General features: G+C 35.4%; 2 protein-coding genes, 1 long non-coding RNA gene and 1 pseudogene across 4 annotated transcripts; 2 read left to right on the forward strand and 2 right to left on the reverse strand.

Moving 5' to 3' along the window:
- Positions 1-14442: 14442 nt before the first annotated feature.
- CHD1 (chromodomain helicase DNA binding protein 1) lies at positions 14443-85116 on the reverse strand. Of its 2 annotated transcripts, XM_012773624.3 has the most exons (37): positions 84987-85116; positions 82754-82957; positions 59199-59400; positions 58094-58207; positions 57339-57403; positions 54299-54448; positions 53889-54160; positions 51488-51713; positions 50691-50791; positions 50295-50473; positions 49284-49411; positions 47992-48208; positions 47228-47317; positions 45500-45690; positions 44421-44609; positions 42228-42390; positions 40771-40923; positions 38383-38454; positions 37642-37791; positions 36593-36741; positions 36133-36229; positions 35950-36045; positions 34313-34489; positions 31190-31350; positions 29956-29997; positions 28785-28915; positions 27633-27771; positions 27314-27464; positions 25532-25654; positions 24325-24450; positions 23604-23867; positions 23081-23221; positions 22058-22236; positions 19740-19836; positions 18967-19018; positions 18161-18371; positions 14443-16524 (listed from the first exon to the last, which is right to left on the reverse strand). In XM_012773624.3, exons 2-37 carry the CDS (start codon positions 82804-82806, stop codon positions 16179-16181), a joined length of 5397 nt encoding a protein of 1798 aa, XP_012629078.2. In that variant the 5' UTR covers positions 82807-82957; positions 84987-85116; the 3' UTR covers positions 14443-16178. The 2 variants fall into 2 exon arrangements, with proteins under 2 accessions (XP_012629078.2, XP_012629094.2); XM_012773640.2 differs by lacking the exon at positions 23604-23867.
- Positions 72171-72249, reverse strand: LOC142874146 (uncharacterized; annotated as a pseudogene).
- Positions 83648-89134, forward strand: LOC105876482 (uncharacterized). The gene is made up of 4 exons (XM_076007907.1): positions 83648-83803; positions 84496-85099; positions 85227-85420; positions 86245-89134. Exons 1-4 carry the CDS (start codon positions 83648-83650, stop codon positions 86254-86256), a joined length of 966 nt encoding a protein of 321 aa, XP_075864022.1. The 3' UTR covers positions 86257-89134.
- Positions 89135-136055: 46921 nt separating this feature from the next.
- Positions 136056-143613, forward strand: LOC105876067 (uncharacterized). Its single transcript, XR_012921718.1, has 3 exons — positions 136056-137613; positions 141336-141432; positions 143405-143613. It is a non-coding gene; the product is annotated as an uncharacterized LOC105876067 (long non-coding RNA).
- The last annotated feature ends 566 nt before the right edge of the window (positions 143614-144179 follow it).

A 144179-nucleotide genomic window follows, 5' to 3' on the forward strand; every position in this document is an offset into this window, starting at 1 on the left:
ATACACTATTGTTAATTTTTTTCTGAAGTCAGATAAATGAAAAAACTGCAAACCGATATTTATTCAAATTTATATGCCTGTTACATTTTATTCCTGTGATGATTTTAAAGCCAAAAAATGTCTATGCTATATGTTATATTGGAGAGAAAGCAAAATAATTTTAAAGAAAATATATCCAAACATGTCTTACCAGGTATCAATAATTTATATAACATCTGAGGAAAAGGACAGGATTGTTAAAAAAAAATATGATAATTAAAACAATGTTATACTGTCTCAGAATTAGAATTATAAGCTAGTGAAACAGAGGCCAGAAGAAACTTGACATATAATGGAATTGACAGTTCAAACCAGTGATAAAAGTAAAACGTATTCAATAAATTGTGCTTGAACTATTGCTTATTCATATGCAAAAAATTAACATTGTATCTTTACTTCACCATACATGAAAATAGACTGCATATGGTTTAAAGATGTAAATGTAAAAAGAAAAATTTTTTAAATGTTAGAAGAAAATATAGGTATGTTTATTTATGACTAAAGTATGAATTTCTTAAATAATATACTAAAAACACAAAAAGCAAACTACTTGAAGTAAGGGTTGATACATTTGATTATGTCAAAATGTTTAATTTTGATATAAAATTTCAGAATCTAAAAATATGAATGATTGTAATTTGGTAGAGGAAGGAAGAGGAATAGATTCACAGAAGGTATCCAGGAGATTTCAATTACATGTATAATTTCTCAAAAATATCTATATGTTCATATATGCATATCTCTAAATAACTGTATCTATATTTCTTAAAAATATGTATAACATATATGGCAAAATGCTATGGGTTGACAAAGATGGCTTATTGGTATGGGTTATATCTATAATTTATTTACTTTATACTTGAAACAGTTAATAGTAAAAAAGTTTTAAGAATATTTAGGAGACATGGAAGATAGAATTTCAGGTTCATTATATAACAATAGGAGTTCCAGAAGGAAATATTAGCATAAATGGAAGCAAGGTACATTCTTAGAGATAGTGGCTGAATATTTTCCAAAATCGATAAATGACATAAATCAAGTTTAAAAAACACACACCCCGACACACACACACCCTATCATGAGTGTATATTTTTTAAAGATCAATTGAGCTTGATCTGGGATCTTTTTGGCTATAATTTTTGCCCAAAGTATAAAAATATCTGAACTGGTATGGATCAAATTTATTATAAAACTTGAATATCAACAATTAAATATTCTTATCTGTCTGCCAATTAACAAATAAAACTTAAGCCATTGGCAAAGTTCCTTTTTTAAATGACACTGTTAGATGTTATATAAGTGGTGTAGGCTGGGCACTGTGGCTCACACCTGTAATCCTAGTACTCTGGGAGTCTGTGGCGGGAGGATTGCTTGAGCCCAGGAGTTTGAGGTTGCTATGAGCTGGGCTGACACCACAGCACTCTAGCCTGGAAAACAGAGCAAGACTCTGTCTCAAAAAAATAATAGTAATAAAAAAATAAGTGGTGTACAATATGGAAGAGCAATGACTTTCTTCTGTGTGCTAGCAGATAATTCATTTCACTGTTAATCACTGACGGTCAAGGTATGATTTAGATGTGGGCATACATGCAATACATAGAAGATCTTAGGTTATAGAGAGTATAAGGATGAAATACATGATATGTATTCTTAAGTAGGTTATAGTGTAAAAGAAATTAATAAATACAGAAATAATTACTATTACACACATAAAAGTATAATAGAAATATTTGATGCTTTTATTTATTTTGCTTTGTTTACCACTGAAAACCAGACTTTTCATTGGATTAATTGGTTTTCTTTTTGAGCCATAATATAGGCCAGGGGTTAAAAAACTATGACCCACAGATCAAATCTGGCCCATCATTTGTTAGCCCACCAGCTAAGAATAGATTTATATATATATATATATATATATATTTTTTTTTTGAGACAGAGTCTCCCTTTGTTGTCCAGGCTAGAGTGAGTGCCATGGCGTCAGCCTAGCTCACAGCAACCTCAAACTCCTGGGCTCGAGCGATCCTTCTGCCTCAGCCTCCCGAGTAGCTGGGACTACAGGCATGCGCCACCATGCCCGGCTAATTTTTTATATAAATATCAATTGGCCAATTAATTTCTTTCTATTTATAGTAGAGACGGGGTCTCGCTCTTGCTCAGGCTGGTTTTGAACTCCTGACCTTGAGCAATCCGCCCGCCTCGGCCTCCCAAGAGCTAGGATTACAGGCGTGAGCCACAGCGCCCGGCCCTAGATTTATATTTTTAAATGATTGAAAAAATAAAATAAACAGTAGTATTCCCTGATATGTAAAAATCATGTGAAATTAACATTTCAGTGTCCATAAATACAGTTTTTTTAAACACAGGCACATTTGTTTATTTATGTATGTTTCATAGATGCTTTCATGCTATTACAGCCAAATAGTTGGCAACAGATACCATTAACTTTCTGGTTATCCACATAAAAAGGTTTACTGACCCCTGACCTAGACAACAAATGGGTGACTTGAATGCTCCAGCTGGATATGCAAGAAGAAAAAGAGGTAAATTGCAAATAAAATAGTTTACACATTAATGGCAATTTACACACTACCTTATTCACAGAAAACAGTTATGTAGAAAATATGACATCTAATCAGGAATGATTCAGCACTAGATGAAATTGTGAAAATTATTAATGTTATTAAATTGTGGTAATGACTGTAACTCCTTTCTTCATGTTATGCAAAGAAATAAAGAATAAATAAATAATGTGCTTTTTCATACCACAGTAACCTAGCTCTTGAAGGGAAAGTTGCTCACATGAGTTTTGGAAAGTAGAGATGAAATTAAAACACTTCATCATGATGTTGGAAAGTCCAGGAAAGATCGTATTTTTAATTTCATGTTGTGTTACCCTAGTGAATAGCCAGAATCTAACACTTCAAGGTCTAAATCTCACAAGTTTATTCGTTGAAACTAAGATATAAATTTTCCTAAGAAGACAAAATTGCGGCTCAAATTATTGTATTGCTGAGTGTTACTCTTTTTAAGCACTTGACATTTTTTCATTTTACAGAGAATTAAATCAGTGACATATTACCGTGCAAACTTTAAGTCCCCTCCTAAATGCTGAAACAAAACATGAAGAATGTTACAGAGCTAAATGAAACTTACAAGTTCAACCTTGTATGTTGAAGCAATCAACCTTATAGGTTTTTATTGTTGCTATTGTTGTTTTAGTGTGATAATTCATTTATACCATGTCCAACAAAGTGATGAAAGTCATTTTCAGTGAGCAATCTCTGTTTAACGTCCAGGTTCATGTTCAATACAAACATGGAAAACTGATTGTTATAGAGAGTTGCTCCCATTCTCAGTGATGCACAAATGTGATTTTCTTATTCAATTGAAATTAGGTTAGTTTAAAAATTGAATTACATCAGGATTAAAAACTGCCTACATGTGGAACTTCACTGTGCTATGTTCATGAAAACTGCACATTGATTAGAAAGAAAGGAAAATTATTTCCAACCTAGAAATCCTGCCCATTTATCAATTAAGTTGGAGGTTAGAAAGAAGATATTTTTAGAAATAGATTTAAAACCAAAACTTAATTTCTATTCATCATTTTCAAAAATGCTACTGGAGAATACACTCCACCAAAATAAAGGAATAAAACAAGGAGGAAAATATGAGATCCAGGAACCAGAGAACACAACACAGGAGAGAGGTCAAGAGAATCTCTATCATGAAGTGAAGAAATGTCCCAAGTTCACTGTTGTACAGAAGGCTAGAGGTACACCCATCCCAATGAAGAGAGGTCAGAAGACTTTTGAAGAGACTTCTTAAAGAAGATGAAATTGGTATAGTACCTAATGTGTTTGAACATATTAATTGGAAATTTACACAGCTAGAGGAGAATTGGGGACTAAATTAAGTACATAGAAAACTAGGTAAAAAACAAAACATTTACAAATTACAAGGAACATAAAATACGGTTCTTGCAAAAAATAGTAATCACAGTATAGTACATGGCTCAGCAGCAAATAATGTCTGCATAGTTACCAAAATGTAAAAACTTAGCATTGTTCTTATTAAAGATATATATACATAAAGTTATATATATATTTATATTATATATATTAAAGTTATATATATATATTTAAAAGATAGGGGCATGGGAACTCTGTGGGAGGGGGCACATGGAGATAAAATTGAACTAAATCCTCATCTTTCATAATGGAAAAGTTAATATTATAGTTAATGCCTAAAGTATAACATTGAGAAGTAGCAATAGACACTTTTTATATAGAAATAAGTCAGTTATAGCTATAAGGATCAAGGAAGAGAGTTAAAAAGGGAGGGAGACAATGCTGGGGATGAGATGGGGAGTCAAGGGACTGCTCTTTTTCATAAAAGCTTTGTGGAGCTATTTCTGTCTTTATATTTTATGTGACTAATTTCAATAAAAACAACAAACTATGCATTAAAATAACTAAAATATAGAATACCAAATCCTATCTATGATGATATGAACAAGAATTAGAAAATATGAACTAATAAACACATTGATTTGGAGAAAGAAATTTCTTCTTTGATCCTTAAAGTTATATGCTTATTTAGAAAAAATTCAAATTTGGGGCTTGCATGCTTCTACTCAATCTTCATCACATATTCTCAGCTCAGTTGATTTCTAAGGTCCAGAGGTAAGAAAAGTCCTGTGTTTCTGTTTTCTTTTAAACTAGTTAGGACAATGGCCTTCCAATTGGCTTATATGAAGAATTTCCAATGGCCATATGCACATGATTTTCAGACCCTCATGTTTCATACGCAGTATTTCTTAAAATTGATCTGTGTGAAGCCATCTCTAGGGTGGAGAATTGTGCTGCATTTCCTTGCCCACTTCTTTTTCTTCTCCCAATTTACAAGTGAAATTCATATCCTTCATTCATCACTAATCTTATCATGGAAAAAAATGCCTTGAGTTTGGAAAACTTCCAGAGCATCAAGCCATGAGACAATTCAAAATATTGCTTAAACAAGTTAATGACTACAATTAATGGGTAACAATCATCTTATAAATCAAATAGTCTTTAATTCTTTCTTACCACAAAATAGTAGGAGCTAAGAGATCATTAAAACATTTCTGATAGCCAGGAGTGGTGGCTGAAGCCTGTAATCCTAGCACTCTGGGAGGCCGAGGCAGGCAGATTGCTCGAGGTCAGGAGTTCGAAACCAGCCTGAGCAAGAGCAAGACCCTGTCTCTACAATAAATAGAAAGAAATTAATTGGCCAACTAAAACTATATAGAAAAAATTATCTGGGCATGGTGGCATGCCTGTAGTCCCAGCTACTTGGGAGGCTGAGGCAGCAGGATCGCTTGAGCTCAGGAGTTTGAGGTTGCTGTGAGCTAGGCTGATGCCACAACACTCACTCTAGCCTGGGCAACAAAGCTAGACTCTGTCTTAAAAAAAAAAAAAAAAAAAAAAACCAAAACATTTCTGATGATCAGTCACAATGTGACCTTTGGTGTATAATATGGGAGGCGTTAAAGGAATTTTATAATATTGTCTGAACAAAACTCCTTCCATTTCCATCTACTTATTTATGTGGTCAAGTCACAGTAATAAAAATAATATTGGTGCTGAATCACATCTCATTCTAGAAAAAAATACGTACTCATGCATCTCATTAATATCTATATTTCAAATACAATTTTACCTTTTAGGTTTAATAATTACAAAGTTAACATTCATAACACATTTATGCTATTTTGAATATGTATTAGTAATAACTGTAACAATTAGAGCCTTATAGTTACTTGAAATTTTTTAAACTATATTTCCATTTATATACATTTTTGTTGCAGAGAAGTATGAGGTGATCTACAGTTCTAAAGAGGAGTTTAATTAATTAAATACAAGGATGAGGCCAGGCAGGGCTGGGAGCATGGCACTACCCATAGAAAACACTTTGGGCCCCTCCCTCTCCCAGCATACAATTTTTTAAATGGATAGTGGTGAGTATAAAATTGCTATGCTATTTGGAGCCCTTTGGATGTGTGAAAAATATGCTATTGATTTTATTTTAAAGTGCCAATATTTAAAATATATCAGAAATGATGTTATAATATACAAAAAATATGTTCTTGTCTTGAACAATTTTATATATCAACGTAAACTAATTGAGGGGCTTAATAATTTTTGAAATTATTTTAGGACGTCTGAGACCACCATTTCATGCCTACCAAACACCTGTCAAAAGTAGATTTTTCTGTGGTTCAACTTAACAGGTGGACTCACACTTCCCTCTGGTGGTTAAAATGATCAAGAACACATGAGTTATAAATTTGAACATGTGACATTTTGGAAATACAAGAATTTCATTTCCTTTTATTGTATTAAACAAATAGCAAGTTTTATAAAATCTGAATGTAGAAAAAGGATTTGGTAAATTATGATGGGATAACTCAATGGACCATAACAATTTTTACGCTTTTGTAACTGTGATTTGGTGTGAACCAAGAGAGAAGATTTGTGTTTTCCAGAGACATTAAGGTAGTACTCAAGAGTTCAGCTATAATGCAGACATTCAATTAGCTGAATACAGAATTGGTTCCATAGGTTCATTGTGTTCTCATTGTAATTATGGAGATTTACCTTTGCAGAGGTCTCCCTGTAGCACCCCCACTCCTTGCTCATCTCTGTCCCCAGGAACTCCACGGCCTGATGCTGTTAGTAACTAGAACGTACATTATGGAGAATGTGTTGCTTAGTGGTATGATGAAATTTGAAAAAGTGATATATCTGAATCTTATCCCCATCCATCACTAGCTGTGATCTTGGGGAGAATTTAACTTCTTTTGGTCAGTTTCCACAACAATAAAATGGTTAAGATTCTTGCCTCACGGATGCCACGTAAAACTATAAAAGCACATAGATAGGGTGGTCAATAATACCAACCAATTATACTCATTGCTACTTTATACACTTACAAAATAAGCATATCTATTTGGAGACTATAGAATGTAGTCACAGGGAATCATTTGTTGGGAGTATCTTGGTCATTTTTATTTATTTGGTCACAGTAGTGCCATCTTCCCAAGTGTTTTCTTTCCCATTCTCTGAAGTAAATATTTCATTCTTCCTAATCTTCATCAAACTTCCTGTCCCTTCCCCCTTTCTCAGGTGATGAGCTGGGTTTATATTGAGCAAAGAGATGCAGCCTCCAAAACAATCAGCTTTTGGCCAATGGTACCCATGTCCTATCTTCACTTGTTTTACAATGGAGAGTAGTAATCAAAGACCAAGTCCTCCCCGGGTGTTCTGAAAGTTGGTCCCTCGAACGATTAGCAAAGGCTTCGTCCTTGTAGCCATTCCCTTTCTCCTCTGCCTCATCAGTTTTTTTTTTTTTTTTCTCTCTCTCTACTGGATTATTTCCATCAGGAAAAAATATCCTCAAGTATCTGCTCCTCTTTTAAAACAATGCCCATGCCCACCCCCCACAATCCTTCTTGATTCCACTTATTCCTGTAGCTAATAACCTATTTCTCCATTACTCTTCACCATTAAAATTCCTTAAACAGTCTATATTAAATGTCTTGAAAAAGTTGCCTATAGTCACACTTTCTATTTCCTCATTTCACATTCTTCCTTCAATAGAATCCATTTGGAATAATTTCCCTCCACTTAGCTGAGACTTCTCTTGTCAAGGTCCTAATTTTTTTTTTTTTTTTTTTTTTTTTTTGAGACAGAGTCTCCCTTTGTTGCCCAGGCTAGAGTGAGTGCTGTGGCATCAGCCTCACTCACAGCAACCTCAAACTCCTGGGCTCAAGTGATCCTCCTGCTTCAGCCTCCCAAGTAGCTGGGACTACAGGTATGCGCCACCATGCCCGGCTAGTTTTTTCTATATATATATTAGTTGGCCAATTAATTTCTTTCTATTTATAGTAGAGACGGGGTCTCGCTCTTGCTCAGGCTGATCTTGAACTCCTGACCTTGAGCAATCCACCCGCCTCGGCCTCCCAGAGTGCTAGGATTACAGGCGTGAGCCACTGCGCCCGGCCAAGGTCCTAAATTCTCTGATATTACATCCACTGAAACTTTCTGGGTCCTTATCTTAACTCCTTAGGAGCTTTTAACAGTTGCCCACTTAAATTAGAAAAAATATGGTGTGTGAAAATGGTACCTTGGTGATACCTTGATGACTTGGTGCTTAAAAATACAAACCACTCAAAATAACTTAAATAGAAGAGGATTCATTAGAAAAATCTAGTATTAGCTCACAAAATTCAAAGGCAAGAAATATAGGCAAGCTCTACAAAGTAACTCACTGGGCCGCTATGGGTATACATAGTCTCTTTTTCTTGCTCCTTTCTGTATATATGTTTCATGCTTGTGCTTTTTTGAACACTGCTAATATATAACTTTCTAAGTCAAGGGATCAACCAAGACCCACAAGAGTCTCTTAGTCTCTGATAATAAATTCCCATGAGAGAGAATCTGATTAGTCCAGCTTAAAATGTCTGTCCTTTCCCAGTTAGCTGTGGCAAGGGTCACTGTGATGGTTAATTTTAGGTGTCAACTTGGCCAGGCTTTGATGTCCAGTTGTTTGTTCAACCACTCTAGATGTTGCTGTGAAGGTATTTTTTAGATGTGATTAACATTTAAATCAGTTGACTTTGTGTAAAGCAGATTACCTTCCATAATGGGAATTGGCCTCATACAGTTGTAGGCCTTTAAAGCGAAGACTCAAGGTTCCTGAAGAAAACAGGATTCTGCCTCATGACTGTAACACATAAACCCTGCCTGAGTTTCCATCCTACCTGCCCTGACTTGTGGATTTCAGACTCAAGACTGACTGCAACATCAACTCTTACCTGAATTTCCAGCCTAAAGTTGCTAGCTGGATCATTCTATGGATTTTGCACTTGCTAGCTTCTACAATCATGTGAGGCAATTCTTCTAAATAAGTCCATCTCAATCTATAAGTCAATATATATATAATATATATGAAACAAAGAAATTAATTTATTTTCTATATAAAGAGATCACATATATATCTATATAGATTTATATAGAGATACAGATATATCTCCTATCAGTTCTGTTTTTCTGGAGAATGCTGAGTAATACAATCACAAAAACAGGTGTGGCCATAAGAGTCTCCTCTCTTGTTGGAGACAGAATATGGGCAGAGTGGCCCAAGCAGTATTACACGTTTGATCACTAGAGAATCTTAACCTTGGTTATCAGCAGCTGTGCATGTTCAAATCAAGATTTGTCAGCAATATTATAACATAAATCATAAATTCAAATAAATGTATTAGTTACATAATTAAAATTTCAATCACTTCCTTAAATAATTTGACTAACAATATTGACATTTCATGGTTTTGTTTTTTTTTCTTAATCTAATAATGTTGACTTTGGAAAGAACATTTAATTATTTATTAATACATGCATCCTTACCAGAGCCTTTTATTACTATCTGTTTTCCAAAATACTTGCACTGCTCAGGCATTCTACTATTTCAATTAGATGTTAAAAATAAGAGAGTACTTATCAACTCTGAACTGTACCCTGAACTTTCCCAAATATGCAGATGATCAGAATGTGCATTCTGAAAACAGCTTCTTTTACAAACATATACTTCTTGTTATCATGGCAGAAGACTTTTGCCAAAGTACCATATTATAGTCTCAATTTTGCCAAATTCATCAAGAATAAATATTGTCTATGCCCTAGAAGACCCTTCAAAAGAGGGTCATGCATAATCAGGGTAATATAAAATAGAATTGTTAAAGAAATATCTGAAAAATCTATTTTGAAAAACATGTGGTACCTTCTTGCTGAATCCTTACCTGTTGAAAAAGCAAAAAAGGAAAAAAAGGGACAAACACTATGTCTTCACATGGCAGAAGAGATGAATTGTATTACATATTGTATTACATCTACATTATTAATGACTTATTAAAACTTGCCCATTAGAAGACCTTTAATGTGATTGTTTTGTCCTTTTCCTACATCCATTGACTGACTTAACTTTGCATACCTCCATTGAGAATTTACTTGGGGTGATGGAAATGTTTCATATCTTAAATATGCTGGTAGTTACACAACTGTATAATTTGTCAAAACTCATCACACTGTATACCTAGAAAGGGTTGTCATAGTTGTCTGTTTTTGGTTCCTGGCGTGCTCTTGGTCCAAGAATGACCAGACACACCAAAAGCAAGGAAAGCATGAAATGAAGTTTATTGAGGAAGGGCAAGATAGGTGGGTTTTACAGAGCAAGAGCAAGATATAGGTTTATATATATTCACCACAGATGAAAAACAAGCCTCCGTCATAACAAAAGGACACTGGTAATGGTCTGGGGTCTTGTTTTATAGTGTCTGGATTGGGTCCTCCTAGTGGTTCAGACATTACCACTAAACCACTTTGATGGATATAATTAGCCTTACTCTAGGTCACTTTCCAAATTGTATTGTGCCTGGCCCAGGGGCTGGGGAATTCCCTGCATTTGTTTGCAGATTAGCAGTGTGGTCCTCTTCCTTCCCAGGTGTGGCAGCTGCTCAGGGCAGTATTAAGGTGGGGCAGCACCAAGATGGATGCCCACTTTTGTCCCTAGGAGATTCAGAATCCCTCACTACCTACCTAACAGGGTGGCATAAATTTTTTTTAAGCCAGTCAAATTTAGCAGTGGAGGTTGTATGCCAACTTAAGTGACACTACTGTTAGTAAATTCTGATAACCCTCTACCTTCAGACCAACCGAGAGATAAATTTTTTAATGGGAAAAAAATAGCAATTGCCAGCAAGAAAGAGGTTTGGGGCTTATTTATTTTGCTATTTCACTTTAAAAACAATGATGCAATATATTTCTCTTGAAATAGTGTCTTTACAATGTGTTATTTGTAAGTAAAAAAGATAGTATATCATGCTATCTAAAAAACCTATTTCCTTTTGAAAGATAAAGAAATCAAAATGTTTTATATTTTCCTATTACATACCGTATCTCTCCATACCTCTTTGCAAAGTAACATTATATTTCCTAAGTAGCCATAAGTGACAGAAACCAATTTTTCATTTATATGTAAGCATAGTGTATTATTTATAACAGTGGGATTAACTCTGTATTAATTGTTCAAATCAACAAAACAGATATTAAAACCCCATTACTTGGAGCCTTTCCCTATGGCTTTAGTTCCTAGAAATGAGACTCAAATGTTTCTATATTTCTCCATTACCTCCCTTGATTTTTATCAAATTTAAAAACTGGAAGTCGGTAAACAGACTCCTCAAGTAATCATGAGATACTGATAAGGAAAACAAGTTTCCAATAATACTAATAGACCAGGTTAACAACGGCAAAAAGTTTCATAATGCTAACCAATTTATAGGGCATAGCATTTCTGGAATAGACACCAAAAAAAAAAAAAAATGAAAGTCATATAGCTGATATGAGTCATTGCTTTAGATACTGGAGATACAGCAGTGAACGAAATAAAAGTACCTGTTCTAATAGAACTTATATCCTAGTGGGGCGACAGTCAATGGGAAATGAACAAAATATGTAAGATCGAGTAGTGGTAATTGACAAAAGAAAAAAGCGAGATAAGGGATTTAAAAATGATGGGGGCGAGCTACTAATTTGGAGACTTAAGATGACATTTGAACTGAGACTTGAAATGAGGAAATGAGCTTTGTGCAAATAGGAAATAAACATTCTTAAGAGAGGAAACAGCACAAAAACCAAGAAGTATTCTTTCTCTTTTTACCAAGTTACTTGAAAACAAGTATATTCTTTTGTGTATTCTAAAATCAGTGGAAGCATTAATAGCATGAATGAAAGAAAACAAACAAAAAACCCAGAAATAGCTAAGAGGACAGTGCCTTATGCAGAAAGCTAGGTATTTATCAAAGATAAATGGTTTTTAAAATTTTTGATGTTATTGGTATAAAAGGGTGGAATTTGGTTTTACATATATTAAGATTAGATATCTATTAACTATCTAAGTATAGATGAGTTCAGAGGAGTGGCTGAAGTTGGAGATATTCAGCACAGAAAGATGAAACAGTAAAGCTGTTGAGAGGACAGAAATCAAAAGTCATTATCGATAGCAATACCACAGAAATTCCAGAAAGAATTGACCAGGAGGCAACACCTGAGCAAAGAAAATAAAGCAAAGATTTGAAAAGTAAACAGAGAAAAAAACAATTCATGGCAGTTCAGTTCCACAGCTCATTCTACATATTGGAAACCTAATAGTCTATAATAATGAAATTATAATATAATCCACATTTTCAAACTACGTATATCAATATTCTTACCTCATAGAATCATTAAATTTGAGACTGTTCATACCTCTTCAGTTTAATATTTAGATCAAGATTCAACTGTGGAGTGGAATATAAAATTAAAAGTATCTCATTCATTTGGGAGATTGAGCTACGAATTTGTTCCCCATTAAGGTTGGAGAGATTATATATACATATAAATGTGTGTGTATATATACATACATACATATATATATATTTTTTTAAGCTAAAGAGCAAGGTGGCCAGTGGCCTTTCAGGGTAGAAAATCCTCACATGAAATCCCACTGGAGAATCGGTATAGGTACTTAGAAAAACCTAAAAAAAATATTTTAAATCCTACTTTCCCAAGTAATCTTTTTTTTTTTTTTTGAGACAAAGTCTCACTCTGCTGCCCAGGCTACAGTGCTGTGGCGTCAGCCTAACTCACAGCAACCTCAAACTCATGGGCTCAAATAATCCCATTGCCTCAGTCTCCCGAGTAGCTGGGACTACAGGCATGTGCCACTATGCCCGGCTAATTTTTCTATGTATTTTCTAGTTGTCCAGCTAATTTTTGTTTTAGTAGAGACAGGGTCTCGCTCTTGCTCAGGCTGGTCTCGAACTCCTGAGCTCAAAGGATCCACCTGCCTCGGCCTCCCAGAGTGCTAGGATGATAGCCATGAGCCACTGCACCCAATCTCACCTTAGCTCTGAATCTTACAGAGCTAAGATTTCCTATCCCTAGATCTTTCTTTACTAAGAATTCAAAAATTTCCCATAATGAAATCAACCTATCAGATCCTAATTTTTTTTTTAATCAAAGATTAACAAAGTGTTCTACAAATCCAATCACTAGTCATTGATAGCAGAAAATATAATTTCAACTGAATGTTTTCTTCCAAATTATAATTGGATGGCTTGGGAATATTAACAGATTTTGACACCATCTCAGATGTTTTAAGTTGTGGCTCTACTGACTAGTTACCTATTCCGTAACACTCTCCATCCATCACAAATCTTGTATACATTCCTGCAATATATGTGATAGTTTTATTTGTTTTTAGGTCTTGAATTTAAATGTCTGAGGCATTTATATATCAATTCAGAAATATTTAAAAATATTTTTGCATTATTTGCTAAGTAATGAACTACTCAAAATTTTAACAACCCACACTTACCAATTATGTTTCAGATGAAGCTGGAAAAGTCTTAATCATTTTCTAGTCAGAAACAGTAATGTGATACAGAGATAAAAATCATGTCATTTACCCCTAGTGCATATTCTTGATAACTCTCATGAAAATGAACATAACCTGTGTAAATCAGCACATAACCTACTCAATCCTTTCATAACTACGATTACAAAAACAAATTATCATATATGTAATCTACATTATATAAAATTATAAAGGTTCTCACTTTATTGTCACTCATTCTGAAATTAATGAACAAAAAAAGTCCAGTTTTCCAGTCTGAAAACTAATTGATAACATATCCTAAACAAAGACTATTTCCTTTAGAAGCAAACAGGCCATTGCTTTTAGTAAGAATCATTTATTGGATATTATTAAAGTGGAGGGTTAGTTGGTACAGTACTATGCATAATCTTTCATCCTTGAAAAATTAAACATAACTGAATAAAAATAGCAAAGTGGAATGAGCATGTAAAAGACAAAAAATAAGCATATTTTATAGAGAATCTTCCCTGTTGTATCTATGTACTTAATGTCCTTCACCATTGTCTTAAAACTTTCCTGGCTTGTTCATTTTCTACATAATTGCTGACTTCTTACAAATGATGAAATACTTTCCATCAATTAATAAATATTACAGTTTTAGATTTTTCATTCAACTCAGCTGATTAGTTGACTGAAATGTTTGACTAAATGTAGCACTGTTAAAAATGTTAGCGCCCCCATTCCCATGTGTCAAAAAACGCAGTACCGTTCTATGAAATTTACACAATAGGATATAATGCAAATGTCCCAGCTACAAAGTGATGAATTAAAAAATGTCAGTTCTGATCCATTTACTGTGTTAATATTATGATTTTATCTCATATGCCAGGAAAGAAAGAGATCATAATTCTTCAGGGTAACTGTATCTAAAGGAGAAATTACTGCTTTAAAGAAAAAAAGAAAGAAAAGCTTTATTTTGCACACATAGTATATATGTTAGACCTAACTGGATAAAATGAAAATATTATAAAAAAATACATCTACAAATTTCTATAGATTGCTCCCACTGCTAATCAACAGGAACATGTATAGGAATATTATAGCAATATATCCAATATATTTATGGTTTGTCAAAGTTAAGATTCAAATTTGTTATATCATGGCATACCTTCACGTATGCCACATAATTTAAAAATTCTCACCGCATATAACAAAATAAAAATCTGTGAATAAATATAAGGCATCGTAAAAGAATATCTGCAGGAAGGCAAGAGTCCACCAAAAATTTCTATGTCCTAAATTTTATTTTATAGAAAGATTCATATAGTCTTCAAAATAGATTTAGTTGCAGTGCTACAAATTACCAATATTCAACTTCTTACCAAAATATCCTTTTTCTGGGAGCGATATGCTACTTAAAAAAAAAAGTTAAAAAAAAAAGTTAAGTGCTTGAGGGAATAAGAATGCAGCAGAAAATTACAGGAGCCCACGTCCTTTTTCTTAAATTTAATTTGTCATATATAAGGTTTTTATATACAATCAGTGTGCATTGTAACAGTTTATATTAAAAGTCAATCAAGTTTATCTAAAATGTTAACCTGGCTGCATAGCACATTTGACATTATTGCCCATATGAAAAGGGAAAACAAATGGATATACAATAACTTTTGGCCGTTTCGGATCTGAAAGTGTTCATACACCTACCCCTTTAAACCAAATGCATCTGAAAAATGTTTCCAGAGCATGCAGTTTAGATTTTACATATTATCTCATCATTTAAAAAAACTACAAACACAATATTGACTAAAAAAGAAAAAAAGGGGAAGAAATAACATGTATCTAATAAAATAGTCAATATAAAAAGAGGACTAATGGAATTAAGTGGCCCCTTTCCCCATTTTTACATTCTAAACAATGATTCCATCAAGACAAATCATTAAAAAGTGTTATTACACTGATTTTTTTTTTTTTTAATAAGAATGCCTGAGTTGGTAGGGAAAGGAACAGTCAAAAAAAGCCTGAGAAGGGGAAGGAAGTAAGGAAAGTTCATTTAATCCATTTACAATAATTTACAGCCATTTTTTTCTTTTGTAAAAAGGCATAATAATAGATCACAAACAGGAAATTCCTGGCTATTTTACAGATATAAGTACAGAATTTAAATATTCAAGCTTGTGATGAAAAGCGGCAAGGTGGTCGCAGTGTACAATGTAAACAAGTAGCTTTGGAAAGTGAACAAAGTCCTTGAGTGTTTTTCTTTATTAAGAAAGAACTCTCTTTCATTCCTTCCTGAAACATGATCACAGGTCAGAGTAAAGTTCATATATAAACATAATTTAAATGGAGGTCAGTCTAAAATTACTGACTTAAAAAACAGTTTTATCCAGCCTATATGGGAGGGCAGTGTTGAGGTCCCTGTAATAGTAAACATTTTCCATTTCTTTAAAAAAGAAAAAAAAAAAAGTACTACAATATTTGTAGTACAGTGCAGCATAATCCTTAAATATAAAAATATTTTCTCTTCTGTTGGGATAATAGACCTTGCATCCTGGAAAGAAGTAACAATACTGCTACTGATAGAAGATCTGTTTATATCTTTCAAGTCATGTAAGGCAATTACTGTGTTGGTTTATGATATATGGCTAAAAGAAAAGTCCAGAAAGACAAAGTATCAGTTTTTGTTATGTTTTCCGACTACTCCAGGTATGCTCAGGTGTACTTTTGTGTTCAACTGAATGTTCAAATGGAGATCTGGAGCCATAAGGAGACCTCTGATCTAGTGGTGACCTAGGGCCACTACTGGAAGCTCTGTGGTCCATTTGCCAATCTGAGTGATACCTATAATCCCTGGAAGATTTATGGTGTGTATATTCAGAACTTGACCGATGGTCTGAATGTAACCGATGATCTGAATGAGAACGATGATCAGAATGAGATCTATCTTTTAAACTTCCTTCCAAATTTGACCTGTGATCTCTACTCCTGTGATCATCCAATTTTCTGTGTTTTTCTCTGTCACTGTAATATCTAATAAAAGAGAAATTAAGAATATTACATTAATAATGCAAATTAAAATATTACCAAATAAAATCTTATTAAAAAGTAAAACAAAAGAAGTACTTTAAAACATATAATACTTTTAATTGTATACAAGTCCAGTGTTTCATTACAAACCTTCCCAAATTAACTTAAAAATCATAGGAAATCTCTCTTTGGAAAAACTATTTGATCCATAAAACTAAAATGAACCATACACAGTGCATCTCAGATAACGTCTAATTTCAAATGCCTATTTTAGAGAATTAGCTTTCTATTGTGTGCATCATTTATATTAATGCATCTTAATTGTCTGGAAGTTGAAATTAAGATAATTACAACTACCCAAAATACCCTTGTAATCAGAGCCTTTTACGAACTCTGAACAGGAAAAAATAAAAAATGCTAGAATACAGACTATGAAATAATCTCTAATGGAAAATTTCATTGGTGGGTGATGCCTATTAAAAGCTTCCTCAGGCTGGGCATGGTGGCTCACACCTGTAATCCTAGCACTCTGGAAGGCTGAGGCGGGTGGACTGCTCCAGGTCAGGAGTTCAAAACCAGCCTGAGCAAGAGCAGAACCTCATCTCTACTATAAATAGAAAGAAATTAATTGGCCAACTAATATATATAGAAAAAATTAGCTAGGCATGGTGGCACATGCCTGTAGTCCCAGTTATTTAGTATTCTGAGGCAGCAGGATTGCTTGAGCCCAGGAGTTTGAGGTTGCTGAGAGTTAGGCCAATGCCACAACACTCACTCTAGCCTGGGCAACAAAGCGAGATTCTGTCTCAAAAAAATAAAAAATAAAAACATAAAAGCTTCCTCAACTTAGACTAGTTATATATAATAAGGCTTGACACATAAATAAATCTGGTGATTTAATGAGAGGTAATTTCTAAAATGTTTGCCTTTCCAATACAATACACTGAACATAATGTGTTTTTTGTTGACTAAAGGTCCTTACTACAAACAACATAAATTATACTCTAAGTCTGTGAAATTATAAAAAATACTCCTTTATCAATAAAAGAATAAAAAGTATTCTGCTGTGGTTACTACATTGAGGCTGCCTACTGTTTAAAGGCTTCAAGAAACAATAATAAACAAGAAAACTTTCTGGTTTCAAGACTATCCCAGACTGCTGAGATTACATTTAACTTCAGTGAGGTATGCTCTTATAATTTACCTTTCCCCCTTGTTCTTTAAAATATGAAATGCAAAATTTCACCAACCAAATTTGAACCGTTATTCTATCAATCTTTTATTTTACTTCATTATAATATTTTGAAGACTACTTGAACTAGTCTCTAACATCAACAAAAATCAATTCTACAACTTATAACTATAGAACTCCTTCCACCAAATTTCTATCTCTCATTGCATATTTTGACCTTAATTTTATAATCCAAAAACCATTTTATAGAGAAATTCAGTTCTTACCATTAACAAAGAGTACTATATATTACTATCAAATTTTTTTGATTATATACCAACACCTTTATTTCACAAGCCTTGTTTTGAGTGAAGATTGAATTGGCTGATAGGTCTAATAGAGCAAACATTATCAAGAGGAGAAAGATATATATATAAATAAAATTTTTAAAGTGATTATCAAGTTTACCTTGTGTCTTGCTTGTGGTGATCCCAATCACGATGATCTTTACCATTACTAAAAGAAGAATAGGGTCGTTTCCTGGAATCACTCTTTTTGTAAGAATCTCCCTGATGTCGGTCTTTATGATGATCATGGTACTGAGATAAGTGTCTATCAGAGGAATAACTATCCCTGCTGCTATCATCATGATTTGTATTCTCTTTTAATCTTTCAACATCTGTCAAATTAAAAAGAAGTCCAACTTTTGTTAATGACTTTCAAAAAAATATGTGGCAAAACTAACTTTGCTGCTAGATAATAAAAACTCCTGTTTCAACTGCTAAAACAAAATCGGCTCCCAAATACAGGCAGTTAAAGCATTTAGAAACGGACTATAAAATAAGTGCTAAGGTTTAAAACTGGTCGCTTGATTCTGAAATGCGAAAAATCAGAACTGAAAAATATGGAGCCCATTCCATTCTCAGAAGACTACACTTTTGTGACTCTTATACAGAAAGAATGATTATTTCAAATGACATAAGAAGAATATATGTTCACTGTAACAATTATTCTATAATTTCTAGAAACTGGCCAAAGGTTGATTAATGGAAAGGAATAATAATAAGCTAAAATAGATTACTACTTGAAAGAATCGATTTTATAAAATAATATAGGTATGTTTTAGAATTACAGTATTTTCTCAATATAAAGGTACTTTTAAATAAAAACAACTCAAAAATCATTTTTGTAATTTGGACTATCTACAACAAAACCAAAAAATGGAAAACCATTTTTAAATTTACTTTCCAAAACAATTAGTTAGATTTACTTACCTGCATTTCTAATCACATGAGCATTCAAGTTGCTGTTCTGATCATTGTTTTGCTAGAATAAATGCACACATGTAAGAATCTTTTAACGTGACTTCAAATGCTCTTACAAAACAAGGGGTAAAGGAATCCTTAAAAGGAAAATCCTGATCCTGAACAGTCTTTCACATAAGAATGTACATATATATTCAGATCTCACATCAAATCTCACATTTTTCCACTAATGTTCTTTTTCTGCTCCAGGATCCAATTTGGAACCCCACATTACACTTCATTGTCATGTCTTTTTCTGTGACAGCTCCTTAGTCATATTTTGTAATCTTGGTACCCCTTGAAGAGTACCAGTTATTTTATAGAATATCCCTCTTTTGGGGTTTAATATTTTTCTCAGATTGAGGTGATGCATTTTTAGCAACAACTGCACAGAAGTGATGTGCCTTTCTCAGTACACTGTATCAGAAGGTTCATGATGTTGATATGTCTTACTACTAGTGACATTAACCTTATCAAATACTTAAGGTGGTGTCAGGCAAGTTTCTCCTTTATACAGTTATCATTTACCCTCTAATAAATATCTTAACAAAGATGTTAAACATCTCAGACTTTATCAATACCCTGTTTTCTTACCCACTAATTTTAGCTTCTTTCTGTGGATCTTTTTGGGAACAACTATTACTGTGGTACTCTAACGGATCTCTACTTTCCTCATTCTTTCATTTATTAACTGAATTTTTTGTCTCATGATTAAGGGGAAAAAATATGATGCACTAATTTACCTGAGATTCCTGCCGTTTTTTAATAGCATGCTTATATAATTTATGTAATTTTCTTGCATCAAACTCAGTAAACTTAGATACAAAAATCCACAGGTTTCTAGAAGAAAAAATGGCAAATCAGTCTGGAGAACATTTAACTTTCTCATGAAACCCCTCCCCTCCAGACAGAAACACACAAACACGGCCCTCTCTGGAACAAATTCTAAGAAGATTCATTCTCATGTATTTGTTAAAATTTCATATGTGACTAAGATGCTAATGAAAAAACTTTAAATTTTACTTCTCTTCCAAAGGCCTTCATTTTATAATCTTTGTAGTGAAAAGTAGTAATTGATCCTAATTTGAAATGCACCAAGGAGATGTAAAGTAACATATCAGGAACGAACTCAAAGATTCGTATTGTGATACAGATCATGTATATGAAAAACAAGTCTGTTAGTCTGAGTAGAAATACAGCATCAGATAATATGGATTAAACTTGTAAAGAATTGTCCTAAATAATACATTAAAAAGTATCATTTTATAATGGTAACATAATGGTCCCGAGAGTCACATGACTAGACGCTATAAACCAGGAACAGCATGGTACCTTTATTCCCATCCCAAGATATGAATTAGAAATTATTCATATTAATAGATTGTTGCCTATTTCACAATGTATATCAAATCATCAAATTTTACACCTTAAATATATTCAATTTTTAATTGTCAAATATACCTCAAACAAACAAAAAGAATACTGTTAGAGTAGTAGTACCCAAAAAACACAAATATACTGACTATAGGTATGATATTTACCTTGAAATAAATTTTAAAAGTTAGCAAGAAAAAAAAATTGAATGACATCTGACTGAAATCTACAGAACTGAGAAAATTCATCTAACTTTTATATGAATGTACAGACTATCTCTAATATATCTACATTCTATAGTTAACTCACAAGAGAATAAAGTAGGAAGTTAATAAACTGCCTTTTTGTTCACAGTTAAATTATTTTTAAAAATATATTTTCCCTTACAAAAATCTAGTCAGGAATTAGATTCTGGTCTTAATTATATCACCTACACAAGTGGCCCATCTTAAGCAAAGCACCAGAGAGCTGGGACTAGTGTCAGCACTTATAAAAACTTAAGTGTTGAGTGTGTCTTTCAAAAAATTCAGGTTCTAGGTGCTTCCTTTGTCATATTCCAGAGTCCTAGCCCTACAGAGCTTTTCACCTAAATCCATTTGTTTCTTCTGTGAAATGAAGACGTAATAACTATTCAAATTTCCCAAAAGTGGTGCTAGTAAAAGGATCAGTTAGAATGAGATATATTTGATATACAACTACAATACATATTCTATTATTTTGATCATTACTTTATTACAGTGATCTTTAAACAAAAAGTAGTGTTGCATTTCATTTGTTTTCAAGAAATTTGGTCCAAAAGATATACAGATATATAGAGAGAAACATCTATAAGCGATAAAAAAGCAGATAACTATGATTACTGTAAAAACGTGCTTGTCAGCTGTTCTATAATTATAGGTCACTTCTCTATCTTTAGCTCCTTCCTCTAAATGGGTCCTAGTTGAGTTTAAAGAGAAAGAGAACAGAAAGAGAATTTTCTTTTAACTTCACTGTAATCATTATCACTTCTCCAGAAATGTATTATACTTTTTTTTTGATATGTAGATTCACTGCATTGAGCAAAGTCGTCAAGAGGCTAATACACTGATACCAGGGACTGATGTATGCTCATTTAATTTTCTTCCTAATTTACCTAGTAGTTTGGCTTAACAGTTAACAGTTATTTGGATCTGGTAATAATTTAAGTGAGGCGATTTGTAAAGTAATATAGCAGCTCAAATTTACCATTTTAAGATCAACCATGTTGCTGCTGCTTCTAAAGTAAAGGGGAAAACAGAAGCTTGCATTTTTACACTGCTTGCGAATGCTAATTTTTATAACTTTATACACATATCCAGAAGATAAACTGTTAAATTTATATAACAGTAAATTTTGTGAGCCAATCTATTTCTAAAGATATTACTGAAAGTAATTTGGTGAGCTGCAAAGACTTTTTAAGATAAAATGCAAACTGAATTTTAATGAAATAGCTTTCACTATTTCTTATTGCACCTGTAGCATAATTAATCACTCATGAGTAAAAAGCTTTAAAGTTAAAGGAATAAAAACAATCATCCTCAGGTTACCTTTCGAAACATTATTTTGTTAACCAAATTTCAGAAGTAGAAAAATAAACTGAAACATAAAAGACAGATAATTACATAAATTTTTATAGATTAAACACTTCCCAGAAAGCATTATCACTTACTTTCTCCACTGCTTAATTTGTTCAGGATTTGTATATTCTTTCAGACATTCTGTGATATGGTCTCCAATTTTTATTAAACATTGTCTAGTATGTTCTAGTTGTTCTCTTTCTGAAAGGCCTTTCTCAGGCCTATCAAGTTGTTTCAAAGCTGCTTTGACAGGCCTCATTCTTTCTTTACACTTAAAAAAAAAAGAAAAATAACATTTAATAAAACACTGAATTCAGCAAGATCTACCTACCTCTTTCAATGATATTTATATGAGTATAGCATTGCCTGATAGGAAAATAAGCAATTAAATCTCACTCACACTGCATTCTTCCTCCTTTAGATTTTTTTCAGGAAAGCAAGGCTTTTCACTATCATTTAAAATTAGTCTTTGTGTAAGTAAAAGCTTTGAATTTTAGGTAGCATCTACATAAATGGTTACTTTTAATAATGTAGCATATATCCTTCCAGGCAGTCTTAAATATACAATATTAAAAGAACAAAATATTTGAGAGTATGATTTAATACCCTATTATCTACTATAATAGAGTAAAATGTAAAAAAAAACAAAAAAAACTTTGTATTATAAAATATACTAGGCAAAGCTATTAAAATCAATATAATTAGATGTATAAATTGTATATTCTTCCAAACCATTGGGTCAAAACAAAATGGCTAATAACAACTTTTGCTACTTTTGAATGCATTCATGCATTTATATTAATTTATACATAATAAATATATAAATAAAATAGGTTTAGGAATTGAAAAGTTTAAAATCTTAAAGCTAGAGGAAAAAAGTCCACTCTAAGTATTACTTAAGTCCCTCTCCTGAAAATCTTTATTAAAAAGTTTTTCCAACTTGATTCTAAATTTAATAAGACAACTTTCAAAATTTAAATCTATTGCTTTTATCAATCTAAATTGCAGTAATATCAAATTCAAATACGTTTCTTAATTAAAAGCTCTAAGTGATAATATTATAATTTAATCATTATTTTAATTAATACTAATGATCAGAAAAGTCTATAACTTACAATGCTGAATGTCTTCTGATCCAACTCTTCAGATTCTTCAGATATGGGAACTGGTTCACTACTTGCAGTGATATGAACTGGAGCATCTGACATTAAAGACTTCTTAGATCTTTCCTTACTATCAGACTTGGATTCACTCAACTGAAGAAAAATAAAACAAAACAAAAACCCAACAACAAACAAAGGCAAAATGATTAACACTTCTAGAAAACAATTACTATCTAATTTTATTCTGTAAGTGCTTATTCTCATTGAGTATTCTTATCTATTTGAATTTGCTTTTTTCCCCCAATTTTATTTGGGAAAACCAAAAATACAGAAATAAAGCTACTCTATAATGTTACCCTCTAGATATGGCACTTAAAAAAGTGTTCAAACCTATTTTTTCTCCTCTACTACATACCCACATAAACTTTTTAAAGAACTCAGTTACTGAGACTAATATGGGCTGATATGCTATTTAGTCTCCTAAAATGTAAATATGCTGTTTTAGTTTCTAAATTTTACATTATGATTTGCATACCTTTTCTTCCTTTATGTCTTTTTCTTTCTGCATAGCTTCTTTTACTTTGTTTTCTCTTTTGTCTTTAAAATCCTTTTCCTTTATATCTTTCTTATCCTCTTTTTCTTTTATCTCCCTTTTAAGTTCTTTTTTATTCTCCTTTTCTTTTGCTTCCCTCTTTTCTTCTGGTTCCTTCTTTATACAAACATCTGGCTCAGGTTTTTCTTCACTGTCTCTTTCTGATTTAAATTTTTTATTTGGATGTTTCACAGAAGTGATTTCATCCTGGAAAGTGCAAGTATGGCCAATGTATTACTAACCAAATTTTGACAAACTAATTTTTCTTCACATGTCTATAGATTGCATGTATGTGGATTCTGAAAGTGATAACCCAGAATCTCCCTAATTAATGATACATGCAATGTTTACCTTCCTATACACTAAGGTAAGGCAGTCCCATTCAAATTCATAATAAAATTCAAGGAGACAGAGGCTCATTTAATTGGCAAATGTTTGAAAAGGAAGGACCTTTGATCTATGCCTCTAGTGATATATAGTACTAGTGGATAGGCAGAATTCTACTCTATAAATTAGACTGTTATCAACCATTAAGAAAAAAAAAAAAAAAAAAACTTCAGTACCTGAAAGTAAAATTTCAGGCCTTAGTTTAAATATAATGTACATAAAACATGCCATGTTCCCTTTCCATAGAAAAGGTTGTTAGTCTAAAATACATTTTTACCTTATCATCATCTTCATCAGACTTATCTGAAGGCAGAGAAGAATCACTCTTTATTTCTTCTTTTATTTTTATAGACTTCATTGCTTTATTCTTCTTAGCTCTTGCTTTTCTCCTCTTTGAACCTCCCTTAAAATAATTATTTTTATTTTAATCAAGTCCATAGATTTCACTTTTTAAAACTTCATAAATATTAAATTTAACAAAACACATTTTCTCACTCAATCCGTATTCTTTTAATAAGCTGCACCAATCTTAAAAAGTCAACAAAGGTGACATGACAAACTAGAAATGGATTTTTCAACCTCTTAGATTAGTATCACCTTCAACTAAATTCAATGGTACCAGAAATAACATTAGAAATTATTTTTAATGGTACATAGGTGGTCATTAACATTGTGGTCATAGGTAAGCTTTTTTTTTCGTTTTGGGATAGGGTCTCACTCTGTCACCTAGGCTGGAGTGCAGTGGTATCACCATAGTTCATTACAGCCTCAAACTCCTGGGCTCAAGTGACCCTCCTGCCTCAGCCTCCCAAATAGCTGGCACTACAAGCATATGCCACCACACTGGGCTAATTTTTTTTTTTTTTTTAAGAGACAGATCTCACTCTTGCTCAGGGAGATCTCGAACTCCTGATCTCAAATAATCCTCCAGGCTTAGCCTTCCAAAGCGTTAGAATTACAGGCATAAGCCACCTTGCCCAACCCCAACCCATAGACAAACTTTTAAAAGTTGAGCATCACCAGGAAACAGAGGCGAAAAAAACAACAACAAAAAAGTTGCTTTATGTTTCCAATGACTTCCCTTTTTATGTTTTTCATCTTACTTTTTTAAGTCCCCTCATAAATAAGCTCATGACTTTTGATACAGTTCTTTAAGCTCCACATAAAATGCCTCTAAATAAAACAGTAATGCAGGTTTGACCTGTCAACAGGTATTCTAAATGAGTCTTTACTCTCTTTCTCCAAAAATCAGAAAAAACAGGCTCCCACTTCTAAAAGATATAATGCACCAGTTTTAGACAATTTATGCTGAAATAATTTAGGGTAAAATCTGAATATGGTAACATATTCAAATAAACTACTAAATTATAGAAAAATACACTTATATAAGTTCATATTGACTACAGATGTTTAGGATAGTCCAGTAAAATAGATATATCTTACTAAAAAGTAAACTGCTCTTAAGTATTTAAATTTTAACTTACTGCACCAGAAAGTCTCTGAGCTTCTTTTCTTGCAAGATCTTTACTAAGTAATTTGATGAGGTAGTCTGCACGCGTCTGCAACTGTTTTGCTTGTGGCTTTTTATCAGGATCGTCTGGAAGAATCTGAAAAGGCAATTTATTTTTTCAGATTGTCTTTAATAAATGACATGAGAAATGTATTGGACAAAAAATGCTTAATCATTTCTCAAAATATAATTCACTAACAAGTTATAATTCTTAATATTTGAAGACATAAACAACTCAATGAAAAATGAATAAGCCAGAGTTAAAGATTTAATTATCCTGGAAATGAATTCTAAATAAATATATCTCAAAAATCCCTCATGTTATTTCTTTTCAAAATAAAATTAGAAAATATGAGGTTACAAATTTCTTTGAAATATACGAAATTGCATCCAGTGTTACTAAACATGACATTATCCTTAAATTCCTTTCCTCTCTCAATAGCTATAATACATACAAAAATTCCTAGAATAAAAGGATCATCCTTCTAGAAGAGAACCCAAAGCACACACTGTGAAGAAACTTACTGTGAGGAATCTAAACTATTTCAATTATTTTCTTCACAGTAACAAATGACAAGCACCAATATCTAGAGGTTTCCATTTGTCAGTGAAAAGGTACAAGTAAAAAATACAAACAATAAAGAAATTCTAGTGTTTTCCATTTTAGGCAAAGCAGATAATCAAAAATACTAAACTCTGATATTTTTTTAAAAATCATAAAAGATATTAAGAATTCTTTTTTATCCTTACTTAAATAATAAAGTTAATCATGAATAGGAACAAACATACAGTTACATAGAAAAAATAAGACCTAGTGTTTGACAGATCAAAGAGGGTAACTACAGTTAACAATAATCTATCATACATTTCAAAATAGCTGGAAGAGAATAATTCAAATATTCCTAGTGTGAAGAAAAGATAAATATTTGAGGTGAAGGATATTGCAATTACTCTGATTTGATCTTTACACAGTATATGAATGTATCAAATTATCACATGTACCTAAAAATATGTACATCTATTATGTATCAATAAAAAATATTTTTAGAAAGTTAATGACGGAATGAAAGATTTACTTGTAACCTAATAATCTGAAGAAAAATACAATTAATGCCTTAATATTAATAACATGATTTCAGAGGTAAAGCAAAATCTCAGGTATCATTTAAATTCAATCCTTTCATGAAAAGCAGCTTGTCAAAATGCTGCTGAAAATGAAAAGCCAAAGTCACACAACTATCATGTTTCCCCCAAAATAAGACAGGGTCTTAAATTTACTTTTCCTCAAGAAGACACCGTAGGGCTTATTTTCAGAGGATGTGTCATTTGCCCCTCAAAGCCTCAGCTTGCAGCGCACACAGGATGACCAGAACCTGACAAGGGGGAGCCGACCTTGTTGGTGGGGCTGCCCGCACCTTTCTAGTCACCTCTGGGATAGTAGCTGTCACGATGGGGCAAATGAGAAGGGCTGCTTGTCTTCTTGACCGCTCTGTGACAAACTGCATGGGTTGTGCAGATATGCTGCATAGCCATGCCATCACTAGGTCTTATTTTCAGGGTAGGGCTTCTGTTGCGGAAATGCTTAGAAATCCTGCTAAGGTTTATTTTATGGGTAGGTCTTATTTTCAGGGAATCACAGTAGCTAGTGCCTTGGTTTCCTGATTACCAGTTAATTTCCAACATAATTTGAAAGTAAAAATTAGAATAAATTAAATTCAACATTAATGGTCAACAGAATAAAAAAATAGATAAATACCTTGTGTGTTAGGCTGAGGTCAGGATCCATTTTAATCATTTCCCAGCTTCCATATCCATATTCATAGATACCAATTAACAAATTGGAATCATCTTCTTTGCCCCAGTCTATATCAAAATGAGCTGCCTTCGTATGACATGGGATAGTATACCTAGCATTAAAGTTAATAATTGCTGTCAAGTTTATAAAATGTCTTATTAAAAATTTTTGAATAACATTGAGTCATTAGAACTTCAAAAATCTATACTTTTAAAATTTTTGTTCGAAACCAGCCAATAACACCATAAAAATTTTACAATGGAAAAAGCAAGTAACTCACTGCTTTCTTTCTTCTGGATCTGAAGGAATGGATTTGTGCAAAGGTATTAATTCTTCTTCATGGGCAATGACTAGCTTGGCATTCACTTGTACTCCTGATATTCGGAATGTTGGACCCTTTACTTTTCCAAGTCTACCACCTTAATTTTTTAAAAAAGAATACAACTGAAGTATAAAATGTAATTATACAAAACACAAAGCAACATGTGCTATCATTTATATTAATTAGTATTCCTTATTTATATTATTAAAGAGGGAATTGCTGGCGTATCTTAAATTTCACTACATATATACTAGTGATTATAATCTAGCATATGTGGATTTTCACAAAAAGTATTTCATATAACTTCTTTATCAATTACATAAGATGGATCAATCTATTAATACTGTCAGTCTCTAAAGAAGAATTCTAGCATGATTTTTTTAGTACATCTGGTTATTTTTATTCAGGTAGATGAATAAAAAAATAAACAATGAAATAATTATGTCCCAAACCAATTTTAAACATACATATTTACAGTTTCTTTCCCCAATCATCTGTACTAAAAAAACAGTAACAATCAATAATTCCTGATGTTACATCCCAGCCAGAATATACTAGGGGCTGTTAAGGATAGATTCTACTGTCTTCAAAACTATAATTTTGTTCTCCATTTCCTATTACCCAGAATGGCCTTCCTTTGTTTTGTAAAGCATCTTTTGATTAATAGGTAATTTAAGATATAATACCTAACTCAATAAAAGCATATTTTGAAACTTTCATTTCTTTCTCTTTAAAACACTCTCAATTTGGCCAGGTGCGGTGGCTCACGCCTATAATCCTAGCACTCTGGGAGGCTGAGGCTGGCGGATCACTCAAGGTCAAGAGGTGGAAACCAGCCTGAGCAAGGGCGAGACCCTGTCTCTACTAACAATAGAAAGAAATTAATTGGCCAAATAAAAATATATAGAGAAAAAATTAGCCGGGCATGGTGGCACATGCCTGTAGTCCCAGCTACTCGGGAAGCTGAGGCAGAAGGATTATTTGAACCCAGGAGTTTGAGGTTGCTGTGAGCTAGGCTGAAGCCACAGCACTCACTCTAGCCTGGGTAACAAAGTGAGAACTCTGTCTAAAAATAAATAAATAAATAAAACACTCTCATTTTAACATTACCTGTTCGTTCTGTTCCTGAAGAACTATCTTTTAAAGCTTTAATACAACCATTATGTACCAATTCTCCTAGTCGTCTAAGGTCTGTTTCTGACTTATCAACTAATTCAGCATCTCGAGCAATTGCATCTAATCTGTAACAAAATAATACATTTTTCAGGTAAGTATGTTAAAGTGGTGCCATTTAAGATAAACTAAGTTTCACTCTATTTCAAGATCTAAATGTCACTCTAGTATATGCCCTATAAATTCTACTTCATGTAAGTAGCACAGAACTTATAAAAACTAGGACAATCTGGCAAGGAAACAATTCATTTATATATTCAAGGATAATAATAAATTTAACCAATTCATTATAGAGTAAAAGAAAGTTTATGTATCAACTCTGTAAAAGCTTTTCACAATTGATCAAATTTTAAGAATTTCAAAAGACAGTTATAAGGCTTTATGATAATGTAAACAAAAAGGGTAAGAGTAAAGTCCTACAATTTATTACAACACACCGGAGATACTATAAATAATGATTAATGTTCAAGACATTTTTCATCTAAAATAATTATATAAGGATTTCATCATATTTTAAGTCATCTTCAAATAAAACAGAAAATATGTGTATATTTTTAGAGAAAACATAGAACTAATGAATCCTTGCCACTCCATATTTAGACAGTAGACCATAATATTATTCAAATCACCATCATTAAGATTAACCAATAACTTCAAAAAATTATCTTTGTAATTTGAATTTTAATGTTTGTATAAGAGAATATAATTAGGAAAAATTAAGAAAATTTCCCTAGTAGGAAACACAGAACTGGTCAGAAAGCTAGGTTAGCAACTCAGCACCCCTATGGATAAATCTGCTCCAGCTACTTTATAAGCTGTTGGTGAAAAATGAAATAAAGACTGTGAAAAGCACCTTATGGCCATAAAATGCAATTTAAACATTTATAGGCAACTTCATTATAGATAAAATTTTAGAGACTGGAAAGAATTAAGGATAATATAAAAACATTTTTTAAAAAATCAATCTGATATTTGCTTGCTACAGATTAATTTTGTAAGTGCCTATTAAAAGCAAATTTAACAAAGTAGCTAAAGCTGAATGTTAGTACAAATAAATAAAGCCAACACAATATAACACATTCCATAATTCAATGACAAATATATTTACCTTTCTAGAGGGCCACCAAATTTCTTATAGCTCTTGATAAACCTACCAGAAAATAATTGTTTGGTTTAAATGTGTGCTTCACTACCCATTAAAAAATAAATATACAATGTATAAAGAAAAAAGAAAATACTTGTTAGTGCAAAAATTAATTAAAGGCATTGCTGTTACAACAAGAATGAATAAACTATACTATAAACAAAAATATTAAAACATTAAGAAATATCAAGTCAAGATATAATTTAACACTCAGGATGATGTTTAGGTATCAGTATAAATAAAACAATAGAAGCTAAATTTAATTTTAGAAATTACTTTATTATTTTCACAAGGCAAAAAAGAGGTTCAAAGCTACCTCAAGAAGTGTCTCCAGAACAATGATCAATTATATGACACCTCCTCACATTCTAAGTGCTGATAAAAGTTTACTGAATGGCTTTAATTCAGATGTATGGTATTAATTATACCAACTATGAAAAATAATTTTACTTTAAAAGGCTACTTAAGTGGTTGATGGATGAGGAAATTATCCAGGAAAAGTAGAAGATGAAATGCTTCTTCAACTAAAGACAGAAAGTCCAGTGGTCATAAAAGTACCCTTATAAAAGCTAATAATGTATTTAGTTTTCTGGTAGAAAGAATGAGGAAGAACGTTATCAGTGAGGTCTATGATTTAAAAGAAAAGAGTTACAATGGATTGAAAGAAACAACAAACACAAAATACAAAAATGTACAATGTTTTTGTAAATTTCACATACAAAACTATTACAAAAACAAAAGCAAGCTGTTATTCCCGTTTCCCTTGAAGAAATAGTTATATATAAACATATTTTGAACAGAAGCTATAATTTATCCTGCATGGTCACCATTACCTCACCTCAATTCCTACTTGGACATATCAGAAATGCCTTTAACATGGTTACTTTCAAAAAAGAAAACACCTCAGTGTTAAGAAACTAGAAAAACACAGAACTAAACTATTACCACACAAAAAAATGTTGGAAGTCATAAATGCATTGAGAATTTTTAATTAAAAAACCTAATATTAGGTGTCAAAGTTGTTTTTTTCAGAGTTATAATGAATACCCAAAACCAGAACCACCTAATTCCTACTCAAATCATGTATTTACCTTCTCTAAAACTCCACATTAATTTTTGAAAATTACAGGATTTTTACACTTTAGTTTCACCCTCTAATTAAACCATGTTGAAGCAAAATGGTTTTATATTTTCTTACCGCCTAATTTCTGCATCACTAAATCCTTTAATATTCTCCCGAGGGATGGTCCGTGGTCTTCCCCGTTTCTTTGGCCTTTTCCTTTCTGAGATCGAATCACTATCAGATCCAGAATATCTCCTACTTCTACTGCGCCTCCCTTCACTTCCATTGAAACTAATCTGGAATTTGAAAACAAAAATTTACCCAAGCTTAGTGTAAAAAAAAAAAAAAAAAAAAAGGCATTTCTCTTAACAGCAAGGAAAAACAGTATAAAAGACTGTCAGAATTTTCAAAATGTAATTCTACATATCAAAAATAATTCATAAACAAAATTAAAAGGCAAACATATATATTAATGAAAAAGGTTTACTAATAGTCTTAATAATTAAAGCACTCCTATATAAAGCAAGAAAATAACCACTGTCACTTTGCAAAAATGAGAAAAATTATTAACAAGCAATTCATCAAATGACAAATACAAAATTGTACTACCTCTTTGGTAATTTTTTAAATGCAAACTAAACTAACAATGACATACAATGTTTAAAAATCTATCGACTTGCCCAGCACAAAATAAGTAATAGCCAACTGAAAGAGAAAAAAAAAAGTAATAGCCAATATTAGTAATGATGATACACAAAAATGGACACTGATACACATCTCTGGTTGGTATTTTGACTTAAGGGTAATTTGGCAATATTACATCAAAAGCCTTAAAAATTATCATTGTACTGACCCAGCAATATCACTTCTAGGCATTTTTCCAAAGAAGATTAGAAATGTGAAGGAACACTTATAAAATCATTTGCATCACGGAAGAAAATGTAAATAATCTAAATACTCATCAAAAAGAGTCTAGTCAAATAATCTACACAATGGAATAGTGAGAAGCCATTAAAAATTGTTTTATACAATAATTAACATTCATGATATACTGCAAGGGGAAGAAAACAAGTTCCAAATTAATATGACTCCAGTGTAATTTGGCAAATGATATGCATTTAAAATTTTGGAATGACATATACTGCAATACCATTATTACTAGTCCTATTTCTGGGTGGACAGATTGATTACTTGGTCTTTCTTCTTAATATTCACTTATTGCTATCCTAACTAGGCTGATTAGATGTTTGAAATAAAAAATGTCAGTTGAACCCACATAAAAACCTATTTGTAACATCCATTAGTTTTAATGGGATTCATCAAAACATATATTCTGTACGTCTTTGGAGGTTTTCCAAAGCCTTGGTACATATTCTGAAACCCTGATACGCTGAAAGCTAACTGAAGTTAAGGATGGTATTTACAGCTCATTCTTTCTAACCTCTTCTTAGCCTTTCACAAGATGTAACTCTGTGCTCCCTCACACTATAAAAGGAAATCATTTTGGAGTTTGCAGAAATAAACACAAACAAGAAATGACATATATAGTCACTTTCAGGCAAAAAAACATTGGCTCCACTTCTGCCTGCTATGTAGAAAGCTGGTTGCTGCCCCTACCCTAACAAAAAATCTAATCTACAAAATCATAATTTTTCTAACATCAGAGAGCTAAAATCACAGTGCAATCTAGACATCTATAAGGAAAGATAAAAGCTTACAAGAAGAGATGGGACCTGAAGAACAGTGGTTCACCTGGAAGAGTACAGGTGGCAGAAATCAAGTACCATACAGGCAGGTAAGAGGAAGTCAGCTAAAACTTGCTTAAAGCTCACTGTAGGCTAAGGAGAGACCATAGGACCCTGGGAACTGAAGACCTGGAGAGAATGTGCACCCACTCCCAGGTGATCTCCATAAACCTCCACCAAGTGTTCGTGAAAAAGACTAAAAGCATGGCAGGAGACTGGAGAAAGGGAACAGTCAACTTTGTGGGGATGCAGGAAGCCTTGCCAGACCCTTCTCACCTGCTGAACTGAGGGTATAGGAGAAGACCTAATGTGGTTGTAGGAAAAGAAAAACCAAAAAAACTCAACGCTTGGGGGAATAGCAGCAGGACAGGGACTAGAGTGAGGCAAGTCCCTCACTTGCCTCAGGCACAAAATATAAGGAGGCACCCAAAAACTCAGTAATCAAGACAGATAATCTTATAATGCAACATTCTGAAAAATAAGTTAATGGGAAAAGAAATCTAATATTAAGAGGTTTTTTCCACTTTTGGCAAAGGATAAAATATAACAAGGCATGGCACTTTTACTATTATGTTATTTTAAAATTGGGTATCTGTGTTTGGGCCACAAAATAAACCTCAAGTAATTTTTAAAACTTCAAATTACACAAAGTATGAAAATCTCTCAAATATTTACAAATTTTAAAACACTTCTAAAAAAATCTGTGGGTCAAAGAGGAAGTCACAATGGAAATTATAAAATATTTTGAAATGAAGGCAAATAAAAACACAATAGATTTGCAAGATACAGAAAAAGCAGTGTTTAAAGAAAAATTTGTAGCATTAAATGACGATATTAGAAAAGATCTCAATTCCATATCTAAGCAAAAAAAGAGGAGCATATTATACCAAAAGCAAGAAGGAAGAAAATATAAAGAGTAGAATCTCATGAAATTGAAAAAATGAAAAATTAATGAAACCAAAACTTGATTCTTTGGGTAGGAGGCTGGTTCTTTGAAAAGATGAATAAAATTGATTAACCTCTATCTAGAATGATCAAAACAATTTTCAATATTAGGAATGAAAGAGGAGCATCATTAAATATCCTATAGACACTAAAAGGCTTAATAAGAGATATTATGAATAAATTCAACAATTTACATAAAATGGACAAATTTCTCAAAGAACAAACCTATCAAACTCACTCAAGAAGAAATAGATATCCTGAATAGTTCTATATCCATAAAACAAATTGAAGTTAAAAATCTTCCAACAAAGAAAACTCCAGGCCCAGATGGTTTCCCTGACAAATACTCCCATTTAATGAAGAAATAATCCCAACTCTACACAAATTATTTTTAAAAATAAAACAGAGGAAGACACATTTTTCAACTCATTTCATAAGACAAACACTATTAGATCAAAGACATTACAAGAAAAACTAATTATGGACCAATACTTCACACAAACAATAAAAAAATAAGTCCAGGGTAAATAGTCTTACATTATAGAAACATTTTTTAAATCACAGTTACCTGTTTTGCACAGTTTCTCATTCTTGGGAGCATATATATTTCTTCAAGTTCTTTCTGTCTCTCTTCTTCTTCTAATCGTCTTCTTTGATCTTCTGGAATGATTTCCTCCCAATTCTTTGAATTTCTTTCAGGTTCCAACTCAATGTCATCTTCATCCATATTTGAAAAGTTGGCAACCTGATAAATTCCAGAATTTTGATAGAAATACTATTATACGAAAAATGTATCCTTATTTTTTTTTTCCTTTTCTAGGGGGAAGGATGTAGCATGCTACAATGTCAATAAAACCTAAATATCCTTAGGATAATGAATATGACTATGGACAAAAACCAAATATGACTGCTAAACAATCTAGATTCGTTTCCTCATTAAGGTAAGGTAGATCAAACCAAGTGATTTCTAAGAATCCTCCTCCAGGAATGATTTCTCCTTTTCCCTACTGCTCAACAAAATTATTACCACAATAGAAATAGAGGCAGTTAACTGAAGAACAACAACAAAAAGTAATTTATACTATTAATATGCTAAATAATCTTCTGCAGGAATTCCCAGACCAGCCCATCAATAGTCCATCTAGCAAATGATACAGAACTTAATATTATTTTTATGATCATAAAAACTTATTAAAGAAAATGACAGTAACAGCATACTAACTTTTGTGAGGATTAAATAACACTTAACTCATTTAAGGTACTGTGCAGAGTGTGGTATATAGAAAGTACTCATTAGAGCTAACTACTAATATTAATACATTAAAACTTGTATATAACTAAATGAAGACAAGAAAACTATGCTTACCCTAATAAGGAATGAAGCTAAAAATACAGTGTTTATTCTGTTTGTTGTTTAAATATTAATATGATAGCCTTAAAGCCACCTGTGTATGAGTATTGACTCAACGGTGTAAAAATAATCTACATTTACTCAAGTTATCAGTTTTTAAAAATTACCAGTCAAATTAAAAACAAATAATGTAACTTTATAGGAAAAAAGAGTTAATTAGATCATGCCCAGAATGAGTACCGGTTTCAGAAACCTTCACCTCTCACAAGGATTACTGAAGTCTTCTAATCTATCACCCTGCTATAGTCTATCTTCCACAAAGTAGCCAAAGTGATTCATCAAAATTATAAAAGTTTTATTCACCTCTGTGTCCCTGTGTGTGGTATACTGCAGATGCTCCATAAATATTTGTTGAATGAAAAAATGACATGAATTGAATTAATCCTTAAAAATCTAAGTCATAGAAAATGAGGTACTTAACGTCTATATAGATCAAGCGTTTCTTTAACCTAAATAACTGGCACTCAACTTACACCAAGAGGTCAGCTGACTCATGCTTCCTTATGACTACTTGCAACCCTTCAGCCTTCACCAAACCAGAGATTTATAAATATTAATAAGTAGTAGCTTATTGCTGATTCTGTATGACTAATCTGAGTTTATTTGTGATAATTCTTAAATTAATCTAATGTTAAAACTATTTCAGTAAAAAATCAGCTAAAAGCTTTTTGTCATGGAAATCTAAATAAGAGGTCACATTTATTACTCAAGTATTTGAAAACATGCTATTTGCCAAGAACTACTTTCAATTTTTGTAATTATAAGGAAAAATTAAAAAGAAAAAAGAACTCTACCTTGAACTGGGAAAGCAATTCATCTCCTACAGTTAAAGGACCTGGTTCATTTTCATGAGTTTCAGCCCTCTTCAAGATTTCATCTATATCCATTTCCTATAGTTAGAAAAAATTAAATATACTTGAATCCTTCCCTTGCATCAATAGATGACACACATTTTGAGGTACGGTTTTTATTTTTACCTGGGGCTCTTGTTCTTCTCCTTCAGGTTCCTTAAATAGTTCCTCAGCACCAAACTTTAAAATGGCTGATAACTCTTCTTTATTGAAAGGAGTAGAACTAAAAACAGGAAAAACAAAAATATTTAACATTAACAATTAAAAAATTTACATAGCAATTTTATTAATAACTGACATGGTCACCTTTACAACAGTTATATGAAAAAGTTAGATGAGTGAAATATTAGTATACTTATTTTAAAACTAAGGAAAGATGTTAAAGAGATTTCCCTTAAAATTGTAAATCTATGGTGGTGAAACCAGGTACTGAATGTACGTCTTTTGACTAGAAATCAGACCAATGTCTTCGAAAATATAAAAATTACAATTCTAAATATATTGTTTCAATGATCTACTTATAATGATGTAACATTTCAGAAAAAGAATTTAGGATGACTCAAATTTTTCATAATAAAGTAACCACCTTGATGGGGCAGAACCTGTGTGTAGCACTGTCTTCCCAGTTGTATCCATTCTTTGAATCACAAGATGATCTAAAACCATCTTCTTTTTGGCCCTTTCAAGAATATCTTCTTCAACTGAACCCTTTGTAACTAGACGATAAATATTCACCTGTAAAAATATCCATGAAGAAACAAATTGCAGTAAAAAGGATTTGTTTTGCTGACATGAAGTGCCCAAATATTGGTACATAGACAGAAGCTCATCCTACATGAAGTTTTCACTAGTCAAAACAAAATGAAAATAAATATATATATAATAATATGTTTAAAGCTAAAGTTCTTCAATTTAAGGATCTATTTTGAGAGTATGTTCTTCCTTTTTACATTTTAGATTTTATTTGCTTATTTTTGTTTTTGCCAGATTCTTCAATTATAATAGTTTCATCACTCCATATAATACAAAACTCTATAAGAAGCCCTGTCATAAAACAAAGCTTTCCAAAATTGAAAAGAATTGATGTGCAGTATATCTTCCTAATTTCTTTAGGTTAGAGGTTCTCTATGAAACAGTACCACCAGTTAGGGGTATTTCTGTTACAACTGTGCCAGAGTTATACAGAAACTATGAAATGGGACTGCCTTCTTTTTTAGGTATACAGAGAATCTTGTAAGCACATGTGGACAAAATGTTAGGTTAACATAAAGGTAGCATTGTGTTATTCAAACTCTTTTTCAAAAGTTGAAATAAGCAAAAGAGACATTTTAAAGTTTATATTGAATGAAAAACATTGCATTCTATAGTTACAAAGAGAATATATGATCAAAACAGAGTACATGGTCCTAATTAGGTATAGTTATCTGAATTCAATTCTGTCAGACTCTCTACTCTAGGTGATTTTGGGGAACTGAGTTGTTAGTACCCTAACTATTAATACAGCAATGACTGTATTCCAGCAATCTTCCAATGATATTGGTTTATACTCTAAAGGATTTTTAAATCACTTCTGAACACTAATCATGAAAAAATAAAAAGATTCCAAAACACCAAAATAACAGAAATTAAAAATACCTGTTTTTTTTGTCCAATTCTATGAGCTCTAGCCTGTGCCTGAAGATCATTCTGTGGATTCCAATCAGAATCAAATATAACAACAGTGTCGGCAGAGGCTAAATTAATCCCTAGACCTCCAGCTCTTGTGGAAAGCAGAAAGCAGAAATCCTGTAAGAAATTGTCAATATGCAAAATTTTAATTCTTTTAACTGTGAATAATCAAAATAAAAATAATTTTACAATTGATTTTCTGAATTTAAAGAGTATTTTAGTAAACAGAAAGGCAATTTTTAAACCTGTCATATAAACCTGTAAGCAAAACCACTCAATAAGACTCCAAAATATAAATATACATGGTAATAACAAACACCAAATTTAATATAGTGTTTACTTCCAGTGAAACAGAAAAGCAATGAAATAGGAAAGAAATGAGGCTTCAACTATATCTATAAATTTTATTTCTTTAAGAAATAAAAGGAACACACAAAAAGAATTCCAAATGAAAGTGGGCTAATTTATTTTGAAGCAAATTAACTGTTCCATGCTAAAACAGTATTGATAAGAGTAAAATTCTTCAATTTTAACATAAAATACTGACTTAAAAATCTCATTTGCTGATCAAAATTGGCTAACACAAATAAGACTCTTTTTAAAAATTAAACTACAGATATGATTACTAAAAATATAATGTCTAAATAATATAATAATGTAATATAAAAACTAAAGCAAAATTATTTATAATTTTAAAAGCATTCATACCTCTGATCCCTCAGCATTAAAATGATCTAGTGCTTGTTTCCTCAGTTCCCCTTTTATTGATCCATCTAATCTCTAGAATAAAACATTAAAATATTACATATAACAGAATCAAAATGTTTAAAAAGCAATTAAAATCAATTACAAAACTAAGTATGAAAGCATGGCATGTCTTTTGCTAAGACCATATGAGTGGAAGGTCCTTATCAGGCAAGAAAACAAATGTCCAGGCATTCATTCTGTCTCTAGTCTGTGCTCCTAATCACTTAGACTGCTTTCCAGAAGAGTAAGCAAAGCATAGGCTATCATACTATTCTGCCTGAGACCCAATATAAGAGATATGTTAACAAGTACATATCTGTTTATAAACACCCAAAACAAGTGCCATGACATGATGTACTGTGTTATTCTCTCGTATTTTATAATCTATTTGACTTTTATAATGTTGGTGCAACCCACTAAACTGATTCTCAGATCCATTAAGAGATTATAACCCATATTTAAGAAAAAAAAAAAAAGTAAGTACAGTGTGGTTACTGGAACAGCATTAGTGTCACCTAAAAATGTAGGTATGAAAATTAATGAGCCCCACCTCAGACCTACTGAATAAGAATTAGGGGAAGGGTTCAGCAAAAGCCCTCCAGTTAATTCCAATGCATACTGAAGTTTGAAAATTACTGACATGAAGCACCATGGGCTCTAGTCAAAATAGCCCACGTATGAATATCTTATTCATTGATTTGATTCTTCTCCATGTCAGTTTACCTCTCAGTAAAATGAACATAACAGTAGTTCCTCCTTCATAGACTACAGAGGACTCAGTGAGAGAACATAGGAAAACACTTAGCACAGTACCTGACATATATTAAGTGCTTACTAATCATTAGCTATTTTCACTTTAATTATAAATGGCAATTATTAACATGTTATAGACTAGCAATAACATGCCTACTATAATCCATGCACTTAAATGATGGATTAAACTAATATTTTGGGAAGCTATAACCTTTGCTTTGTTACTATATCAATTTTAACTCTAAAAATGAAAATATGAGAAAACATTTTAAATACTTTATTCTAAGTGATTTTATCTTAAGTGAAATGGTCTAAACTATCATACAAAGTAGAGACAAAGAGGTCTAAAGTTGAAAAAAAATTAAAAGTGTTATTTCTTTTCCACTAAAATAAAAATTATAATTAGTAAAACTTTTAAGAATAGTGGTATTTCATTTATTGTGGCATGCCTTAAACCAAAATAAAGTTTTAAATGATGCCGTCTTGGAAGTGATCTAGGAACAAGGCATTGGGGCAGAGCACTAGTGATTATAAACACTTCTGCACTATTCTCTTGTTTGACCATATATACCAAATAATTCCTTTTAAAAGAAACCAACACAGGGTTTAGGGGAGGATGAGGAATGGAAAGATGGAGGGGATCGTTAAAGGGCATAAGTTTCTTTCTGAAGTTATGAAAATTTACTGTGTGATGACTACATATATCTGTGAACATAATAAAAACCAATGAATTGTACACTTTTAAAGTGGGTGAATTGTATGGTATGGGAATTATCTCTCAATAAAGGTACTTATAAAATCCTCAACTAATGGCAGTCTTCTACTTTTTCCCCTAACTATGTTCTTCTTAATCATGTTCATATATCACCAACACCAGTCCTTCACATCACTTACTGGAGAATTGTGATGTTATATTTATTTGTAATTATCTGCTTAATGTCTACCTCCTATCACATTGTAAGCTTCAACAAAGCAGTGATTATGTGTGTTGAGTCTCATTGTTATAATTTTAATCCTATTTTACTACCTGCATTAAATATATACCATTTACTAGCTGTGTATACTGAATGTCTGCTATGTTTCTGGTACTGTTCATAAAACTGTTGTAAGGATTAAATAAAGTAATAGATGTAAAATACTGAAGACTTTCAGTATTCAGTATTGACTTTAAACAGTCCATGTTAGCTTCAGTTATACTGAACACAATTCAATACAAATTTTGAACAGATGGAAGGAATATAAACCTATTTTGGTCTTTGCTTTCTTTCCTAAAGTATCTAGCTTTATTCAGCAAACTATTCATTGGATAAACTATGAGCACATCAATCATCAGAATCCTGGCAGTATTTACAATGACTGCTTGATGCTTTCCTCCTTCAGACTAATTTCTAATACATAAGGCTCTCCTTTTACATCTGTCCAATCATGAAAACTATGCCTTAGTCCAGTTTTTTAAAGTAGATGCATTTCTTTAAAGGAAAAAGTATTATAAAAATCTATACTTCATTTACAAAATAATTTCAAAGATAATTCTGTAAAATGTGCTTAGGAATTAGATGAAATTTAAAACAACAACAAATACAATGAAATGCTTACTTGAAAAGGAAACTGACGATATTTCAAATATTCTGCAAGTATATCTAACATCCGCACCATTTGAGAAAAAATAAGCACTCGATTGCCTCGTTCTCTTAGACGAATTAATAGCTTGTCGAGAAGAATCAATTTTCCGCTACTACGGATTAAGTGCTAAGAAAATAAATTAAAATTGTTATGTCAAAAGAAGCAAATGATAGAAATTTTCCTTAACTCTTCAGTTGTTTTAATTATTTTAAATTGAGATTTTAAACTTTCCTAATGTTAGAAAACTTTCAGATTTCAAAATTTTCTAGGATCTTTGCCATTTTGCTCTATGATTTTAGCTAAAACTTTCCTTGCCATTTAACACCTAGGTTTTTATCATATTTTCAAGGGGAAAAATGTACTGTTTCACTTTGCTAATTATACTTACTACACTACAGTATTTCTCCATAAATCTTAGCCAAGAAACAAATACACTGGGAGAAGCAACTAAGCAATTAAGAGGTTTAAAATGAGTAATAAGCCGGGTGCGGTGGCTCACGCCTGTAATCCTAGCTCTTGGGAGGCCGAGGCGGGCGGATTGCTCAAGGTCAGGAGTTCAAAACCAACCTGAGCAAGAGCGAGACCCTGTCTCTACTATAAATAGAAAGAAATTAATTGGCCAACTGATATATATATAAAAAAAATTAGCCGGGCATGGTGGCTCATGCCTGTAGTCCCAGCTACTCGGGAGGCTGAGGCAGAAGGATCGCTCGAGTCCAGGAGTTTGAGGTTGCTGTGAGCTAGGCTGACGCCACAGCACTCACTCTAGCCTGGACAACAAAGCGAGACTCTGTCTCAAAAAAAAAAAAAAAAAATAAAATAAAATAAAATAAAATAAAATAAAATAAAATAAAATAAAATAAAATAAAATAAAATAAAATGAGTAATAAGCAAACGCATTCTAATGTATTACATATTAGTCACTGATTCTAGCCCTTCAATGCACTACACTAATAGCTGGATTGCAGCTGTGAATTCACACTTCTGAATTATCCTTCAGAAGTACTGGGAAGGGGAAGATCTGAGGCCAAGATGTCCTTCTTACACTACCTTTTGCCAAATCACAAATTTAGCATAATCAAAATTATAAAAATCATAATCACAAATTTAGCAAATCACAAATTTAGCATAAACAATTAATGAATTCTAATTATGAATATATTATGGGATTTTTGCTGGATATAATTACTATGGCCCATGGTTTGAGATTTAATTTTAGAAAATTGATCAAAATAATTAGATAAATTAGAATTTTAGAAGCTTTTTTACAAAGACTAAAAAATAATCGGGACCAATATTTAAAAGCACCATTAACTAAGAGAACTTCTAATCAATATATAAAAGCACTGTACCATTTTCACTTATAACTGAAATAAACTTTTCTAGAATTTTACTTTATCACAAAGTAACAACAATTTAAAATTTCTTACTTGTAAGGCCTCCTGTTTATTATAGAATTCATTATTATCTGGTGGCTTAATGAGGTAGCAATGGTTACAACATTTCTTTAGCTCCATCATAATGTTCAAAAAGCCTGAGGTACTGCCCTTGGAACCTTTGCTGAGGGCTTTGTAATTCCTAGTTAAAATCCATCTTTAAAAAAAGAAATCATAAAAATGATGTTTAGTAGAACAATTACCAGGATGAATTCTAAAACCATTTTTAAAAATCCTAATACTAAAGCAAAACTGTACCATTATGAAATTCACAACTGGATATACAATGGACTCAACCTCTTTTATAAGACTTATGAGAACACATAACTTGTTACCTGAACCATTAAGTAAAGGCTTAATGTAACACAGTGAGTATAGGGTATTAACACTTTTCTCCCCAAATTAGCTAAAAAGGTGGTTAGTTGTATTATCTACCTTAACTTTACAAATTTCACTGCATTAGACAGTTAATGAAATTAGATCTTTTGCACAGATCTCAAAAAAATCTCATGACGATACCTGGTTGCAGTCACACTTCCTTCTCTAAATTGCAATTACGCAAGACATACAACTTATACAAAAAAATTGGGTGTTATTTTACTACTCCAAACTATTTATAACATTTCCTTTCACCACGACCTACTTTTTCTTCTACCATATTTTATTTTTATTTTCTTAAGGACTTGAAAGTTCTATCTAGTATATATATTCTTTCATTATCATTCATTATCACTTGTTATTCAATATCTCACTGGAATAAAAAGTAAATGGAACCCATGGATAATGCTCAATGTCATGAGAGGTAATTCATTTTTCCTTAACCAGAAAAAAATTTCTTTTGAATTACTCTAGAGATAATATTCTAACACCTTTTATATAAATTTATGGCAATATTTTATTACCTTACTTACCAAAAAGTACCTTGAAGACTAAGTTGAACATCCATGATACATGACTAGCATTAAGAGAATATAGGTGACTATTTCTCCTTTCCACTTTTCTCAACTTTTCCAAATTTCAACAAATAAAAAGTATTACTATTTTTTAAAGGAATCCCATACCAGAATTAGAATATCATTTTGCACTACAAAGTATATTCTTGCCATAAATTAAAACCTGAATCTCAAAAAGCACCTAGATATACCTACAACACACAGGAAATACAGGGGATATTGTTAAACTATTCCAGAGAGATGTACTATACAAAAAATAGATTGTGGAAAAATTCTACAGAATAATTTTCCTCACCAAATAAATTGTAAGAAAAAAGACAAAAAGAGGATCCTATAGATAAAAGACTTAAAGAGGTGGATCAATTGCCATATGAACCTTACTTCAAGCTTGATTCAAGCAAACTTTAAATAAATGTCTGAGACAACAAAGAAAATTTCAACACTCATACTGAACACTGGTATCAAGAAATCACTGTTAAATTTTAAAGTAGTAGTTCCTAGGTTTGGAATGTAAAAAAATACAAAATTTTAAAGTGGGATACTAGTATAAAATCAATTATTAGAGATAACACAGAAAAATATTTATGGGTGGAACAATTATATCTCTGATTTGTCTCAAAAGGATAGGGAGTGGAGAAATGGGGATGGCTAGAGATGAAATAAGACTGGCTATGACTTAAAAATGAAGATGAGTAATGGGTACATGGGATTTCATTATATTACCCTATTTTTGTGTAGGTCTTAAAATTTTCCATAATAAAAACCTAAAAATTATGCAATAAATATATTTTTAAATGTATAGTACTTAAACATTGCACCATAAAATATAAATGTTCCTAAGACTCCAAGTACATATAGCAATATAACTCATTTTATGCAATTAAATGTTGAAACAGATATTAGAACAGATTTTCCTTTTTGAAAAATGTTACCGTATAGATCTTGACAGAAAATTTACACAAGGTATGATTTTGTTAATGTTTTTCAAAAAGCAGAGGACCCAAACCTTTGTTCTAAGTTTCCGTCTCTGGCCTATACCTCCTCTGTTAATTACCATAGTTACATAATACCTCAGTATGATGGAAATCCTAACACTTAAAAGAAACTAAAGGTAACAGTTGCTAATGCTTTAAGACACTATTTGTGGAGAAAGCAGAGGTAGCATGATGAGGACAAGGATAGGGAGGGTACTCAGAATTCAATGTTCAGAACATGTGCTCTGTATACAACTTACTTGTAATATTGTTTCTGTAAAGCACTCATTTCCATTCTTAAAATCTGCTCGACCTTGGCAGGAAGAGATTTTTCCACATCTTTCTTAACTCTGCGTAACAAAAACGGCTCAAGCTCCTTGTGGAGGCTTGCATAACCATATTCTCTGCCTTTGCCATGTTCTTCTTCAAAATCTTCCCAGGAAGAAAACCTTATAAAATTTAAGAAAGTGGAACAATCACTGAAAGAGTCAAACTGCATATGAGGTTTTACAGGGTAGCCATATGTAAACAAAATACTATTAAACAAAAAACACTATAGATTTTTAATGAGATAAAATGAGCTGAAATTAATCACTTCTAAAAATGTCCTTCCCAAGAAGTCCACTGTGTGTGTGTGTGGAGAAAGGAGTGAAATATAGTTGTTTTGTAAGTTTTGATTCTCCTTGAGTTAAATGTGTATGAAGTATTTTCAGGCATGACAGTAATTATCATTAAAATATTTCTCAAAAAATGTACCTTTAAAGTTCTGGATCTATTGAAAAATAATACGTATGTGGCTTTGGGCAAGTTATTTAACTTTGTCTCGGCTTTTCCTTATTTAGAAAATGAGATTACCAGTTCCCCACTGTTCTTACTAGTATAAAGAACTGGTATTATTTCAGTTTTTCAAACAGGTATATTTTGTACATGTGCAAAATCAACTCCTATAATTTATTACATATGGCTTAAGTTTATGTATAAAATTGATGCCAGCCATAGTGGGTAGTGCCTTAATCCCAGCTACTCAGCAAGATGAGGCAAGAGGATCACTTAAGCCCAAGAGTTTGAAGTTACAGTGAGCTATGATTGTATCACTGCACTCCAGTCTGCGCAACAGAGCAGACCTCATCTCTATATAAAACAAACAAAAAAAAGTTCACAAAATTAAAAAATTCAAATATTATTACAAACACTACCTGACCCCATTTCCTTCTTAATAATTTATAATCCAAAGTTTAGGGCAATAAAGCTTATTACTGACCTTATTACCTACATTAATTACTTTCCCACTATTACCATATAAAACTATGATTAAAATTATATATTAAAATTGTCTTACTTTTCTGGCATAATGAAGTGTAGCAAAGACCAGAGTTCTTTGAGGGAGTTTTGTAGAGGAGTTCCAGTGATAAGGAGACGGTGATTGGATTTAAAATCTATTAGGGTCTTATATAAAAGAGAGTCATCATTCTTTAATCGGTGTGCTTCATCAACACCTATAAATGCCCAATTCAGACCTCCAAGGAATGCCTTAAAATGACAGAAAAACAGTTAATATTTTGAGAGAAAAATGGAATTCAAATTTAGCTTTCCTATTTAATCTGAACTCAAATTATTAAAATGAGGCAAATTAAAAATACTTTTACCTAATTTGAAAATAAAGTATTTAAAGATGTATTGGCATCTTTAAATCAAGTAACTAACCATGCATTCCTTCTATAATTAATTTAACCATTAGGGTGTAATATCAAGCCAAAGTTTTTACTAGCTTATAAATTAATAATAAAGGGGAAAAATCAACAGAACCATTTAAAAATTTTATAAGAGGTTTTTAGCCTAAGCCCAGTAGAGGTCTCTATTAATGTCAATGTGGAGAGACTACGACACAAATTTGGAACAGCGTCTTATTCCAAGACGTAGATACAATTCACTGCATCACTTTTATGAACTGTAGATCTCTAATACATAAACTTAGGTCTCTTCCTTAAAATAGGCCTCATTCTGCTACTTAATAGCTGTGTGACCTTCGGCAAGGTTCATTAAACTCTTTGAAACTTTGAGACTGATTTACTTTCTTTTCAATAAAGTACAAAAAGTAAATATCTTATAAAATAGATGAAAGAATTAAATGAGGCAGTAGCTATAAAACATTAAAAATAGTACTTCACTGCTTCACTAAATGGTAGCTTAATCCTATTTGGTATCTTCTACCTCTTTACAATTCAATAGACACTATACAAATTAGTTTGATTTAAGTCAAGAGTTGACAAGCTCTTTCTGTAAAGTTGTGGTCCCCAACCTCAACACCCCCATTCCATGCCCACCCACCCCCATCTTGGACCAGTGGCCTGTTAGGAACCAGGCTGCAAAGCAGGAGGTGAGCAACAGCAAGTGAGATGACTTCATCTATTACAGCTGCTCTCCATGGCTCACATCACCACGTAAGCTCCACCTCCTGTCAGAGTAGTAGTAGCTCTCATAGGAGTACCAACCCTACTATAAACGGCACATGCTGAGGGATCCAGGTTGTGCGCTCCTTATGAGAATCTAATACTTGATGATTTGAGGTGGAGCTGAGGCGGTGATGCTAGTGCTGGGGAGCAGCTGCAAATACAGATTATCATTAACACAAAGGTTTGACTGCACAATAAACGTAATGTGCTTGAATCATCACAAAACCATTCCATGGTCCATGGAAAAACTGTCTTCCATGAAACTGGTCCCTGATGCCAAAAAGGTTGGGAACAGCTGCTGTAAACGGCTAGGTGATAAATTCTTTAGACTTTGAAGACCAACACAATTTTATTTTAAACAATTTGATTTAATTTTAAATAAAATTAAAATCCATTCAAAATATACAATATGGTCTCTATCACCATACACTTTTTAATATACCTTTAAATGTAATCCTTTCAAACCCTTTGAAAATGTAAAAGCCATTCTTAGCTCAAGGGCCTTAAAAAAAATAAGCCCATAGGCTATAGTTTTTTGACCCATAATTTAAGTTGTCCTCTCATTCTGTTCTCAACATGTGATAAAGGAAAAACTGATAAACAAAAATACATACCTTATCCTTCAATAAAATTTCATAAGTTGTTAACAATATATTAAATTTTAATCGTTTGGTCTGGGGATGCATCCATTCATGAGTTCTTATCTAGTAAGAAATTTAAAGGGCATTTTTAAGACAAACATTAGGCAAAGTATATTTTATCTTAAATATCTAAAATAAAATCAAAATCCATTCAATATATACAAATAACTATGCATGTTTATGTAATAAAATAGTTATTCATTATATAGTCCAACATACTACGTTGTTCTCACTTATCATAAATAGAATGTAATACCAAGCACATCAAAACCTTCTATTAAAAAAATGAAGTAAATACAATTTTAATATGCATCTTTCACTAAAAATTCTCATTTAACAAAACACAAGTGTTTAATTCTTTTAATAATATAACATTTATAGATGAAATATGATGTCTTGGGTTTGCTCCACTACTCTAAGATAGAGTAGTGTGTACAGGTACAGACAAAATGACTGGCAAGTTAAAATTGTAAAACTGGAGATAAGAACATGATGGTTTATTATACTCCTCTTCTGTCTGCTTTCACATATACTTGGAATTTTCCATTAAAAATTTGGAAAACAAAAATATATAAAATACTAAACCAAAATTGATTTTTATTATAGCTAATTCAACACGCATTTAATACTTACTTGTGGCAAGTTCTATGCCAGAAACTAAGACTATAAAGACAGAAAAAAAGTACTCATCCTCAAAGACATGTCTTGATTTCTAAATTTGTTGGTAAACAACTTACCATGTTTCTGCTGTTAATGTCACCTAAATAAACCACAGCATTCATTTGAGAAGCCCATGTCTGAATCTCCCTTTGCCAGGAAGTTAGAGTAGAGAGTGGTACTACTAATAGAAAAGGTCCATATAATTGATGTTCATGAAACAAATAGTTCAGAAATGAGATCGTCTGTATTGTTTTTCCAAGGCCCATTTCATCAGCAAGTATGCAACTATTTCCCCTACAAAGTTAAAAAAAAATGCATACAATAAAAGATACAAATATACAAAGAAACCTTTTTTTATATCACACACGTTTAAATGAAGTTAAATAAAATTAATCTGATAGGTATTATATAGAATATCTTTTTTTTTTTTTTTTTTTTTTTGAGACAGAGTCTCGCTTTGTTGCCCAGGCTAGAGTGAGTACCGTGGCGTCAGCCTAGCTCACAGCAACCTCAAACTCCTGGGCTCAAGCAATCCTGCTGCCTCAGCCTCCCGAGTAGCTGGGACTATAGGCATGCGCCACCATGCCCGGCTAATTTTATATATATATTAGTTGGCCAATTAATTTCTTTCTATTTTTATAGTAGAGACGGGGTCTCGCTCTTGCTCAGGCTGGTTTCGAACTCCTGACCTCGAGCAATCCGCCCGCCTCAGCCTCCCAGAGTGCTAGGATTACAGGCGTGAGCCACCACGCCCGGCTAGAATATCATTTTTATTAGCTACAAATAATAAATATAAAAGCATCTGGCTAAAGACTTAAGCACTAATGTAAGAAAATTAAAAGGAGTCTACCATTTTAGGCCAAAAGAAGCTTAAATATTAACAGTATTATATTCAATCTATTATGAAGCTGAGAATGCAGTTTATCTACATATATTAAATAAGTAAAAGGAACATAGGAAGAACGTAGGTAAAAACCGTAGCTACAATGCAACCTAGTGAGTCACATATACTCTGAAGAGTAGAGTGGGGCCATAGGAGAGAGGAAAAAAAATGTGGAGGACTAAATGAGTATTAGAAATAAGTAGGAAATGTAAGAAATATTCCAGGAACAGTGGGGATGGGAATGTATACATATTCTGATTTTTAAGTTGAATAGAAATATATTTAGGAACTGCAACAATCAAACAAGTTAAACTCAAACTTCACTGAATTTTCTTCCTAGTATGTAGTAAGTATTGTTTATACAATGATCAGCATATAAAATGCCAAAGGGTCCCATCCTTTATGTTAATGAAAATCTTTTCTGAATCCTGTATTTGTAAAATTCTTACTATCTCAAATTAAATAGATGATTCAAAATATACTTACTTGCACCAAGAATGAGCAAGCCAATTTAAACCATTTAGTTGATAATCTCTTAATTCTAAACCCTCATGTCCTCCAATATAGGATGGTTGCTTCTTCAAGGCTACAAACCTTGGTCTTTGTTTTAATACCTTTAGTAGAAATAAATGTTAACATGTAGAATTATTAAATATAAGAAATTATACTAAAAGATGAAAATCTTAGTGTTCACTATAAATTTTGAAATTTCTTCTAAAATCATCAAGCTCAGAGATTCCATGATTTAAAAGGATGAATCTAAGGATTCAAAGAATACCATTTTCTACTACTCTAACAAAAATGCAAGGCGAAATATTGTGCCTTCTTTTTTTAAACAAAAAATGGCAGTGAAAATTAAGTTCCTACCAAAGTGCATGCGTCTCACTCATTCACAAGCAAAGGTTATGTTAAATTTGTTCATAACCATTATTGCTCCATCCCCAAGCTAGAAATAAACCAAAAAACTTGCTTAGCATCCCATTCAATTTCTGATTTCTAAACTACCATTATGAAGAATTTAATTCAATCTTATAAGGAAAGAAATCCTAGTAGTACACAGACTCTAAAACTATCATAATAATTTAAGATAAATTATGTAGATTTTGAAAGTATTGTACACAGCAGTCATGGATACTTTCTTATGACTATGTCCCTCTTCTCCTTCCCTGCATTGAAAGAAAGTATCTACTCCTTTTAAACAAAGCATATCTCTGATTTCCAAGTAATTTTCCCTACTTAGTCTCCCCAACCACTCCTTACAAATACCACCATTACCACTACTTTCTGATATCTTTATCTATATCTTTGTAACATAGTTCAAGGATAAAAGACAATGCCACCTTTAAGATCAAATAGCAATTACAGGAACCTCACTTCCTATCAACCAAGTATTCTCCCTTAGTCTATTTAAAATCAGGATCTAATTATCTTATTTAGGCTTATAATATTTATTATGCATAGCTACACTTTTAATTAAAAATGTCAAACAATACTTACTTTGCAATCTTTGAAAGGAGTGGTTTTTGATTGGTTCCTGCTAAAATACTCATCAATGCACGCTTGAAACTTTTTGGAAATGAGAGCTCCATCTTCCCAGCTACATTCTGAGTATGGAAGGCCCTGCCATTTGCAATAATAATCAGGATAACCAGCTGCTGACTTTTGATTGGAATGAGCTGTGAAATAAACCAGGCATTTATTTATTTTTACATTTTATCTCAGAGACATAATTCTTAGTAAAAACTACACAAGTAAAAATTATCATCTAGTTTCCCTACTCTAAGTAAGAGGAAACAATGGAATTTGATGTGTAAACAATTACATTCATGACTTTTTTCAGATTATTGCAAGCATAAAAAGATAAAAGTTTAATGAGAATCAATTATTACTAACCAATTATACGTTCCACTATTTGATACTGTTTATGCAGATCGTCTGTAAGTTCTTGCTGGCAATTATAATACTCCACATCTTCTGGAGAAGCATTTTTCAACCTGAAAAATTATTAATCCAGGAATACACTTCAAATTCTTCCGTAAATAACCCATCTCCCCTAAACACTATCTATAGCACAAAAGCTCCAGTTTTCCCCTATGTGGGCCTAGTTTGAACAATGAAGAAACTGATACAGAAATAAAGCATCATTAATTTTTAACTTGAAAATGTGTAACATAATGTACGCAACACATTCAATGTGACTATTATCAAGAAGAGGTTTAAATAAAGCTACCCCTAAGAGTTTTACCTTGAGATACAAAACATTCATCCCTCAGTATCTGCTGGGGATTGGTTCCAGGATCCCTTGCAGATACCAAAATCCATGGAGGCTCAAGGCCATTATATAAAATGGCACAGTATTTGCATTTAACCTGTCCTCGGATATGCTTCATCTCCAGATACACTTCTAATATTTAATATGATATAAATGCTATTAAGTGGCTGATATACTGTATTGCTTTTTAATTTGTATTATTTTTTATTGTTTTTTTCCCCCTCAAATATTTTCAATTAGTAGTTGGTGGAATCCAAGGATGTAGAACCAGTGGAACCAGAGGATCAACTATACTATAAAGTCTATAAATATTTTAGGCTATTATTTAATTTAATTCTTGATTGTGTATTCCTTATTAACAAAAAAGCTTAGCAATCTTTGAACTATAAAAATAAAGTATGGTATAGAGAATATTTACCATCTTTTTGTTTCCTGATCTTTTTTCTTATAATTATCCAATTTTTTCATTCCTCTAACATTCTGCTGCTTAAGGGTTTCTTCAGTTTCCCAAGTGTTGTGAATATGTGACCATCCTTTCCATTTAATTAAATACTGGACCTCTCCTGGTTCCTTGTTTTTTTCAAATCCTGCATTTGGGTCACCATCTGCTTCAACTGCATAGATGGTTGTAGTAGCACCAGTAGCTGAAAACAAAAGCATAAGACTTCCATGTAATTCTGTTGGAGGATTATATTTTTTTAACCCAAAATTTTAAGAATATAAATACAAAAACATATATTGGGTTACAGAGACCTATGGGAAATTGTATTACACATAGATAAACTCAGAATTTTAAAACTAAAGAATTGTCTCATTTAATCCCCTCAATTTTAAAATTAGAAACCAAAAAAGGGTCAAAAGACAGAGGTACACCTGAGATCGCAGTTAAAGGTGAAAACCTATAACTGGGAGACTGTTAAATAGAAATTAAAATAATTAAAAATTACCTTGAAAAACTACATGCCAAGATAACTAAAAATAATGTTCATATTGAAGATGAAAGGAAAAAAATTTCAAAAACCCAGTTTGTGAAATTGAAAGTACCTAAATAGCAACGATTAGGTCATTAAATATGAAATGTCCGATTTCAAATCAAAAGTACATTTTATTATATCTCAAACAAGAAGCAGTACAATTAAGCAAAGTATGTGCTTAAACTATCAACACAGTTTTGCCATCTTAATGGAAGCTTGTTTATGGCAGCAGTGAAGAAGCCTTGAAAGTGAACAGCAATGAAATCATGAAAGGCACTTTCTGTAGCTTGCTGAAATCGAGTATTTTTCCTTGCATGAAGTGACCCAAAACCTGGAAAAAGTGGTAGTCGGTTTGTACAAGGTCTGGTGAATAAGGTGGATGACAGAGAGTTTCAAAGTCCAGCCTCTGTAGTTTGAGCAGCATTATTTATGCGATGTAGTCAAGCATTGTCTTGCAAGATTGACCTGTCTCTACTGACCAATCTTGGCTGCAAGCATTCTCATCATGTTGTCCAATTGGTTGCAGTACACGCTGTAATCAACTGACCAGGTTTCATGAAGCTGCAGTGGATAATACCAATGCTGGACCATCAAACACACATCATTAGCTTTTTTTTGGTTTTGTACTGCGCTTCAGCACTTCATCTTTATCCAACCATTGTGCTGATTTCTTGTGATTGTCAAAAAGAATTAATTTTTCATCACATGCAACAATATGGTGTAGAAATGGTTCTCCTTCATGTCGTGACAGCCAAGAAAGGCAAGCTTCAAGGTGATTTCTCTTCTGATGCTTGTTTAATTCATGTGGAACCCATCTATCTAGCTTCTTCACCTTGCCCATTTGTTTCAAATGGTCCTATATTGTTAGAATAGTAATGTCAAACCTTGCTGCTAATTCATGCGTAAGTTGAGATTAAGTTCACGTCCACTACAGCTTTCAGCTCATCATTATCCACCTTGGTCTGAGGTTTGCCATGTGTCTCACTTTCAAGATTAAAATCACCAGAACAGAATTTCTCAAACCGTGTGTTCATTAGCCACCTCCTCCCCCAAACACTTCGTTGATATTTCAAGCTATCTCTGCTGCACTGGTTCCACAAGGGACCTCATACTGGAAAATAACTCAAATTTCTGATTTATCTAGTTTCATAAAAATTGATCAAAAAAATTTTTTGAAAGATAATCACAAGCTAAAATGTGCATTTGAAAGACTGATAATATACCTTCACAATAAAAATAAAACATAAAGTGGCAAAGTAAAATGTCAGAGATATCAATTATCAAACTTAGCACTTAAGGAAATCGGACATTTCATACTTAACACATTAAACTGCCATTAGTTGTATTTAATTTAGACTAGTTTTGAGTCTGGGGCCTCGTAAAGCATATGTAACTCACACATCTCTTTACCTTGAGCTGAGTGAACTATTTTTCAAATTGCATATAACTCATGCACAGAAAACAATAAAAAAATAACAAATTTTACATTAAATGAGAAAGGATCATTTTGTTTTTCAAGTTTTTGTTTTGTTTTCATAATAAAACAGTGGCCCCAAGGGGGGGGAAAAATTGTTTATAGCATGGAAGTCAATGTATTAATAACCTAATATTTAGGTATAACAGTAAAACCCAATAAACAAGTCAGAAATTTTCTAACTATCCATAACATATGACATGAAGCCAGGGTGGATATCTTCTGAAAAGAAGAACATACTCAAGCTAAGCAAAGTGTATTTTTATAAGACATAAGTAAAATAGAATAAAATCCACCTTCTTAAGTTTTCAAAACTAAAAAATCTTCAATACTTTATTAAATAACCAAACAATGAATGTTTTTTTAAATACCTCCTTTTCTCCCAATCCTACAATCCATAAACCTTTCTATCGTTTCAAATTCTTCTTCCTCAGGTTGCGGAACATCCTCTCCACAGACTTCCAGTAGGTCATCTGAATCTGTTTTCATTTCTTCATCTTCCTTATAGCTAATATTGACAGTTGCCTGGCGACGAGAACTTCTTTTATCATTATCATAATCTTCTTCATCATCATCATCCTCAGATGAATCAATCTGTCTCTTTTTTTGTCCAAGAATCTTCTTTCCATTTTTTGACTTAGATCTAGGAAAGGACAGGGAGGGGGAAAAAAACATTTTACAGAAACACTAATATAAAACAAGATTTTACAAACTATATACAAAAGAATACCTTCCATAATCAACAATTTTTACCATCAAACTGATACCATACTATACTCACCTATTTTGAGGTTTTCTGCTTTTGACCTTGTTTTTTGGCTCATAATCAGATTCCGTTTCATCACAACTGCTTTTATCTTGTTCTTCTTCAGATTCTGAATCTGAACCAGACTGAGACGGAGATCCTGACCCAGACATTTGCCAATCTTCACTGTAGATAAAATTTATAAAGTACTTTTATTTATAGTTACACAGCAAATTTTGTTCCTAGTAAAATACAGAGATGATCAAATCTATATATTGTTGCTTTTCCTCATGCCAAAAAATATTTAGTGCCTGTAGAGTAAGAGAAACACTGAAAAATATTATTCATAGATTTTTCTCATAACTCAGTTTAGTTATACCTCATTTAGTTATACCTCAGTGAACAGCAAATAAATATTTTATTCTCATTATGGATGAAAATGTATTATGCTAAATTAATGAGTCACAGGGTTTAATTTTGAAAATCATATATAATTATACTTACCCTCTTCTCAAAGAAAAAGATTCTAAATCCCTTCCATTTTCATTTTCTAGAGGCTGGTTTTTTAAAAAACAAATCTTTTAAAACTAATTTTTAAAACATTACATGTTGACTAAAATACAGTATAGAAAATATTAAAAAAGAAGGTATCAATAGTACCATCACAATCAACATTCAACAATTACTTTATCTATTTCATCCCAATCAATACATAAAGAAAAAATATTGGATATACATGTTACAATTTTGCTATCATATAAAGCTCAAATGAAAGATACACAATGAATTCTTGTATACATTACATCCTGCTTCAGCTATTGCTTCTGCTCCACTGCACTGAATCACTTACATCAATTATGACTATGTTGAAGGTTATACAAGCAAACACATATAATAATATCTGTTCACGATAAAACAGTATTAAATACAAGCAAATTCTCTATATTTTGAGATCTTTTTAGGGCTTGCACATTGGAAGTAGCAATAGGCAGGACATATAAAAGAGGTCTCCATTTTATATTTTTATAGTGTAAGTTAAAATTTTTACATTCTTTTGCTTGCGCCCATACTAAGTTTAGAAATTATCAACTCAGTGGAAGAGTTAAAACAGCTGAGGAGACACAGTAGTTTATAACATAAACTACCTGCTACTTTGCTAGCCTTGCTCTTGCTCAGGCTGGTCTCAAACTCCTGACCCTCAAGCCATCCTCCTGCCTCCGCCTCCTAATTACAGGCGTGAGCTACTGCTCCTGGCCATTTTCTCTTTCTTATTCTGTAAATCTCTCTGGTATTCCTATTAATAGATGTATATTTGGTCATCTAGTTTATCCTTCATGAATCTTACTGTATCATGTTTTTAATCTTCTATTGCTATGCTGCATTCTAATTAATTTGCTAATATCTGTCCTCTAGTTCTTAAATGCAAAGTCATTACATTATAAACTATTGTGTCTCCTCAGCTGTTTAACTCTTCCATGGAGTTGATAATTTCTAAACTTAGTATGGGTGCAAGCAAATAATATTTTTTTTTCATTCATTTTTTTCCCTAGCATATTGTGGGGGTACAAATGTTAAGGTTACGTATATTGCCCTTGCCCCCCCCCAAATCAGAGCTTCAAGTGTGTCTCTCCCCCAGTTGGTGAGCATCGAGTTCATTATGTATGTATATACCCATCTCCTCCCCCAACCTGCTCAACATAAATATTATTCCTATATGTCCATTTAGGTGTTGATCAGTTTGCAAATATTTTTTAAAACAGTAAGAGTCATTTGGAATGACACAGACTTGTTTGAATATAAAAATTTTGTCAAGTCCTTTACATGGCCAAAAAAAAATAATGTAAAAATTTTAACTTATACTATAAAAATATAAAATGGAGACCTTTTTCATATGTCCTACCTATTGCTACTTCCAATGTGCAAAAGAAAAGAAAAGGAGAAGAGAAGAGAAAGAGGAAGGAAGGAAGGAAGGAAGGGAGGGGGGAGGGAGGGAGGGAGGAAAAGAGGGAGGGAGGGAGGGAAAGAGGGGAAAAGAAAAGAAAGAATTTGTGAGATAAAATGACTACATTTTCAGAATAAAAGACAGACCAATAAAAGATATGAATCTTCACATTAAAGATGCATGAATCTTGTGGGAAAAATACATAACAAATCCAAACTAGACACAAAGTGAATGTGCAGAATACCAATGACAAATAGAAAAATAAGAGATAAGACAATGAAATAATGTTTCTGAAGAATGAAAGAGAAAAAACATAAACCATTTAAATGTATATGAATTGAGAATTTGAAATAATCTTAATACTTTCTGAGTCAAGATCTTTAGGAAATTATAGTGGTTTCTAACTGAATGCTATAAAGTAAATTTCATATGCAGATGAATGATAGAAATAGCTATTAACACAAACAAGTAAAATCACCCCAAAACCAGTCCCTATCCTGTTTCCCAAGTTACTACGATCTTCTGATATTATGACTTAAGTATACCTTTAAAGTTTAAAGATATAAAGGAGAGAGGGGTTATGGTAGATAAAGAAGTGGCATAATAACCTCAGGTGGTCACAGAAAAATAAATGTTAAAGATTAAAGGCTTAGCCTGGCACTGTGGCTCATGCTTATAATCCCAGCACTTTGGGAGGCTGAGGCAGGATTGCTTGAGCCAGGAGTTCAAGACCAGCCTGGGCCACATAGCAAGACCCTGTCTCCACAAAAAGTCTTTTAAAAAATTAGGTAGGAATGGTGGTGTGTGCCTGTAGTCAGTCCTGGCTACTCCGGAGGCTGAGGCAGGGGAATCGCTCAAGTTCAGGAGTTCAATGTTACAGTGAGCTATGATTACACCACTGTCTCCTGCCTGGGTGACAAAAAGAGACCCTGTTGAAAGAAAGAGAAAAAGAAAAGAAAGAAAAGAAAAGGAAGGAAATGAAGGAAGGAAGAACAATTAAAGGTTTATATCAATTTATAAAATGCCATGAACCAAGAATTTACAGGCTATTTTTGGGAACAAATTTCGTAAAGGAAGAAATCCAAAATCATTAGGATTATCCTGCTAAGAAGTCAGTTGAACAAAATGACATACTCTTTATGCTTTTTCCTTTTGACCTCACTTGATGTATCATCAGAATCTTCACTGCTAGAGGAATCCTGTAGGAAAAAATAAATAGACAGTGAAAATAGGTAAATATCACAATCTCAGCACTTTGTATAAAACCTCAAAATCTACCATCTCTGGAGACCATTATTATTGTCTAATATGGCCACAACAAGAAACCCTAGTTGGTAGTATGCCAAATTTTGAATTGGTTTTTTTCTTCACCATTGGTTTTTGATAACAACTTTTCCTGAATGATTTTCTGCAAACATGTATGGGTACTTACACACAGAGACGAACTATTAATAAATGATTAGTCCAAGTCCCAGTCTATTCTTTTTAAAATATTATGATGAAAATTCTGTTATTAATATACAAATATAAATATGACTTAATGGTATAATATTCCTTCATTGAAATATGTGTGTGCACATATATATACTTAGTATATATCATATTTAACTATTTCTTTGTATCTCATATTTAGTTTATTTCCAGTTTTGCTTTGATGAGCAAATGTGCATAAATTTCCCACTACTTATTTTGGACTAATCCCTAGAAGTAGAATTAGATAATGAAATATCTAGATTTCAAGATTCTTGATATGTATATTTAAATATAAGTATTTCCTATTTATTCTTTCAAGACACTTGTTTTTATACTTTGAATAATTTCATAAAAACTAGTTAAATGATTAGTCATCATGTTTACTTTTAAAATAATAGCACATACTGGAAGCTCACCTCTTCTGATCCACTATTAGATGAAGCTTGATGTTGCTGCTGTTGCTGCTGCTGCTGCTTCTTGAGCATTGCAGATCTCTGAACGGCCAGAATACTAGGACTAGATTTCCAAAACTATAATAGAAATATGAACCAATGAATGATAAAGTATTGAGAAAACTGGAGGAAAAAGATTAAAAAATTGTACCAGCATTTTCACTGCCTCAAAATAAATTATTTTCCATACTCACATTATGTAAGACAATATCATAGTAATATAATTAAAATAAAATGCTGAGCTTTAGTTGTATATGAAAAATGTATGATGTGTTAAGTTTCACAGACAGATGGTATCAATCAATACCACCTTGGTGTTCAGTGCATTATTTTCAAAAACAAAGTGATAATATGCTATACTAGTGCTACTCATAGTGTGGTTACCTATTTTATTAGTGTGAGGTGAAGAGGCAGAGTCAGAATATAAATCAACTATGTCACTAGCACATTGTTTTAGTTCAGCTGACTTTTTTTATAGTAAGATGTTCTCCATGAATGAATATGTATTTATATTCTGGTTGAAGTATCTTATCTCATTATGGACTGGTATTCTGAATAACACTGTACACTACCATGAAATAACAGACAAGTTTTAGTATATACTGTAGTAGCTTGTTTCAAACAGAACAACCCTTAACCTATTCTACCAATTATTTTTGAGGAATCTAAGTTCTACTAAATCCTCCTGCTTTTGGCAATAAAGTATCTCCTTTGAAGATCTTGAATACAGACATTATGTACTACAAGGTTAAAAAGTAGACCTCATGAAGACTTTAATTTTTATCTGAGACAATGAATATTTATCAAACTCCATTTCTGCCTAAGAGACCAAAAAGGTTTTATTTGTGTATTTTATACTTGCTGTTTTATACTTACAGACTACATCTCTTCTAAGTCGCTCAGTCCATAGACATACAGCCACAGGTTTAAGAATCACCAAAAGTAAATTTTAATGTCTAAAATGTTTTTTGTTATTTTCTAAAAGCTAGATTAAGAATGGTATAAAACCAATCCTTTAAATGTTCCCAAAGTAAAGCAAAAAATCTACCTTTCATTGGCTATTTATTACCTCAGCTCCGTCAACTTTCGGTGGTTTTGCTTGAACTTTGTTTTCTCGGGAAGTGTCTGACTCAGACTCTGACTGACTGCCTGATTCAGATCCAGAGTCAGAGTCACTGCTACCTGACTGGCTACTGCTTCCATCACTACTGCTTCCAGAACTCGAACCAGATCCAGAGCCTGAAGGTGACCCGGAATCGTCGTCCGACTGGCTGCAATGTGAAAACAAACAGATTTCAAACAAAACTCATTACGAATTTAATCTTTCATAAATGTCACTAAAAAGCCCCAAATCATTAAATTTTAGTTCACATTTCAACCCTCTGTGGCCAAAAAGAAAAAGTAAATTAATTTAGTCAATCCATAGTAACAAGACATATTTAATAGATTTAGTACATTTCTAGCTAAAATATAAGCACTAAGATTAATAAGCAAAATCTACCCATGTACAGGATCCTAGGCTAGAAATTTGGGAAAATGAGAAGTTTAAGCTATGGTACCTACCTTTAAAAAGTAGGTAAAACGCTATTTAGCTCTAGTAATTATACAGCAGGAACTGTGTGAAGATTAAATGTGTTAAAAATTCTTACAGTAACAGGTAGAAATTTACTCATAGTTTCTGCTTGTTTTCAAGATTATACCTCTGTTCTCTCATACTAGGAGAATATAATTTATTATAATTGGGCTATGATAAAATGTAATTTACTTTTAAAAAGTAATACTGATTCTGTGAGAATATCACTTAAATTCCTTAAGGTTCTGTAGTAATAAATCTTAAAATAGCAACAAATTCTCATAATATTTCCTAATAGCTAAATATTTACATGTGAAAGCAATTAACAGCTCACTGAGGAACTATGCTTTTTTTTCCATTTCTAATTCTTTATCCAAAGTAGCCTAGAAATGGTCTGGACTAAACAGTTGATTTTGTAAATTATTATTCCCCAAGGTCACTTGTTTACATTATGTTTACATTTGAATTATTGAAAACCAGGGCATTAAATTTCTAGAACATATGGTAGAGCCCGCTTTTGACTGACTCTTAATTTCATCTGGCTTTATGAGAAACCACAGGTAATACAGTTTTTGCATGCATAGGAAAAAACACAAGGTTCCTGTCCTCTCTGTAATTTTCGAAAATGCCACCAGATGGAGGTATTACTCTAAGAAACTAGACTACAAACTTACAGTAATTCCTTTTCCAAAGCAAGGACTTAAAAGTTTCTTTGTATGGAAACAAATAAACTTGCAGAAAGACTTTTGATTCCACAAGTTAGATACATAGATGCTTAAAGCATGAACAAAGGCCGAGTACAGTGGCTCATGCCCGTAATCCTAGCACTCTGGGAGGCCAAGGCAGGAGCACCGCTTTAGGTAGGGAGTTGGAGACCAGCCTCAGCAAGGGTGAAGACCCCATCTCTACAAAACAGACATATTAGCCAGGTGTGGTGGTAAGTGCTTGTAGTCCCAGCTACTCAGGAGGCTGAAGCAAGAGAATTGCTTGAACCCAGGAGTTTGAGATTGCAATGAATTATGATGATGCCAGATGTACTCTAGCCCGAGCAACTTAGCGAGACTCTGTCCTAAAAAAAATTATAATAATATAGTATGAACCAGCATACCCATGTTTTTAAAATCTAATGGAACGTGGATGAAACTGGAGAACATCATGTTAAGTGAAATAAGTCAAGCACAGAAAAGACAAATCTCACATGCTCTCCCTTATATGTGGGAGCTAAATATTAAAAACAACTGAGGCTCATGGAGGCAGAGAGTAGAATGATGGCTACCAGAGGCTGGAAAGGGTAGTGGGGAGGTTGGGTGAGATACACTGGGGATGGTTAACAGGTGCAAAATATAGTTAGTTTGACAGCATGAACAATATTTGACAGCACAACAAAGTGACTATAATCAGTAAGTTAAGGTACACTTGAAAATAACTAAAAGAATGGAATTGGAATGTCCCTAATAGAAAAAAATGTTAAATGCCTGAAGTGGTGGATACCTCAATTACCCTGACTTCATTAATTCGCATTGTATGCCTGTATGAAAACATCACATGCACCCTAAAGATATAACTAAAAATAAAAAAATTACAAAGCAAAACAAAAAAAATCTCATGAAATGCCTTTTTTGTTCATAGAAACAGTAAGCAAAAATCTGCTTCTTAAAAGGTTACATTATCAAGATCACTTTTGCCACCATTTCTACTCTCTCATCACATGGTTCTGAGGTCCAAAAACAGCACTGTACTTTTTTTTTTTTAAACCATATGTTACTTGAATCTTTTGAGAGAAATTTTAGCAAGGATTATTAGAGAAGATGTTTTTCCTAACACACAATTTTATTTTTCCTTTAACTCACTAGGGTAAAAGAAATCTTCCATTTCAATAAACTTTACTGAAAACTACCAAGTGTTAGGCACTGGGGAGACTGAGATAAGGTCCTCACCATTAAAAGAACTTATAACCTTGAGACAGTCATGTAAACTGATTAATCATTCTGTGCTATATTTAAGACAAAAGGATCAAGGTGTGTGGGGAGCACTGAAGATACAATTAAGTTTGATACAGTAGTCAGGAAACATTTAGAATTCTGCAGAAAAGAAGAGTTAAGTAGGAGTATCTCTTTAACTGCTTATAAGCTTCTGGAGGGTACTGTTTATTTTTTCCAGCATAATACCTTACATAAATGGGTGTTCAATAAATACTTGAAAAGTAGATGGATGAATAATTAAATTTGGGGGCAGTCATGGGCCTACATTCTTAATTATATCTTCATTAGTCATTTCAGATGTGTAGCTAGTAAGAATTGCTTTTCAGCCAGGTGCGGTGGCTCATGCCTGTAATCCTAGCACTCTGGGAGGCCAAGGCAGCTGGATCACTTGAGCTCTGGAGTTCGAGACCAGCCTGAGCATGAGCAAGAGCAAGACCCCGTTCTCTACCAAAAATAGAAAGAAGTTGACTGGACAGCTAAAAATATACAGAAAAAATTAGCCAGGCATAGTGGCACATGCCTGTAGTCCCACCTATTCGGGAGGCTGAGGCAGAAGGATTGCTTGAGCCCAGGAGTTTGAGGTTGCTGTGAGCTAGGCTGATGCCACAGCACTCTAGCCTGGGCAACAGAGTGAGACTCTGTCTCAAAAAAAAAAAAATTGTTTTTCAACAAAACAAAATTCTTAAGTGAATACAGAAATCTTTTCTTTCATGTTCTTTAGGCAGAAGTAGTTCTAGCTGGAGATAAAAGCAACAGCCTGAGGCTAGGCTACTGTAATGGTATAGGTTTATTATTAGAATGTCATTATTAGAAGCATTTATTTTATTGAGTTGTTCTTTGGAATTAACCATATGCAAAGAGTAAGGAAGATCTTGCTGCTATAGACTGATCTTCAGGATATATATAGTTAAGTAAAAAAAAAAAAAACAACACACACAAAATATAATACAATGTTTACGGTATGTTTCCTGTGGATAAGAAAGGGAAATATTTATACATACTCGCTTATACTTTTTAAAAAGCAACAATGGCTACTGCTGTATAACAAACTTAGCAAGAAAAAAAAAACAAAATAGAAAAAGGAAAGGAAAAAAGAGCAACAATGGCAACATAAACTAACATCTAATTTAAAAATGGTTACCTACAGATGGAGGGAAGAGGGTAAAAGCAACAGGGATTGGAATAGTCTTTAGTTTGGAATTATATAAATGTTTTGCAAAATTTTCTTAAAAAGAAAATTCAAAAATTTGAAAGAAAAATAAATATAGAGCCAGAGGGAAAAAACCATTTAGACATAAAACTCTGAGCTGAAGTAGATAAAATGCCTCTCCCTAATAAAGTAATTTTACTTCAGCCCACTGCCACAAATGTCTTTTCTAAAATAAAAAGCTGATTATGGCCTAACTTTCTTTTGTAAGTCTTTAGTTTTTCTAAAACAAAGTTCAAATACCTCTGAGGCTTTCAGAAATTTGTCTCTGCCTAATTCTCCAGCCTACTGGCAGCCAGTTTCCCACTTAAACATCTAGTTCAAGTTATGGAAAATTACATGTAATTCTCTGAAAGCTAGTTCTCTTTACTTTCTGCTTTTATACCATTGCTTCTCTTCTCTTTCCACTGTAATTCTTGACTATCACTTCCTGGCTAGTCCTCCAAATTTCTTCTGGCTCCATCTCAACCCAACATTAAATTAAGTATCCTTTCTCAGCACTCCCAAAACTTCCTGTACACACCACTATCTTGGCTGTGAGAATATGATGTAATAATCATTGTAGTGTTTTGTTTTGGTATCCTAAGACCGCATATTCCTTGAGTGCTGGGATGTTAACCTATTGCTCTTTGTAGGTTGAGTACCAAATGAAACTAAATGAAGAACTCAGTATGTTTCATAGGTAGATGGATGACTAAATAAATTAAAAAGACATATAAACATATATTCTTATATAAAAATCACAAATTACCATTTGGTTATAAAAAAATTTCTGAGCCCCAAGTAACATTTTAGGTAGTAACTCATACTGCTTATCTTTTACATAATATTTGTACAGCACTTAAAAGTTACCCTTATTAACTGGGCGAGGTGGCTCACACCTATAATCCTAGCACTCTGGGAGGCCGAGGCCGGAGGATCGCTCAAGGTCAGGAGTTCAAAACCAGCCTGAGCAAGAGCAAGACCCTGTCTCTACTAAAAATAGAAAGAAATTAATTGGCCAACTAAAAATATATAGAAAAAATTAGCTGGGCATGGTGGTACATGCCTGTAGTCCCAGCTAGTTGGGAGGCTGAGGCAGGAAGATGGCTTGAGCCCAGTAGTTTGAGGTTGTTGGGAGCTAAGCTGATGCCACAGCACTCTAGCCTAGGCAACAGAGCGAGACTCTGTCTCAAAAAAAAGTTACTCTTATTAAGTATATTATTAGGTCATTAAGTATGAAATGTCTGAGTACCTCGAGAACTAACCTTGACATTTGATATCTTGACATTTTCATTATGACATTTTTTGTTTTATTTTTATTGTGACAGCACATCCTCAGTCTTTTGAATGCATGGTTTTTGGCTTGTGATTACCTTTCCAATTATTTTTAGAGAAATTTTTGTGAAACCATAGATAAATCAAAAATTTTTGTAATTTTTGAATATGAGTTCCCTCTTCAAACCAATGCTGTGCAGACAGCTTGAAATATCAGTGAAGTGTCTGAGAAGGACGTGGATAATGAACGCACAGTATGTTAATGGTTTGAGAAGTTCTGTTCTTGTGATTTTAATCTTGAAAATGAGCAACATAGATGACCTGAGACCAAGGTGGACAATGATGAGCTGAAAGCTGTAATGGAAGTGAATCCATCTCAAACTACGAGTGAATTAGCAGCAAGGTTGGACATTAGTATTCCAACAATACTGGACCATTTGAAACAAATGGGCAAGGTAACAAAGCTGGAAAGATGAGTATTGCAGGAATTAAATAAGCATCAGAAGAGAAATCATCTCAAAGCTTGCCTTTCTTTGCTGTCACAACATGAAGGGGAACCATTTCTATACCATATTGTTACACGTGATGAAAAATGGATTCTTTTTGACAATCACAAGCATTCAGTACAATGGTTAGATAAAGATGAAGTGCCAAAACATAGTCCAAAACCAAATATTCATCCAAAAAAGCTAATAGTGTCTGTCTGGTGGTCCAGGACTGGTATTATCCACTATAGCTTCATGAAACCTGATCAATCAACTACAGTGAATGTCTACTACAATCAACTGGACAAAATGATGAGGACGTTTGCGATTAAGCAGCCGAAACAGGTCAACAGAGACAGGCCAATCCTCTTCCTAAAGAATGCTCGACCACATGTTGAACAATGTTGCTCAAACTACAGAGGTTGGACTTGGAAACTCTGTCATCCACCTTATTCACCAGACCTTGTACCAACCACTTCATCCAGGCTTTGGACCACTTCTTGCAGGAAAAATATTCAATTATCAACAAGCTGCAGAAAACGCCTTTTGCAATTTTATCGCTACTTGCTCCCCAGGATTCTTCGCTGCTGTCAAAACATGCTACCTTTAAGATGGCAAAACTGTGTCAACAGTTTAGACACATACTTTGATTAATGATACTGCTTCTTGTTTGAGATATAATAAACTGATTCAAAACAGGACTTTTCATATTTAATGACCTAATAAACCTCACTAACAAAATAGTAATAAAGTGGTAAATAGATTATTAAAAACACTAAGTTCTTTTCCTCAGTTTACAAAAGAAAAACCACCATGTTTATCAGTACTGTGATAAAATTATATCGTTTTCTTAGGGTAAATTACATAGAAATACCACATTTACAACATAAATAGCAATTCAAATTAAAGTTTCTTTTCAAGCTTATATTTATATACAATTTCAAATACAAACTAGAGAGCAATATAATGAATTACCATGTATCTATTATCTAGTTCCACTATTATCAACTCATATCGATGCTATTTCAAATAAAACACATTATTTGTAAACATCCGCAATGTAAGTATACCTTAACAGATCACTTATTTCTTTAACATTAACATATTATATTAAACATTAAATTAAGTATATTAAATATTAAATATCCACTCCAAGCTATTCCTTTAGTCTCATGATTCTGTTTTTTCCAAAGATTGAATAGAAATCCAAACAAGATTCACACATTGTATTTGATTTCACGTATTTTTTATATCTTTTATTAACCTGAAAGTTCCCCTTCCTTTTTTCCTTGCAACCTTCTTTGTGGAAGACATTAGGTAGTTTTTCCTGTAGTCTTTCTTGCCTTCTAGATTTTGCTAACTACATCCCTGTGGTATCTTTTAACATACTTTTCTGTCCCTTGTAATTCTTATAAACTGGCTGCTATATAGAGGCTCCATTGGATTCAAGTTCAATTATTCTTGGCAAGAAAACTTTCTAAGTGGTGTCATGGACTCCTACCAGAAGGCACTTGATGGATGTCTGGTTGTCTCTTTTTGTGTGAGGTTAAGTATGTTCTGTGGATTAAGGTACTGTCAAGCCTTATCTATCCATTATAAAGTTCCCCATCAGCTCATACTTAATATTTTTAGCAGCCATTGAGGAGCATAAGGCTTTATCCATTATCTAACTACAAGCAGTAAATGATGTCTTTTTATCATTTTTCATTTACCTAATATATTATTTCTTCATTATTAGGTGATTAGGTGGAGTATTTTTTTTTTTTTTTTTTTTGAGACAGAGTCTCACTTTGTTGCCCAGGCTAGAGTGTGTGCTGTGGTGTCAGCCTAGCTCACAGCAACCTCAAACTCCTGGGCTCAAGTGATCCTTCTGCCTCAGCTTCCTGAGTAGCTGGGACTACAGGCATGCGCCACCATGCTCAGCTGATTTTTTCTATATATATTAGTTAGCCAATTAATTTCTTTCTATTTATAGTCGAGACAGGGTCTTGCTCTTGCTCAGGCTGGTTTCGAACTCCTGACCTTGAACAATCCACCAGCCTCGGCCTCCCAGAGTGCTAGGATTACAGGCGTGAGCCACCGCGCCCGGCCTTAGGTGGAATACTTCTATAAAGAGAAACTTTCCCTCATCAAATTTAACTTGGAGGTACAGTTCATAAAGAAGAGGTATTTTCATTTATTTTTCTTATTTACCAGTTTTCAAAAGAGTTCAATCACTAGCATCCATCAAAGGAGACCAATAATTTTTTTAAATCACATAATGAACTCATGGATTTGAACTTATTTAATGAATTTTAATCTATTGTCAGCATCCTTGTCAATTTCCAAATTTTAGCCAACTGGAAACCCTTCATCAGTTCCTAAGTCCTTTTGACAAGATCTCAAGTAGTCTTTGATAACTACTTGTCTTTCTGGTATGACAAGATGCACGAGGCCAGGGTAGAGCACAGTGGCTCATGCCTGTAATCCTAGTACTCTGGGAGGTGGAGGCAAGAGGATTGCCTGAGCTCATGAGTTCAAGACTAGCCTGAGCAAGAGTGAGACCCCCGTCTCTACTAAAAGTAGAAAAAATTAGCCTGTCAACTAAAAACAGAAACAAAAATTAGCCAGATGTGGTGGCTTGCACCTGTCTTTAGTCCCAGCTATTTGGGAGGCTGAGGCAGGAGGACTGCTTGAGCCCAGGAGTTTGAGGTTGCTGTGAGATAGGCTGACACTATGGCACTCACTATAGCTTGGGCAACAAAGTGAGACTCTGTCTCAAAAAAAAAAAAAAAAAAATTTTAAAAATGCACCAGGCTCATCTTGTAAATGTCTTGCCTCAGGCTATAACTCAGCCATTTCATCAAAAAGCCCTACTTCTATTTAAATTGAAAATTAAATTGTAACTTGTATACTAGGTAAACATATCACAAATGGACTGGTCACTGTTTTCATGAGTTTTTAATGGAATGCACTAGGATATATGTATTTTTAGAGAAAATACATTAAGAACTTATACTAGCATTTGAAATTCAAATTTGCTAGTGTTTTTACTTCTTTGATTTTATTTTTTTATTATCACTTGGGTTAAGTTTCTTGGGTCCAAATGACACGAATAAAATTATCTGCTATATCTTAGAATATATACTAGTTTCAAAAATAATACCATTATTAATAATAATATGGTTACTAAAAACTAAGGTTTTGGGTTTTTTTGTTTTTTGTTTTGTTTCTTTGAGACAGGGTCTTATTCTATTGCCTGGGCTACAGTGTAGTGGTGTCATCATAGCTCACTACGACCTCAAACTCAGGGCTTGAGTCAGTCTCCCGAATAGCTGAAACTATAGGTGCCTGCCACCATGCCTGGGTTTTTTCCTTATTTTTTGTAGAGACAGGGGTCTTGCTATGTTGCTCAGACTGGTCTCAAACTCCTGGCCTCAAGTGATCCTTCCACCCGGGCCTCCCAAAGTGCTAGGATTACAGCCGGCATGAGCCATGGAGCTTGGCCTCTTTGTAATTCTTTTTGTCTTCAGGAATACTCACTCCTACAATCAAACTACTGCTTTAAAGTCAGCTGAAATAATTTATTTCCATGTGACTACCAATTTGGTATAATTAGGATCATTTGCTTTTTACTTATTTTTAGGGACTACTTTTTTATTGATTTTGATTTAATGCTGCTTTATTTACTTAGATACAACTTCAGAGCTACAAAACAAGTTACAGGCAGAAGTTCAGTGTCCATCCCTGTATCCTCCATACTAAGTCCTCTTTTCCCAAATAGTAACCACTTTCAAGAGTTTATTTTCCCCCCTTTTAATATAAGCAAAGTATGAACAAGAATGTTTATATTCCCCTTTCATAAATAATCGGTAACATATTTTATACTTTTAAATAAATTATACCATTATACACACATTATATCCTAGAGATCATTCCATAGCAATAGATACATTACCCACCCAATTCCTTTGTGCAACTGCATACACTCCATTTTCTAGATACACTAGTTACATGACACTCAAGAATGAACGTGTTTTGCCTCTAATTCTGCAATGCTACAAACAGTGATACAAAAAAAAAAATGGTACCTTGCATTTTTGTATCTATAACAGTGTGTCTTTTGATTTGCTATTTATCAATCAACTAAACACATCCTCCTTGAAGATTTAAATTTATAACCACTCAGCACTCAGATCCTGATTTCTAAATACTACCCTACACTTAAGTAAACTACAGTTCCATTGAGAAATGGTAGATTCTAGGGCTGGGACAGGGAAGGTACAAGAAGAGCCTGGACAATCTTGCTGTGCTAAAAAGTAAACACTTAAAAAAATAAAAGATGAAGGCATATCAAAAAGAACATAGGAAAAATAAAAACATATGGAAGCCAATTTGAAGGGGCTTCCATTGGCCAAACTGGATTTGCACATCAAGATAAGAAGTTAAAGATTACCTAGCAAATAAAACAGGAACCACTGAATCTATGCTGATGAGAGAGAGAAAAACTGACAGAGGAGGGCTCTAATAGAGCTCTGAATGCCAAGTGGTAAAAGTGGACAGGGTGGTAGTGCTAGAGAAATATCATTTCACAATCATCATAGAAAATGTTGGTTCAGGCAAGAATAATCCATGAGTGTTATTAAATCTAGGGTGAGAGTTTGCTGAGTGAGATAATTACATAGCCTCAAAGTGCATTCTTGTAAGTTGCTTATTAGCTATAAGGGATAAATTAGAAAATACAATGGAGAAACCAGACACCCTGTCCTGTTGATCAAAAGTAGCATCACCAAAAGGGGCAGGCACACAATATAAACCTTCAAATGTGATGTCCTTGGAAGGTACGAGGGTACCAGGTGTGCAGTACTCCAGCCAGGTATGTACATGTAAAAAGTATGCTTTCTGCAATCTACTCTCAAAAATTCAGAGAAAATATGTATTACACATATATCATGTGTATAAATTATATGTAAGTAAAAACAGAGAATAAGGAAATATAGCAAAAAGTTAAAAATTAGTGAATATGAACAAGGATATGCAATGAAGTTCTTGATATAACTCTTGCAAGTTTCTGTAATTTGAAATTAATTCAAAATTTTAAAAATATTAATAAACAAAAATGTTTTTCCAATATCACAAGTTTTCTTCATTATCATCCAAAATTGTGAAATCTCATTTGCAGGTAGTAAAATGTACAAACATGAGGAAATTTAAAAGCCACAGAAGTCAAATGAATATAATAGGCAAGTAAATAAACATTCAATGGCATGAAAAATAAAATAATCTAATATATAATCAATATATTATAATTAATATTAATAATTAATATGTATTAATTAATGTATAATCAATAAATTGGCCATTTCTTCTAGGCAGGTAGAAATGTAAGAACTGCATAAAACTTTAAGAACCTAAAAAGCCAGTGTGTAGATGGGTGGAGGGGAAAAAAAGAACAGAATCCTGAAAAGGTAAAAATGAATGTTAAGGAAAAAGAGATTAAACGCCAAATGTATATAATAATCTGCCTCCGAAACTGCTATTTGACTAATTCAGCATGTTGCCATCTTTTCCTTGGTAACAGACATCCCGTTGTCATGGTCAACAGGTATAAAAGAATGCACAGCACAAACTCTCTGCAGCTAAGTATGGCCATGAGCTTAAGTTCTGACAAACAAGAAATAAGTAGAAGTGCTGGGCTGTATTTCCTTGAGAGTTATTCAATGGAAGCTGACTCAGCTAGAAGGTGCTCCCTTTTATGGCCCTTCAAAGTCTGTGGTTCACTAGAAATGAGAGAAAAGTGTTCAAAATTCTTATCTGCACAGGTTCTTTTAGTATTAAGGCCAACATTCTTTTCCCATACCCTCAAAGTTATTCTAAGTCAATATTCTTAATAACTTGAATGACCAGAAAAAAAATTAATATTCTTTGTAATAAGAATGACATGAAATCAAATTTAAATTTTTTTTAAATTTAAAGTTAAATATTTAAGAATTTTAAAGTGCTATCCTCAGTGGTTCTCCCCCCATATAACTGTTACAATTCTATATCTAGATTAACTGAGAGAAATGCTTCTCAAACTCTGGCCCATATCAACATTACCGCCTCCCCAATTTTTTTCTGTTTTGTTTGTTTTTTAGAGATAGGGTCTCACTCAGTTGCTCAAGTTGGTCTTGAACTCCTGGCTCTTCCAGCCTTGGCCTCCCAAAAGGCTTGGAATTGGCCAGAACCATCCCCAATTTTTTAATTGCATATACCTGGACACCATCCCACACCTACTTAACCCCATTACAAATGCAATACTATGATTGATTTGCGGGTTTTAATGGCTTACCTCTATTTGCAGGATAAAATGACTACCATCTAAACTCTGCCTACCTTTCCAACTTAATCTACTCTGCACTCAAACCACACTGACTTTCTTCAGTCCCTGAATTTGCCATGCTCTTTCCCACTTCATAGCCTTGGTATAAGCAATACTCCCTATCTAGAAAACTTAATCCTGACTCTCTTCCCTAGTACCCCTATTCTACCTAGAAAACTTAATCCACATCCTCTTCCCTAGTACCCCTAGCTCTACTCATCCTTCATGTCTCGAAGTTTTCCCTGACCGCCTCCCTCAGACTATGTAAGGCACCTGACCTGGCACATAAAACATGCCCACAGGGTGTTTTACTTAACATGTGTAGACCCACTTTATAGCACTCTACCTGTCTCTGAAGACATATTTGCGAATTAATAAATGTTTAATATTATCTCCTGGCCGGGTGCAGTGTCTCACACCTATAATCCTAGTACTCTGGGAGGCCGAGGTGGGCAGACTGCTCGAGGTCAGGAGTTCGAAACCAGCCTGAGCGAGACCTCGTCTCTACCAAAAATAGAAAGAAATTAATCGACCAACTAAAAACATATATACAAAAAAAAAAAAAAATTATCTGAGCATGGTGGCACATGCCTGTAGTCCCAGCTACTTGGGAGGCTGAGGCAGGAGGACTGCTTGAGCCCAGGAGTTTGAGGTTGCTGTGAGCTAGGCTGACGCCACAGCACTCACTCTTGGCCTGGGCAACAAAGGGAGACTCTGTCTCAAAAAAAAAAAAAAAAAAAAAAAAATTATCTCCTCTTTGCTTTCTATTTGAAAGCACCATAAACCTGAACCTTCCACACAACATTTTACCATTCTTTCTTCCTGGCATCTCTGCATCTAGATTTCTTCTTTTTTTTTTTCTTCTTCCTTAAAGTCTTCTAATTTAAAACTGTTCTAGGGAAAATAATTTTAAGCAGAAGCTGCTTCTGAAGAATCAGAAAATCTGGAAACACTGGGTCTACTTTCTACACCATCACAACTGCCTAAAACTAAGTAATACTGTTTCCTTTGGACAATGCATTTACTGGTACTTTCCAATTCACCAATCACCTTCCACAAACAAATGTCTTATACCTAGACAGCTTCATTCATTCACGTTATCTGCTTGGCCCTTATGGCCCTTTCATTTATATGCCAACTAAGACAAAATTTTAAATCATTAAATCTATTATACCTTACAAAATATTTTCCATTTTATCTTTTTTTTTTTTTTTTTAAGCAATAATCGCGCCTCGGATAAACCTCATTGGCTACGATACTGCCACTGCGCAAAGCTTTTTCCATTTTATCTTTACAATAAAAACAAAATGTTCCTCAAGGCACACATAAGGAGTTTTCCTAGATCCTTTTCAGAGAAGGCAACCTTTCCAAGGTCCCAGTTTTTTAAAGAGAGAATTATTAAATTCCAGCTGCAGGCAAATTCTTAGTTCCAATCCCAGCCAAGATCTTGCCCTGAAGACCTTGTGCACCTCCAAATATCCCCTCCTTTGCTGCCATGCAGACCTTACTGCTCAGGCTTTGGGTTCCCTTTTGCTTTGGGCATGTGTAAGTTTTCTTTTTATTTATTTATTTATTCTTTTTGATGGCCTTCATTTTCATTCTCGTTCTGCATGTGTAAGTAAGTTTTCTTTCAAGTTCAGCCAAGAAACTATTTTTTTCCTTTTTGCTCTATTTTATCTAGCATTCTCAGGTGTTTGGGGAAGGGAGTGCTTTGGGAGTAAGAGCCCATGTTAGCTCAGCCCAACATGACAGAATGTTAACACCTCCTTTCACCACCCCTTTCTCCACTCACATCAGTCCTTTGAACTAAAGACAATTCCTATCCTAGGTACATGAGAACAATGCATTCTCAAGAAAATAAACAAAGATTCTTCTATACCATAGAGGGAAAAAGTCTTGGAACTAGTCTGAAATAGTATATAAAGGAAGAATGAGTACAACAATGAATGATATTCTAAGAAAATAGTAGCAATGAATGAGCAGCTGCTTTCCTTACCACCACATCACCAACAGAAGAAACTAGCACTGATAAATCTTGGAGTGGATTTAAAATGTCAAGAAAGTAATATTGTAGTGGTGTGGGAGTAGTGAAAGGAAATGAATAACTCAAAACAGTAACACTAGAAAAAACTGTTAATGTGTATTTAAACAGTATATATAAATTAGACTGACTGTACCAAAGCCTTAAATCTATAATTTTTTAATTTTAATTCGATTAAATAATTAATGTATTCTTTTTACACTAGCACAGAAAGACTTTCTTTTTATGTATCCCATTTCCCTACTTTTCCTTTCCTTTTTTCTTTTAAAGTGTTAGTAGTATTTATATGGATTAGATTCAAGGTGGGGGTATGCGGGGAGTATGTTATAGGATACACTAATAGAAGGTAAACCAATTTTCCACAGAAATATTCTAATAGAAGATTGTGTGTCTGACAAAGAGCTACATATACACAAATCTAAGAATTGTATTTATTATTCTAAAGAATAGACCATATTGCACTAAATTCTCCTTCTATAGATCGTTTCCTTCCGCCTTAACTACTACTTAAGGGTCAATGCCATTCAAAAGAGCTTTTAGGTAATTTTTGAAACAGTTTCTTGGCAGATAATTGTGGATCAAATTCAACGCTAACTTCGTGTTTTTGAAGTTCAACCATGATTTTCTCCTAGCTCTCTAGTTCTTTCTTTTCATTGCAATTGTATTTACATTCGTAAATACAAATACAATGTATATTAACACTGGTTAGATGAGCCTCGGATTTCTGCCACACTCAATAAAAATACTTCAAGATTACTATGAATTCTTCAAAAGTAGAGAAAGATTAAAAACAAGAACTTAAGATAGTTATTAGAGATAAAAACTATAGATCTTTCTCCTGAATTCAAGAAAAGAATCTTTACCTCAAAATGTGCCATAGGTGTTCTTTGGACTATCTTAATTGTAAGTATAAATACAGGAATGTCTATGAATAAAATCTATACATATACTATTTTCAAAACAAATTCCTTAAATAAAAAAGGAAAGTAAGATTACTAGTTGGTGGTATGTGCAAAAGATATCATGTACCTTATTTAGCCATTCCCTTATTTTCCCAGGCATAGGTCATTGTTTCAGCTCATGTTCCCACAGTATTTTGCTTATATGTTATTAATAATTCTTTTACAAGATTACAAATATTTTTATACATGTTGTCTCCAAATGGAATCTTGAAAATAATAAGAGTCAGGACCTTTCTTTATTTTATAGACCACTATCCACTTCAGCAGTGACTGGAGAAACAATCTGGAAAGTAGTAAATAATGAGTAAATGCTACTCATTAACAAAAAAAAAAAAATGAATTAGTAGCCAAAGGGAAGCAATGGCTTTCAAACTTTTTGGACCATGACCTATACATTCTATATCATGCACTACACACATGCAAGTAAATAAAACACAAGTTTGATGAAATAATACAATAGCTACAAAAGGTTTCAGAAAATCTTTTCTTCTGTATGACTCTAAAAAGCAGGTAGTTCCATTGTTTTGTCAGACATCGACCAACAATGAGTTTGTTTCAGCATTCTGAACTATCAACCCAAAACAAAACTGTATTATAAAGCAAACTCTTCTTAAAATATAATATGATTCTATCCCCTTAAAGTCTCCAACTGAAGAAATGAGAATAAAACTGCTAGACATAGATGCTAGGAAGGATAGCTCCTAGTCTGACTAATTTTAAAGATGATTATTGAATAATATTGAATCTAAAGTAAATATTCTCTAGTAAGTATTCATTCAGGGAATAATCAGATAAGAATAAAGGGATATGTATATAAACATTTTAGAGTCACTAAATAATAGTTTTATAAACTACATACAAAATTTATTACAATATTATAAACTACATATGAAATTTATTACAATATTAATAACATGATAAAAATTTCTAATTCTATTATTTATAGTTACAACAACTAGACAAAGCTTAACCACTTCTTCGCCCATTAGTATTTAGTATTACATATCAGGCAGAAGTCTAACACACAGGAATTATGTTTCAAAATAATTGTGCAGGGTGTCGGGAGGGGAAGTAGTATAGTAGATAGGAGCTAAGTTAAACCAGATTGGCCATGAGATGAAATACATTGAAGCTATATGATAAACATGGGGTTCATTTTACTACTGTCACTGCTTTTGTATATACAACTAATTATCCATAATTTTTTGAGACAGCTGTGTCACCCAGGTTGGAGTTCAGTGGCATGATCATATCCCACTACAGCCTTAACAAGCTATCCTCTTGCATCAGCCTCTGGAGTAGCTAGGACTACCGGTACACACCACCATACCAGTGGTAATTTTTTAAATTTTGTAGAGACAGGGTCTCACTGCATTGCCCCAGCTGGTCAAGAACTCCTAGCCACAAGTGATCCTTCTACCTCAAACTTCCAAGGTGCTTGATTACAGGCATTTGCCACTGAGCCTAGCCTCATAATAATAAGTTAGCACAAGTAATGTCTACCCTTAAAAGTTCAATTTTAAAGATATTATCCATTATTAATTTGCTATTTAAAATACTATATGCTTTTAAATTACTTTAATGAACTCTGCCACAAAAAAATAAGTTACCAGAACTATGAAATTTTAAATAAAATTTATAACTTGATATTTCATCACAGTTAGCATTGTATATACCTATGGAAATGTGCTGTACATAAGAACAAACTCCCCCTACTGTGAGTCACTTAGTAAAAAAAGTGAAATAACCAATGTAGTACATGACTGCTAGACACTAAGTCAATCTTTTAGTATACAATACATGCTACTGCCAGGGTGCATTGGCAGTCGCTTACACCTGTAATCCTAGCACTCTGGGAGGCTGAGGCAAAAGCCATCACTTGAAGTGAATAGCTTCATATATATGCATAAGAATTTAACATGAATACAATTCTCCTGGGAATCTTGTTAAAACAGAAATTTTGATTCAGTAGATCTGGGACACACGGGAACTTTTAAGGTAAAGGAATTGTTCTGTATAGTACTGGGTGAAGTATAAATGATTCTAGGCATCTGTCAAAACCCACAGAACTATATCACAGAATAAATGTAATATATACACATTTTGAAAATTAACCCTTATGATGAGGATTCCAGAATGGAATGCAAACCATGACAAATAAATCTAACTTTATTACAAATTTATAACATAATCACACTGAAGGAGCTGTGGGAAAAATGACTTAACTTCACTAACTTTGGAAAACAGTGTTTTGACCAGAAACTCCAAGGATACATACACAAGTATACTGTACTCAAACACTGTATTCTAACTGGTAAATTAGTTTCTCCTGAGAGTATGGCCTAAAAATTCTGAAATTGCTTTCCATGTATACTGAGGTTTAAATGCATAAATGATGCATGATGGATGATTAGAGCCAGGTTTCTCACTGTTGGATATAGAGGTTATCCACTTTGTTTGCTGTAAGGGCCTGGAAGCAGTGACACTTGAATAGCAAAAAGCACATGCACTGCCCAGATCTTGGTTTCTAATACCACTCTCCAATAAAAGGAATCAGGGTGCCTTGGAGAATAGCTGATTCTAGGACAAAAGGATGAGAATGTATAAAAGAAACATAGAAGCCAACCTGGAAAAGCCCCTAGGGGCCAAGGCTAGCGCAACAAAACAACTTACTGAATTACAACTGAAAAGTATAAAATATATATAAATAAATCCATGCCTTATAAATGACTGAATAAATAAAGAATTCTTTACAGATATTCCATTTAATATATTTAAGATATCCTCCTCACCAGGAGATGGGGCTTAATTCTCACCCACACCCCCTGGGGAGTAGGCTAGACAAAGTGACTTGTTTCCAAAGAGTACAGTACGAAAAGGAAAAAAAACAGTAACTTTACAGAGCAGAAACCTAGAAAATATTATCTTGACCAAGTGATGGACGTTAACATCACCAGTAATGTCATATGGATATCATGTTTTCCATATTATATGACTAGAGCACTTTATCTCTGTGGTATTCTTTCTAAAAAACCATAACCCTAGTTTATCCTAGAAAAAACATCAAATTCTGATTTCAGGACATTCTACAGGACATCTGGCCAGTATTTCTCAAGATTGTTAAGGTCAGAAAAAATAAGCAAAGACTTAAAAATTCTCACAAACCAAAGACTAGGGAGATTTCACTACTAAATGTAGTATGGTACTCTAGATTAAATCCTGGAACAGAGAGAAGGGCATTAATAGAAAAACTAATACAATACAGGTAATGACTGGAGTTTAGTTAAGATTTTAAAAGAACAATTTGTTTAAATGCCTATAAATCCAGTTTCCCCATTTGGAGAGTGGGAATCATAACACTGTGTACATCACAGGTGTTTTGTGAGAATTAATACATAATGCCTCACATGCACTATGCATGTGAGGCAGAGTAAGAGCTCAAAAATCAGTCAGAGTAAGAGCTCAAAAATTACTGGTTGCCACTGTTACTGTTTCAAGAGAAATGAAATTTACTTAGCCTCTTGCTGGCATGGCCCATGACACCTTCATTTGTGGATTCCCAGAAAATAAAAACCATGTGTAACACCACCAAAAATAAAAAATGTGGCAAGATGCTGAATGACACCCATTGAACAATTTCATATATATGCATATGAATTTAATACATACAAGAATCACTTGGGAATCTCGTTAAAATGAAGGTTATGACCTCAGTGGGTCTGGGATAGGGCAGAAGGTTCTACATTTATAATAAGCTCCCAAGTGATGCCAATGCTGCTGGTCCAAGAACTACAACTGAAGCTGCAACTTTTCTATTTCTGTAGTTTTAATTTTTTCCACAAAAAAAAATTTTTTTTTTAAGTTTTTTCCATGCCTTCATCACAAAGAAATACTCTTATTTTTAAATACAGAACTGTACCATATGGAACCCAAAAGCAATGAAGATCTTAAGGAAGCACCTACTTAAGCAGAATAAAAAAGGGGCAGCTTCACATCGTTTGCCCACACATTGTCTTATGCCTATATACATAAAAGTCATGTCTTTGATAGTTAAGTCATATTCAATTCTCTTATCCTTAATAGTTAAAATAGTTAGCCTAAATACATTACAGTAATCTAGATTAACCATAGTCCTAGGCTGGGCACAGTGGCTCATGCTTGTAATCCTAGCACTCTGTGAGGCCGAGGCAGGAGGACTGCTTGAGCTCAGGAGTTCAAGACCAACCTGGGCAAGAGTGAGGCCCCACCGCGTCTCTACAAAAATTAGGCAGGAGTCATGGCACATGCCTATACAGTCTCAACTACTCCAGGGACTGATGCCCGAGGATCACTTGAGCCCAGGAGTCTGAGGTTGCAGTGAGCCATGACAACACCACTGCACTCTGTGAGGGGCAGAGCAAGACCCTGCCTTAAAAAAAAAAAAAACAGTCCCAGGAAATTGTGTGAAAATCTTAATATGGTAAATTCTATTTGGAGACAGAGCAGTAAAGCTCTATTACTAAAGCTCTTGCTAAATAGTATATTGAGTTTTCAATGCAAAAGAAGTGGTATGATCGCAGATTCAGTAACACAGGATATTTGAGAAAATAAAAAACTAATAGGGGAAAATGAAGAAAACACATATTGAAGTAAGAAATAGGGATTAACAAAAAATGAGATGTAAAATAATCATACTTTCTTGCAATTAATGACATCAGGAAATTTTTATAGCCAGTTTTCTTAATTCAATGATTTCTAGCCATTATAGATTTGTGATTTCACATTTTTCCTTTAAGTGTTTCTTAGTGTAAACTTTTGCAACTTAGAAATGAATTGACTTAAAGAAAAACAAAACTCTGAGGTAACTGCAAAGCAAGTTATGAAACACCACTTTAACTGGCATTTCCTTTAAAATTTTTATTTAGTGAAAGAAAATAACTGATTTTGATGGCAAGAAATCTTTCTGCTATGTGTATACATAAATGCAATGATTCAAAACAAACAAACAAGCAAAAGAGAAAAATGGCAACAATTCGGAAAATGGTGTGCCATAAGTGTTCAACGGGACACTTACAGACATACAGTGAAAAATGTGACCTGTGTTCAAATTACCTTTCATTTAGTATTCCTTAAATTTAACAAGTCATTTGGACTACAGGGCTTCTCAAAGCCTTTAATAACATTTAATAATTTTTCTAAAGGAAAAGCTATTAATCATATTTCCTATTCACTCCCTACCACCAGTGCCTCCCCAAAACATTTTAAAAGTTGAGATCTGGCCAGGCTCAGGCCTGTAATCCCAGCACTTTGGAGACTGAGGTGTGAGGAATACTTGAGGCTAAGAGCTTGAGACCAACCTGGACAAACTTAAAAATTAGTCGGGTGTGGCAGCAAGTGCCTACAGTCCTTGCTACTTATGAGGATGACACAGGAGGACTGTTTGAGTCCAGGAGTTGGAGGCTGCAGTGAGCTGTGATGGCGCCACTGCACTCCAGCCTGGCAATAGAGCAAGATCCTATCTCAAAAAAAAAAGTTGAATTCCAAAAAAGAATCTTGAAGTTTTGAAGCATAAAACATTAAAATAGTTTCTATAAGCCAAGAAAAGTTAAGTGCAACGTAGAGTTCCTCTAAGTAAATATAAAATATACACACATATATTTAAAACATATATGTTAATATATTAAAGCAAGCATTGTTAATCCTATAAAAAGCTACACTGAGATTTAAAAAAACTCTGAAAATCAGGTCAACAAAGCTCTACTGCCACCTATAGATTAATTCTAAATGGGTAAGACCAACATTTTTCCCTACTTTATAGGAATTATTCAAAAGCATAATATATATAGGAACTAAAGTGATTAAAATAAATTTGAAATGTACAAATTTACATTATTGCAAATTTAACCTACACGCAAGGATCTATCAATCAACTGAAAATGAGAAAGTATAAAATGTGATCATATATCCCTGAGCTTTACCCATAAATCTATTCTTGGAGTAAATCATCATTCAGGAAAACTTCAAAATAAAAAGTCTAGCCAAAATTTGAAAAACTTGCTTGTAAATAACAAGGCAAGTCCACACAGCTGGAAACTGATGCTTTGAAATCTTCCAGCATTATCTTTAGAAAACTTAAATTCAGTTATATAAAACTTTGTGTTGAGCTATAACTGTTGTACAGGTGCATCCTGGCCCACATTTCTTAGTAAGTTTATTTCAACACTGTCAGTTACAGCATAGCCAAAGAGACCTATTTTCCTGTGTATTCGTCTTCCTTTTAGTCAACAGAGAGAGCTCTCCACGCAGAAATTTTTTAATTAGTACAAAGCCAATTGTACCAACCAAAAATGCCAAATGACACCTTGCTTAATTTTATTTCATTTCATAAACTTTCACAAAGGAAAAAAGGAAATTCTGAAGCAAAGACATTTTAGAAGTCTAGCTAATAAAAATCAAATTTTTCTTAAACAATTTGCAAAACATACCAACTTTAAAAGCAGAGCATATTTCTCATCTCAGTCTATATTAATATCCATAGCTATGGTAATTTTTGTTTTTTGTGGGTTTTTGGCAAGAAAATCCCTCTAGCTCTAAAGTTCGAAGTCTTTTAACTAGGCACAATCTCCTCTTCTTTGTACTGCCTTATGATGAAAGCTTTTGGGAAAGTGGATGGGAATTGAGTGTTAACAATGACAGTAGAGCAAAAGAAAGACAGCACAACACAGAAAATGAAAGCAAAATAGAAGCAGGTCTCCCTCTCTCCACCTGATAAACTCCAAGACAGTTGCAAAAACTAGATAACTCAATAACCACACTTCTCAGAAGCACATAAAATCTGTATAGTAAAATTAATGACTCAGAATAATGTAAAAAAATATGTTTTGCAATTATTTAAAACGAATATGCATTGTAAAAGAATCCTGTAAGTAAATTTGACTTCACAGGGCTTAATTTCTTTCAGCTACCAAATTGGACTTATTTCTCGTTTCAGATATGGTAGAAAAATATATAAAATATTATTGGAACAGGTGAATGATCAAAAGATACCAGCATGTGATCTCTCTCCATATACAATTAGAGGATTCACTCTCAAGAATCTCATTTCCTAGTTTGTGGGTGGTTTGGCTCCTGTGTTTCTTCTGGATATTTCTACCTATTAACCACTTCATTGCACACTAATGAATAAGAAAAAGCAGACAATATACTTACAGAGCTGTGAATCAAAGCTAAGATTCAAAAGTCTTCTAATTTAACCTCAACTCTGGTTGATTCCAAACACTGTCATCTAACACATTACTCTATGTACTTTGTAACTAAGTGGTAGGATGAAACTTCAAAATCAATTCAATCCTTCTTCATTTCACAGTTGAGAAAATCATAAGAAAACTAGTTAGTGCAGATATGTTGTCAACTAAAGTTCTGTAACTTCTAGACCAATATATTTTCAGCTAAATAATGCTGCTTTCCCCAACTGTTCCTTATTTTATTTTCTATGATGTTCTTGCTTAACCAAACACTGCCTGTGAAAGACGATAAGCTGAAGCATATCTAGCATGGCCAGAAAATTCCAAGTCTCAGATTCAATACAAACACACTATTTAATTTTCTATCCAACATTTTTTAACTGGATGCTACTGCTAATCCCCCTATCTGCCAACACTTTCCTATTTATTGTTCATTCCATTTCTCTATCACCATAATTGTTTTATACAGCATCCTATGTTACATAAAACATGATGCTAATTATAACAAGCAAATACTGAATGTTCATTGTGTTAGAAACTATTTAAAGCCTTTTACATGTAGCATCTCACTTAATCTTCATTTTTAAATAAGAAAAATCGTGTAATATCCACTTTATAGTGGCAAAAATCAGAGCCTCAGAAGTTAAGTGATTTATCCTAATTCACAACCAATAAGAGGTAGAACTGGGAAAAGTAACCAGCCTTTCTCCAATGTTGATGTTCCTAATTTCTACATATAACAAGTGCATATAACTACATGGCTTGCATTTTTAATGTGAAGATAACTCAAAATTTGGGGGCTACATAAGAATTTAAAGAGACTTTGTATTTGAAGATGATTCTTAACACATAAAAATTCTTAATTTCTTTTTTGCAAAGACATGACCCAAGTATGAACTCTTAACTCCTTTATAGATAATTAAAACTCCAATCTGAAAATCAAATGGAAAAGGACTGCAGCAATACTTCAACAAATGTCCAGATCAGCATTCTAAAACTTTCTGCAGTAATAGAAATGTTTTCTATCTGTACTGTCCAATATAGTAGACACCAACCACATGTGATTATTCAGCACTTGAAATGTATCTAGTGTGAGTGAATATCTGAATTTTGAATAATCTGTAATTTAAATTTAAGCTTAAATAGCCACATGTGGCTAGCAGCAGCACAGGTGTAGAAGACAGTGTCAGAAAAAGATGAGTGAAGAAATTTTTATTGCCTTTATTTGGAGATTTCACTAATAGTCAAATCAATTTAAATGTCTTTTTCACTTGCTCCAGCTTCAATTATTAACTTAAACATATACCTCCAAATAGATCTAAATAAACCAAAACTTTCTATATTTAAGATTTTTCTCTGTGTATGTGAATGGAAAAAATAATTAAAACCTGTATTAGAACAAAGCTTCATAATTAGAAACTTTTAAATATTTGGACAGCTAAGATGAATCTGAAAACTCTGCCACCTATGGGAAAAACTAAAAAAAAGTCAAACATGTTTTCAATTCTCTTCATAGTAAACGCTTGATAATAAAGTGCTTAATAAAGTGCTTACCTTGATTCTCTGCTACTATTTCTAACACTTTCTTCATCACTGTGTCCATTCATTGTAAATATCAAGAAGTTTTAAAATAAAATATAAATCTTCCCAGTTTAAAAGATGAATATAAATACTGACACCTCCTTGAATATAAAAAAAAAATTCACAGATGAATTTTCTTCCACATTCACAGGTTTCCTGGGACCCTCTTTGATTCACCTAAAGAAAATATATTAACAAAGTAAGAGAATTTCCTGTAGAAAAAACATAAATAAACCACGTTTAGAACTTGTATAAATCTACATAGGCCAATTAGATGAGAGGTGTAAGAAAGGAGCGGGGCCTTTCACTTAAAATATCTATCATTCTATTAACTACATTCCTGATTACTTACTAGAATTTAGTATGCTACTGTTAATATATTTCTGACAGAAGATATTAAAATATTTATGGAGAGATAACACTTTTAGAGACTCATTGCAACTGTGCAGCCACATTTATATACATTACTAAAGCAAAATAGTCCCGTGTAACATATATACATACATCCCCAAAATAGAAAATGAGTCTTATTAATCTGGTCCATTGAATGAAGTGAGGGGTGGAAAAAGGTTATCTTTAATGAAGCCCTAATTCCTATCACCAAGAACTCTGCATATACTCAAGTGAGAGAAAGTTTTGAAAATGCTCACATGGGAGAAACAGGAGAATAAAAGGTATCATATCATCTTAACAAAAATGCACAGGTCAAAATAAACGTGGTTCTTTCACAGGTAAACTGAAAATGGAGTGATAAAAATTAAATACTATTTATCCAGTTTGCACTTGCAAAGATGCCGTGAAAAAAAAAATGGTTACACAATACACACTACATCTGATTTTTTAAGGAAGGGGTTTGGTGCAAAAATAATGAACCAAGACACAGCATTTCCACCTTTCAAGATTTCAGCACAACACTGGAGAGTCACCTACAAGCCATCCACGAATAAACAAAGGAGATCTCTGGCAGGGGAGGGAGAGGAAGAAGCGGGGGAAGGAGACGTCAGATCCTTCCCCAGCCAGAAAGTACCGAGACAGCCAACTGAGAGCAGAGCTGTCCTCCGACCTCAGCAAAGAGAATTCACTCCTACGACTATTTCCATTCCACAAAAAAGGGGGATGGTGGAAATAGGTTTCTACCAATTCAATCAAGCAAACTGTGTGTCTGGATCGGGATTTTAATTCTCCAGACTACAGTTTGATAGACTCTTTGCAAGAACAGGTTGTCTAAAAAGTAACTATTCCACTCAACATTTATTCCTAATATTAAATATTAATTTAAACTCTACTCAGAGAGCTTTGCTATTAAACAATAAAGTCTTTGCTATTAAACAATAAGTAATCTAACAAACTGCCTCTTTACCAAAAGCTCTTATGCTTGGTAAAGAAGAAAGTTCACTCCTCTTTTCGTTCTTTCCTTTTCACCTTCCTTTCGCCCCTCAAAATGGCTTTCTCTGTACATTTTAACTTCCTTTCCCCTCTTCATCTCCCTTATCCGAGTAAGTCCTCGGTCTGAGATCCCTTTTACAACCCTAAGTTCTGACGCTCCGAGCGCACGCAGCTCTCTCCTGCCTCTCAACAATGACTGTTCCGTAAGTAGTTAAACCCTTTCAATCCTCTTCTTCTATCCTCTTTTAGCAGTTGCTTCGCTCCTGCCAAGTTTCTGAAGCTGTACTCGAAAAGGGTTTGGGAACCATCCTCCTCGCTCATCCACCCAGTGCAGCTTCGCTCCAATCAGCCTCCCTCCTGGAACTCCCCCCCTCTCCCAGGGCCTCCATCCCGGTCGGTCCCGGAGTCTCTCTTCCCGCCTCAAACTTCCCGCAGACCCGCCCCGCGCCCTCCCAGGCTCGCCCGAGCCGCCGCCCCCTCCCCCTCCCCGCCGCTCCCCACGTGCTGAGAGCCCGGGTCCCGGCAGCACCGACGCGCCGGCTAAGTACTCGCCACTCGCGGTTCTTCCCTCGCGGCCCGGCCGGCCCCAAGCCGGAGAGGCCCAGGCCGGGCAGCCCGGCTGGCGCAAGGATGCGCCCTGCGGCCGTCGGCCTGTGCTCGCCGCTCACACGCCCCCTGTGCGCCGGGCCCGTCCGCCGCCACCCTGGCCTTCGCCCGGCCGCTGGGCCGACGCCTGGGTACCGCGTCGCGCCCGCCCTCCGCCGGGCCGGCTCCTGCCCTCCCCTCCACACCCTGACCCGCCCGCCGCCCCCTTTCTTACCGGCGGACGTGCGGGCTTAGCGGGGCGGAGGGAGCCGGCTAGGGTCGGCGGCCTCCCCCGCGCCCGGGCCCGCGATCTCAGCCGCCGAGTCCTCGGGCTCCCGGCGTCTTGGGGTAAGCAAGAGTCCGTGAGGGGGAGGGGGAAATGGGAAAGACGCGGAGGGGAAGGGGAAGCCCCGGCCCGCGACTCCAACGCGCGATCCCCTGCCGAGTGGATCCAACAATCAATTCATTATTGAAGCACCAAACGCGAGGGCAGCCAAAGCTAGAAGTAACGAGTCTTCGTCGCCACCGCCGTCGCGCGCGCGCTCCCGCTCCCGCCGCTTATCGGCCCCCGGCAGCCGCCATGACGCCAAGAGAGCGAGCGAGCGCAACCGTCTCCGTCGTAGCCGCCGCCGCCACCGAGGTCGCCGTCGCCTCCGCCTCCCGCGCGACGTAAGCGCCTCTGCTCACTCCCCTTCCCCACAGGACGCGAGGCGGGCGGGCGGGCCGGCAGGCGCGCGCACGCCGAACCCCTCCGGCCGGCGCTCGAGCAGTGGGAGGGACTACGTTGCGGGAGTTGTGGGCGTAGAAAAAAGCGATTGGTGCCGGGGCGGGGCGGAGAGCGAGTGCGCGCACGCGCACGGACGGAAGCGCGCACGCCGGCTGCGCGGAGGCCGCTGGACTCTGGCCGTAGCAGCGGCCCGCTGGTCGTCGCTCGGGTGCCCGCCCTTAGCGGTCCGGCTTTGAATTCCGGGAAGTGGAAGCTTCGGGCTCGCTCCGTGCGGGTATGGGCGCTCCCGTCGTTTGGGACGGTTGCGCAAGAACGTCGCGGAAGAGACAGAAGGAACCGGGGTGGAACTGGGGTGGGGAGAGACTGAAGACTGCTGCGAGACTCGGGGAACCACGGAAGGACCGCGCTGCGGAAGCCGGAGGGGCCGGGTTGCGCGTAGGGGCCGGGTCGCACAGGCCTCGGTCCGCACTCCCCCGGGCCCCTGCCGCGTCAGAGCGCCGGTCTTGGGGGCCGGGCGGGGACTGCTGCGTCACACCGGGCAGCCTGGGAACCCAACTGTTGGGCAACTGTGGTCGCTTCTCGCTGCCTCCTACGCTTGGGCGAGTTGTGACTGAGGCTCCCCCGGGGGCTGATGTACCGAACGGGCAGGGCGTGTGAGGAGAAGGAGAGAAAATAGAGATCGGGTTGTTGACAGCCTGCGTTTCCGTTTGATTCATTTATGGGTGGCCTGGCTCAGAGAAGAACTTTTACAACCTTTCCTTTCTAGGTCCCTCCCTGAAGGGTGCGGCGCTGCATCGCAACAACAACAACAAAAAGCTACTCGAGGGATGTTGGTAACTGTCTCAGTTTAACGTACTGCAATTTAGTTGACGGTTTCATTCATAACTGTAACTGTGGGCCTTAGTTACAACCCTTCCAATGTGTTGGAAACACTGTCTTTTTAAGCATGATGGTGTCCCTCTTTATTTTTTGAAAGCATTGTTTTTTTAATCGAAATTCTTCTGCCCTTCATTTATTTTCCCAGTCTGCAGATCTGTCTTGAATCACTCGAGGTTGGTGATAATTTTCAAAGCATCTAATTCCATTCTTCAGTAATTTGAGTTTAGTCTTAAAGGCCCACCTTCCAAGTCAAGTGAGCTTGATTGCAGTAACATGCATTCCCCAAATAATTGTTTTCTCGTGTGGGAAATAACTTTGTTTATTTTTTATTTTCTTAGCTGTAGTTAAAGTTTCAGAGAAACTAACCATTAGCAGATAAAGAATTTTGTAATCAAAAATATAATTCAGATAATAAAGTTCTCAATTACAACAGCACTACGTTTTGTTATTGTCTTACAAAAAGAATTACTGTAAAGACAGTCTATTTTACATGTTTTCTGAAAGCACATGACAAATCTTTTTTAACTAATTGTGCCATCGAATGTGCTATTCTATATAAAAGCTCTAGCAACTTTTTCTGCAGAAAGCTAATCCTGCTAAATTTGTAGTAAAATATTGAAACTTGGAGATTTGCATTTCAAGTAAAATCTTTATGGCTTTACAGAATTACCCAGTTAAGTGGAAAATTGCAACAATCTTGCCAGTTCAGTTTCTTAAAAGTTGATAAATAATCAAAGTTTTGAGGTTTTTTTAATGACTTATTATCTGCATAGGTAAATTTGCAGTTTTGCTTTGTTTGAATAAACTCTTTGTCTCTGCTTACTAGTACTAAAACAATAGCCAAAGGGTTAATAATCACAACACATGACTAGTGAAAATTCCAGGTAATTAGCATCAACCAGAAGGTTTTTGTGTCTATTTAATTTGCCATTTGGAAAATTTCGTATTCCTTGGAAAGAATATTACTTTTACAGAATCTAATATACCACTTTGTGGATCCTTAATTCTGATATTCTCTTCTAGGACTAGTTAGCAACAGATATTCATAGGTGGGAATAAACTGAGAACCATTTATCCAGAATTGCAAAATATATAACAAAAAGAAGATTATAACTCTTGCTCTTCTGTTAGTCTTTTAGAGGCCAGGATAAAATTTTAATTCCTTAATTATGTTCTTGTTGGGGTGCCTGTAATCCTAGCACTCTTGGAGGCTGAAGTAAGAGGATCCCTTGAGGTCAGGAGTTTGATACCAGCCAGAGCAAGAGTGAGACCCTGGTCTCTACCAAAAAAAAGAAAACTTAGCTGGGCCTGGGGACATGTGCCTGTAGTCCCAGGTACCCAGGAAGCTAAAGCAAGAGGATCGATTGAACCCAGGAGTTTGAGGTTGCAGTGAGGTATGATGATGCACTTTAGCTAGGTAACAAAGCGAGCCTCTGTCTCAAAAAAAAAAAAAAAAAGAAGAAGAAGAAAGAAAAAGAAAAATTCTTGTTGCCTAGAGAATTTACGTATGAGAATTCACTAAAACAATCAGGACAGTGTACTAAAATATCCTAGAATCTCAACCTGTGACATCAACCCCCAAATCCTTGCCAAACCAGAGGAAAGTCTTTCCAAATATGCTTCTTAAATTTAGAAAGTCTTCTGAATAGAACCCATGAAATCCTAAGATGTCTTATAGTAAAGATTTACTATGCATTTTATATTTTGCTAATCATAAAAAAATTAGAGAAGCCATGGTTCTCGGTGTTGGGCAGAGAACAGGGGACTGAGTCAGTTATAGAAAGTTCTTTTGTAACTACACAAGCTTGACACTCCTATTCCTCTCCTCTTCTGATATGCAGAGTTTCTAGGTTCTAGGTAGTGTTTGGAAAAATTTCCCAGTTTGTTCTGATATCCAACAGCTCATCCACATTGTAGCTCATCCACCTTGTTTATGGCCACTGTGGGGATTTTGACTGTTAAATTCTTGAATCATAATAAGTTAAATTTCAAATGGAAAGTTCTTAGAGATAATACTTAGAAGAAAGTATGTATAAAATCTAATAGGCATTGAGGTGAATACAAAGATTCCACTTCCTCTACTTAAAAAATTGTGTGCACACAAAGAAAAACGGTTGAGAAGCTAACCTCAAAATGCCAAATAGGTACATTGATGCTACATCACTCCTTCCTCTCACCCTCAATCCTTTAGTCACTGCTGTCCAAATACAATCGTCCCTCAACAGGAGAATATGAAGGACCACCAATAAGAAACAGTCCCCAATAAGGAACTATCTCCTCTGGTTTGGCAAGGACTTGGGAGATGGTATAATAGGTTGAGATTCCAGGATATTTTAATATCGTCCTGTGGCTTCTCATATGAAAATCCTTTAGGCAACAAGAACATAATTATGGAATTAAAATCTAATCCTGCGGCTGGGCACGGTGGCTCACGCCTGTAATCCTAACACTCTGGGAGAGCGAGGGGGTGCAGATCACTCATGGTCAGGAGTGTGAAACCAGCCTGAGCAAGAGCGAGAACCCATCTCTACTAAAAAATAGAAAGAAATTAATTGGCCAACTAAAAATATATAGAAAATATTAGCCAGGCATGGTGGCACATGCCTGTAGTTCCAGCTACTCGGGAGACTAGGCAGGAGGATCACTTGAGCCCAGGAGTTTGAGGTTGCTGTGAGCTAGGTTGACGCCACAGCACTCTAGCCCAGGCAACAGAGTGAGACTCTGCCTCAAAAAAAAAAAAAAAAGAAAAGAAAAAAAATCTAATCCTGCATCCAAAATATGAATCCCCAGATTTTGGTAAGCAAGGGTCCTGGAACCAATTCCCCACAAATACTGAGGGATAACTGTACCATCGATTTTAGCTGAAAAATTTTATATTTGTCCTTTTTAAATCCTACTGTGTTTAGTTTAGGCTTTTGTTTTCTCTACATCTTTACCTTAAGCTCACTCTTTTGGTTTTCTTTAAACTTGAAATTTAATGAAGTCACTCTCCTATTTATATTAATATACCGCATACATTTGTATGCATAAATTTAAATGAGTGAATATCATATATTCCTATTATTTTAATTAGCTTTTTTCACAGGCTGATCTCAGCACTGCCTCTCATCATTCCTAGTAGACACTTGACACTCTAGACACGTTTTTTCAGGTCATTGGAAAGATGTCTCTCATTGTAAATGGATATAGTCTATCTATCTTCTGGATCAATCGCTTATAAGTTTATTTAAGTAAATGGTCAAGAAATGTTGAGTTCCCTGACGCAATTGTACTGACACCCTGCGAGACTCGTCAGGCAGTTCTCTGACCTGCCTCTTAGAACATGGAATTGAGCATTCTGTAAGTACAGCATGTCAGTGTTTTGTAATACAGCATTTGTTGCCATACTATACTGTGAGATCCTTGAGCAAAGAGAATCACTCTGTCCCCAGTGCATTATATTGACATTCGTTTGATAAAATGTAAGAATTTATTGCATACTAGACATTCTGCTAGAGGGTGGGGAGATTCTAATAGAGCAAAAAAGATACTTTCAGAGTAAAGGAAAGGCTAGTGCAGGAAACAATCACACTGTAAAATCACATTTGAGAAAAATATTAATAATATTAAGAGACATACAGTGCTGTGAAAATCCATAATAGAGAACCCTAGTGAGGAAAGTCACCTAAGGAAGTGACGTTATCTAGAACTGAAAAATTAGTATGAAGTAAATAGGCAAAAGAGGGACGTGGAGAGATTCTTTCCAGATAAATGATGTGAGCAAAAGTTCTAGAGCCAAAAAGATCATGTCAACATACTTCCCAGTTTGCCAAGGACAGGCCTTACTTTCAGAAGTGTCTGATTTGGATGCTAAGGTACATGGTCACCCTAGCTATATAGAACCATCAGAAACACGGTACTGCTGGAGCAAACAGCCACTGAACAAAATGAGGCCACATAGAGGCTAGCCATGCAGGACTGAAAGTCTAAAGTATATTCTTCAAAACAGTGGGAAACCACTGAGGGATTTTAAACCAGGTGGTACCTTAATGGGATTGGCAAATTGAAAACTTTACTCTAGCTATAAGTCCCTAAAAAGGATTAGAGATGAATCAGAGTAGATAGAATATTCCTGGCTGAGTTAGGAGGCTTTTGGCAGATAAATGAAATGGCATGATGGACTAAGGTAGTGTAATGGAAGTGTAGAGAAGTAGATTTGTGGAGAGAAAGGCTTGATGGCATGGGATTCAGGGTTAGGAGGAGGAGGGAAGTTGAACATTTGCAGCTGAATGGTAGTGACATCCACCTGAATAGTAATGTATTTGGAGACATATAGTTGGGGAGATTATATATATATGTTTGGTTTAGGATTTACTGAATTTCTGATGTTTTTGAGTCATCCAAGAGGCTTTTGGATAGAAGTATGGAGCTAAGAAGTGAGATCTAGACTGAAAATTATTTTACTTTATTTAATTTATTTTTAGAGACAGGGTCTTACTATGTTGCCCAGTCTAGTCTTGAACTCTTAGACTCAAGGGATCCTCCTGCCTCAGCCTCCCGAGTACCTGGGGTTATAGGCTTGAGCCATCACATCCATCCTAGACTGAAAATTAAAGTTGTTAAGTATATAGGGAAAAATTAGTGTTGAGTGCACGTGAAACAGGCTTGGAAGACAGCCTAAAAGTGTGCAGTAAAGAACTTTATTTGGGTTAGGTAGAGGAAGATGAGCTGGATAAGGAGGTGTTGCAGGCTCCATGTGGGTGTTGCGCTGTTGAAGACAATAAGTGCTTCAGGGAAGGAGTGGTGAATAGTAGCCAATGCTGTTAAGGAGTCATGTGAAATAAGGCCTGAAAAATATCCATTTTATTTAGTGCCGTGATGGTCATCAGTTACCTTAACAAGAACTATTTTGTTACAGGAGGGCCAGATGCCAAAGTGGAGTAAAATGTAATAAGTGATGAAGAAGTGGAATCAGTAAGTCTAAATTTCTCCTTTAGAGGGTTTGGCTTTGACTTGGGAGGGAATATGATTTATTTGAGGAGGGGGTGTTGTGGGTTTTTATTTGTTTGCTTAAGTGAAAGACTTAAGGTATTTCAAAGACAATGGGAAATATTCTTTTGAGAGAGATGTTGACTATATGAGAGAACAGTTAGGTATAAGAATTAGCTGGAAGGATTAGCACATATTCAAAAAAGAAAACACATGAATATTTTAAAATTCTGACTTGGGAAAAATATCTTGTCCCTTCCCATTCCCCGAACAGGAACTGAATAATATATACCACTGTTTATAGTTATTGGCAATGGGTGGTCACTTCATTAATATGATTTGAGTATTTCTAAGAGCCTCCTACTCCACAAATACATGCCTCTTCCTCTCCTAATGCTTGAAAAGTCATTGGTGACAATCTATTTTAAAGCATATATTCCTGGGAAGAGTAATATGTTTAGAAGGTACATAGTTCTCAACCATGCCAAAATTTAGAATTACCTGAGGAGCTTCACAGTAAAAACAGTCAAGCCCCACTTTAGGAGATTCTGTTCCATTGTTCTGAGGTGAGGCCTTGGTGTATGCATTCTTCAAAAGCTCTCAAAGGTGATTCTAAGATGCCATTAGCGTGGAAAAAACCACTGACAGAATCCTATTAACACAGTGTTGACTAATACTACATTTTGTTTGAATGGCAGTGGAAAGGCTAGGACATTCACTTATAAAACAGTGGTTCTTAATGGCCATTGGTGGGGATGAGAGTATATTTTGCCCCACAGGGAACATTTGGCAAAATCTGGAAACATTTGTGGTTGTCACAAGGGCTGGGTTTTGAGAAGTTGGTGCTACCAATATATAGTAAGTAATAATAGAGGCCAGAGATACTGCTAAAAATCTTATAGGGCACTGGATAGCCCCCTCTCCCTCTTAAGAGTTATCTTGCTCAAAATGACAACAGTGCTCCTGTTGAGAATAGCTACTATAAGAGATAGCAAGCTAGAGTAGTATTTTTCAGTGAAATCTTAACAGGTTGGGGTTTGATAAGGGTGCTAATAAAATGAGGATCTATTCTACCACACAATTTAGCCTAAATTCACCCTTCCTTATAACCAGTAATAAGAGCTTGAGATAAAATACATTTTGTAGAACTAAGAAATGTGACTAGCATAATAAAGTGATTACAATGTTATTTACCTTGTTAAAAACATTTATACTGAAACTGAAACTCTTATTGCTGATGGGAGTGTAAACTGGTTCTAACCACTTTGGAAAATTGATGGGCAGTATCCTTAATAGTTGAAGTTATGCCTACCATGTAATTCAAGAATCTCACTCCTGAGTATATACCCAAGAGAATGAATGCATGTGCCTACTAGAAGTTTTACACAAGAATATTCATAGCAGTTTGATTCTTTATAGCCCCAAACTGGAACAAAGAGAAGTATATTCATACAATGGAATACCACCCAATAATAAAAAAGAAAATATAACACACAATAACATGGATGAATATCACAGGCATTGTGTTGAGTGAAACAGAAACAAAAGAATTCATATTATGTAATTCTACTTATATGAAATCCAAGAATAAATGAAACTAATTTATGATGATAGAAGTTAGGATAGTAATGACCTTTCTGGGGTTGGTATTGACTTAGAAAGGGCTCAGTGAGCCTTCTGAAGTGATGGAAATGTCCTGTATCTTTATCTGGGTGATTGTTACTTTGGTAACTCTGCATGAAAAAGTTCATCAAGCTGGATGTTTAAATTTTATGAACTTTACTGTATGTATATTAATATTATACCTCAATTTTTAAAAATTAAAAGTAAAAATAGCAAAGCCAGTTTTCAAGTACTTTAAGTCTTTTTTTTTTTTTTTTTTTTTTTTTTTTTTTTGAGACAGTCTCACTTTGTTGCCCAGACTAGAGTGCTGTGATATCAGCCTAGCTCACAGCAGCCTCAAACTCCTGGGCTCAAGCAATCCTTTTGCCTCAGCCTCCCAAGTAGCTGGGACTACAGGCTTGCGCCACCATGTCTGGCTAATTTTTTCTATATATTTGTAGTTGGCCAATTAATTTCTTTCTATTTATAGTAGAGATGGGGTCTTGGCTCTTGCTCAGGTTGGTTTCCAACTTCTGACCTTGAGCGATCTACCCGCCTCGGCCTCCCAGAGTGCTAGGATTACAGGTGTGAGCCACCACACCCAGCCTAAGTCTTATGTTTCAAATGCTTGGTTAAATAACATTAGGGTTATCTACCTAATATATTTGCGATAAACATAAATAATTCTAATGCATTGTTTAGTGAAAAGGAATAGTGTATTTGGAGTCAGACCTAGTTTTCAACCTCAGCTTCATCTATCATTAGCTATATAACATTAAGTAAGTCACTTACTTGGAGACTTTTGTGACTATAGAAGAAAAAAAGATAAACAAATTGAGAGAAGTTTTGGAAACTTCCTTTTTGGATTTTATCCTTGATTCATGATCTTCCACCACTAAGAAATGTCCACACACATTCAGGAGTGGGTCTCAGCAACTATGCATTAGATGACCTAACACCTCTGGCTTTAGCTAGGTGAAAAACTAAACCCTATCTGGATCAATCAGATTGTCCTGAGAATTTAAAATCAGGACTGAGAGAAGCTTGTTAGAGTGCTGATCACTTGAACTGAGGAAATACTAAGTTAGGCCAGGGCTATCTTGTTTGGTGGCAAGCAGCATGTAGAGAATCTGAGAGCTGTGATGCAGAACAGGAATAATGTCAGGTTACTTACTGTGTTACTCAGTGTTCCAAGTGCTATCACTCTATGAAGTTGGTACAGGTTGAGTATTCCTTATCTAAATTGCTTAGGGCCGGAAGTGTTTCAGATTTTGGACTCCTTTTAGATTTTGGAATATTTGCATATACATAATGAAATATCTTGGGATGGTAGCCAAATCTGAATAAGAAACTTATTTATGTTTCATATATACATGCCTCATACATATAGCCTGAATGTAATTTTATTTAATATTTTTTAATAACTCTGTGCATGAAACACATGACCATCACAATGAAATCAGATGTAGAATTTTCCACTTGTGATGTCATATCAGTGCTCAAAAACTTTCAGATTTTGGAGCATTTTGGACTTTAGATTTTTGGATTGGAGACACTCAACCTGTACTATTATCCCTACTGTACAGGCAAGGAAACTAAGAAGCTTGCTTGAAGTAAGTGCTGAAGCTGAATAGAACCCAGGCAATTTGACTTCAAAGTCTCTTGCATGAAGCGTGGCTGACATATCAGACACAGATATGATAGCTATCCGGTTCCTGATCTCAGTCCCTTAAGAAGGTTGAGTCTGCTCCGTATTTATGAATTACTTATCATAATTTATCCTTATAATAAAATTTTGTGTATTAAGCTAGCTCAAGTGGATTTTGACCAATTACAACTAAAAGCGCTTTGTCTCAGTTTGACTGAGAGTGGGATTGCAAGTAACAAACCTCAGAGAAACTAAAACTGGCTAAATCAAGGTGAAGTAGGGGGTACTATGGATTTCCCACCATATGATGAGAGAACTTGGTTTGTATTGCGCAATAGTGTATCTTTTACCCAGGCTTTCTCCAATAATGTTTTAGAACTCAGACTATATAGTTACTGAATAGTGCATTATAGAACTTGGTAGCCAAATATAAAAAATGTCAAGTGTAATAAAATGTGCTGTATGTATACCATCAAGTTCTACTTAGCCACAAAAAAACAATGGTGTTCTAGCCCCTCTTATATTATCCTGGATAGAGCTGGAGCCCATTCTACTAAGTGAAGTATCACAAGAATAGAAAAATAAGCACCACACGTACTCACCATCAAATTGGTATTAACTGATCAACATGTGTGCACATACAGTAGTAACATTCATTGGATATTGGATAGGTGGGAGCGGGGAGGAAGGGATGGATATATTCACACCTAATGGGTGCAGTGTACACCATCTGAGGGATGGACACACTTGAAGCTCTGACTTGGGTGGGGCAAAGGCAATATATGTAACCTAAACATTTGTACCCCTATAATATGCTGAAATAAAAAAATTTAAATAAAATATTTTTAAAAAGTCAAGTGTATTGGTTACTATATATGGAGTTTTAAAAAATACCTTGGAAAAGAGAGAAATCCTAAACAAGATTCCCAGATGAAAGTAGATTGAAGCAAATTTGTTAACAAATTTGTTGACAATTATAGCCATTTCTGCCTGTAGCTATGGGTCTTAAAATGTAAGACCAGATCTGTAAGTTATTCAATGGACATATTGCAACATAATTTTTTTCCTATGTTTTATCTAACGCTAAAGTTTTTATACTGAATACCAGAAAGTGAAGTCTTAGCATTTAGAATGATACTCTCAAGGGGAGCAAATGATATTAAGCAACTCTAATTCTTAAGCTCCCTCAAACATTTTACACTGCCTATCCCATTCCATGCCTTACAGAAATATGATGCTACCTCACACTGTCTATCAACAGCCACTAGGATTGGAATGCAGTATGTGTATAGGGATATTACTAAAGGGCAAGCTGCCATGCCTGCTTATTCTCTTGTTTGCTTTGAGGCTAAAACACAGAACAATGTGAGTGGATAAGAGTCCCAGCTGTTGCTAAGAAACAGAGGTCCAGAAGAATTGACAACTTAAGGAGAAATCTGACCCACTAAAGTCTTCAGCATTAACTAAATACAAAAGGAATCTCCCTAAAAGAAAATCAGCAGGCTATCCTCCACAGTGGAACAGTTGCTTGCTGTAAAACCCCAAAGTCCGCAATAGACCCAGACCACAGATTATCTCAACCCCTCTTGCACCTCCCATTCTCCAATACAAAGGACTCTGCACCAGCCGGAAGTGAATATCCTGTTCCAAATGAAGAATCTCAGTGTCTCTACTCAGGAGTGGCCCCAAAGGACTTTATAAAAGAGAACCCAAATTGGGTGAAGCCAGATTTTCTAATAACAGACTTAGGAAGTGGATCAATTAACTCATGCCTCATAAGATTTCAAGGGCTTATTACATACTGTCCCACTCCTGCTGGATGCGGTACGCGCTCTTCTTGAGCTAGTTAAATTTATAGTGAGTCCAAAGATTGCAGTATTAATTCAGGTATGTCTTGAATGCTCTCTATATGCCTATCCTCAGGCTAGGTCAGATAACAAAGAAAACAATGTTAGGATGAACAACAGTTTTCTCCCTTGGAGCTGACATTCCGGTTTGAAGGAGAGAGATGAGTAAGGAAGTAACAAGATTACAAATTGGGTTGGATTCTGTAAAGGAAAGAATACTGTCAGTACTGTCGGAGTACTCAGAAAGAGTAAAGAGAGATATATTTAAATGGGAAGAGCAGTGGGGTGGTAACAGGAGGCTTCTTTGAACTGGATCTGGAAGGATGAGATGGAGCAATTGTAGAAAGAAAGAACCATGGAAAGTGCAGAAAGGAGAGCAAGTAAGAAGACCCTAAAGTAGGAAAGGGTTTGTCATGTATAATTGCTCAACGAGACAGATAGGGCTGAAGTATAAGTGAAAAGTTGAATTGGTAATAGCTTGAGTGAGCACTCACATACTAATTGTTATTTTTTAATTTTGATTTTGATTTATTTTTTACAATTTTTGTATTAACACTAATTTGAGGAAGTAAGAATACTCATTTAGCTAGAATCTTCTCTATTTCTTTTCATATTTTAAGTTCTCCATAGATCTTTATTTTTCAATCACCTGAAATATGAAGTAGTTGGAGACTTGGTATAACAGTTGTGATGAGACATATGTGCTTTATTTTATTTTATTTTTTAGCTACTCTTGAAGCATTTATGCTTTATTTTTTTATTTTAATTTGGTTTTATGGTTTATTATTATTATTGTAGATCACTTGTTTATGTTTCTTTTCCAATGACCAGTAGATATCAGTTTAATTAGAGAAAAGTAAGTAAAAATATTGTGAAATTATTGTTTCATATATATCACTAACAAAACTTCCCGAGGAGATGGTAAATTATCCTACATAATTCATCACAAATAACTAGCCAAGACAAATAGACATATTTGATGGGAAGGGAAAATAAGTGCAATTACTTATCCAAGTTTGATTATCCTATAGGTCTTCATAGTTAAATCAGTCTCTAATTTTAAATGACAATACATTAATAAAATAAGCAGACATTTTGAAAACTGTACCAACTTCTTTAAAAAAAAAAAAAACCTATAGGACAAAATGTACAGTCCAGTAGAACTGCCAGTCCAAAAGAATGGCAATAGGATTTCTGCCTGTTTTTCATACCCCCATTTCTGCTCTGTGTCCTATCCCCAACCTACTCTCAACACAGAAACCAGAGGCGGGATGGGGGATGGGGGGTCTTTAAAAAATGAAACAGGCCGGGCGCTGTGGCTCACGCCTGTAATCCTAGCTCTTGGGAGGCCGAGGCGGGCGGATTGCTCAAGGTCAGGAGTTCAAAACCAGCCTGAGCAAGAGCGAGACCCCGTCTCTACTACAAATAGAAAGAAATTAATTGGCCAACTGATATATATATAAAAAAAAAATTAGCCGGGCATGGTGGCGAATGCCTGTAGTCCCAGCTACCCGGGAGGCTGAGGCAGAAGGATCACTCGAGCCCAGGAGTTTGAGGTTGCTGTGAGCTAGGCTGACGCCACGGCACTCACTCTAGCCGGGGCAACAAAGTGAGACTCTGTCTCAAAAAAAAAAAAAAAAAAAAAAAATGAAACAAATCATATTGCATCACCACTTAACACCCTTTCAAAAAAATCCATCCTGCTTTCCATTGAGTCTTAAAAGAGCCTGCATGATCTCACTTCAGTCCAACTTTCCAAAGTCCAGTCCCCCATCATTTTGCCCCCTAATCATTATATCCCAGCCAATTGGCTTCCTTTGTGTCCTGAAGCCTGCCAAATTTGTTTCCACTTGCAGGCTTTTGCTCTGGTTGGTTCTGTGCCTAGAATGCTGCTCTCAGCGCTTCCTATGTGGGGCTACTTGTCATACGTTAGGTCTCAGGCCAGATGTCACTTCCTTAGAGAGGTCTTCTCCACAACATCACCTAAAGAGGGCTTCCCCTGTTACTTTTTCTAGTTGCCCTGTATAGTTCCTTCATGGTAATGATCATGATTTACAATTACCTTATTTTACTTATGTTACTAGTCTGTTGTCTTCTCCCATGATAATAGATAGATAAGCTCCCTGATAAACTGATACAATGAGACATTTGGAAAAGTTAAGGATATGTTAAAAGTCAATTTTCACGATTTTTAAAAAGCAATTGAAAATTACTAGGAAGCATAACTATTATACAGAAAAAAAAAAAAAATCAGGCTGGGTGTGGTGGCTCATGCCTGTAATCCTAGCACTCTGGGAGGCTGAGGCGGGAGGATCGCTCAAGGTCAGGAGTTCGAAACCAGCCTGATCAAGAGCGAGACCCCATCTCTACTATAAATAGAAATTAATCAGCCAACTAAAAAAAAAAAAAATATATATATATACATATATATATATAAATTAGCCAGGCATGGTGGCGCATGCCTATAGTCCCAGCTACTCAGGAGGTTGAGGCAGAAGGATCGCTTGAGCCTAGGAGTTTGAGGTTGCTATGAGCTAGGCTGATGCCACGGCACTCTAACCCAGGCAACAAAGTGAGACTCTGTCTCAAAAAAAAAAAAAAAAGAAAAGAAAAGAAAAAGAAAATCATACTACTCTTTTACCATTTATTGTCATAAGGAAGTAAACAATTACTGATTATAGTAAATACGGTGATATACAATGATTCTACTGGAGTGGTAGGGGTGGAAGTAGTGTGTGAGTGCTAAATGCACATAGTGGAAGTTGGCATTGTTGATCCAACACCCATTCTGTCTTGTCCCCATAGGGCAGTGGCCACGTGGTCCAGCTTTAGAGTTCAGCCTGATTAACCCAAATTGATTAATGTAATCTCATTACCCTTGCCACTCTAATAAATGTATGTAGGGGCAAGTCTAAGCCAGAAATTTATTTCTCACAGTATGGAGGCTGGAAGTTTGATTTCAGGGTGTCAACATGGTTGGGTTCTGGTGAGGGACTGCTAATTTCTTACTATCTTCTCACATGGCAGAGAGCAGAAAGAAGCAAACTCTCTTGGATTCTTAGAAAGGTACTAATCCCATGAGGGCTCTGCCCTTGTGACCATACCTAATCGTAATTACCTCCCAAAGGCCCCACCTTCTAATACCATTACACTGGGGGGGGGGTGTAGGGTTTCACCATATGAATTTTGGGAGGACACATTTAGTCCATAGCAGCAAATTGTAAACATATAGTAAATAAGAGGTGCATGAAACAACAAAAAAATAAATAAAAGGGGTAGGTAGCATAAATATCAAGAAGGTTCAGTTTGCTTTACCACATACTGTGTACCTGTGTCCATAATAATATGCACTAGTAAACATATAAGTTGACTGTCCGCTGAAATCAGGGCTACTACCTGGTTAGACTTGCAGTAGTATATGGATACCCTCCAGGATTTATACAATTTTTGTAGGGGGCAGACAGGCGAATTAAATGGAGATATGACAGGGACCTTTATCCAGGCATCCTCCAGGTCCTTAAGAGTGAGACTAATCTCCTCCGTCCCCACCCAAAATGTGAGATATCACTTTTGGTTTACTCTTTTTTCTGAACTGGGCTGGGGATCAGTATCCACGACTTCCCTGCTATAACATATAGCCTTCCCTACCATAACATCTCACTTCAGGAGCTAAAGCCCAATGTGGGAATTACTCCAACTGTCGAGCATGTCAGTTCCAAATATAACATTTAGGGACTGGGGAAATGACCACCAGCTATTTCCATGGACCCAAGAGTATCTGTGGTGAGCCAGGATTTGGCCAGGACTAAAATTATTACCTGGCTCCCATATGCTCCTACTCTAATGAGGAAACTAAAATGATACTTTGGATCTGCAAGTATCAGTGTCAACTAAGACCCTGTGTCTAATTTTCCCTGAAGTGTCTAGAATTCCTCTTTTCCCATGTGCAGTCACCTGAGAAAATGGCCTAGGTCCCTTTAAGGAAGAATTAGAATAATTATTACAATATATACTTGCCACAGTGTCATGGGATCCTTTCCTCCAGGGACCCGACCACCTGTATAGTCCACAGGTTCTGGATCTGAAAATTGGCTCAGATCTGGCAACTGAGTGAGAGACCGTCATGCTTTTCATTGCAATAATCACTCTCAGTCTCTTCATCCACTCTTGCTTTCTTTGATTATATGTATTAGGCAGTACCCTTGTTGCCTGCCAATATATTTTATCCCTAGGAACACTGAGTTCTATTAACCATCTCCACCACTCATTTTAGTTTGAGCCCCCTTGGATATCACTCTGAATTTGCCAGTCATTATTATAATTGTGACTCCCCCTGACTTCTGGCAATAAACCCTGCCTACTGGCATTTAATGTGCTTCTGGGCCCCATTATTGCCATTGATATCAATAAGCCAAGCTCTGTGTTAATATCTCCTACTGCTAGTTCTGACCATCAGAGGTGAATTATCACCCAAATTCTTAGCGAAGCTGGTGCCTCTTTTACCAGTGTATTCCTGAGAGCCTTGGTGAATAGTGTGTTCTCTGGGCCCTTCCATGGTACATAATCCTCTGTGTGGACTTCTGGCCTCATGTAATATATATACTCCAGCCTACTCCCTTCCCTAAAGCTTTTAATCCCATCCTCCACTATCTACCATTGGCAGTTTAGTCATTTCAGTTTCTCTCAGCATGGGCAATTGCTTCTAGGAGCCATATTAACAGGGAGTTTACATTATCCCTTGGGACTCTGCTAGGATGTTAAATCTCATATACTGAAAATGCCTTCAAGTAAATAAGCTCACCCTTTTCCAGTCTTACGTTTCAGCCTTCTTGATTAAGCACTGGCAAAATCCAGTTACATACTCCTCTATTTCCTACCAATATACCCTGGCTAACTGCAGCTTCTTGGGGGTATAGATTAGGCCTAGCACTTTCCCATCTGTGTTATGCTGTGACTTAATCCTACTTATAGGTCCGGAAGCCATAAGAGGAGATGGGATAGATTTCTGAGAGGGCCTTCTGTTGCCTTGTTCAGGAAAGGTCCCCACGATGTCTTTCTGCTCTCAGGGAGTACTAGCTTTTAGCAAGAGAAAGCCCTGAGTATTCAGAGGAGGCTTGAGAGCCAAAATCTTTGGGGCATCCACCCATGTTAGGATCCCAAGTTTTCCAACCAGGGACTTAATGTTGGCTTTAGTTGACTTGTAATCTTCTTGACTGTTAAGTCCTGAGTTTGGTGTTTAAGCTTTTCCTGCTTTTCCAGGACAGGAGATGAGGGTCTCTTTGTAAGCTACTAAAGAACCTGTATGGTTCTTTAGTAATAAGTTTTGAAATATGAAATGTTTTGAATATGAAAAGTTTTGAATATGAAAACAATAAGTTTTCATATGTTTAGTAAGAGCTCTCAGGTTTTCGCTGACCTTTTGTGGGCCTGAATGCCATTTTATAATAGCCAATTCCATTGTCCTTTTATATACTGCACACACACACTTTTGAACTGCCTGAATTTTTGCCCCACCCAGGGCATTCTTCTGGGCACCAGAACATTCTCTCGAGTCACTACTGTGAAGTTTTAGTAACTGGGTTACCACATGCTTCCAGGGCCTATCCATGCCCCAAATACCACATATGATGAGGTCTTTATTGACAGTGGAACAGTTCTGATCTAACCCCCTCTAAGGCAGGACAATCACCTAAGCCTGGGAATTCAAGGTTATAGTGAGCTATGATCACTCAAGCCTGGGCAACAGAGTGAGACCCTGTCTCAAAAACAAAAACACAACTCTTGGACAACAGGATTTGAAGAGCTTCTGGGTTGCTGGCCATGTGGAAGTGCTGGAAGCAGCATGGAAGCTCTGTGCCCCCTTCTCCCTCATATCTGGCCCCATCTGTATTCTTTATATAATCTCATCATCTGGCTGTTCATCTGTATTCTTTATATAAATAATATCCTGTATATTAAACCAACAAACAAAAAGAGTTCTGTAAGCCATCCTAGAAAATTAGTTGAATCCTGGGATGGGGTTGTGGGAACCCCAGTTTGTAGCAGGTCAATCAGAAGGATAGGTAACAACCTACTACTTGCAACTGACATTTGATGTGGGAACAGTTTTGTTGGACTGAGCCCTCAGCCTGTGGGATCTGACATTATCTCCAGGTCAGAACTGAATTGTAGAATACTCAGATGTTGTCCGATGGAGAATTGCTTGGAGTGGGGAAAAATCGCCATACATCTGGTCACAGAAGTGTTCCATATGTAGTGTGAGAGTGGAGGAGGGAAGATTATTTTTCCTTTTTTTGCAGGGCTGTTATAACAAAATACTGGGTAGGTTATAAACAGCAGAAGTTTATTTCTCATAGTTCTGGGGGCTGGGAAGTCCAAGATTGAGGCACTGGCAAATTTCAGTGTTTGGAGAAGGGCCCATTTCCTAATAGATGGTGTCATCTCATTGTGTCCTCATGTGATTTAAGAGACAAGTTAGCTTTCTGGTGTCTCTTATTTTATAAAGACACTCATCCCAATCATGGCAGCTCATCAATTCCCAAAGTTCCCACCTCCTTGGAGTTTTGTATTAATATTTCAACATATGAATTTTGGAGGGACACAAACATTCAGACTATAGCACCATCTTACTATCTTCTTTCTCAGACTTACTCCTCCTTATACCAACTGTGTCACTTTGGGTGTTCCAGGAAGCAGAAGATGACATTAAGTTAGGAGTATAAGAAATCTGGAACAATGATAAAGGGGGATAAAGCATAATTGGGAAGGAAAAGCATCAGATTGTGGTGCAGATCTGACAAAATCTCAGCCAACCCAAGGTGGAGCTCTGGAGAAAATACTGCCTTTTAGGAAATCCTATATTGGGCAGAAATGACTAAGCTCTAGTACCATTCAGTCATTGCCTGGTGGCTACCAGGGAATAGGTTGCCTCCACCGGAACACCATGGTGGATCTTAACAATGCTGCAGATGGAAGCAGTTAGCTTACTGACATTCATTGCAGTATAAGTGTTGTACCTCCATGGCTGCCCCGCTGATCTAGCCTGTAAAGGTTCATGGGGTGCCTGCAGCTGGTAGCATAAGAACTTGATGGGGAACAGGTGTACGGCTGAAACAAGGCAGATTGGTTGAAAGCTGTTCAAGGAGCAATTTGAACTTTGGATCTCTCCAACTCGTTTTACTAGGCAAAGGCCAGCTGAAATCTCAGGTTTTATTGGTACACAGTTGCACCCATTCATTACATATTGTCTATGGCTCCTTTATTACTACAATGCAAGTTGAGTAAATTCAAAAATATTTACTACCTGTTTTTTGGTTTGTTTGTTTGTTTTTTTTTTTTTTCAGAAAAGTTGCTGACTCCTGATCTGTGCTCTTGAGGTTATTTGCATTTGTGTATTGAGGTTATTTACATTTACTATAACTCCATGATATTTGGGATACATTATTAAACTTTAAGATTTTGGCACATATGTTATATGATGGTATTTTCCATGATACTTTTTCAGATGCAAAATAGTGACTAGATCAACTCTGCTCATAAATTTTTATGGCATCTTTTAAATGTTTTTATGCTTTGTATTTAATGTCATAAATTCATGATGCCTAATATGTTGCATATTGTTTCTTGGGTCAATTTCTTAATGCGATGAGAGCCATGGGCTTTTTCTTTAACTGTAAAAATTTACAATGTTTAACCAGACTCACATGAATGTAGTATGTTTATGTACTTCCTCCTTTCTGAGTAAATAAATGTTTGTTGAGGGGGGAATCTTACAAATAATTTTAAAATAAAACCTTTTTGTATTTTGTCAATTTCTTATCTTCACTATATAGTTAACAGGACAGGGCAACCATAGACTACTTCTAAGAATTCTATAGCTTACATATACTTTAAAGGCAAAAATAATTGAATTCTGCTTTAAAAACACTTCCTTCAGTAATGTATGCTACATGCTATTCAAACTCATTGCTAACGCATCATTTATAAACACTGATATAACCCTTAGAACATGGAGGGTTCTTTTAGTAACCCTCTAACCCTCTTATCTTATAGGTAAGAAAATTAAAGTCTGAAGAGGTTAGATGATGTGTCCAAGACTACCTAGCCACTTGATGGCAGAGTTTGTTTAGTTTTGTCCTTAGCAACCTGCCCCCCAACATTTCTTAAATATGAATGCATGACATAGAAACTAGCCATGTACTTTATAGTGGATTCAGGAAAGATGCGAAGAAATTTAGGCTTAAATAAGATCAGGTTTACACCTCAGAATTACTTGATAATTCAAAAAATAATTCTAAAATCATTAGTTTACATTATCTAAGTTCACAAGCGAACCCGATGCCTTTGCCTGATCCTATTACCTAGTTTGCATTAACTGTTTTTCTCTTATAGATATGTTAATATTTATATACATCTTAATTCTTTACAGAATTTTGAGACAACCCAGCAACATATTTTTTTAGAAGCATAAAACTCTTAGGTTTGCTTTGTACTATACTAGTAAGTTTGGGTGATTTCTAAATAGCCAGTTGCAATGACAAGCACCCGTAGTCCCAGCTACTTGGGAGGCTCAAGTGGGAGGATCACTGGAGCCCAGGAGTTCAAGACCAGCCTGGCCAACATAGTAAGGCCCTTCTTTGAGGTGAACGTGATAACCACTACACTACGGAAACCCCTAGTTAAGGCCCTTCTGTAAAACATAAAAATAAAAAATAATCATCCTTACAGCACTTTATAGTGACATCTATATATCTGTTCAAAATTACTCTTGCTAAAAACTTTACAGGCTTTGAACATTTTTGGCAAAACTTGTATTTGTTATTATTTAGCTGTTTTAAATAATAAAACATAGTTCCCATTCTAATGCCGCGATAGTAGGAAACTAATGATCAGAAGCATGGATACAGACATTTTTATTTACTTGTCCCTCTTGGGTAAGGGATGAGTTCCCTCAACCTTGGTTTTCCCTACCCAGGTTTATTTATCTCTGCCTCTAGGCTATGAGTTGAATAATTGTTCTCACCCATAGCTTTAGTAACAGCAGCAGGTGTAGTCAGTTTACCAACATATTTCTTATTTCACCAGAGTACTTCTGTCATCAGTAATCATTTACGATGATACTATACTTACTGACAAACTAGAGATTCACTAGATGCACACACATACATGCATACCTATAAAGATATAAATCAAGATTTGTGCCGGGCGTGGTGGCTCACGCCTGTAATCCTAGCACTCTGGGAGGCCGAGGTGGGCGAATTGCTCAGATCAGGAGTTTGAAACCAATCTGAGCAAGAGCAAGACCCCGTCTCTACTATAGATAGAAAGAAATTAATTGGCCAACTAATATATATAGAAAAAATTAGCCGGGCACGGTGGTGGATGCCTGTAGTCCCAGCTACTCGGGAGGCTGAAGCAGTAGGATTTTTTGAGGCCAGGAGTTTGAGGTTGCTGTGAGCTAGGCTGATGCCATGGCACTCACTCTAACCTGGGCAACAAAGTGAGACTCTGTCTCAAAAAAAAAAAAAAAAAGATTTGTAGTGGATGTGATACCCAGTTCCAGCCCCTGAAGAATCGAGACTCTCATGCTCCCATTTGTGTAGAATGTTGGCTGCTGACAGCTCATAGTTACATTCTTCTTTGGAAATTGACCTTGACTTAAAGAAGTTGCCTCACCCAAGATTATACCCCCTTAGTTGATGTGGAGATACAAAGGCTTGGCTCCCTGGCCTGAGTTCAGCACTTCTCTGACAGGGCTTCAGTGCTCCTATGGGTCAACTGAGACCTCTGTTGCAACTGTATCAGTTCAACTGCTCCATCTGTCCAGCCCTACTTCTCTCACCTCTCACAGACCTTGTTCCTGAGAGAACTCTCCTCCCCACCACAAGCCTCCTACATGCAGATCTCAGAATCTCAGAGTCTGTTTCCTGGGATCCCAGCCTACAACAGCTTACAAATATGTATATGTGGAAATAGAGGAAGAGAAAGGAAATTTAAATGAGTTGATTAATTTTGCCTATCACATGTGGCATAATCATGGGGGAAAGGACAAGAAAAAAAGGCTTGGATATCAATTTCATGTTCTTAGATAATACTATTGGTCCTGTTTTATCTACATTCCTTTCATTGGATTATCTTCTTTCATTTACCTCTAAAATTTAGGCTACCTCATCCTTCCATTCTTCACTTTCTTTTCTCTATAAGAGTCCATAAGAAATCTTTTCCATTCTGGTTAGTCCTATGAAATTAATTACCACCTGTAAACAAATGGATTCCTAAACCTTTGGCTCCAACTCAAGATCTAGATAAGAATTTCCAAAGCCTATTTGATCTCTGAACTTGAAATTTTTGCAGACATTTCAAATTAATTTTGTCCAACACTAAACTCATTACCATCTCTCAAAACCACTCCCTTGCACAGTCTCTCTTTTTAAATACAAATCACTATTTATCCAGTTTCCCAAAGTAAACTTCCTTAATCATTATTATTCTTCCCTCATATTACGCTAATGATTGGTCATCAAGTCTTGAAAATTCTAATCAGGAATTTATCTAAAGTCTTTTTTCTGCTTTATTCATGTCCTCTCTTTTTTCTTTTTTGGTCTGGAATTCTACCTACAGATCTAATTTTATTTCTTTAACCATCTTCCCATTTTGTTTTTCAACCCGTACCTTTTTTTTTTTTTTTTTTTGAGACAGAGTCTCGCTTAATTGCCCAGGCTAGAGTGAGTGCCGTGGCGTCAGCCTTGTTCACAGCAACCTCAAACTCCTGGGCTCAAGCAATCCTCCTGCCTCAGCCTCCCCAGTAGCTGGGACTACAGGCATGCGCCACCATGCCCGGCTAATTTTTTCTATATATATCAGATGGCCAATTAATTTCTTTCTATTTATAGTAGAGACGGGGTCTCACTCTTGCTCAGGCTGGTTTCGAACTCCTGACCTCGAGCTATCCGCCCTCCTCGGCCTCCCAAAGCAACCCGTACCTTTTAATTGGTCTAACTCACCACATGCCACTTACCTATAAAAGAACCTAGGTCCAACAGTATTTGCAAAAACCATTTTGGGCTCCACTTCCCTATTTCTAGTCCATTTGTTATACATATCATGAGTCGTCATTCCATGTTTTTTACTTCCTGGAATTGGCATTCATGTGTGAGTTTGGGCTCTTGAATTTTGTTTAGACTCCAGGATTTTGACTTGGCTTTCTCTACTCTGGACCATTGCAGATGATGTAGTCATCATAGTCATTCTCATACCCAGTGATCTGCAGCCCAGCCTGCCTAACATGTAACCCCTATGTGGGAACAATGGGCATTTTGCTGCTAACTATTGATTCTAGGAACATAGTATTCTTTAAAGATAAGTGCATAAATACATTAAAAATCAGCAAATGTTTTCAATAGCTATTTTTTGAGCACATGTTATGTGCCAGATGCTGTTCTGGGTAATAAGGATGTAACAGTCAATAAAAGTCCCTATCCTTATGGAGCTTACATTCTAGTGGGATAAGTGCATCTGTTGAAGCCGGGAGATGAGGGAGGGGAATGCTAACCACAATATTTATACTTACTCACCTGGCTGACTTTGTTTAGAGCAGGCGTCTCAAACTATGGCCCCTTGGGCCACATGCGCCCGCCGAGGACATTTATCCGGCCTTCCGGGTGTGTTTTTGCCGCCGCTACCTGTCTGGCTAGCAGCCTACTCGTCCCAAACCCACAGTGCACACATGTGGAATGTGCCCCGCACTCTCCAATAGCCCTCCAACGGTCTGAGGGATGGTGAACTGGCTCCCTGTTTAAAAAGTTTGAGGACCCTGATGTAGGGAGGGATATATTGTTTGTCCTGCAGGTACCAGCATCTCCTCACATAGTTGTTCAAGGGATCTGCAAGCCATCTGTACTTTATCCTCCTCAAACATGTGTTGGGGTCAATAAGAAAAACTACCTTAATTGCTTAAGCAACTGCAAATTCATATGGAAGTCCAAGACTCATAATTGGCATGTTTAGTAGGGTGATATTTTATAATAGCACTGAAAAAACATAAGCATCGCAGCCTTCCTCCTTCGTGGTTTTAGACTAATTTCACAAAAGAAGCTAGAAAATTGTTACACAAAAGAAGCTACATCAGTAAGGACAGTTCATTGGTTTTGAGATTCAAAGCTGACTTTCCTGGCCTCTCTAAGAGGAGAATTATCTTGCAAACTTGGAGAGTAAAAAGTTTTCCCAAACTTTTCTACTTGCATTTAACATATCAAAAGCGAAGCCTGATAGCTATTGGGCTTTCAAACCACCACTAAGCACAATAGGAAACATATTGTATTATGACCCAATTTGCATGTATGTATAATATTCATATGTATTATATGTTATATTAATATGTATGTTATAGCTGAAACAAAAGTTTCACATACAAATTATTCATTAATTGCTATGCATTTTGATATATTCTATCCACTATAATTTTATACGACACACTAAATTGTGCTATGAGTTTTTTAAAAAAGTACTACCTAGGGTTTTTCAAATGAAAGGATTTAGTGAGACAGAAAAAGGAAATTCTGTTCTGCCCAAGAGGATGGACTGTTGTGGAGACAGTGCTTAGGGAGAGGATCAGTAGGATCAGAGTGTTTGAATTCTTGAGGTTGAGTAGAATTGATCAGCAGGAAGATATCTTATGGTGAAGAATAGAATTGTGTTAATGTTGGTTATAAAAAGGAGAAAGTTTTGAAGTCATGGGGAAGTGTAAGTAAGGTCACCAAGACATTGTAAAAAATAGATAAGGATGGGGCAACTGCAGAATGTTTACATTCTCTGATGATAAGCACAAGATAAGCACAGTTCGTTTTTTGACCAAGGCAGGATAGACAGGCTGTAACTGACATTGCATTGCATGAGTCCCACTCCTGATGGCTTGGGCAAGGAAAACGCTCCTTTTGATAATGATATTGTAATAAAAAAAATAGGAAAATGAAGTAATTGGTGATCAGTGGTAGAGCAACCTGCTATCTAGTTAGGGTCACCTTGAGGAAAAGACTGCGGAACAATTGTCGGAGGTGGTGGTGGTGGGAGGAAAAATGCAAGAAAGATGAAAACATGAAAATGATAAATGCCTACTCCATATGCCTGTGGAGTAGGCATAAAAATGTACAGACTTGCAAACTCAGAAAATACTTGGGCACCTTAGACATAATTAATCGACAAGGTTGCGTTCATTACAGATAATAGAAGTTTGTGTGTCCACATTGCCTGATCAGTTTGTCCCATCCTACACATTTAGGCAACAAGTAGATTAGACTGAGGTTTTCCTGGGCTGGATCGAGTTTATATTTTTCCATCTTTGCTTCTAAAAAGGGTAAAGAATAACAAGGAAGATCAGATAAGTTATAGAAATGAAAACATCTCATTGTCATGGTACATTTGAGCATAGTGAATAATTATGCGACCCCATCCATATGGTTTTTGCTCAAATGTCACCTTTCAGCAAGCTTTTCCTAACTACTCTGTAATTTGCCCTAAGAGTCTTGCTCTCCTATTCTGCTTTACTTTTCTACATAGCATTTATCACAAATGAACAATAATGTGCGTGTATGATTAGTATAATGAACATCTGAAGTTCCAATAATTCTAATAATCCAAGTTCCAATAATCATCATGAAGTTCCAATAATTATTAATCTTTTACCAATTTTATTTAATATATACCCCCATCATTTTGTTTTGGTTTGGTTTGGGATTTTTTCTGGAGTATTTTAAAGTATATCCCACACATGGCATTTCCCTCTATGCTGTATGTTTTACTTATTTTGTTTAATGTCTGTCTTCTCCTGCTACAATGTGAGCTCAATAAGGACAGGGATTTTTATCTACTGTATTCAAAGAAACATTCCCAACAACTTAAAAAGGTTTCTGGCACAAAATAAGTGCTCAATAAATATTTTTTGAGTGTATGAATATGGAATCCCAAAAATGACCTTTTTAGTCTCTTGCTAGTTAGGCATTATCTTAGTTGGTTTGGGCTGCTATAATAGAATGCTAAGAGAAGCAAGCTAGTCACAGAAGAACAAATACTACATGATTCCAATATATGAGGTATCTAAAATAGTCAAATTCATAAAATCAAAGAGGGAATGGTGGTTTTTCAGGGGTAGCAAGGAAGGAGAAATGGGGTGTTCCTAATCAATTGGCATAAAGTTTCATTTAAGCAAGATGAATAAGTTCTATAGATCTGCTGTACAACGTTGTACCTCTAGTCAGCAATTCTGTACTGTATACTTAAACATTTGTTAAGAAGGCAGATCTCATGGTAAGTGTTCTTACCACAATAAAATATATAATTTAAAAAAAAAAGAAAAAAGAAAAACTGCCTAGTCTAGTACTGATATCTTACTATTAAGCCCTTTTCTCCTCAAGCTTGTAGCAGCCACTGCTCAAAGTTCTCCATCTCAGTATGCACTTGTCAGAAACCCACCATCATAGACCAATTACTCTACCACCAGTGTCCTGGAAGATCATTTACACTTCTACATACTATACAGGCCCAAAGCATAATTCACTAGAATAGAATTTGCAGACTGATAACTGATAACAATAGAAAACAGGCAAATCAAAGCCACAGAAGTCATTTCTGAACTAGATGTTGGAATTGTTGGAGCAGAAAAGCTCTCCCTACAACAGATTTAAACCTAAAAAATCTTGAGTAATTGTTCTGTCATATCCAATTTTGCTATCACATGTGGAGAGCCTGTCTGAGGAGAGCCTATCTGAGAGTGAAGATATTGCATAGGAAAGTAGAACCAAGATATGGCTAGATAATATCAACTGAGCAATTACTATGTGTTGATTAATCACACAATCACTTAGTTACACAATAACCTTAGAAGCAGGGTCCCCATTTATCATCCCCAATCTAAAGATGAGGAAAATGAGGCTAAATTGTCTGGCCCAAAGTTTTACAGCTAATGGCAAAGCTGAGATTTGAACTGAGGCAGTCTGGATCTAGAACCTATGTTCAGTACCATTATGCTACACTGTCTCAATATTTGCTTTAACTAATAAATACGTTAGTTTCAGAGAGAGAGAGAGAGTATCAGTAGCTAGCCCAGTAGCATATGTCAATAAAAAGAGATGGGGGAAAAACGATACAATACATGAGACATTAAGAAGGAAGAAGCTTTAGAATATTTTTCTAAGATATAGTGTATAAAGAATAATACAATGTGCCACTATTTTGAAGTCACACAGGAATTGTGTTTGGTTTTATTCTGAAAATAAAAACCTACCAATGTTTTATCAATCTGACTGTATATGCTTCCAATGGAGTTGGCTGAAAACAATTTCAAACATTCAAACAAAACATAACACCCTATTATAAAATAAACTAATCAAGTGGATTTCTAAATAATAACATTAAACATAAGTTTTATGAAACATCTTGATTGTAATTTTTAAAAGATGATGAGAATTCTGACACTTTTGTCAGAAGATCTTGGAAAAAAGAAAATATATTCTGGAAAATATCAAGTGCCAACTATTGCCACATAGCAAGAAGGCTACGTGTTTCAATTATTAGAGAACCATTCTGATGTTCTATGGCTGTTTAAAAGACTACTGGCTCTGTAATGGAACATAAATCTTGAAAATATACAACTTGACAACTTGAAAATTATTGATATTTTTATAAGCTGTTTTAAAGGACATTTTATTTCTATTTGTTTGCTTGTTTGTTTAGGCAGGGTCTCGTTTTGTTGCCTGGGCTAGAGTGCAGTGGTATCATCATAGCTCACTGCAGCCTCCAACTCCTGGGCTTAAGCAATCCTCCCACCTTAGGTGGGACTACAGGCATGTCCCACCACACCTGGCTAATTTTTTATTTTTTGTAGAGACAGGGTCTCACTATTGAGACCCTTGACTATTTTGTAGAGACAGGGTCTCCCAGGAGTCCAAGACCAGGCTGGGCTCAAATAATCCTCCCACCTCAGCCTCCCAAAGTGCTAGGATTACAGGCATGAACCACCGTGCCCGGCCTAACTGACAATTTCACTCTGACATTTGAATAAAACATCTAATGTGCAATTTGCTTAATATATTTTTTGGTGCAAATCAACTGCTATAATATAAACATTTACTATAGCAGTAAGAATATAAGGTATAAAGACATTTTTACATAGTAGAAGTGAACCAATGAGTCCTTTAAGGTAAAATGAGAACTCCTTGGGAAAAAAAAGAAAAAAAGAATATAACATATTATTAATAGCAGGATCCCCTAAGGTGGTCTGGGAAGATTTACCCCAAAACAATATTTCATCAAGCAGATCACAAAGTAAAGGTACTGATGTTATTAAGCACTAAACTGAGACATGTAAATAGAGACTAAATATTTGTGACATACAAAAATAAATTACATATTTGTAATTGTGTATATCTAAAAAGCCAATCTTGGAAAAATGCTTCTGAAAGAATCATGGCTTGCCAATGGTCAAAATTGATTCTGGAGTGTTTCAGCAATGGAACATGCGGGTATTTGTTTTGAGTTGATAGGCACGCATAATGGGGAAGATATACTCAGGAGAAAGACAATAAAAACAAGTCCTAAGATAAAATCATAGAACATAACAATTACTATTTAATAGAAACAAATATTCTAAGTGTTAAACTCCTGGATATTACTTATCTGGAAGGAAATTATTGAACCTTATTTTTATACTGTTACAGATGTTTGGAATTTAACTTCATCTGGAACATTGGCACCTTGAACTTCTGTTATTTATAATCTCATATAATTTGCCTTATGAGTTTCTACGACTACTTGGAGACCTGCATTCAGTCATTGCCTTCTAGAATATACTGCTATCCTATATGGTACAGGAGTCCTCATTGCACATGGTGCCATATAGGTGGATTTCTTTCAGTTCTACTCAGTATAAAAGTTAGCTTCTTATGGGCAGTGAGTAATTTTTATGAACTTGGTGGAGGCTACAGAATTGCCTAGCTCTTCAGTTGGAGTTTGCCCCAGGGTAAGGCTATTTCCTAGATACCTTGTTAGTTAATCTTTTCAGATATAGTATTAACTTCCAAAGACATGAAACTTGATATACAAATGCTGGAAGAACAGAGTTCATGAAATGTTTATACCTAAGCATGGACTCTGCTGAGGGCTATGGCTTGTTTATGTGAGCATGTCTTTAGTTAGGTACCCTATCTCCAACCGTAGAGTGTGCTCTGATCCACAAATGCGGTGGAAACTGACCGACATAATACCTATTCCCTTATTGCATGTACATATCTGGGAGTAGTTGGGCTCTCCAGAGCATTTATAGATCCAAGTCATGGTGGATCCCCAAGCAGTGGAAATCACATCTGTTAGGATATAGGATAAGAAGCCCAGACTGTGATATGCTGAGTGCCACTCCAATCACAGTAGAAACCATTGAGAACATGTCACTAGAGGTTTTATAGATCACAGGCAGCTCTGTAGTTTCTTTCTTTCCTAACTTTCTCATTTAGTGTTGCTGGTCTAGGACATTTTCAACAGCAATTATAAAAACCTAGCAACTGCCTCTGTTCATGGACTGATAAGTGTCATCACTCTCTTAGTTCCTACAAAAGGGCTATAATTCTTCTCAGGATAGGGGGTGTGTACTTTAAAGGAGTATGTTGATAGAAACCTGTGATAGGAATTCATTTGCCCCTTTAGCCTCTTCATTGAAGCACCAATGCACTTTCTAAATGTAGTAAGACCATAACTCAGGGATGCACTGGGATTGGACTTCAAACTGAGTGAACAGAGGTCACTGGAAGACTTGAGGTGGATGGGGGAAGAAAGTGATCCTATGAACAAGGAGAAAAAAGTGACAAATAAAAGGAGTGAAATGGGATGATCACTGTCAGAGGAAGGAATGAAGTTTCACTCCCTGCAGCGATATCCCTTCTTTTACAGCCTGGGTGAAGAGGTGCTGCAGCTGCCATGCTAGGGGTTTCTCAGAAGCTAATGAAGAGAGAATAGCCTAATGCAAGTAGGGAATTGGAGCTAGCAAAAATAAAGTCAAGAAATAATGAGGGCCAGGCACGGTCATTTGTGGCTGTAATTCTAGCATTCTGGGAGGCTGAGGTGGGAGGATCACTTTAGGTCAGGAGTTTGAAACTAACCTGAGCAAGAGCAAGACCTCATCTAATTAAAAAACAGATAAATTTGCTGGGCAAGTTTTAGCTGCCTTTAGTCCCAGCTACTCAGGAGGCTGAGGCAGGAGGATTGCTTGAGTCCAGGAGTTTGAGGTTGCTGTGAGCTATGATGATGCCAGGGCACTGTAGCTGGGGTGACAGAATAAGACTATGTCAGAACGAACGAACGAACGAAAGAAAGAAAGAAAGAAAGAAAGAAAGAAAGAAAGAAAGAAAGAAAGAAAGAAAGAAAGAAAGAAGAGAGAAAGAAGGAAGAAAGAAAGAAAGAAAGAAAGAAAGAAAGAAAGAAAGAAAGAAAAGAAAGAAAGAAAAAGAAAGAAAGAAAAAGAAAGAAAGAAAGAAATAGTCTACTGTGTTATAGGTAATTTCTAGCTGCTTCCAAGATTTAACATATGGAGTGAAATCCTAAATGCAATAGATGAAAGAATGCAAAAGTTGAACATAGTGTAAATTTTGATTTTACACTAGTGTAAGTAAGGATCTCTCAAGAAAAGGAATTAAGTGCCATTGACTTAGGTACTTTATAGATTGACTTTTCCCAGGAATTTTCAGTATTGAGACTAAAGCAGCTATTATTGTTATTGTTATCATTATTATTATTATTTTGAGACAGGGTCTCACTCTGTCACCTGGGCAGATTGCAGTGGCATCATCATAGCTCACTGCAGCTTCAAACTCCTGGGCTCCAGCAGTCCTCCTACCGCAGTCTCCTGAGTAGCTGGGACTACAGGCATGTGCCAGCTAATTTGTTCTATTTTTGGTAGTGACAGGATCTCTCTCATGCTCAGGCTGGTCCCGAACTCCTGACCTCAAGCAATCCTCCCACCTTGGCCCTCTGAATGCTAGGATTACAGGTGTGAGCAACCACACCTGACCCTATTGTTGTTATTATTACTTCCAAAGATTGTTTAAATGTGACTGAATTTCAATTTTTTTTGGAATATTATTTGTAAAATAAAGAATGTATTAGGGTGAACACTTATGAGAGAAAAATGGAAAGGAATTGGGAGAGGCTGGAAGAGCAACCAGAATTCAACGTAAGTCTGATTCTGGGTGAAGAAGACAGGAAAAGAAGGGAAGAAGGCAGGCAGACAGGCAGGAAGAATGAAAGACCAGTGGAAGCATCTTTGCTGCACAGTCTAAGGAAGAGAATAAGGAATTTACAATTTGGAGTAATTGTTTATTTTGCTTTTTTCATACCCTCATTCACTCCATTACTATTTCTTTTAGAAGCCACCTTCAAAAAATATCCCAAATCCAAAAACTTTTCACCATTTTTAAACCATATTAACCTATTATCTGAGTTATTACAATAACCTCTTAAACCATCCCCTGTATTCTTCCTTTCCTGCCTCTAGTCTATGCTCAATACAGAAACTAGGGAGCATTTTAAAGGGTAAGTCAGATCATGTCATTTGTGCTCCCCAAACATCTAAAGGCTTCCATTTTTACTTGCCAAAGTCTTTACAAATGCCTACAAACTCTACCGATCATCTTTTTAGGGAGGCCTGTCTTCACCATCCTATTTAAAATTGTCTTCTATGTTCCCAATATCCTCCCCACTTCCTAGCTACCTTCCCTCCTTTATTGTTCATAACTTTCATCACTAGTTGAAAAATGTACTTATTAATGACATTAATTTTATTATTGTCTGCCTTTCTTTGCTATAATATGGGCTTCATAAGGATTATTTTGCTTACTGCTATATTTCTAGTATCTAGAAAATTGTCAGGCATAATTAGCATTCAATAGATATTTTTTAAATGAAGAGATAAAGATTTCTAACCAGTTAAGGCAAAGTAGTTCATTCCCATATTCATTATAAATGAAGAGGTATATGTAATAATTTTAAAAAATGCATGTCTTTGGTTGTTAAAAAAAAAAAGAGGGCAACTTAAAAACATGTGCCTTTAAGAGAGCAGATTAAGTATTATAATTAATTATCACTGCACAGCCTCATAATATGTTTTATATCCTTTTGGGATCTCTAAGTGTAAAGAGGAGTTTTATCATAATTTTTTGAGGCATAATTTGTCACATAAAGCCGCTCTAATGAGAAGAGTTATAGAATTTTATTTAAAGCTTTAATCAGTCATTCTGTTGAAATGTTAAATATATCGCTGTTACTGGCAATATAAATTCAAAGAGACAAGGAAGATGCTTTTTAATGGGACATAGGTGAGCTATGACAGTACTTTACTTATACTTCTTTTTTTTTCCTGTTCATATTTAACTAAATAAAAATAGAATTCAATTTTTTCTTAGGCTTAAAATTTTTCTCTTGGTCACTTGTTATTGAGATTGAAAAGTTGTTCTGTTATGCCTAATAAGAAAGTCAATATATGAAAAATCAAGCTTATAAATATTAAATGAATAAAAGTTATTTGATAGCATTAATGTGAAACTTCTTAATTTTGAACACTAAATTTAACATTGCTCTTCCTCATCTTTTGGTTTCTAAAATGTGTTGAGACATTAAAGACAGGTGAATGAATAAGTACCATTATAACTCCACAGTTTTCCTAGTAGAATTGGAGTATGCTGAGGCATCTGCATCACACATTCATTGAGTTATTTTATAAAAACTCACAGTTAAATAATATAATTTGCAGCAAAAAGATGGAAAGGAACTCTGAGAACTACATCCCTGATAAAACCTTGATGAACTCTAATAATGATATGACTTTGTCATGCTAGAAATCATAAGTTCAGTTTATATAAAATAATTTTATTTTTACTAATTCCTACAAAGAGAATCACTAAAGTTTGGGTTCAATGTAAAATAGTTGTAAAATATTATTGAATTATTTTATTACATTAAAATATTATTAAGTAACAATGCAAAAAAGATCCCAAAAAATCCTATTTATCTATTTAAGGCTGTTTGGAAAGTTAATAGTTTATTGGTGTCTCGAATAGACTGTTTCATCACTTACATATTTCTTTTTTTCTTTTTTTTTTTTTTGAGACAGAGTCTTGCTTTGTTGCCCAAGCTAGAGCAAGTGCTGTGGCATCAGTCTAGCTCACAGCAACCTCAAACTCCTGGGCTCAAGCAATCCTACTACCTTGGCCTCCCAAATAGCTGGGACTACAGGCATGCGCCACCATGCCCAGCTAATTTTTTCTATATATATTAGTTGGCCAATTAATTTCTTCCTACTTATAGTAGAGATGGGGTCTCACTCTTGCTCAGGCTAGTTTCGAACTCCTGACTTCGAGCAATCCGCCCGCCTCGGCCTCCCAGAGTGCTAGGATTACAGGCGTGAGCCACCGCGCCCGGCCTCATCACTTACATATTTCTTGAGGGCTTGTTTGGAAACGTCCTCCTCTATTGGGGAAGGTCGTGGAGCTTTGGAAGGGACGCACGTGGAGGGGTGAGGAAGGAAGGGGACACCTGCCTAGCCAACCAGATCAGCTGAATCAACCCTGGTGATCAATGGGGTGACATGTCACAGCCAGATCGCCCTCACATCCGCTTACATATTTCTTATACTCTCACTATCTATATGTTATTTCCTAGATACTACAAAATATCCTCTAGTAATATGATGCCATTTATTTTCCTTTGGAAATAATACAATTACGCAAAGTGATTGCACAAATACATTTGGTTACAAATATAAAAAATCTCAATAAAAATCATATTACTACCTGCAGTTGGGATGCAAAGATGACTCATTTTTGTTTGGTTCACATCAAAAAGTCAAGTAAGATTGGAAAATCATAAAAAAAGGTAAAGATATATTAAACATTTTATTTTCACTTAAAACATGTACATGTCCATTCATTCATTAATTTTCCTTGAAGATGAGTCTGCTGATACCTTCTTTCTGGCATGAAGAAGTACTCAAAATACCGTGATGGAATACACAAATTGAATCATTTTTATTTCTTTAAAGTGAAATAGGACTTAATGATACTTATAAAGCAATTTGAGGGCAGCTGCTTTAGACTTTTAAAACTTTCTCTTCAACCTTTTACAGTTGCCTTGCATAACTGTCTGATTTGGCAGCAACATTTTCAAATGAGTCACCTTCATTGCATCTTTAAAAGGCATTACATTTTAATTTTTATAGATATGACTCTACATTCACATTTCTTTGGTTTTTTAATTTTGCTAAATTATATGTAAGCATTTATTTATAATATAATAAAATGGAAAATTTTTATTAAGTTTAAGAAGATGGCTCACGTCTATAATCCTAGGAGTTTGGGAGGCCCAGGCAGGAGGCTTGCTGAGGCCAAGAGTTCAAGACCAGCCTGAGAAAGAGCCAGACTCCTGTCTCTGCAAAAAAGAGAAAAAATTAAGTGGGTGTGGTGGTGCATGCCTGTAGTTCCAGCTACTCAGTAGGCTTAGGCAGAAGGATCACTTGAGCCCAGGATTTTGAGGTTGCAGTGAGCTATGATGAGGCCACTGCACTCCAGCATGGGTGACAGAGCAAGACCTTGTCTCAAAAAAATAAATTAATTAATTACTTAAATTAAAATAATACATTTAAGACTATATTAAAATTTTAATTTTTAATAGTTTAATAAATATAAATGTTTATTAAGTTTAATAATTGCACTGATAAGTGCATCTGGCTTAAACAGGTGGGGAAACACAGATATAATTCTTAGACAGCTTACACAACTCATCTGGGGAAAATAGACTATGAGGAGACACTAGAAAGGAGCCCATTAGTTCAAGATTCATCAAGCCATGGGCCTCAGCCAGTGGGAGGGAGTTCAGTGAATGTCAGTTGAGAGAGTTACAACTATGACTGGTTTTGTGGAATACTAGTGGATTTTTATATACCAATCCCATTCCCATCCTTAATATTTGTGAATATCTGAAATCCAGGGTAACTAATCTTTCCAGAGCTGTATTAGCATATTTAATTAATATTCAAATTTTTGTACTTCTTCATGATGCAGTTTTGCTCACTTTTTAAATGCCTACCTATCATCCTTGGCCATTTTCTCATAAACCCACATATTAATCTGGGCTCCTGATGGTTTACAGATAATAAGTAGAGTTTGGCAAGAAGTATCTTAAGCAAAAGTACATCACAAGCCATTAAGAAGAAACCTAAGGCCATCTACCACTTATTCATAAAGGAAGCAAGGTTCTTAGAGAAAACTTGAGTGAGGAAAAGCCAGATGCAATACCACGTGTATTCAAGGAACTTTAAATAGTGCTTCTCAAAGGAAAGGGTCAGAAAACCGTTTTACTTTTCACTAGTCACGTTAAAAACTTCAGCCTCTGCTCAATAGCATAGATCCTACTATGAGCTGCTTTAATCCCCAGCATTATTATCTACTTTTGTTTTTATCAGTACTTATCCTCCTTTGGAGGTGAAGCAAAACGAGAAACAGCCTTGAGTTTCCTCAAGTGTGCAGCCAATAGTAGCCTATATTTTGTCCTCATCCTGTTAACTTACAAGGACTTAACACTCAAGCCTTGGGATGTTGCTGTTCTATTTAAGGGAGATCACAGAGTATTAGAAATGCCCTAATTGTTCATGATCCTCACCCCAGCTCCCTTGCATGATCCAGAGATGGGCCATGTAGCCCCCTCAAGGCCTGGTGTTCCCTCTAGAAACATCTGAAATAGAATGGGGCAATACTCTAATTGAGATGATACATGACAACTCTAGAAACCACACCTGTGGCCAACTAAGAACTAGCCTCTTAGAATAATTGGACCCAAAGATATTTTTTAACTTGGCTAGTACTTTTGATAACTAAATACCGAATTTTAATGCCCTTAGGCTGGACATGCTTACTCTAATTTGCGAAAGGTAAGTTCCTCTTCCCTATTTTATGTTCCTCTTGCCTCATTCCCCAATAGACCTTGTGATGATTAATTTTAGGTGTCAAATTAAGGAATACCTAGAAACCTGGTAAAGCATTATTTTTGGGTGTGTCCGTGAGGATGTTTCCAGAAGAGATTAGCATGTGAATGTGAGTGGACCAGGTGGAGAAGACCCACCCTTAATGTGGGCAGACACCATCTAATTGATGGAGCTGGAGGGAACAAAAACAGAGGAAAGGCAAATGTGTCTGTATCCTGGAGCTGGGATACATTCTCATTCTCCTGTCCTTGAACATTAGAATTTCAGTCTCCCTGGCCTCTGAATTCTAGAACTGGCACCAGCATCATGAACTCTGCATCTCATCCACCTTCCAAGCTAGGGTTTCTTCTTCTTCTTCTTCTTCTTCTTCTTCTTCTTCTTCTTCTTCTTCTTCTTCTTCTTCTTCTTCTTCTTCTTCTTCTTCTTCTTCTTCTTCTCCTTCTCCTTCTCCTTCTCCTTCTCCTTCTCCTTCTCCTTCTCCTTCTCCTTCTCCTTCTCCTTCTCCTTCTCCTTCTCCTTCTCCTTCTCCTTCTCCTTCTCCTTCTCCTCCTTCTCCTCCTTCTCCTCCTTCTTTCTTCTTCTTCTTTCTTTCTTTCTTTCTTTCTTTCTTTCTTTCTTTTCCTTCTTCTTCTTCTTCTTCTTCTTCTTCTTCTTCTTCTTCTTCTTCTTCTTCTTCTTCTTCTTCTTCTTCTTCTTCTTCTTCTTCTTCTTCCCTCCTTCTTCTTCTTCTTCTTCTTCTTCTTCTTCTTCTTCTTCTTCTTCTTCTTCTTCTTCTTCTTCTTCTTCTTCTTCTTCCTTTCTTCTTCTTCCTTTCTTCTTCTTCTTTCTTCTTCCTTTTTTCTTTTTTCAGAGATGGGGTCTAGCTCTGTCTCCCAGGCTAGAGTTGCAATGGTGTTATCATAACTCACTGCAGCCTCCAACTCCTGGGATCAAGTGATCCTCTTGCCCCATCCTCACAAGTAGCTGAGACTATTGGTATGTGCACACTGAGCTAATGTTTACATTTTTTGTAAAGACAGAGTCTCTCTCTGTTTCTCAGTCTCATCTTGAACTCCTGGGCTCAAGCAATCCTCCCACCTCAGCTTCCAGAGTGCTGGGGTTGCAAGCATGAGCCACCACACCCACCTTCTTTCCTTTTTTGGAATTATTTCTATTGTGTGCTACAGTTCCTATTGTTTTGGCTCCACAATCCTGATTTAAGGGTAGCCTCTGTTCAATAATATAGATCCTACTGTAAACTACTTTAATCCCAGCAAAACCCTGGCTTTTTTTGCTCCAGGTTTATACAGCTTTGTGCATGCAGAGCTTACTGAGAAGTATATCATCTCTGTCATGTCTCCGTCCTCAATCTCACGTTTTATCAGCATTGAAATTATAAAGCCTTGGTTAGACTTATCCTTCTAATGGTGATGCAGACATTCTTTTCTGCCATCCATTTCCTGCTTTAGCAAGAATTTAAGCTATCTTCTACTTATTACTCCTTCAGCTCTGGCTGAGGAATAGCATGAAGAAGAAATAGATCCTAGAGGGGAAAACATAGAGCAGTTCAACAGTAGTTGGCATTGTTCAGTCAGAAGTTTACATACTGGCCAGGCACGGTGGCTCACGCCTGTAATCCTAGCACTCTGGGAGGCCGAGGCAGGCGGATCACTCAAGGTTAGGAGTTCGAAACCAACCTGAGCTAGACCCCATCGCTACCAAAAATAGAAAGAAATTAATAAACCAACTAAAAATATATATACAAAAAATTAGCCGGGCATGGTGGCGCATGCCTGTAGTCCCAGCTACTCAGGAGGCTAAGGCAGTAGGATCACTTGAGCCCAGGAGATTGAGGTTGCTGTGAGCTAGGCTGACTCCACGGCACTCACTCTAGCTTGGGCAACAAAGTGAGACTCTGTCTCAAAAAAAAAAAAAAAAAAAGGAAGTTTATATACTGAGGCTTGAGTTTACTGTCTAGAGGTCAGCCAGACACCCTGGAACTGAATCCCTGTCTTCATCAAAACCATGGTCCATTTACTGGATCCCATCCTGTTCAACAGCCTTGCTCTTCTTGTGGGAATTTGCCCATAAAAAAGTGCAATAGCCTATAAGGTTTAAGGTTATTTAGTGATCTCACTTCTCAAACTTAGCCATGTATTAACTTTGCCAGATGTTGGTGATCAGAAATCCAAATTCTGATTCATATGTTATTAGGTTAGGCTTTAGCCTCTAACTGTAATGTAGTCTACTCATGATTCAATCAGGGCTCACATAGCCCCCAAACATTCCTCTTGTCTAGGGCAGAAACTGAAAGACTCTTTTCTAAGAATTAGACCCTAAACTTGTTACGACTTGAATAGAGTGAAGGGCAACAAAAGATGAATACAAGGAAAAAACGAATCATAGGGGTGAAAGACATTTCTTGCAGAGGCCTAAACCTGAAGGTTTAGGATCTAAACCTTCCTAGAGATGCAGTTGGGTTGTTGGGGTTAATTTGGGTCATGAAAGCCATACCGGGATACACAGTGTCCAAGCACACATTGTCCAGACACATTGGAGGTTGGTGCTCCCAAAGTGCAGACTTCAAAAATACTAGGCCACTGCTAGAGCTTTAAAATTGGTCATCACCTCAAAGGTAATTCCCTAGAAAAAAATAACTAGTGAGAAATAGAAGAAATAGGGAGAAGTCTAGGATAATTTCTGCACATATTACTAGATGGTGATACCAATACCCAAGACAAACAATATAAGAGAGAAAACCATTGTGGAGGAATGCAATGAGTTCGGTTTTGGTTTATAGCTGTGTGAATTGTCTGTGATATCCAGGAACAGCTGCCTAGTGGATAGTTGGATATCCTGGTCTGAAAGCTCGATTTACAGTTCTGGGATAGGGGTCAAGATTTGTGAGGCAGAAGCAAAGAGGTAGTGGTTGAAAGTTCAAGATGATCTTCAGATCTTTTGTAACCCTGTTACTCTATAATTACTGGTTTTCATGTAGTTGATGACCAATTTAATTTTTGCCTACCAGTTTAAAGCATGATGTTAACAATGAGCAGAAAGAATGTCACTCTCCTTTTTCGTCTTCTGTGACATAATGCATTGATTCTGTATTTAATTGTTCTGTGTAAAGATTTTCTTTAAAGAGGGTTAACTGGTGCAGAAAAGGAAAGGGAGTGGAGTATTGTTGTGAAGATTCTGATGTAAAGCTCCTCAGAGCTCCTCTCATTCTCAGGCAGATTTTATACTCCGACTTAATGTGTTTGCTTAGGAATATTTCTCATAGTGGAGTTGAGAATAGATTCATCATAATATTTGAAATGCCTGTTGAAAAATTAAAGTTTCTCAGTCCCTTCCAGATCTACTGTATTATAATATCTCAAACTAATATTTGAAACTCTCTGGCTTGATAACTGTGATTCCACTGAAGATGACTATTGATGTAACCAACTGTGTAACAATTTTTAAAAACTTCAGTGTACATATCAGTCACTTGGGTGCTTCCTAAAAATACATGGCCTGGTGTAGTGGCTCACGCCTGTAATCCTAGCACTTTGGAGGCCAAAATAGGAGGCTTGCTTGAGTCCAGGTGTTTGAGACAAGCCTGAGCAACAAACATAGTGATACCCCCATCTCTACAAAAAAAAAAAAAAAAAGAAAAAGAAAAAGAAAAAAATTAGCTGGGCACAGTGGCATACATTTGTAGTTCCAGCTACTCAGGAGGCTGAGGCAGGAAAATCACTTGAGCCCAGGAGTTTGAGGTTGCTGTGAGCTAGGCTGATGCCAGGGCACAGAGGCAAATTCAGGGCAACTGAGTGAGATTCTTTATTTCTCAAAAAAAAAAAAAAATCTCTTCTCATGGACTACACATATTCTGATTTTTTTTTGTTTACTACTCCTCAATGGTTGAACGACTATCTTCCATCAAGGATAACAGCTTTTAATCGCAGATCTCAAGCTCATTATGAACATTAATTAATGTCTACCTCTTAATGAGGTAGGTAAAAACTATTATCATTTCATAGATGGGAAAATCAGGTCTAGGCAAGATTGGTGATTTGTTCTTAGGCCACCCAAGAAATTGTGGCTCATTTCTAGAATCAATGCTTATTCTCTTCACATGTAAACAATTTTTTTAAAATTTACCATACACCAATCTGTTGCAAAAGCAACCTAGTTTTCAAAATATTTTGTTGATGTAGGTATGGAGATAAGCTTTCTTAATGTAGAAACATTGTTGTATGAACATCAATATTCATACAACTCCAACCCAATGACTTATTTGCTGAGTTGTTCTCTGAAAAATAATAGGTGTCTTGGTTGAAGGGAAAAAACCCCAACTCAAAATAAATTATTAAAACCACTATCCATCTTTAAGTAAAACAGTTAGTTTATTCTTTTGTTTAGAAACTTTACACAGTAAGAGTCAGAGAGGAGCAAAATGAGCATTAATTATTAAAATGCATTGACTTACTTTTTGCTCTTAAGACACCACACGCAGTAAATAGTTTCATCTTTTTATGATAAATTTTTTTCTCATTGCTTTAATGGTGTTTGTGTATCTGATCTTAATCTAACTTTTTTCTTGTTTGACCAGTCCATCCATCTGGCTTGACAGGATAGTATGAAAATTTTGAAAATTCTTTGTGATTTGTGTTTTTTTTAATTTAATTTAATGTTATTTAATTTTACTTTTTTTAGAGACAGGGTCTTTCTCTGTTGCCATGGCTGGAGTGCAGTACGCAATCATAGCTCACTACAACCTGGAACTCCCAGGCTCAAGCAATCCTTCCTTTTCAGCTTTCCAAATGGCTAGGACAACAGGTGTGTGTGACCATGCCTGACTAATTTTTTATTTTTTCATTTTTTGGAGAGACAGAATCTGGCTGTGTTGCCCAGGTTGGTCTCAAATTCCTGGTCTCAAATTATCCTCAAGCTGTCCTCCCTCCTCAGCCTCCCTAAAGTGTTGGGGTTACAAGCGTGAGCCACCACACCCAGCCATGATTTGTCTTTTTAAATGGTATTTGATCTCATTCTGTTGCTTTGCAAAATTTCTACTGGCCTGACAAAAATGCAAATAGAAGGAATACAATTGGGTACAATTGAATAAGTAAATAATTGAGAGAGAAGGGATAGCCCCTCTCTATAGAAAAATTCCAATTCCAATTCCTTCTTCCTTCCTTCTTTCCTTCCTTCCTTCCTTCCTTCCTTCCTTCCTTCCTTCCTTCCTTCCTTCCTTCCTTCCTTCCTTCCTTCCTTCCTTCCTTCCTTCCTTCCTTCTTTTTTCTTGCTTTCCTTCCTTCCTTTCTTTTCATAATTATTTGGCAGGTACTGTATTAGCCATTCACATTATTATCACGAAAAAGCAGACACAGCCCCCATACATCATGGAGTTTACAACACAGTGGAGAATGCACATAATAAACCTAATAAATGAATAAAATAATTACAGCATGTGAGAAGTGCCATAAAGAAAATATATAGGGTAATATGGTAGAAATTTACTGAGATGAAGGGATTAGCTGGGCCTCCTAAAGCTGAGACCTGAAAGTTGAGAGAGTCAACATCAAATGCTGCTGAAAAATCAGGCAATTATTAGCATTAAAATCTTTTGCCCTGAAAAAGACACTGTTAAGAGAATGAAAAGACAAACCCGTAGACTGGGAGAAAATATTTACAAGTCACATTTCTGACAAAAATCTTGCATTCAGAATATATAATGCTCAAAATTTAACAATATGAAATAAACAACTCAAAATATATAATCAAAAGTAACTAAAAATGTCATGATGTTTGTAAATAAGAATATGAAAAGATACTCATTCTTGGCCAGGCACAGTGGCTCATGCCTGTAATTCTAGCACTCTGGGAGGCTGAGGCTGGTGGATCACTCAAGGTCAGGAGTTCAAAACCAGCCTGAGCAAGAGCAAGACCCTGTCTCTACTAAAAATAGAAGGAAATTAATTGGCCAACTAAAAATATATATAGAAAAAATTAGCCAGAAGCTACTCGGGAGGCTGAGGCAGGAGGACTGCTTGAGCCCAGGAGTTTGAGGTTGCTGTGAGCTAGGCTGATGCCACAGGGTAACAGAGTGAGACTTTGTCTCAAAAAAAAAAAAAAAAAAAAAAAGATACCCATACTAATTATATAAGTGCAAAGGTAAGATCACAATGAAATGCCTAATACACCTATTAGAATGGTGGGGAAAAACTCCTGTCCCTATGAAGTGTTAGTGAAGATGTGGAGCAACTGGAATCTTCATGCTTTGCTGGTGTGAATGCAAAATGGCATAGCCACTTCAAAAAAGAGTTTGATAGTTTTGTTGATGTAAGCAAACTTAAACGTATACTTACCATTATATAATTCATCATATACTAACATATACTTATCAAAATGTAGCAGTCGTACTCTCACATATTTACCCAAGAGAAATGAAAACTTATGCTCACATAGAAATCTGTACATGAATGTTTATTGCAGCTTTATTTGTAATTGTCAAAACCTGGAAACAACTCAAATTTGAATAAATGAATTATCAATCTGTGTTATATCTATACATTGGGACACTTCTTATTAACAAAAGAAGGAAACCATGAAGGAGTCAAGCAGCAATGTGAATGAATTTCATGTATTTTGTGAAAGTGAAAGAAGCTAGAGCCAAAGGCTTCATATTATATCATTCCTTTTATGCGACATTTTAGAAAAGGCAAAACTATTGAGATAAAAGATAGATCAGTAGTTGCCAGGAGTAGGGTGGGGATGGGGGTTGACCACAAATAGGCAGCAAGAAGGAATTTTGGGGGTGATGAAACTGTTACGTATCTGACTATGATGGTGTATGTACAGCTATATGCATTTGTCAAAATCCATAGAAATATGAATAACAACGAGTAAATTTATGTGAATTTAAAACCTGTAATTTTTTTAAAGTCAATAAGGGTTGAGCAGAGACTTTGAATTATTAGTTATGCGTGTCATTGGTGACTGAGTAGTTTTGATGAAGTGGGGTTCATTGAATCCAAATTGTACTATGTATAAAAGGAAGTGATGTGACTAAATAGAAACATGGACTTTTTGTAGAAGTTTAGCTATCAGGGGGAAAAGGGAGATAGCTGGATGAGAATGTAAATCCCTAAAAGTTTTCAATTTTTTGTGATGACACCAATTAGAAATAAAACTAATAAAAATGTGTCAGACCTCTACTGAGAAAATTATAGAATTTAATAGAGGAGATACATTTTCCAAATAAGTAGATATAATCATATTTCATTGATGGGATAACCTCATGTTATAGAAATATCAGTGTTCCCTGAATTAATTTGTAAATCCAAACAATCTCAATAAAAATGCTAATAGGATTTATTTATTGGTGGACTTTGCCAAATGGATTCTAAAATTTATTAGGACAAGCAAATGTATAAGAATGGGCAAAATAATGTTTGAATATTGGAAATTGTCTCATCGGTTTTAAAGACACATTATAAAGCCTATATTAATAGGATAAGTGTGGTACTGGTGTAGGAATAGACATCCAATTTTGAGATATGAGTGGGGTCCCCTTGAGGAACAATTCTTCAACTCTGCCAATGGGATATGCTGTAAATATTCCACTTTATCTTCCTGAAAGTCACTTGAAACCATTTGCTAGATTATCTTTGCACTGGAAAAAGGGAAACATCAAGCTCTTTTGTTTCTGTGATTACTAGAATAGGCTTAGAGTTGAGCTAATTCCTGGAGATCCCAGGTGTCCTTTGGTCAAATAGGGTGGGGATTTATAGAGGTTAAATGATAAATGGAGCTTTGGCCTGATTTCTTCTCACAGTTGGCTCAGTGGTTCCACACAGACAGCCCTATAGTAATTCTATTTGTTCCTAAATTTATAGTTCCTGAGAATACACTTGAAAACCAGCAGACTCTTCACCTTGACTCCATGGCTTATGGAATGATGGCTAATATGATAGGAATGGCCAAGTGGAAAACACTAGAATTACTCTGCTTAACTAAAATGTTAAATCAGAAGCATTACTGCATCCCTGAGAAGGTCTATGGAAATTAATGCCACCATGAAAGCCTTGGGGGATGTAAGAGTGTTGATTTAGCTGGTGCAGATGATAGTGGGTTTTTGGAGAGTGATAGAGGATTTTCATAAACTTAATCAGGTTATGACCCTAAATGCTGCTGCTCTCAATGGATCAAAACAACAAAATCTCTGACACCTGGTATTTAGCTATTTCTTTGGCAAATGCTTTATTCTCTCGATTCCAAACAAGAAGCAATTTTCTCTCACCCATAGGGCAAAAAAAAAAGTATATATATATATATATATATATATATATATATATATATATATATTCACTGTTGCTTTCAGCTCTGTGGCTCTCTTGTCATAATCTAGGCTACATAGTCTATGAGGTCATGCTTATAGATCTGTTGGGAAGCTTTAGTAAGACTCATTTGTGCCAGAGGGAGGAGATAAATCCCATGAAAACTTAGTGGGTTTCTAGGGTCCCTCAGCTCTGGAATATACTGAGATTTCTTCTCCACAGTAAAAGTTAACTTGATGTGGTTTCCACTCACTAGCATTAAAAAAGAGATCTAGGCTGGGTGTGGTGCCTCACGCTTATACTCCTAGCACTCAGGGAGGCTGAGGTAGGAGGATTGCTTGAGGTCAGGAGCTTGAGACCAGCTTGTCTCTGCTAAAAATGGAACGTAATTAACCAGACATGGTGGCGCATGCCTGTAGTCCCACCTACTGGGGGGGCTGAGGCAGGAGGATAGCTTGAGCCCATGAGTATGAGGTCACTGTGAGCTAGGCTGATGCCACGGGACTCTAGCCCAGGCAACAGAGCAAGACTCTGTATCAAAAAAAAAAAAAAAAGAAAGAAAAGAAAAGAAAAGGTCTAATGCTTTGTGGGCCTCTTTGGATCTAAAGCCAATATATGCCTCACTTGAGTGATTTGCTTTGCCCATTTACTGAGTTTCAAATGGGGATCAGAGCAAAAGAATGCTCTGAAGCTGATCCAGGATTCAGTACCCTTTAGGCTGTTTGAATCAGCAGGTCTGTGGCTTTTAGGGCTATTCTATGGAGCTTCTGGCAAACCCCCATAAGAGAATGACAGTGCATGCACCTAGGATTTTAAAGCAAAGTCATGCGGATATTCATTCTTCTCTTGAGAAATGGCACTTTTCTTGCCACTTAGTGCTGATAGAGATTAAATATCTGATCATGGGATACCAACTGACCAGGCAATCTGAGGTGGTTACCATAAACTGTGTATCTATTCCCCAAAGCTCTAAAGCAGGGTACAAAGAGGAAAAAACTCCATCATAAAGTAATAGTCGTGTGAGATTAACCTGAGAGAGGTATTGAATATATAATTTGTATTAGTAGAGATTCAGACTCTCATGACATCTACTTTCACTGTGTTGCTGCCTTTCCTTCAATTCACATTTAAAACCTCATGAGGAGTTTCCTTTGAGGAAGAAAAAATTCAGGCCCAGTTTACAGATGATTCTGCATGATATGTTGACACAGTTGGAAGTGAATTGATGCCTAATTATGGTCCAACTCAGGGGTGGTCTAGAATGATAGTAAGGAAATGAAACACTTCCACTGAGCAGAACTTCAAGCAGTATATCTGTCTGTCCACTCTGCCTAGAAGGAGAGATGGCCAGAAGCATGGATCATATTGGCAGTGGCTAGTGATTGTTGCTGTAGATTCTTGGAAGTTATACAATTGGAGGAACAGAGACAAGGAAATCTGGGCAAGAGATATTTAGATGTACCCTTTAGAACGAGGACAGAATATGAGGATTAGTCTCATGCGAATTCCCACTAAAGGTCACTGGCTAGAGAGTCTTGCAGTTACCAGCTAGACAAAATGACCCATTATATGGAAAACACTCAGCTTCTATCTTCAGCCACAAGTGCTCAGTGAAGGGATTGCAAACAAAGTAGCCTTGACAGCTGGGATGGAGATTATGCGTGGGCTGAACATGAATTTACTCTCATCAAGTTTGATCTGATTAACGCCACTACCGAGTGCTTGCCTGGCCAATAGCCTAGATCAGGGGTGAGGAACCTGCAGCCTTAAGGCCACATGTGGCCTTCTAGGTCCTTAAGTGTGGCCTTTTGACTGAGTCCAGATTTTACAGAATGAATCCTTTTATTTTTATTAATACATTTTTGTTCATCTTTTATATTTTTTAAAATGAATGTATTTAAAATACCAAAGAATAAAATGAGTTTCAAGGAAATAATCCTCTCAGATTGGCACAATTAGAACATTAGTAACCCATAAGGGCTGAATTGATGGCTGCACCGTTTATGATTTAGTGCTAACTTTCCCTGTCTGACTGGTGCCACTGTCTCATAAGGCTGGTTGGCGAGAGTTTATGGGGGTTTGAGTATGCCAGTCTGTTACCAGCTTGTGATATCAGTGCACTGTTTCTGTTTTAAGTGGAATTTGTGAATAGTTGTACATCTTGACCATATTTTTTAAATTCTATCTGCTTAACAACCCATCGTGTCAAAGAAGACCAACAGAATGCTTAAGAAAACGGATTTTTTAATGAGGATTGGGATTGCAGTATTATCTTGTTTCTACTAAAGATAAGATGATTTGCTTGCTTTGTGATGCTGCAACATCAACATTACAGAAAGTCCATGCTCATCAGCATTATAACACTCATAAGGACCACAAATATTTTAAATTGGAGGAGAGGCACAAAATGTTGTATTGTAGAAATTAAAAGATGAAAAGCAAACAAAAGCGAAGACAGTTCTTTCAAGCAGCAATAGGACCTGGAAATAATGACACAGAAACAAATTGTAAAGTAGTTTATATACTTGGGAAAAAAGGGAAGCCATTCCGTGATGTAGAAATTGGGAAAGAATGCATTGTAAAGGTGTAGGATGCTTAGACCTGGATAACATTTCACAGTACAGACAACTGCCTCTTTCAAGGAGAACCATAATTGATTGGCAGCATGAATTAGCCTTCAGCTTAACAGAGCAACTTCATGCCATATTTCAAAAGGAAAATACATATTATTCAATAACTTTGAATGAATCAACTGATACTACTTATTCAGTGAAGGTTTTATATTTCATTTGGGTCATAACAGAAGATTTTCTTTGCTATAAAGAGTTACTTGCTTTGGGCACTCTTGTTGACAGAAAACGGGGAGTAGATATCTGCAACAACTTTCAAGATAAATGTCATGAAATTGGACTGAATTTGGTAAATTTAGTGAGTATATGTATAGATGGTGCACTTTCCATGACAGAAAAACCTGAAGGGTTTATTACACAGATAAAAAATGTATTAATAGATCCAGATGCTCTCATTTCTTTTCATTGTATCTTGCATCAGCAAAATCTCTGTACTAAAGCTACTATTTTAAGTGACACATTGCAACAAGTTGTAAGTATTGTTAATTATATTCCTGCAAGTGCTACAGGGCATCATCAGTTTGATAACATGCCAAAGTTGAAAAATGGGGTATTCAGTGTAGATTTTCCATATCATTCTAAAGTACATTGGGTATCCCAGGGACAGGTATTAGCCAAACTTTTATCTCTGCGAGAACAGATAGTTAAATTTTATGAAGAACAGACTTAGCAATGTCAATTATTGAAATATGGAAAAACACAGTAGAATACCCAAACCTTTGGCAACATGTCTGAAAAATGCTTTCTTGCTTTTCAACCACTTATTGCTGCAAATCTACATTTTCCTACCTAACCCAGGTCAAGATGCCCTTAAAGTCACAAATGGCTGATACCATCTAGAGGATCAACTGAAAAGGCAGACATCTATGCTGCAAGCAAATATTCAAATGGTTTCCAGCAAAAAGCAGACACAACAAAGTCATTAAAAGGTTAGTTAACTTTAAAATTAACAAATAGTTTTCATTTTTTGAAATTGCTAAGTACATAGTAGTTATATTTTTATGAAATAATGTACATTTTTAAGTATGTCAAATTGAAGATTCTTGAATGACTAAAGAGCCTAAGCAGAAAATTCACAAATATATAAATCACTAAAATATACATTTACCATCTTAGGTAATCCCAAAAATTGTTAGATCAGTATCATAATGTTATATATAATCTTGCTATTCAAATTATAATACCAAAATGTTTCAAGCTTATGACATAATAGGTATTTTTCATATACTGCTGAGGGGACTTCAAACCAGAATAGCCAATTATGAAGAATAATTTGATGACCTATGCCAAGAACCACAAATATATCCATACTCTTTGATCTACTAATTCCTTTTCTAGGAATATACTCAAGAAAATAAACTTAGATATATAAACAAAGATAATCTTCATGAAATTGTAAGAGTAAAGGTTATAACCATTTAAGTGACCATAAAGAGAACTGTTAAATAAATTATAATGTAGCCATATGAATGAAATATTATATAGCCAATAAAAATAATGCTTTTAAACGATTTTTAATATGGAAATTTCTCATAGTACAATATTAAATGAATAAATTGGGATAACATAATTGAATGCATGCTATGATTTTAATTTTGTGTTTTAAAAATTGGAGAAAAAATTTTCTATGATCATATATTAAATTAATAAAGTGGAATATAAAACTGAATGTATAGGATGAGTCTAAGTTTGCTTTTTAAACTATACAACACATTAAAAACATTGGAAAAAAATTTGTATCATATGTATCATTTATGTAATTAAGATACATTAAAATTAGATAAATTTTCTAACAATGAAATAGTCATATACATCTTTCATATTTTACTAAATAGATCATTTAAGTGTATTTATCTATTGGGAGATGATAATATCATGTTAATAAAAAATATTTTTTGAATACCTGTACATAATTCACTGTTAATGAATATCAACAGATAAGACATAGTCTCTGCTTGTAAGACTCATTCTAGATTGAGGAAGGAAATATATGCATATAAGTTATTAATAAATACACACAGAATATAATGAATTAGTAGCAGGAATACGGGAAATGACATAGGAGTTCAAATTTCAGGAATGATTGTTTTTAAAAGGGATAGTGGCAGCAGAGGAAGGCAAGTGTGTGATTGGGTTTCTAAAAAATGGATAGAATTTTTTTAGAAGGGAAAAAGTAAGGAAAGAAATAGAATCAGGAGAAATAATATTAATAGAAGCTTGAAATTTGCTTGGCCATTGTATTAGTTTCCTAGGGCTGCTGTAGCAACAACAAAAAAAAAAGTACCAAAAAAACTGGGTGCTTTAAAAAATAGAAATTTATTGTGCTATAATTTTGGGGGTTACAAATCTAAAATCAAGGTGTTGGCAGGGCCATATTCCCTCTGACATTTGTAGGGAAATCCTTTCTCGCTTCTTCCTAGCTTCTGGTGGCTTGCCAGCAATCTGCCATATTTCTTTGTTGGTAGATATATAATATCACTTCAATCCTCCTGTCTTCATGTGGTGTTCTCGCTGCCTTAACATCATCTTCCTTCTGTTTGTGTCTGTCTCTGTGTCCAACTTTCTCCCTTTTGTAAATAAAGGAAGGACAGCAGTCATATTGGATTAGGGCCCACCCTAATGACCTCATTTTGATTTAATTTCTTCTGTAAAAACTATATTTCCAAATATGGGCACATTGTGATGTGTACTGGGAGTTAGGACTTCAACATATCTTTTTTGGGGGGACACTATTCAACCCATCACAACTGTTTTATATAACAATGATTTGGGAGTAACATGAGTCAGTTTGGTGTGAGCAACTAGGGCAGTGTAAAGCAATTTGAATACCAGGCTGAGGAAATTAATTAAAAAAAAAAAATACAAGTAGGTGACAGAGAGCCACTGAAAATGTTCAAGAAGTGGGACTAAACTCATGCAACACCCTCATTCTCCTGTCAATCTCCCACTGAAATAACCGGAAAGCTTAATTTGTTTTTTTGGTCTTATTTGTTTGTTGATAACGAAACCATAACATCTCTCTTAAACAGGTAGGATATGAGGAATACAACAGTAGGAAGCAAATGGTGTCAGAAGGACAGAGAAAGAACAGAGAAGAAGCAGCATGGGACGGTGAAGGGAAGATCTATTCTCCCTCCCCCCTGGGGAATTCTGGAGAATCTACCCAAAACAAAACAAAACAACAAAAAAAGTGGGTCATGGAGAAATCTGCAATGTTGTGTATAAAAGGTGCCAAAGATGTCTATGAATTGAAAAGTCTTTTCAAAATTTCATTGAAAACATTGTCCAGTGACTGTAACTATGGTGACTCATTGCATAAAGCCTACAGTGAGCTTAATTTTCACAGACCACATGTTGGGCAATTGTCCTGGATGTATGACTTTATTATGACATCACTCTCATTTAAGAACAACTTTATTTCTGGAAAACTCTACTTTGTACAAATTATTTATCTGTAGCTATTTTGCATGAAATAAGTGCAAAAGCCACTCATCACAATACTAAATGCCTTGTTCAAGACTCTTTTCGTGCAAATGCAGCTTAATTGTATTCCCTAAGTTTGAATTCTGGATGCAAGCACACACTTGACAGGGCAAAGTCAAGTTTTTATAGAGGCTTGACTGTTCTCCTACATGAAATGTGAATGATCAATCACGATTCTTACTCTCTACACTTATCTCTGAGGCAGTCACAATAAATGGACTTTGGAAAGTCAAATGATTTTATAACTAAAACTAGTTTAAATATAATATTGTATTTAATTTTAGGCATTGGAAAAATGCCTTCTTCCCTTTTAGTCTCAAAGCTTCAGATTATTTATTAGAAATGTCAAAAGATATTGGGAGAAACAGGCAATGAGCAAAATTTTCAGTTGCTGAGTTTTGGGGTTTTTTTTTGTGTGTGTGTGTTTTTTTTTTTTCGAGACAGAGTCTCACTCTGTTGCCTGGGCTAGAGTGCCATGGTGTCAGCCTAGCTCACAGCAACCTCAAACTCCTGGGCTCAAGCAATCCTTCTGCCTCAGCCTCCTGACTAGCTGGAACTACAGGCATGTGCCACCATGCCCGGCTAATTTTTTCTATATATTTTTAGTTGGCTAATTAATTTCTTTCTTTCTTTCTTTTTTTTTTTTAGTAGAGATGGGGTCTCCCTCTTGCTCAGGCTGGTTTCGAACTCCTGACCTTGAGCGATCCTCCCACCTTAGCCTCCCAGAGTGCTAGGATTACAGGAGTGAGCCACCACACCGCTGAGGTTTTTTTTCTTTTTTTTGAGACAGGGTCTTGCTCTTACTCTTGGGCCAAAGCAATCCTCCTGCCTCAGCCTCCTGAGTAGCTGGGACTACTGCACGCGCCACCAGGCCAGCTAATTTTTTCTATTTTTTGTAGAAACGGGGTCTCACTCTTGCTCAGGCTTGGCTTGAACTCCCGACCTCAAGGGATCCTCTTGCCTTGGCCTTCCAGAGTGCCAGGATTACAGGCGTGAGCCACCGTGCCTGGCCTCTGCCTCTAGTTTAGCAGGAGAAAAGTAAACTAGATTATCTCAGAGGAGGAAAGAATCAAAACTGGATTTTGGAGTTGAACAGATGAGTGTGGTCTATCTCCACCAGGTAGCTCCCCAGAGGTGTAGTGACTCGGGGGGCACACTGCCCCTTGATTAGCCAAGGGTGGAAGTAAGAGGGACTCTCCACAGAAGGGGCATGGATGCTGTAGTGTTGAGAATTATGACAATAGTTCCCTGTGCTCATAATCGCCATGAAGGGGGCTGCTGGTCTTCTGTGGATGTCACAGGTTTAGATGATGACAGAACACAGACTAGAGTCTTTCTCCAACTTATCAGGACAGCATCAATCCACCCCAGGGAGAGCCTTCTCTCCTGCCTCCCCATAATGGCTAATACCTGCTGTTTTTACTTCCCTGGTGAGTGTGGGCATGACTCCAAATGTAATTTGATGTAAGAAAATGAAGCAATATAAGGCTTATACCCTGTACCTGGGTATAAAGGAAACATTTGCACTCTATAAGGTCAGGGCCAAGATTTTGTTGTTAAGATTAGATTCAAATCCAGACTTGTCCCAAAGATTCTCAAAGTTACTCTGGGATGTTTGTGCCAGAGGCATAAAGTTATTCAATGTTGAGTTAAGTTCGTGCATATTACTGGACTATAAAATTCCAGGTGGATGGGAGATCATTCAGAAGAGCCTAAAATTTGTTATTCATGAACTACGTTAACATATCTTTCTTTCCTATTTATCTCCTATTCTATCTTTTTACCTTATCTTCTGTCTTCATTTGTTTTCTCCCTTATTATTGATCTCTCTCTAGACCAGTTGAAAAATCAAATATCTAAGGCCAGTGAGATAATATAGATTAGTAAGTGGGGCTGTATTGGAAGATGATAAATGGTAACTGGCTACTGGTTTCAATGTGAGGAATGAAGATGAAATTGAGTGGGGGACAACAGGAGTGCACATACCTGGTGTACAGAGAGTAGTCACTGATCAGCTGTTAACCATGTGGAAAGCAGGTCCAGAGTTGCCAGACTTTCATATTTTCTAAGAAAAGTTGGAAATCCTTTTTTGTTTTTAAATGAAATATCCTGCATTTAAAAATATTGGCAATTTAAATAAGAACTGTAAAAACACTGTATTCCGCCTACAGATTGGCTAAGGTCAGATTGTGTGGTATGGGGAAATAGGTGGTCTCATATGTTACTGGTAGGAATGCGAGTTGGAAATGCCTCTATGGAGAGCATTTTGGCAAAGTCTGTCAAAATTAAGTATTTACAAATGCACATATTCCTTGACTCAGCAATTCTACCTCTGTGAACTTACCCTACAAATATGCTTGCATACTTGCAAAATGATATGTGCATAAAAATATTCATTGTAGCACTTATCTAATCTTAAAATATTGTAAACAACCTAAATGTCCATCAAAAGGAAACTGGTTAAATAACTTACAGCACATCAATACAATGGAATGTTATGTAGCCATTGGGATGAAATGGAGGCAGCTCTAGATGTACTGACATGACAAGTATTGGTAAGAAAAGCAAGATGTAGAATAAACAGTTTATATTGTATGTTACTATTTGTCTTTTTATTTTTTTAGAGATGAGGTCTAGCTTTGTTGCCCAGGCTGGAGTTCTGTGATTATTTACATATGTGATCATAGCACCCTCCAGCCTCAGCCTTGAACCCCTGAGCTCAAGTGATCCTCCAGCCTCAGCCTCATGAGTAGTTGGGACTACAGGTGTGCGCCACTGTGCTGGGCTTGTTTTTTTAATTTTTTAAAGAACATGTATATATTTAATCTTAAAGAACATCTCCAGAAGAATATAAATGAAACTAAAAGCAAGACTTCTCTCTGTGAAGGGGAATAATGTTTGGGAGGTAGCACTGGGAAGGTACTTTCTTTTCACTGTATTTCGTCTGTTACTTTTTGAAGTTTGTCTCATGGACATGCACCATTTATTTGAAAAAATATCAAAAAGTGTGGGAAACTAATTAAACATTTAACAAACTCTGAGTAGGCTGTCTCTGAATGGGCCCATCATTTGCAGGCTGTCCTTGGTCTGCTGGTTACTGAGCTTGCCATCTCAGTTCTTGCCTGAACTCCGAGGGAAGGCTTTTGCCTCTCTCTATGCCCAGATTTAGTACAGTGTCTTCCTCTAAGTAGTCACTCAATTAATGTTCTTAAATGAGTAGATGTACTTTTCCTCATGTTTCACTTCTCTCATTCTATTTTCTTTTATTCTTGTGTTCCCTCTACCACGGCCCCAAGCTAATCTTCCCCCAGATGTCTCATTCTAATCCATCTACTGTGTTCCTACTACCATCCAAAATAAGAACTTGCATATACCATTTTAGGTCCAGGCAAAATTGTGGCCCTACCTTTGGCTTCTGACAGACACACATGAGTTTAGATTCTGGCTGCCACTTATAGGTGGTGTAAATCTTTCCTAACTTCTGAACCTAATTTTTTCTTCTATAAAATAGAGAATTCTACTTGGCAGAATTACTGTGAGACTTAAAATTCATATATATATATATATATATATATATATATACATAGTGCCTTTAGAAAAGTGTTCAGTCCAAAGCTTTTAACATGTAAGTGAGCAATAACAGTTGATTTATTCTCAAAGAGGTCAATAACAGTTAATTTGCTCTCAGAGTCTATCGAAATTATTGTTTAGATTCTCCCATCACAGTACAGTGTAGATGATTAATAATAGTGCAAAGAGCATTTTAATTTTAGGAGAAATTAAAACAGTGAGGCCAAAGGAGTAAAGCTCAAATGAATAGAGTTTAAGTATTAACTAAAAGAGAGGATTTGTTTGTTGTGGGGGAGGGAGCAGTTGAAGAGAGGCTTAGCTAGGGACTTGGGAACAGGAAGTAGTTCAGGGGAGTTGCTTTGGTTGTGGCACTGTGGGACTGTTTAAGTCAAATGTCATTAATTAAGGCTTTGCACCCCAAGGGAGAAAAAACAATATGGGTCTACAAGTGGCTGTGTGTTAGCAAAGCTACCTCTGGAGAATTTCTGAAATTCTCTGAGGATTTCAGAATCCATCCTGAGGATGGAATCTGAGAATCCCATATTTTGAGAAATCTCCTTGCTGCTTCTCCTGTTTGCCAGCTGCTATTATTTTAATTATAGACAGAGCACATTTACAGTGCACATCAAAGGCAGCTGTGAGAGGGATAGAATATTCCAGAAGAGCCAGAAATGGCTTAAACTAACAGAGTAGAGAAAGATCTTACTCATATACATTGCTTTGGTAAAAAGAGCAGAAGATATGGAAGAATTTGCTACTGTGTATAATAAAAGACTTATTGTAGCACAACAAGTCTATGATTTTATAGTGCTCTAAGGTAATTAGATCACTTTTGAGAGATTGACTCGTATAAGTCTTTGTACCAGCTTAATAAGTCAGCAGCACTATGATTTGTTTTTCAGGTGTGAAATGAGAAGATTAGACTGTTGATGCCAGGGTCTGGATTATTCTAGCTTCCAGATTCCAAAGGGCATCTTGTAGAGGTGAAGATCTCCTAACACAGAAGATAGAAGCAGTGTGCCTAAATTTGCTTAGAAAGTGCTGACAGAGTTAGAAGTTTTACCAGCATTTCCTGTCTCAAAAACAAGTTCTCTATTTGGTCTTCAATGACAGTAAAACGGGGATCAGAAACTGTAACTGTTTGTTCAAAAGCAGAAGCTAGAATCATTTCAAAGAAAGAGAGCAAAATCAAAACCGAAACAGCACTTTTACCTATCCGTAGAAGCAGTGGAGTGTATCTGCTGGCGGGTTCTAGTCCCGTACTGCAAGTGAAATTTATTAACCACAGAGGTGTCTTTCACTTATGTCTTAAATTAAGGTATATCTTACTGGTTTTGATACTAACCAAATCATCCTATGGGTACCAAAAATAGTTTTTAGTGGCTTTTTGAAGATTCTGACCTTTCCACTGCTTTGTGTATCCATTGGCAACACTTCTGAGAACTTTAGTCTGATTCAGTAATTGGACTAATTTGCACCATTAATCAAAATTTTCTATGAAATAATACAAATCCCAAGGCAAAGTAGAGGACTGCGTGGTATACAGATGTTTGCTTCTTTTTTTATTTTAAAAAAAACTTCATAACCTTCTCAGGCTCCAGAATCAGATTTGAAAAAAATTGATCAAGCTTAAAAACGAAAAACAAAACAAAACAAAACAAAAACACTTATCAGGAGGTTCTATTCATTCTTCATGACTGTGGTGGATTGCCCAGTATTTTAATATACTTTAAAATTTCAAAGTTGGCTAGGTGCAGTAGATTATGCCTGTAATCCTAGAACTTTGGGAGGCAGAGGCAGCTTGAGGCCAGGAGTTGGAGACTAGTGTGGGGAACATAGTGAGAACTCGTTGCTACAAAAAATTTAAAAACTATCCAAGCATGGTGGTGTGACACTGTAGTCCCAGCTACTCAGGAGGCTGAGGCAGGAAGACGGCTTGAGCCCAGGAGTTTGAGGCCAAAGTAAGCTGTGATAAGTGGCTATAGTAAGTGTGCCACTACACTCTAGCCTGGGAAACAGAGAGAGACCCTGTCTCTTAAAAAAAAATTTTTTTTTCAAAGTTGGTGACAGAAAAGAAATAAAAATGGAGAGGATCGTCATGGCATCATGGGTGCTAAATTAGAAAAGGTAATGTGGGAGGGGGTTGTCCCACAGGAGACAAAGAATCACCAAGATACCAAACATAGGAGGTACTTTCATACCTCCCTCAGCTGTTCTCTTTGCCTAAAATGCTCTTTTCCTATTTCTAAGTGATCTTCTCATTCATCAAGGCTCAATTCAAATAATACTTCCTGTTAGAAACTGTAGCCACTTCTTTTTTTCTTTTTTAAAATTAATTTCTTGTTCCCACAATCTGTCTTTTATATATATATATACACAAAAGGGTCTCACTCTGTTGCCCAGGCTAGAGTGCAGTGGTATCATCATAGCAACTTCAAACTCCTGGGCTTAAACAATCCTCTTGCTTCAGCCTCTGGATCTCCAGAGTAGCTGGGACTACAGGCGTGCTCCACCACGCTTGGCTAATTATTTCTATTTTTAGTAGAGATGAAGTCTTGCTCTTGCTCAGGCTGGTCTTGAACTCCTGACCTCAAGCAATCCTCTCACTGCCGCCTCCCAGAGTGTTGGGATTACAGATGTGAGCCAGCACACCTGGCTCCTGTAGTCATCTCTTAACACATCATATTATTGATTTTTATTTTTGTAGTTTTATCCCCTGATAGGCTCTGAATTCCTTAAGGATATATGAAACACTTATCCTTTCAATTCTTGCAATATTCACGTTGTCTAGTATATAGTAGATAATAAAAACCTGTTAAAAGGAACCAATTTGGGATAGGGAGTTGGGAAGCTGAAAATGACTTAAAATGTTCCCTAATTTTAAGTTGTTAACCCACACATTCCTGTATTTCTCTAGGTATGTCTGTCACTGCTTAGATGATGCATGATCTGACACCTCATTTATTAAGCCATCTTCAAATGTCAGACTCTCGTTTCTAACAGTACTACAACGTGTATGTTATTTTGAACTTTTCAAACCTCTTTTGCATGTTTAGTTCTTACAACAATTCTATAAGCCTTCTAGAAGAGGTAACAGAAACTTAATAAGCATCAAGGACTTTGGACTAAAGCTCAGGTCTTTTGAACCTTCAGTGTAATTCCATTTGATCCGGAGCTTTTTTTTTCCCCTTAACTTTTGATTTTGAAATAGTTTCAAATTTACAGAAAAGTTGCAAGAATAGTACAAAGAAAACCATATACTTCACCCAGATTCACCCATTCTTAACATTTTACCACATTTGGTTTCTCTCTCTGCCCCCAAATAGAGGACCATTTGAAAGTGAGTTGCACACATCATGCTCCTTTACCCTCAATACATAAGTGTGTACTTCCTAAAAACAAGAATATTCACTTACATACTATAGTGAAATGATCAAAATCAGAAAATTTATCAATAATACAACACTTTAATCAACATACCTATGAAAAGTTTGCACATTTTTCTAATCATGTCTTTTATAAATTATGACTCTCTTTTTCTGGTTCAGAACTGAACAAGACCATGCATTGTACTTTTATATCTCTTTAGTCTCCTTTAATCTGAAAGTGTCCCTCGCCCTTTTTATTTCATGATATTGATATTTTTTGAGTCCAGGGTATCTATTTTGTAAAAAGAACCTTAATTTGTGTTTGTCTGGCGTTTCCTTAGGATTTGATCCAGGTTATGCATTTTGGCAGAATACTATGTAAGAATAGTACTGTTTCCTTCTCAGTACATGACCTTAGGAGGTACATGATATCTGTTTGTCCCATTATTGGTGATATCTGCCAGGTTTCTCCATTATAAAGTTACTATTTTTCTAGAAAATAAAAAAGCTCAAGGTTTTTTTTTTTTTTTAAAAATAAATGTTTTTTAAAAAAATAAATAAATAATTTTTAAAAATTTACAATGGTTAATTATCGTATAGGCAACTGGAGCGCCCTAACTCATAGCCTCTTGGATCTCCTTTTACTCAAGCCATCACTGCGGCAACCATCCTCAGCTAGATGAAAACCTATATATCTCCTCACCTGCACTGAGCATTTCTTGATTTCTGCCCCATTGATAACTCTATGAGGCCGCTGGGATGCCTGTGGAAGGTAAAAGATCTGCCCCACACCTTGTGTATGAGAGAGTTAATGCTGTTGGGGCAAATTGTGACCAATCAAGGGCAGACTCCAGTTGATAAATGCTCCCCTCTTCCATCCCTTGGGTGCACACTTTCTTTCTTCTTCTTTTAACAGATTTAGGGAGTACAAGCTGAATTCCATTATATGTATATTGTATAGCGGTAAAGTCTGGGCTTTTAGTGTACTCATCACCAGAATAACATATATTATACCCAATAGAGAATTTTCCATCTCTTACTCTCTCCGCTTTTAATTCTCCAGTGTCCATTATGCCACTCTATGTGTCCTCACATAGCCTTGGTTTAGCTCCTTCTCATAAGTGAGAACATGTTAATAGAATTAGTGGGCGGAGTGACAAATTAAAATACAAAAGTACAAATAGAGTGATGCATCTTTCTTAGGTGCTGACCTAACTAGACCTTCCTTCTTACCCCCCAAAGACACACCCTTTTCTACATTAATATCACTCTAGTCTCCAATTACGCCATTGACACTTTACTCCACGTTTTTTTTTCCCCTGCCCACCTCTGCTACCAGCGCTGTGCCTTCCAATCTGTAATCACAGAGAATGAAAGGGGGTTAGTGAAAGTGATTGCTCTGCTCAACTGTATACATCTCTTCCTCATCTTTCTCACCATCCTGCCCTTCAACTTTCCTTTTTATTTCCACTGATGATTTTCTCTTTGTCCTTGCTCATTTCTCTCTGATAGACAACTCATTCCCCTTTTGGAAAGAAACTAAAACTGATAAAAGATGTGGTTATTATTTATTCCTCCTTAGTTTCAAAAAAGCTGACTCTATTATTTTGTTTCCTAGAAGAAAGCGGAACCATGATTAAGCACCCAGTAAATAATTGAGGATGATGATGAAATCAAAGAACACTGGAAAAGCAACTTGTTAGGTGTGCTGTGGAGAGACTTCTTGTACTGGGCAGAAGGTTGGATGAAAGATTCTCTGCAGTCCCTTCCAGCCCTGGGAGTTTATGCTTGAAATATCAACTTAATTAAATTGCAATACTTGTCAACAATCCAAGGGCAAAAGTTTGTTCCAGATCTTGCAATCTAGTCTTACTATCTTAAGGGGGATGTGACACAATATAATATAACACTATCAGTGTGGAAAGAATGCAAGACACATACCTGCATAAGTATAAGAGTAGAGAAGAAGAAACTGATTACACAATATTGAGGCTTATTTTTCTGTTACCTAAAAACATGTCAAAATCATACGATCTCATTATCTCAGATTTCTATTCGATTCTATGATAGCTAAAGGTAATCGCTACATCCCTTAATTAAAGGAAGAGGGAACTGTTTATGGAAGTTTTAAAATTTGATCTATGACTTGAAATGGAACTGGAAGCATTTGCCAGTCTTCCTGATGCCCAAGACAGTATTTTGCTGTGAAGTAATTAATCTAACTACCTTTTCTTGATTTTCTCATACTACATTAGAAAGTGGGTACTCTTGGTCAGAAACCAGGATGAAATGACAAAGCCATGTAATGAAACCTTGTGGTTTGAGTTGTGTGGCCAGTCACAGAGATGAATATGTAGCAATTTAGCCACTTGCAGTGATAAACTCACTCTTTT

This window comes from Microcebus murinus, chromosome 11, assembly GCF_040939455.1.
Source record: "Microcebus murinus isolate Inina chromosome 11, M.murinus_Inina_mat1.0, whole genome shotgun sequence".
Taxonomy (NCBI): Eukaryota; Metazoa; Chordata; class Mammalia; order Primates; family Cheirogaleidae; genus Microcebus; species Microcebus murinus.

What these genes read in the sequence shown, in the direction of transcription:
- LOC105876482 (XM_076007907.1), top strand. Translation starts at nt 83,648, where the DNA reads ATGAACCAAGACACAGCATTTCCACCTTTCAAGATTTCAGCACAACAC. An exon ending in GATCCTTCCCCAGCCAGAAA is followed by an intron (nt 83,804 to 84,495) that starts GTACCGAGACAG and finishes TCATCCACCCAG; the next exon opens with TGCAGCTTCGCTCCAATCAG. An exon ending in CGGGCTCCCGGCGTCTTGGG is followed by an intron (nt 85,100 to 85,226) that starts GTAAGCAAGAGT and finishes TCATTATTGAAG; the next exon opens with CACCAAACGCGAGGGCAGCC.
- CHD1 (XM_012773624.3), bottom strand. Translation starts at nt 82,806, where the DNA reads ATGAATGGACACAGTGATGAAGAAAGTGTTAGAAATAGTAGCAGAGAA. An exon ending in AATAGTGGAACGTATAATTG is followed by an intron (nt 50,474 to 50,690) that starts GTTAGTAATAAT and finishes TTTATTTCACAG; the next exon opens with CTCATTCCAATCAAAAGTCA. An exon ending in ACCTCAGCCTAACACACAAG is followed by an intron (nt 25,655 to 27,313) that starts GTATTTATCTAT and finishes TTGCCTTTTCAG; the next exon opens with ATTCTTCCAGACGATCCTGA.